The 144179-nt window shown below is 33.6% G+C and overlaps 4 protein-coding genes and 1 pseudogene across 6 annotated transcripts; all 5 read left to right on the forward strand.

The window, feature by feature from the left end:
• The first annotated feature begins 12417 nt into the window (after window positions 1–12417).
• On the forward strand, window positions 12418–22842 carry LOC139867546 (uncharacterized). Its single transcript, XM_071855912.1, has 25 exons — window positions 12418–12603; window positions 12767–12930; window positions 13117–13226; window positions 13451–13616; window positions 14157–14257; window positions 14372–14444; window positions 14558–14693; window positions 14864–15024; window positions 15268–15392; window positions 15471–15570; window positions 16128–16224; window positions 16473–16524; window positions 17243–17344; window positions 17427–17573; window positions 17674–17836; window positions 17927–18157; window positions 18249–18403; window positions 18489–18617; window positions 18713–18830; window positions 18934–19129; window positions 19221–19332; window positions 19412–19566; window positions 19658–21089; window positions 21179–21373; window positions 22104–22842. The coding sequence occupies exons 2-25, from the start codon at window positions 12798–12800 to the stop codon at window positions 22578–22580; spliced, it is 4866 nt and encodes a 1621-aa protein (XP_071712013.1). The 5' UTR covers window positions 12418–12603; window positions 12767–12797; the 3' UTR covers window positions 22581–22842.
• Window positions 22843–29043: 6201 nt separating this feature from the next.
• LOC139867584 (uncharacterized) lies at window positions 29044–29542 on the forward strand. Its single transcript, XM_071855951.1, has 2 exons — window positions 29044–29392; window positions 29482–29542. Exons 1-2 carry the CDS (start codon window positions 29062–29064, stop codon window positions 29496–29498), a joined length of 348 nt encoding a protein of 115 aa, XP_071712052.1. The 5' UTR covers window positions 29044–29061; the 3' UTR covers window positions 29499–29542.
• A 5305-nt stretch (window positions 29543–34847) lies between these two features.
• LOC139868758 (histone deacetylase 14, chloroplastic-like) lies at window positions 34848–84461 on the forward strand. Its single transcript, XM_071857100.1, has 6 exons — window positions 34848–34913; window positions 35050–35308; window positions 35525–35693; window positions 35834–35862; window positions 70389–70399; window positions 84195–84461. Exons 1-6 carry the CDS (start codon window positions 34848–34850, stop codon window positions 84459–84461), a joined length of 801 nt encoding a protein of 266 aa, XP_071713201.1.
• Window positions 84462–86593: 2132 nt separating this feature from the next.
• LOC139865614 (histone deacetylase 14, chloroplastic-like) lies at window positions 86594–90335 on the forward strand. Of its 3 annotated transcripts, XR_011765036.1 has the most exons (7): window positions 86594–86678; window positions 88119–88339; window positions 88492–88593; window positions 88982–89062; window positions 89483–89549; window positions 89892–90070; window positions 90153–90335. XR_011765036.1 is itself a non-coding variant. In XM_071853682.1 (5 exons), the coding sequence occupies exons 1-5, from the start codon at window positions 86645–86647 to the stop codon at window positions 89492–89494; spliced, it is 450 nt and encodes a 149-aa protein (XP_071709783.1). In that variant the 5' UTR covers window positions 86594–86644; the 3' UTR covers window positions 89495–89576. The 3 variants fall into 3 exon arrangements, 1 of the variants encoding a protein (XP_071709783.1); XR_011765035.1 differs by having other exon boundaries at window positions 89892–90335; XM_071853682.1 differs by lacking the exons at window positions 89892–90070; window positions 90153–90335 and having other exon boundaries at window positions 89483–89576.
• Window positions 90336–92541: 2206 nt separating this feature from the next.
• Window positions 92542–94711, forward strand: LOC139868759 (histone deacetylase 14, chloroplastic-like; annotated as a pseudogene).
• The last annotated feature ends 49468 nt before the right edge of the window (window positions 94712–144179 follow it).

The raw sequence follows: 144179 nt of genomic DNA on the forward strand, positions 1-144179 counted from the left end.
ATGAGCAACACTTAAGACTGGTACTGGAGGTACTCAAGAAGGAAGAACTGTACGCAAAATTCTCGAAGTGTGATTTCTGGTTACAAAAAGTACAATTTTTGGGCCATGTTGTCAGTAAACATGGAATTAAAGTTGACCCTGCCAAGATCGAAAAACACCGAAGACTCCAACACAAATCCGCCAATTCTTAGGTCTTGCTGGTTACTACCGAAGATTCATTCAAGATTTCTCTAAAATCGCCAAACCCTTAACTGCATTGACTCAAAAGGGAAAGAAGTATGATTGGTCCACGGAACAGGAATCCTCATTCCAGTTATTAAAGAAGAAGTTAACGTCTACACCCATTTTGTCATTACCGAAAGAAAATGATGATTTCGTGATCTATTGTGACGCTTCGCGCCAAGTTTTAGGATGTGTATTAATGCAACGCACAAAAGTTATCGCATATGCCTCACGACAACTAAAAATTCATGAAAAGAACTATACGACGCACGATTTGGAACTTGGAGCAGTAGTTTTTGCACTCAAAATATGGAGACACTATCTATATGGCACTAAGTGTACAGTGTACACCGACCATAAGAGTCTTCAACATATTTTTGATCAAAAACAACTCAATATGAGGCAACGTCGCTGGGTAGAGTTGTTAAACGATTACGATTGTGAAATCCGTTACCACCCCGGAAAGGCTAATGTTGTAGCTGATGCCCTAAGTCGGAAAGAAAGAGTAAAACCTCTTAGGGTCCGAGCTTTGAACATTACAATTCGTACCGATCTCACAAATCAAATTCAAGCAGCACAGTTAGAAGCTTTAAAAGCAGAAACCAAAAAAGGCGAAATGAGCAAAGGGTTAGAAAAACAACTTGAAGTAAAAGCCGATGGAACCCTGTATTTTGATGGTAGGATATGGGTACCAAGACATGGTAACCTAAGACAACTAGTACTAGATGAAGCACACAAAACGAGGTACTCAATTCACCCAGGAAACGAAAAAATGTACCACGATCTCAAGAAATTCTATTGGTGGCCTAATATGAAGACAGAAATTGCTACTTATAAGCAAATGTTTGACATGTGCGAAGGTCAAAGCTGAGCACCAAAAGCCATCAGGATTACTGCAACAACCAAAAATTCCGCAGTGGAAATGGGAAAGAATAACCATGGATTTCATTACGAAATTGCCAAGGACTGCAAGTAGTCATGATACTATTTGGGTGATAGTTGATCGTCTAACTAAATCAGCTCACTTTCTACCAATAAAGGAGACAGACAGTATGGAGAAATTAGCACGCCTATATTTGAAGGAAGTAGTTTCCAGGCATGGTGTACCCATCTCCATCATATCTGATCGCGACACCCGATTCACATCACATTTTTGGCAGTCATTACAAAAAGCAATGGGAACTCGATTAGATATGAGCACCGCTTATCACCCACAGACAGATGGTCAAAGTGAAAGAACAATACAAACATTGGAAGACGTGTAACGAGCATGCGTGATTGACTTTGGAACCAGTTGGGATCGACACTTACCGTTGGCAGAATTTTCATACAATAACAGCTATCATACGAGCATCAACGCAGCGCCATTTGAAGCACTTTACGGTAGAAAGTGCAGATCTCCTATCTGTTGGAGTGAAGTAGGAGAAAGACAACTTACTGGACCAGAAATTATTCATGAAACCACCGAAAAGATCATTCAAATACAACAGCGATTGAAAACGGCAATGAGTCGCCAAAAGAGTTATGCTGATGTAAGAAGAAAACCGCTAGAATTTCAAGTGGGCGACAAAGTTATGTTGAAAGTGTCACCCTGAAAAGGCGTTGTACAATTCGGTAAACGAGGAAAGCTAAGTCCTAGGTACGTAGGACCCTTTGAAATCACAGAAAGAATTGGAGCAGTTGCTTATCGATTAAAGCTACCGCAAGAACTTAATAGTGTTCACGACACATTTCACGTGTCAAATTTAAAGAAATGTTTAGCTGAAGAGGATGTCGTAATTCCTCTTGACGAAATACGAATCAATGATAAACTCCATTTTATCGAAGAACCTGTTGAAATCATGGACCTTGAAGTCAAACAAATAAAACAAAGTAAAATACCGATAGTTAGAGTTCGTTGGAACGCTAGACGAGGACCCGAGTTTACTTGGGAACGTGAAGATCAAATGAAGCAAAGTATCTACATTTGTTCACTGATATCGCTCATAAAACAGGTACTACTCAAAATTTCGGGACGAAATTTTTTTTAACGGGGAGGTACTGTGATGGCCCAGAAAATTTCATATTAATAAATTAATTACAGGATAAATGTGTCCGACACGATAAGCGAACCTATTATGTTGAGTCTTAAAACTTTTTGAACTAGTTTACACATTCACGTACCTTTCGATTTTTTTTCGACGATCCACGAACGCCATAACCTGTGATAATTATAAAAATCACTTTGCTACAATAAAACACTATTTGCTACAGTGAAAACGACTTTGCTACAGTAAACACTATTTGCTACAGTGAAACCGACTTTGCTACAGTGAAACACTATTTACTACAGTGAAAACGCCTTTGCTACAGTAAACACTATTTGCTACAGAAAATACTATTTGCTACAGTTAACACTGTTTGCTACAGTACACTGTTTGCTACAGTAAACACTGTTTGCTACAGTATTTTATGTCGACGAACTAGCAAACAAAAGCGGATCAGGCGGCCATGCGATCGCATGTCAAATACACTACAAACCCATGCGATCGCATGGACTACAGGAAATGAAAAAGTACTATAAATACGCCAGTTTGCTCGACGAACTCTTCACACTTTTATTCTTCCGTATTCTATATTTATATTTATAATTTTAAATTTTAATTTTAAGTTTAATAATTATAAAGTATATTCGAGGGTGTTTTAATTCGGGTTTCAAACCGTTCTAAAATAAGGAAATATTGGGTATTGTTCGGGGTATTGTTCTTGAATCCAAGGCCAACCATACAGTCGTCTACTATCATTACGTCTACGCAATTTACCTACAATATTGAATCTCAATATTGAACCGTGAGTTTATAGATCCCTTTTTAACTACTTTAAATATTTTTGGGCTGAGAATACATGCAATTTATTTTAAACGCAATAAGACACAAGTACATACTAAATTCTACACTGAGTTAAACCGAAAATCCCTTAGCTTTGGTAACTAGTAGCTGCCAGTACATAAGATATGGACTGGTGGGCGCGAATAATTGTATATGGATCCATAGGGCTTGACATCCCCGTTCGAGCTAGAGCTAGCCTTTTAACGGACGTATGTTATTTGAGTTTATGACACGTTGGTTTGCGTGTATTAAAACGAATGGGGTAATTATCATTATAACGTTAAAGTTTAGTTACCAGGGTGCTCTGTTACGTATAATCTATTGATAAACTTTTGATGAAATCTTGTGGTCTATCTTTATATATATTTACGACTCGAGCAATTAAACCTATAACTCACCAACATTCGTGGTGACCTTTTTATCATGTTTTATTCTCAGGTCCTTAGACTGCTTCCGCTGTGATGTGCTTGTTGCCTGCATGGAGTCTCTCATGATTTGTATAAAGTTTATTGCATTCGAAACAAAACTACTTTGTGTAATAAATAATTGGACTGTGATGTCATCCTGTAAAATAAAGACTTATGTATTTTGGAGATTTGCTTATACCTAATCACTCACCCACATGTTTATAACTTTCTATGTTTAGAAAGTCACTTATTTTAATGAATGCAATATTTTATCAAAACGTATCATATAGAGGTCAAAACCTCACTGTGGAATCAATGATTAACGTGCCGCGTCAATAGCGATTTTGACGGGTTGTTACATATAGGTTCGTGAATCCGAAGATAACTCTGCACTTGTTCAGTGCCATCATACTCGTAAAATACGAAATACAGTATCGTGAGTTTTCATAGCTCCCTTTTTACATATATTTTTGGGCTGAGAATACATGCGCAACTTTTATAACTGTTTTATACGTTAGACACAAGTACCAACTGTTAAACTATGCTATACCCGGCTATGTCCGACTAAGTCCCTACAGTGATATTTTTAATTGCTCGTTAAATGCATTCTTAATTATTGGGGGTATGCCTATCGAGAGTAACGTCCCCGATACATTTGACTAAGTCTTTGTATTGCTTAATAATGAAATTAAACCGACAAGTATAGACACAACTTGTCATTGGGGCAAACTTTAAACGTTTAGTCTAAATATCACGCACTGCATAACTTTTGGATCTGTGAGATCTACTTCTAAACTAAATCTTGTAGTCTATATCTATTACTGAAATCATTATTATGACAAACCTATGAACTCACTCAACCTCGTGTTGACACTTTAAAGCATGTTTATTCTCAGGTACTTAAGTATTGCTTCCGCTGTGAATTTGCTAATTGAAAGCAACATTTCAACGAGTCATTCATGGATAATTTGAAAGACTTGCATTTGCTAAACTGATGATAATTGCTTGCTATGCTTGGAGTCTTCATCACATATCATATCAACTAAAGACATTTAATGCGTTGTTCATTATATACAATGTAACTTATTTATCTTCCGCTGCAAAACTCAATATAACGTCTCATATAGAGTCGTTCTCGTTTATACAATTGTGATTTGATATAATTAGTCACAAATACCCCAGGCCCTATTTGGGGGTGTGACAGAGATTGGTATCAGAGCAGTTTGTTGTAGAGAACCAGGATTGCATTTTATGTGTGCCTTATATAAATAGGTACCTTAGCAATGTAGGACTACAACTTTCCTTGACCATAGTGCCTTTAATTGTTGCCTTTAACTGTTAAATGCTACACTATACTTTAGAAACTTTACTTATCTTAGAATGCCAAGCCAATCTAAGAACTCTGCTCACTTTCCTAAGTACTATCCAATTACGCCACCGCATTTAAATGCAACACCATGATTTCAGAAATTCTTGACATTCCTATGTCATTTATCATGGTTTTGTGTATTACATATGTATTACATGAAATATTATCCATGATTTTTGAAACTCCTATAATTGTTACTATTCATACTCAAACGTATATAACTCCCTGTTATATCACGTACCTATATGCCTTATGCCTATATGCATCGGTTTGCGAACCGAAAAATGTCATTGGGTTATCACAGTATACGAATTGAAAGTCTTTAATCGAAAGATTATCATATTACATATTTATCATTTTATGATCTCGACACGTCATACTGCCATTATTGAAGTATAGACACATCATATCTTATTATATCTTATTATATCTATCACAGTAGATTTTGTCTGACACTTTTCCTAAATTTTCTCCGTAAATCACGGAAATCTTTTTACTATATATACGTATTCAAGGAGACAAATACATCATTCAGTATTCAACACCCATTTCATATCAAACCCTAATTCCAATCACATAATATGGATTACTCACTTGATTCCTTGAGCTCCAATGGCAGCGTAACAGGAACAAACGAACCAATTAGCCATCATCTATTTTGGATGAATTGGGGGTGGGTTCGTAGTCGACTCAATCAATGGAGAAGTGAAGAAGGTGATCCTTTTCACCCACCACATTGCCCTATTGGCGAAGAACCAGAAGCACTTACCGGCGAACCAATCCGGAACACCATTTTCACCCTCATTTCTAGGATATCCAGTCATGAGTATATATTATCTAGAATTCTAGATCTTATTCATCCCTTTGTCCGAACCACCAACCACCCCGGTGTAAGAGAAGAAGTCAACGAGCTTCGCGCTCAAGTGGTGGCTCTGGAGAATATGGTGCGAATTCTACAAGCATCAGCAGCATAACCAGCATCACCACCAGTACCAGCAGTACCATCAGCATCACCACCAACAACACCAGCTTCACCAACAACAACATCCGCATCTTTCGCCTCAACATCACATTCGGTACCTCGGATATCAACATCATACGCCCCATAGATACCAAGGAATATTAGTAATAATGAGTTAACATGTATTGTCTCATTCTTCCCGAAGAATTATATATGTATACTTTATATATATATATATATATATATATATATATATATATATATATATATATATATATGTATATATGGTTTAATAAATCATTTCGTACTAAGCTATTACGTGTGAATCTTAACTAGTATGTACTACTTGGTTAATTCATATCACTAATATGCTATGATGTACATCCTTCGTTAATGACTTAACGATCGTTAATCACTGCTTCAGCACAATAAACTCCATTTCATAATAAACCAAGTGTATTATTCAAATACATGTTTGATCTTACACTCCTATTTTCGATGTACTCGAAACTTTCTAGAAAACATTATTCGTGCCTTGTGAATTTCACAAGAATTCCACGAGCACCAACATCATATACCGAGGTATATCAATAACAATGAACGATGAAGTATTGATTCATAACTTCATTTAATCCGCGACAATTATGAAATCTCTAAAGATTTGAAGATTATTTATTCTCGTTTCAACCACAAATCAAATGAGTTTAATATTATATTAACTCATTAAATCTATATTATATCTGAAGAATACATATATGAACATATATCTTCATAAAGATTGTAACATTCTTTTGTACAAACTGTTAATTGTGAAAATATTTTAACGGGTAGGTAATACCCGAGACATATTTATATCTCACAGTAATATATTACATTGTACATTCTTCCATTCTGATTCAGCAATTATTAACTATGCTATTTACATTCACAAGATATATATATCCGTTCACTAAAGAATAACCATTTTCAATTACATATTCTGATTTTGACATATCAGAATCCAAGTAAAGCTTTAGCATGTGTTATCTTCCTAAAGATCACTACATTCATGAATTATATTCATTCGTATTCTATGATGAATTATCACATCAAACCACCGAAATTATCATTCATTACTTTTGAAATCAACAACGCCTATTCGTCAACCATTAGATCCGTTGACGATTACAATCAGCGTTTAATCATCTAAAAATAAAATTTCTTGAAACCATCTCGGATTGATAACCAACGATTCAAATATGGTTGCATTAAATGCAGAGGAAACATTGTAGAAGGTCTTAAGGGCCAAAAGTTTGATGATAAAGAATGGTATAAACTCAGATTTGGAACTGGAAAACAGATTGAGCAAACTATGAAGGAGGCTGTGGACAAATCACAAGGACTAAACCTATACTTAAGGAATCCAGATGATTCGATTTCTGATGGAAATTACAGAAGACAAATAATCTCCTTACGCATTCTAAATCCTTACAGAAGAATTTTCCTCATTATCATTCGATCTTAGAAATTATAAGATATCATCGTATCTTTCGTTATAAATATCCTCTATATTTCTGAAGATATCTTCATAACGATTCTTGTTTGCAATTAATTATCTCTTTGATATCTTTATCACATCATAAAGGAAACTGTTTTAGTTTCTATATTTCTGTAACATACAAGTTTAAATTTTGAATGATTTGAAGTAATGTTGAGGATTGAAGCATGAGTTAGTATAATATAATGATGTCAGGCCAACGTGATTATATTACAGTAAGTCATGCTAAATTTTTAATGGAAGATGATGATTCATAGACTTTATAATCATCATTTGCATGTTACACGACTCTTACATTCTACTTAACCTCTGAACATATCAAGAACATATATTCTTGATAGTTCTATCCTCAATAATTCTGATAATTTAACAAATCAAATTGTGATATTACTGCTTAGAACAGTAGGATCATTCGAAACTTCATACCTACAAATTCTGGACCATTACTCGTTTTACTTAGAGTCGAGAAGAAAATAAAAAGGCAAAGAGCTCCGACATATGAGAGAAAATATAAAGCCCGATAACGATACCGAAATTACAAACCTTGTATATCAATGCGTATAATAATATAAAGACACGGGAGAATTAAAAACACTATAACTCCAAGGTAATTGTAGAAGTAAACAGATTCCTCTAGGGGTTGATGAAAAAGAATAATGACTGCATATATGGTCAATATAATAACAAGGATCAGAACTGGATTAAGCATTTCCTTAATCTTTTAGAAGTATGAATTGAGGAAGAAAGTATAGAAGTGGTGAAGATAATGAAAAGGAAGAAGCTAATTTATAGCGAAATTCCAAACACAGCAATCGAGGCAATTCACCGCATTTAATCAAAGAAATACCAAAATTCCTTAATTATCGGAGAATCAAATCTTATAAAGATTATGAAGATTTCTTAAAATCCCTTGAATTTCGGAAATCAACTTTAACCATATCAAAAGTTAAGGCGAACATTTAATTTCCTCATTTCACTCTTTTGTGATATCTTCATACTCTTTATATAATCGAATCATTTTATCCATATTATTTAATGTTGATAAAACTATATTTTCAACTCATATTCATCATTAAAATATTCTTGTTGTCAACAATGATGATCTCTATAAAATTTCATGATTGTGATTTTCACGAACTCCTCTCTGTTTTGTCTGCCCTAATATTGTAGCATAAACGCTCAATGTTTTAAATGAGCTCAATACTATTCATAACACATTTCATGTGTTCAGTTTACCGAAATGCTTGTATAGCACCATCATTCCTTTTGAGGATAACCTAGTCAAATGACACTCTTGTTAATCCTTTAGATAACCTCTGCATTAATAATAAAATGCACTTCATCGAAGAACCTGTAAAATTTATGGTTCGTATGATTTAAACTCTTGAAACAAAACAATATTCTATTAGTTGGAATTCACGCAAGGCCCCGAGTATACCTGGGAACGTGAAGACCAAATAAAAAGAAAATACCCTCACCTGTTACAAACAACGCTGACTGATGGCAACAACTAAAATTTCGGGACGAAATTTCTTTTAACGGGTAGGTACTATAACAACCCGGAAATTTCTGACTAAATTTAAACCTAAACTAGACAAATTCCTGACGATTCACGAACAGTTATTTGTAAATAATAATACATTAGTATTAATTAATATTATTAATATAATATTTAATAATATTATCAATATCATTATCATTTACAATTATCATTATCAGTATTATCATTTTTATTATTATGAATTTGATTATTATTACTAATATTATTATTAGTATTATTATTAATATTTAACATGAACATTAATATAATGAAATATCATTATTATTAATATCAATATTATTATTATTATAAAAATAATACAATCTTTTATTATTATCATTAATAATACTATTATTATCATTTTTATTATCATTATTATTATGATTAAAATCATTATTAATATAATTATTATTAATATTATTATTAATTATTAATTGTATTATTATTATTAGTATTTTTTACAATATAGATAAAAAAAACGAGACACATACCTAATTTGAAATCTACTTTTCCATTTTTTATTTTCATGATCTGTTTTTCAATATTTAATCCAACATGATAGCTAGTTCCAATTTGTTTATCTCCATCGTGATACAACTTTTTATATTTTTTTTATTTTTGCTGCCTGCTCAATTAGAAGTTCGAACTCATTTATACAAAACAATTGTGATCAATTATTGTGATGGAATCAAACAATTACACTATATAATGAGTCTGTTACTGCCATTTGAAAATTAAAAATAGAAATCCAAAGAAATCAAACCAGGTTCCCCTGTCGTGAAGTGTTTTAATCCACAGTTCAAATTCGAATCAATCTTCAAAAACTATAAATGCAAGATTGTTAGGAATCCTCTAAACAATCTTTCTGGAAAATCTAAGCTTCCAATTCTTCTTTATCATTTCGAATTTTCGAGTCAAAGGTTTTAAATAAAAAGTCAACCATTTTGTTCTTCGTGAAATTCGTGATTTTTGTTATGTTTCATGTTAAATTGACGAGCCAGAAAGTTACTAGGAGTCATTTACAACTTATTTAATGAAGGAATCATAAGCTAAAACGGTCTAGATTTCAAAATCAAGAATTGAGTTCATGTTTGTGTTACGCGACTGCTCCAGCTTCTGCTTCGATTCTATATTTTTTTTCTTTCTTTTATACCAATCGAACACTCTCAGTAGGTCTCTGTTTCGTTTATAAATTTCAAAACAAAGTTATTGCATTGCCGTATGATTCCTGAGTCATTTGAGTTCTTGAAGAAGAAGAAAATATAGAACAGAAAAAGATATAGCTTAAATAGAAATAAAAAGGAAATTAAAACAGAAAGACATACTAGTTCAGATGGTTAAGAGGTGATTCGGGTTAGCGGGAGGTCACGGGTTCGAGCCCGATCGTGGGCATTTTTTTTTGGAAAAAGCTTTATAAGGTAGTTCTCATATTATTATTATTTTTATTATTTTCATCATCATCATCATCATCATTATTATTATTATTATTATTATTATTATTATTATTATTATTATTATTATTATTATTATTATTATTATTATTATTATTATTATATTATTATTATTATTATTATTGTTATTATTGTTATTATTGTTACTATTAGTATTATAGTTATTTCTATTATTGTTACTAATAAAAGTATTAGTTACCATTTATTATTATTATCACAATTAAAATTACAATTATGATTATTATTGTTATTATTGTTATTACTAATATTCATATCATTACTAGTATTATTACCAAAAATTAACATATGTATAATTATCATTAGTAGTATTATTATTATTAAAAATTATTATCATTGTTATAAAATTAACATTTTTATTAAAACTATCATTTTAAATAAAAATTATCATTTCAAACTTTTAATATTATTACTACTACTATAATTATTATTATGGTTATCACTAATATTATGTTCATAACTGTCACTGGCAGAAAAATTATTATTATTATCATTATTATTAAGATTATTGTTACTACCAAAATTTTCATAAATACTTAGTACTGTTATGGAAAGTATCATTATTACTAGAAATTTCCATTAGCAGCTTTATAAAAAAATCTATAAATCCTAAAATTTTCGTTAACATTTTTATTATTATTATTAATATTACTATTATCATTTTTACTAACAAAGTGACTAATGATAATTATTTTCAACTTCATTATTAAATCTAATTAATAGTATTATTATTGTTATTACAAAATAATACAACTCTTTATTCATTATCATTATTAATACCATTTTATCAAATAAATACTTATATATATAATATATATATATAAAAGTATATATATATATATATATATACATACATACATACATATATATATATATATATATATATATATATATATATTTATATATATATATAAATATATAACAACTAAAATATATATATATATATATATATATATATATATATATATATATATAAATTTATTCGATTACGAGTATATGTGTTAATATATATACTTGATATTGGTTCGTGAATCCGAAGACAACTTTGCACTTGTTCAGTGCCATCATACTCGTAAAATACGAAATACAGTATCGTGAGTTTTCATAGCTCCCTTTTTACATATATTTTTGGGCTGAGAATACATGCGCAACTTTTATAACTGTTTTATACGTTAGACACAAGTACCAACTGTTAAACTATGCTATACCCGGCTATGTCCGACTAAGTCCCTACAGTGATATTTTTAATTGCTCGTTAAATGCATTCTTAATTATTGGGGGTATGCCTATCGGGAGTAACGTCCCCGATACATTTGACTAAGTCTTTGTATTGCTTAATAATGAAATTAAACCGACAAGTATAGACACAACTTGTCATTGGGGCAAACTTTAAACGTTTAGTCTAAATATCACGCACTGGCATAACTTTTGGATCTGCGAGATCTACTTCTAAACTAAATCTTGTGGTCTATATCTATTACTGAAATCATTATTATGACAAACATATGAACTCACTCAACCTCGTGTTCACACTTTAAAGCATGTTTATTCTCAGGTACTTAAGTATTGCTTCTGCTGTGTATTTGCTAATTAAAAGCAACATTTCAACGAGTCATTCATGGATAATTTGAAAGACTTGCATTTGCTAAACTGATGATTATTGCTTGCTATGTTTGGAGTCTTCATCACATATCATATCAACTAAAGACATTTAATGCGTTGTTCATTATATACAATGTAATTTATTTATCTTCCGCTGTAAAACTCAATATAACGTCTCATATAGAGTCGTTCTCGTTTATACAACTGTGATTTGATATAATTAGTCACAAATAACCCAGGTCCTATTTGTGGGTGTCACATCCGATATAACAACGATGAAAATCTCCTCCACTTTTTAGTATGTAAGTGTTAATGTTAATGTTAATGTTAATGTTAGGCTATATCATTTTATAAATAAACTTTTGCAAAATTTACGTGAACATATATTATTTCTCGTTTCTCAAAAAGTAATATCCGTGGTAATCACTACTAATCGGATCGAACAGTTTCACAAGACAAAAAAGTCAGTAAACCATCCGTAAACGGTAAACCATCCCGGGTTGACCCGTACAAGTTTTCCTCATCAAAACTTACAGACAGCAATTTTTCCGTCGTACTTCACCCGTTCACCGGCTTTCTCACATCCTTCTTCATCATATGAACTTCCATCCTACATAGTAACCTTACAGGTAATCATTTATTTCAGTCTTAAATAATCATGACCTAGTTCTCACCGATCTGATGTATACCGTTCCTTTATTGATTATCAGAATTCGATTACTGATTAATTAGATCGGATATATAATTTTATGTTTTTTATGCATATATAGAGTGAATACAATTTTTTTTCAGGAGGATCAATAATTGAAAGATCGATCGATCGATGGAGTGGACGACGGTGCAACATCTGGATCTGCGGCATGTTGGCCGTAGTTCGAAACCTTTTCAGCCTCACGCTGCCACATTTCATCCTACTCAAGCTTTGGTAGCTGTTGCTGCAGGAACTTACATCATAGGTATACCTAATCATTTCTATAATTATACACTTAACTTCATAGTTGATTAGATTAGATTCGATTAGAAGTAGAAGCTGACTTGGAATCAAATTACTGTATATCTTAATTTTATGATATGATGAAATTAATGAGAGGAAATGTTGAATATGATGCTGGAGGTATTTACTGTTTATATTGATATCGTAGAATTCGATGCCTACACCGGTAGCAAGATATCTTCGATTAACATTGGTGCTCCTGTGGTTCGGATGTCATATAGTCCTACTAGTGGACATGCAGTCGTAGCTATACTCGAGGTTAGATTATTGCAACTTGAACTTTTACTTATTGATGTAGTGATGCATTCAGGTTTTGATCATCTTTTGATTGATCAAAAGTTGATGGTATTAATTTTTGATTTATAAGTATGTATCTTGTAATTGATTTGTTCTACAATTTGTATTGGGGAATTGGCGGTGCTTTGGTTATTTTATTACGGAGTATTATTTTGCATTTTATAAGATTTATATACTTATTGCAGGATTGTACAATCAGATCATGTGATTTTGATACAGAGCAAACATGGGTTTTGCATTCGCCTGAAAAGAAGATGGAAAGAATTTCAATTGATACAGAAGTCCATCTGGCTTTAACCCCTCTCCAACCAGTAGTCTTTTTTGGTTTTCAACGCAGGATGAGCGTAACAGGTTTGTTTTACCCACTAATTATTTTTGTTGTCATCTGTTTCCTTTTCTCATAGGAATGGTAGGAGATATAAAGGGAAGAGAATAGATATTATCAATCAATATCAGTATATATAATATCATATTTCACATAATATGGCACACTGGTTGTAACTATTAACGGTAAGTGGTGGTGGATGGTTGGAAATTCAGATAAAAGACAATGACACTAATATGCTAGTGTAACATTAAGTTTGCCACTTCTAGCTTAAGGGCCCATTCTAGAACAAATGTGCATATAAGTTTTCTTTCTCATGATGTTATACTGAAACAAATCTTATAAGAATAAACCTGAATGGACCTCTTGATACAAAAATGCTGTATTAGTTTGTTACTGAATTTTGTAATGGATGGACCAGATCATATAAATGTTAGGATTAAGCAATTCAAAAAAGTTAGAAGCATATTCAGACGTTTAACGCATGAGGCTTAGATAAGTAATACTGTCTTATATTACCAGAGTAATTTACGTTTTACTTTTTTCTATCATTTTGTTGCATGAAGTCGTTGGGACTGTTGAAGGGGGAAGAGCTCCAACAAAAATAAAGACAGATCTGAAGAAACCCATCGTCAATCTTGCTTGCCATCCTCGCCTTGCTGTGCTGGTAAGTCTTTTGTCTATGTTCCAACCATTTACCATACGTGTCATTTTCCTATGAGTGCTTGTATAGATTTTTATCCTTAAAGAATTTAATTACAACTCAACCTCTCCATTTCAGTATGTTGGCTATGCAGATGGTCTAATCCGAGCTTATAACATCCATACATATGCCGTTCTCTACACCTTACAAAGTATGATATGAGCTGTACAATTTTTATGTATACTTTCTTTGTGTATTGAACTTTGTGTGCTGTAGTTCTAATATATTTCCGTGTGATCAATCTTATGTTTCATTTCCATGTAGTTGATCAAACCATTAAGCTAATTGGTGCTGGTGCATTTGCTTTTCATCCAACTCTTGAATGGATTTTTGTTGGTGACAGACGTGGTACACTTCTTGCTTGGGATGTGTCAACTGAGAGACCTATCATGATTGGCATGTAAGTTGTTTAAATGTTCCTGCCATCAATGATTTAATAAATCTTTCTATTAATTAAATTATATGTTACTGTATATATAATATGTTATATATGTTTAGAAGTTTGTCTTACATCTTTTAAGTGTTTGAAATCTTACATGATTATTAATGGCCTAAACTTGTGATTTGCAGAACACAAGTGGGTTCTCAACCTATTACATCGGTCGCTTGGCTCCCGATATTGCGCATACTTGTTACCTTGTCCAAGGATGGAACCCTTCAAGTTTGGAAAACACGAGTCGCATTAAATTCTAATAGGCCTCCGATGCAAGCTAACTTTTTCGAACCTGCAGGTTAGTAAGCATTTCTGATTTTTTACAGTTAAAATATGTTAAGAGTGACAAAAACATTTCGACCCATGTTCTTTGTTGTTGAACATAGATATCATCTAGACCTAGAAGTTCATCTAATATTATAACAAAATATCCTTGGCAACCTATTTACAAGAACTAAAGACAATGAACTACTAAATTATTAGTTTATGTCTCAATTATATATAATAATAATGCTTAAATGTTTTTTCTAATTTTTTGTAGCAATTGAACAAATTGATATCCCACGCATATTATCCCAACAAGGTGGTGAAACTGTTTATCCCCTACCAAGTATCAGAAGTTTAGAAGTCCACCCGAAACTGAATTTGTCAGCTGTCATATTTTCAGTTAAGTCGTTTTTATGCTATTTCTTGATATAAATAGAATATCGTTATCGAGAGAACTGACTAGTTTTTCCGTAGCAGAATATGACAGGTGGAGATAATGCACGAAATAAAGCAGCATACACTAGAGAGAGTAGGAAGCAACTATTTGCAGTTCTACAAAGTGCAAGGGGATCTTCAGGTGATTTAATTTTGGCTTAAAATTATTGTAAATTAGTTAAACTATATTTAGACCTTTTCATCAGGAACCATTAAGATATTTTGACCTTTTCATCAGGAAATGCTTATATATATTTGACTGTATGTAAGTAATTACGGTACTTATGTTTTAAATTATATATGCAGAGATACTATTAGCCTACTGTGTTATCAAACAATAGAAGTACAAGAAGTACATGATCTGCTTCCCCTATTTGGAAATAAATGAGCCTTGTTCTTTGTAGACTACTAAGAAAAGGATATATTTAATTTGAATTGAAGTCAGTGCCATATATTAAAAATAATACAAAAAAGGGTTATAAAAACAGTTTTTCGTGAAGAATCTCAGTTACATATGACAAATGATTTGTTTTTCTTCCAAAAAATGGTAGAAAGGGAGAACATATAGATATATCAGCAATTCCCTTGTAAATGTCAATGCTCAACTCACTTTTAGTTTCTTTTCCAACAAATACTTGTACAATTTATGGTTAACTTATTGTATTGATTTGGTTAATCCATTGGATGTAATTTTGGCAGCATCTGCGTTGAAGGAGAAACTACAAGCCCTTGGGTCATCAGGAGTTTTAGCTGACCATCAACTTCAAGCCCAGTTGCAAGAGCATCGTATGAAAGGGTAAGCCTGCTTGCTACCTTTCTGTTGGTGACTGCATCGTTATGATTTGTTATGGATGGTCATATATTAAGTATATTTGAGTGCTTAGTATGTTTAGACCCAACATTTCTCTCTCTCTCTCTCTCTCTCTCTCTCTCTCTCTCTCTCTCTCTCTCTCTCTCTCTCCGCTGAAAATTTGGAAAATAGAGTGAAAGGTCTCTCGATTTTGAATTTAGTTTTCAAGTTTTTAACAATATGATGTTTGCCAGGCCCAACCAGCTTACAATATCGGACATAGCACGCAAGGCCTTTTTATACAGTGTACGTTTATTTCTACTCTATTAACTCTTGACTGAAAGTATCACCTTTTGTTCCAACGAGGATTAAAACTTCGTTTCTGGAGATTAAATGCATATCTTAAGTTGGTGCTTACAGTATGAAGTTTCTGACACGACTATATCTAACTTCATACTATACATGCAGAGATTAAACTATTTGGTAAATTTGTATATTTGCTCCTGCATTTAATAATACTCGTACTAGATTTGGTAAATGCTAGATTTGATTGAAAAACTTGTAGTTGCCTCGTTTTTCGTTATCTTTTTTCTGAGCAAAGGAATATGCTATGATGCAGCCTCCATCTTTATAGGAGCCTTAAGCCTGTTTTTTTTCCTTATTAAGTTCCAATTAGATACACTGTTTGTCTGGAATTAGGATATATAATGGATTTTCTAAATAAGTCATATGTAATAAATTACTGTTTGTGTTGAACGCCTGAATGGCACAAACAAAAAAACAAACAGCTCTTGTTGACTTAATAAATAAAGTCCTTTTAGTATTTAGTCATTAAGAGGAAACAAATGGGGCCTTGGTCTTCTAAGAATAAGCTAATATATTTGTCATGCAATCTTAAAACATCATTAAGATTCATAACCCTGTGTGTGGTAGGTTTACAATGGAAACAAAATAAAAATTATTAACATATAGAACATGTGTACTAAGGAGGAGTCCATTTCAATAAGCTTGTCTGTTTTTGCAGCACTTTATGGAAGGTCATGCAAAAAGCGCCCCAATATCTCGACTGCCTCTTATAACTATCTTAGATACTAAAAATTACCTTAAAGACATTCCAGTTTGTCAGGTAATCAAGTTTGCTAGTCAGTTTTATATCTTTTTTGCTCAGTTTCACAACTGTTTCTGATTACATTTGGTTACTATTACAGCCAATTCATTTGGAGCTCAACTTTTTCAGTAAAGAGAATCGGGTTCTTCATTATCCTACTAGGGCTTTTTATATTGAAGGTGTAAACCTAATGGCTTACAATCTGTCTACTGGTGCTGAAACTGTTTACAAGAAGCTTTTTGCATCGGTACCATCCCATTTCTTGTTCCTTTTTACTATTTACAGATGTTGACAAAGTTTGACTTTGACCAATAGTATGTATTAACTGTCAATTATCTACTTTTTAGATGCCTGGACATGTTGAATTTTATGGAAAATATTTGCTGCACAGTAGAAAGCAACATCTGTTTCTCATAGTTTATGAGTTCAATGGTGCATCGAGTGAAGTGGTGCTATACTGGGAAAACACCAACTCTCAGTCATCAAACAGTAAAGCCAATACAATCAAAGGTAAATTGACTACTTATTTATTTATTTATTTCTACTTGGTTTCATTTTGTTGTTAGGGTTTTAAAATCATGAAATTTGGGAACTTTTCAGGCCGAGATGCTGCGTTTATTGGCCTAAATGATGGCCAATTTGCTATTCTTGATGAGGATAGAATTGAACTTTCTGTATACACTTTACCTGGAGGTTCTTCAAAACCGGCTACTGAAAAGAATATGATAGATGAACCAAAGCAAGATGAAGATCTTGATGTTTCCTCTATCAAAGGTCCTCAGCAGTTTACATTCGAAAGTGAAGTTGATCGTATTTTTTCTACACCAGTAGGTATGCAATAATCAATAGTTTCTTTGTTTAGTTTTAAAAAAGTTAAGTAGTTTCTTGGACGCATCTTAATGAAGATTTTATTGAATTGTAGAATCAACTTTGATGTTTGTTTGTTTCGGGGACAAAATCGGCATGGCAAAACTTGTTCACGGATACAGCATTTCAACCTCTGATGGTCCTAATATGTATACAAAAGGTGAAGGGAAAAAATCAATCAAGTTGAAAGCAAATGAGATTGTTTTGCAGGTTGGTAGATTTAACTTTTCAAATAGGTCAAGTTATGTTACAAATTCTAATGAATTAGTTTGATTTTGTAACTAATTCTTTTCAGGTTCATTGGCAAGAAACTCTTAGGGGATGTGTTGCTGGAATATTAACTACACATAGAGTATTAATTGTCTCTGCTGATTTAGATATACTTGCACAAACTTCTATGAAGTTTGATAAAGGACTTCCTTCAATATCCTCACTTTAGATCTTTGACTTTGACTTTTATATGCTTTGACTTTTAGCCCCTTTGTTGTTAAGTCATTTGGATTCTTAACTTAATCTTACTTTAGATCTCTTCTATGGGTTGGGCCAGCCCTTTTGTTTTCCACTACCACTGCCATCAGTGTTCTTGGCTGGGATGGGAAAGTAAGGACCATTCTTTCCACCAGCATGCCTAATGCAGGTAAAATCTTAGCTACACAAAAAAGAAAAAGAAAAAATAAATAAATAAAATCAGCTATTTGTAACTTATCTGAATCATTAAAATGATACCTTATCCTATGCAGTACTGGTTGGGACATTGAACGATCGATTGTTGCTTGCAAACCCAACTGAAATAAATCCAAGACAAAAGAAGGTTATGGAGATAAAGCATTGTCTTGTAGGTCTTCTTGAACCTCTTCTTATTGGATTTGGTACCATGCAACAAAATTTTGAACAGAAGCTTGACCTCTCAGAGATATTATACCAAATAACATCAAGGTCTCATCGACATTAAACTGTATTATCTTGTTCTTTTTCTCATGTTCATCCTTATAATCATCTGACATCATCACAATATCATCTTATGAAGGTTTGACAGCTTACGCATTACTCCAAGATCTCTTGATATCCTAGCCGTTGGTGCTCCAGTTTGTGGTGATCTTGCTGTATCATTATCCCAATCAGGACCTCAGTTTACTCAGGTGACTTATTAGATAACAATCAAATAAAACCTTTTATTTATCATCAATAATTAATTATTTTATTAATAACTTAAATTAGGTACTGCGTGGAGTCTATGCTATAAAAGCTCGTCGATTTTCAACGGCTTTGTCTGTTCTAAAGGACGAGTTTCTTCGATCTAGAGATTATCCACAATGCCCTCCAACCTCACACTTATTCCACCGGTTTCGACAATTAGGATACGCGTGCATCAAGTATATTATATACCGGACCTACAATTTCTCTCAAGTCTTTTAATTTTTTCATGATTTGTTAATTAACCTGTTAATGACAATTTATTATCAGGCATGGTCAGTTTGACAGTGCAAAAGAGACATTTGAAGTTATATCCGACTACGAAAGCCTGCTAGATCTATATATTTGCCACCTCAACCCTAGTGCAATGAGGTCCCTGGCTCAAAAATTAGAAGAAGAGAATGCAGATTCAGAATTAAGACGTTATTGTGAAAGAATACTACGAGTGCGTTCGACCGGGTGGACCCAAGGCATTTTTGCCAACTTTGCGGCTGAAAGTATGGTTCCTAAAGGACCCGAATGGGGCGGTGGAAATTGGAACATAAAAACACCTTCGAGTACAAAAAGTATGCCTCAATGGGAGTTAGCCGCTGAGGTCATGCCGTATATGAGAACCGATGATGGTAGTATCCCGTACTTGTCTACCGATCATATCGGGGTTTACCTCGGGTTAATCAAAGGAAGAGGTAATATTGCTGAAGTTAGTGATAGTAGTTTAGTAAAAGCTTTCAAATCAGACGGTACAAACGCCAAGTCAAACGGTGGTCAAACGTCACTTATTGCTTCTACTTCAAACCAACCGCCATCTACAAGTGCTGGTAATCAATTGATGAATCTTGAATCTCTTACAAAGGCTACTAATGAAACAACAACTGCTGATGAACAGTTAAAAGCTGAGGAAGAATTTAAACGGTCATTATATGGGACACCTGGCGACGGTAGCAGTAGTGACGAGGAGGGCGTTTCGGGTATTTCCAAATCTAAGAAGTTGAGAATAAAGATAAATGCTAAACCAAATGCATCTACTACTGTTGATGTTGATAAAATTAAAGAAGCTACAAAACAGTTTAAACTTGGTGATGCATTAGGTGCACCTCTTCACAGGACAAAATCATTAACCAACCAATTCCAAGAACTTAGCATGAATACTTCTCAACCTGTTGTTAATTCATCCAGTGGGCCCACAAATCCAATCCCGGTTGACCCGTTTGCAACCAGCTCGTTTACCGTATTTCCATCCGGTCCTATGCCAGCTGGCGCTTCGGTGGGCCCTCGCCCCATCCCAGAAGACTTTTTTCAAAATACTATACCGTCTCTTCAGGTTGCAGCTGCATTACCTCCTCCCGGGACTTATTTGTCAAGATATAATCAAAATCAAAATCAAAATTTTCAAGGTGTTGAAAGCAATAAAGTGGTACCAAATCAAGTGACTTCGTCCGGGCCTAATGTTAGTGGAAACCCTAATCCTATTCCCCAAGTATCAATGCCGCCCGTTACTACCGAGTCATTTGGACTTCCCGATGGCGGGGTTCCACCACAATCCACCAGTCAACCTGTAGTTATGTTTCCGCCTCATGTCCAGTCAGCAAATATCCCAGTCTCCACTCAACCCCTTGACCTTAGCTCTCTTGAAGGTCCAGGATCTGCCAACTCAGCAAAACCATCCGTGCCTCCCCCGCCAACATCTGTACGTCCAGGACAGGTACGACTTCGTTTTTTTTTATATGTAATCTCTTACTTCATTTGTACAATTGAATAGTCTGTTTTTTTAACAAAATTTCATTGTTATAGGTTCCTCGTGGGGCCGGTGCGTCAGTTTGTTTCAAAACTGGACTTGTACATCTTGAGCAAAATCAGTTACCAGATGCTCTGTCTTGTTTTGATGAAGCCTTCCTCGCATTAGCGAAGGATAATTCCCGTGGTGCTGATGTAAAGGCACAAGCCACCATCTGTGCTCAATACAAAATTGCAGTCACTTTACTTCAGGTATTTAATGTTCTTAAAACAATACAAGTTCAACGTAATGATTTGGGAGGTTTTATGCATTAACACACTCTGAGCAACAATTAACCGATATGACATGGAACCCTTACAGGCGATCTAATGTTTTGTATGTTAGAGATCAAACATACCTGAATCAACCCATGTATTAGTAAATGGGTGGAAATTACCATCTATAGTTATAGCTCACGGTAGGTGCATTTAGATTGATGGTATGTTCTACTTTCAGATGAAGTACAAATTACTTAGATGAGCCACAAAAAAAGATGACTAGATACGGTACAAACAGTCTTACAGAACTCGGAATTACTCGGCGAGTACTCGGTCAAACTTGAACAAAACCCGGTCAAACTCGCCCAAAACTCAGGATTACTCGGAAAATCGTTCAAAACTTGGTCAAAACTGAGGATTACTTGGAAAATTGGTCGTAATTGGTCAAAATTCGGTCAAAAACAGTTAAAGTTAAAGTTGGTCAACATCTGAATACTCCCTAAAAAGTTCCAACCGAGTACTCCCGATTAGAGATTTTTTTAACTTAGGGTACAAATTACCTAGAAGATAGTATTTAACACCCAATATGATTAGATGAGATACAAAATACTCAGATGGCACACACACTAAAGACGACTAGATGATTATTTTTTTTTAATTAAATATAATTAAAGTCCAAAATCTGAATGCACAACCTAATTTTGCTTATATAATCCACAATCAGGAAATCGGTCGACTTCAAAAGGTTCAAGGTGCGAGTGCGATCAGTGCAAAGGATGAGATGGCAAGGTTATCACGTCATCTAGGCTCATTACCTCTCCAAGCAAAGCATAGAATAAATTGCATACGAACCGCCATAAAACGAAACATGGACGTACAAAATTACGGATACGCCAAACAGATGCTCGAACTACTTCTATCAAAAGCACCACCAGGCAAGCAAGATGAGTTAAGAAGCCTGATTGAAATATGTGTCCAAAGGGGTTTAACAAACAAATCCATTGACCCATTTGAAGACCCGTCCCAATTCTGTGCCGCAACACTTAGCCGTTTGTCGACTATCGGTTACGATGTTTGTGATCTTTGTGGGGCAAAATTCTCGGCTCTTAGTTCACCTGGTTGTATCATTTGTGGTATGGGAAGTGTTAAGAGGTCTGATGCACTTGTTGGACCTGGTTCTGTTCCATCACCTTTTGGTTAACCCTTTTTGATAAATTCTTGCATATTGTTTAATCAATACGATGTTTGTGTTCGATAATTGTTTAGGCCATAGTTCATTAAAACGACATATGCTTGTTGGGTTTGTTTATTGGTTTATAAGGAGTTTGTGCAAAGTGATTGTATCTTTTAGGTTTTATGTTTGTGTTTAAAAACCAAGAGACCAATGGAGGTCAGTTTTAAACTCATACTCTGTATATTGGTTGTACACGAGGCTTGTTGTATAAGAGAACTGTTTTTAAACTTGTTAAAAGAGCTGTTTGCTTCTGCCATATATTCCTGCTGTCTGTCTTTCATTTTTTTATGTTGATTTGTTTACAGTACACTGAAATCTAACATGGCATTAAATTCAATCAGTTAAAAATGTGGATTGCGGACTAGTTAACTACATGCCTAAAAGGAATCAATTGTATTTAACACCCAGTCATGTTTTGTAGGAGCTTTCAATACATTAATAACATTCCTGTTTATATGTTGACTGTTTTCGAACTCCTTTGAAACTAAAGTTTTATCTTGAAAAACCAGTAAATCGGAATTTTTTTTTTGTTAGGAAGTGTTCTTAAAAAGTTAGAACTACCACTTCCGCTTTCGTCGTTTGTATGAATTATATATTTGATATTACGGATAACCCTGAAAATTTTAACGAATTGTACCATACAATAATTAATTAATTTAGTATCTTAAGATTAACTTTAACAATAATTCTTTAGAGAATCGGGTCTTAAGATTAACTTTAACAAGTCTTCGTTATTTGGTGTTGGTATCTCGGAGGATCAAGTGTCTGCTTTGGCTTCTCGTGTAGGGTGCTTGTATGGCACATTCCCATTCACGTTCCTTGGGTTCTTAATGGGAGCAAATATGAATCGCATTTCAAGTTGGTCGAAAGTTGTTGACAATTATCGATCTCGCTTGTCTTCATGGTCGGCTCATCTTTTGTCCATCGGGGGGAGATTGACCTTGATCAAATCTGTTCTAGGAAGCATCGGTATTTATCTTTTTTCCTTATTTCGTGCGCCAGTTTCCGTTATAAATACTATTGAATCAATCCGAGCAAAGTTCTTTTGGGGAGGTGACTGTAATACCCGGAAGATGGCGTGGGTGAAGTGGGACTCGATTCTTGCGGATAGAGATAAATGTGGTTTGGGAATCTCTAGTCTCAAGGCGTTCAATCACGCTCTTCTTCTTAAGTGGATGTGGAGAATTGCTAATAATCCAGAATCTTTGTGGGCTAAACTCGTGGTAGCCATTCATGGTGCCGATTATGGAGTTGGAAACCGGTGCAAAACAAATGGTGCGTGGCATAACATTGTAACTTTGTTCAACTCGTTGAAAGCTTCGAACCATATTCCGACTGACACGTTGAAACGTGTCATTGGTAATGGTTGTAATACATGGTTCTGGCATGATCTTTGGCTCGGTGATATGACACTTGCCTCTAAATTCAATAGACTTTATCGTCTAGCATCGAACCCGAATAGCAGTGTTAATGATCATTGGAATGGTGTCTCTTGGGATTGGAGTTGGACGAGGACTCCTACTAACACTCGTGCGCAACTGGATCAACTTTTGCATCTTCTTACGAATGTTTCTATTTCTGAGTCGATTGATAAGTGGGTTTGGAATATTGCTTCAGACGGGAATTTCTCGGTTAAAAGCACAAGAATATTTTTAGATGAGTTATATCTTCCTGCAACGAATCAATGTACAAGATGGCACCGGTTTCTTCCTATCAAGATCAATGTATTTTTGTGGCGGTTGGTTCTTGATCGGCTTCCAACAAGAATTAACCTTTACTTTAGAGGTTTAGACATCCCCTCGGTTATCTGTCCTACTTGTTATGTGGGTGGTGAATCGAGAGATCACACGTTCATCATGTGTAACCTAGCAACATCGATTTGGACTCGGGTGAAGATCTGGACGGATGTTCGTTGGCCTAATTTCGATTTCTTAGAAGACCTGTTTACTTGGCTTGATTACTTCGCAGCTCCTTCGGCTTCTAATTCCCGTCTATTTTGTATCTTTGTCACAACAATGTGGTGGATTTGGCGCTTCAGAAATGACAACCTCTTTGGCTCTAACACGATCAAGAGAAGAGACTTATTTGATAGTATCCGATTGTCTTCCTATTCTTGGTTAAAAGCTAGAAGCAAAATTGCTCCGTCATGGAATGATTGGCTTCTATGCCCTTTGTAATTTATTTTTTCATTTTTGTTTTTGTCTAGCTTCTTGCTAGTTTTCTTTTAATATAATTGTCGTTCAAAAAAAAAAAAATAATTAATTAATTTAGTAAGTTTAATTTATTTGGGGAAGGAGTGTCACTGTTGGGAGTGTTTAGTCCTCGGTTTAGTCTTTGCGAGGAAGTGTTGATGTGGCGCTGATGTGGCACCCAGGACTAAGCATGGAGTAACTACTCCATTGGGAGTGCTCTTAGTCCTCACTCAATTTGGAAGCAGTTAATTCAAACAATGAAAAATCAAGCTCTCTTTGAGTGTTATAAACTGAATAATAATAATTATTATAATAATAATTCTGTTTCATGTGTTGCTGCAGATGGTCGGTCGTTTATGTCCATAAGGACAAAGTATTCAGCAGCTGCTCATCATCCTACCGATCATCAAAAAAAGGAGGTATACTCCACTCGTGCATTATCCATTTTCTAATCCTCTCTGCTATTATTATAAGTGTATAATAACATAGATAAATTCAACAATTGTTTGTAAATGATAAAAAGTTTCCATTTACAGGAGCTTGACCTACGACGCAGTGCAAGAGTTCCTTCTATTTTGAGTGCTCTCGAAGAAGCAAAACTCACTCCAGAGGTACGCTACATTACATTGATTGATGTTGTGATTAAATATGTACTTTTTTTTTTTTTTACTGAAATGAGTTCTGATATATCCTTGCAGTTTCGAGGATCTGAGGTCATTCAACTTAATAATAGTTTTAGAAAAGCTACATTGCAAGATATAAGAAGCGTGCATCACAAATATTATCATCTTCATCTCGAGAAGGTAACTAATAATATATTTCCTGCAATTAACCTTTACTCATAGTAGATATTTTTTTTTTCTCTAAGTTTTGTGTCAAATTACAATTGAGTAGTAGACTAGTTATTCATTCATTTATATTAAGGGAGCTATTTTGATTTGATACTTCACATATATGTCATTCACATATATTACATTTGTGGGATTGGGTGTTGTTGTTGTATGATGACTCAGCAACAACAAGAATCTGGGGAAAACTATAACCATGAGGATATGTGTTGTAATTAACGGAATTTGGGGACATTTAATGAATATCAAGAAAATCTCTGGGCCAAAATTGTACATCACCAGTAATTCAATTCTAATTTTGTTTTCAGGTCGTTTTGTAAGAAATAACATTTGAATAGCATTTTAATATTTTGAAGTTGCGAGTTCTAAGTTTAGGATTAATGTGCAAGGTACAACATATAACTATATGGCTAAATTCATTTGAGCCTTCGGGGTCACACACACATACACCTAGACGTCAAATGAAATATATATATGATGTATATATATTATTCAAGTAACGAAACAAGTAAAATAATTAATTATGTATTAATTAATTGAGTAATTAATTTATATGAATTAACTATTATTTAAATAAGAGATTTAATATCTTATTTAATAATATCATACTACTCCTTATCCTTTTGTTTTTAAAACCCAACATGACCATTTAGAAATAACAGAATATATATATATATATATATATAGTGCTTTCGGCTAGTGTATTAGTTCGGTAAAAAAAAGAAAGAAAGGAACATGTGGATATGTACCTGTAAAGCAAAATGGAAAGAAAGTATTATACTTTATTGTTACTGATTTACAAAGTTGTTCAATAAATAGATGGGATCTTTTGTTCTAGGAGGTAGTGATAAAAAGGAAAAGAAAACCAAAAGAAACTACCGATTCTTTTTTTGGTTTTGGTTGACGTACAAAGATCAAATACCATATCAAACTTATTTATATTCTTTTCAAACGAACGAATGTGTATTATTAATTGATTCATACAATTAATCAATAGTTGATTAATTTGTTACTTAGGTATTGGACTAGCATCCATTGGCGGTCGTTTGAAGTGTAGTGTGGACTATCCAAAGAGACGGTCATACCTTTGATCGTAGGTTTCTCTCTGTTCATCAGTTTCTTCAAGAAAGGTATATCGTTAACTCACTTTGTGAATTTATATATTTTGACAATTATTAGTGGTGTAATTGAATCTAATGGAACCGTTAATCGTGTGTATGTTTTGTAATGTAAAATAAGTTTATTTTAACTATCCGCTGCGTTAATCTCCGTTAATCTCATTGAAAAGTACACACGGTTTTCCATCAGTGGTATCCGAGCCGCTTTTACACCATTTTAATTGTCACGTGATTTTCTCAGATCTAGTTTTGTGAGATGGTAAAAAGTAAAAACTTTTTTTTTATAATTTCAACATGTTTGTTTTAAATTAAATCTCATGACGCACAAATAAGATCTGAAAAATATCACTGTTATAAATTTTGAATTTATTTATTATGGCTTGAATAATTGTTGTTTATTTCATTCCATGGTTGTACACATGCATTGTAACCATGGACAAGCCATATGTAGTTTTTAATAATGTAGTTATTAGAATTGTGATTGCACACATAGCCCATAATGCCCCGGCCTATGTATGATTGTTGTGATTGTTGATTACAGCAATATTGTGTCATGTTGATTATTTGTATTATAAGGCCATTTTGAAGCCAAAATTGTATTATATTTATTTTCCATTTTCATAGTATTGTATTTAAGTTTATTTCAATTTGTAAAAGTACTAGTTTAGTTGTATTTTCAAATTTAAATAAATGTAACAAGATGAAGATTGAAGATAAAATACAACATGCTTTTGGCTTAGAAGATGGCGAACAGGTCAAGTTGACAACAATGGCGTTTGTCAAGTTTTCACTTGATTCTTGAATCAAGTGGGAGCTACGATATTACCCTTAGTTTGACCTCTTGATCCCATGTCGGCTCATGGGATCAAGTATAGGATTTTTGGGCTAGGCTATGTGTGTGTGATGCATGGTATGGTTGTGTTTTATTTTTACGCATTTATATTTAATTGTTGATTATAATATATGTTAAATGTTTTTTGATGAAAACATCAAATAAAACTAGTAACGAGTTTCAAAGGTTAAAATTGATGATTTTAAAAAGTTAAACTCTAACGAGTTTAAAGTTAAATATTTTTTGAAACTCAAATAATATATATGAGCAACATCTTTTAAAAATGTTTTAAAATGATACACAGTGTGTATTTGTTATTTTTTTTTATATAAAATAAAATAACAAACTTGACGCATAAACACGATCGACATATATAAAATTGGTTAAAATGTTTTTTAACAAATTGTAGCGAATCTTGTGTGCATGCATTATTCGTTAACACAAACATTTTTAAAATACCAGTCAAATTTAAGTCATGCCATCCAATGAGCTTGCAAACACTCCTCGTTATTTTTTGATTACGGTGAGACCTAATCGAATTATAGCCACGAGGTGAATTTTCAGTTACGAGTGAGACTAGGCTGAATTTCCACTGTTTCTAAATTGGACGACTTAATCGTATTCACGGTGAGACCTGAGATCGAGGCAAGGATGGGACAAACATGCCAATAGATAATAGTGGTTTGTTAGACTACACATATCTCAGGGTCCCATAAAGATCTAAGAGTTGTATCTGTGATGCAATTGGTACTCGCTACCTACCGGTAGACTCTATAACTGCTAGCTGATCAACAGATGTAGTTATGGAACCTCTATGTGGATCTTAGGCTTTCGTAAATTAATTATTTTTAAATATATTAAAACTTGGGTAAATTAATTTATTAAAGTACAATATCGAAAATACTAAAATTGAATCTTGTTCTCTTGTAGATGTCAAACAATCAAAACGTAAACCAAATCAACCTCCGTTCTTTGTTGGAGAAGGAGAAACTTAATGGTTTAAACTTTCTCGATTGGCACCGCAACCTGAGAATTGTTCTCAAATTTGAAGGGAAGTTGAACAAAATTGAAGAACCCTTACCCGAAGCTCCTCCTGAGACAGCTACTGCTGCTCAAAAGAATGCTTATCAGAAGTTGTTTGATGAGCAAGAGAAGATAGCTTTAATCATGCTTGCTAGTATGACTTCTGACCTCCAAAAGGAAATGGAAGATCGTACAGCATATGATATGATGACTGAGCTGAAAAATATGTTTCAGAAACAGGCTAGTCAAGAGTTATATGAAACTTATAAGCTTCTTCAAACATGCAAAATGGAGGAGGGTCAATCAGTGAGTTCTCATGTCTTAAAAATGAAAAGCTACATTGACCGATTGGAAAAACTTGGAACTACCTTGCCGCCTAACTTGGCCGTGAACATGGTTTTGGTTTCACTACCAAAATCGTATCACCAATTTGTGATGAATTACAATATGCAAGGTTGGGAGAAATCTCTGGCAGAGGTGCACTCGATGCTCAAAACTGCTGAACAGGATATTCCATATAAGGTTTCCAATCCAGGTGTCCTTATGATTAGGGAAGGTAGAGTGAGAAAGAATAAGCCAAAAACTTGGGGAAAAGGAAAAGGCAAGTCAATTGCTAAGAAAAAGATTCCACCACCTCCCAAGAAAGAAAACCCAGTGAAAGACGCTGAATGTTTCCACTGTGGAAAAGTTGGCCACTGGAGGAGGAACTGTCCTTCCTACCTATCTGAGTTGAGAAAAGGCAAAGCTGGCCAGACTAGCAAATCAGGTATATTTCATATACAGTTATATACTTTTTCTAGTGATTCCTGGATTTTTGATACTGGTTGTGGTACTCACATCTGTAACAATATGCAGGGAATGAGAAGAAGTAAGAGACTGAAGAACAACACACTAGAATTAAGAGTGGGCAATGAGGCTCGAGCTGCAGTCGAAGCTATTGGCACCTATGAGCTTACTCTACCTAGTGGTCTTATTGTTTTGTTGGAACAATGTCATTATGCTCCTAGTATTACGAGCAAAGTAATTTCAGTTTCTCTTTTGAAAAATGTTGGTTTTGAACTTACATTTACGCACTTTGGTATTTCAGTTTCTAAGAATAATGTATTTTATTTTAATGCTATTCCACGTGATGGTATTTTTGAAATTGATATGCATGGTGTAATTTCAAATAATAATTCTGTATATACATGTACTTCCAAACGAGTCAAGAAAGACTTGAATAATACCTATCTATGGCATTGTCGTCTTCGTCATATAAACAAACAACGCATTTCAAAACTCCAATCTGATGGGATTTTGGAATCAACTGGCTCTGAGTCATTTGATGTATGCGAGTCATGTTTATGTGGAAAGATGACAAAGGCTCCTTTCTCCGGTTTAGGTGAAAGAGCTAAAGATCTTTTAGGACTAATACATACTGATGTATGTGGCCCTTTTAGAACTATGTCTAGAAATGGTGAAACATACTTCGTTACATTTACTGATGATTATAGTAGATATGGTTATGTTTACTTGCTGAAACATAAACATGAAGTTTTTGAAACGTTCAAAATCTTCCAAAATGAAGTAGAGAATCAACTTGGAAAGACCATTAAAGCCCTTCGTTCTGATCGGGGAGGGGAATATATGAGTCAAGAGTTTTTGGACCACCTGAAGAATTGTGGGATTGTCTCACAATTCACTCCACCTTATACACCACAGCACAATGGTGTGTCGGAGCGGAGGAATCGAACTTTACTTGATATGGTTCGATCTATGATGAGTCTAACTACTCTACCGATGTCTTTTTGGGGTTATGCATTAGAGTCTGCTGCACGCATACTCAATATGGTTCCAACCAAGAAGGTAGATAAGATACCATATGAGTTATGGCATGGAAAGAGTCCTAAGTTGTCTTATTTGAAAGTCTGGGGTTGTGAAGCGTATGTGAAACGTGACACTTCAAACAAGTTAGAACCCAGAGGTATCAAATGTCACTTTGTGGGATACCTAAAGGAAACAATGGGTTACTACTTTTACTACCAAGCTGAAAATAAAGTGTTTACTGCTCGGTTTGCTGAATTCTTTGAAAGAGATCTTCTCTTACAAGAAGTCAGTGGGAGTAAAGTAGATCTTGAAGAAATTCAAGAATCACAAGGTAACATACCTTTTGAAGGCACTAGTTATCCACACGTTGAAGCTGAGCACATTGTTGATGAGCCAGAACGTGTTGCACCTATAATTCGTAGATCTAGTAGAACTCCTCATCGACCTGAGAAGTTAAATCTTCTGATTAATTCAGATGAATCTCATCTAGGGGATTATGATGAACCCTCTAGCTACCGTGAGGCCATATCAGGTTTAGAATCTGAAAAATGGGGAGATGCTATGAATACAGAGATGCAGTCCATGAAAGAAAATCAAGTATGGGACTTGATTGATCTTCCACCCAATTGTAAACCAGTTGGGTGTAAATGGGTCTACAAGAAGAAGGTTGACATGGACGGTAATGTAAACACTTTTAAGGCTCGATTGGTGGCAAAAGGTTATACTCAAACTCAAGGAATTGATTATGAGGAAACTTATTCACCAGTCGCGAGCATTAAGTCAATTAGGATACTTATTGCCATAGCAGCTTTTCATAATTATGAAATATGGCAAATGGATGTGAAAACCGCTTTCCTAAATGGCGACCTAAGTGAGGACGTATATATGGTTCAGCCGGAAGGGTTTGTAAATCCAAAGCATCCTAATAAAGTATGCAAGCTTCTAAAATCCATTTATGGATTAAAGTAAGCATCCAAGAGCTGGAATCTTAAGTTTGATCAGAAAATCAAAGAGTTTGGTTTTTCTCAAAACCAAGATGAGCCCTGTGTTTACATTAGAGCTAGTGGGAGCAAAGTTGTCTTCTTGATCTTGTATGTTGATGACATACTACTTATTGGAAATGACATTCCAACTTTGCAAGATGTCAAATCTTGGCTTGGAAAATGTTTTGCCATGAAAGATCTTGGAGAAGCTAAGTATATTTTAGGAATCAGGATCTATAGAAATAGATCCAAAAGGCTTATTGGTTTGAGTCAAAGTACATACATTGACAAAATCTTACGAAGATTTAACATGCAAAACTCCAAGCGCGGAGCATTGCCCATGCAAAAGGGCATAACCTTGAGCAAGTCTCAAAGTCCTATCACACCTGATGAGATAAGACGAATGAAATGTGTTCCTTATGCTTCGGCTATAGGATCCATTATGTATGCTATGTTATGTACTAGACCTGATGTCTCGTTAGCTTTGAGTTTTTTGACGAGTCGTTATCAACAGAATCCAGGTGAAGAACATTGGATTGCTGTTAAGAGCATTCTTAAGTATTTGCGGAGAACTAAAGATATGTTCTTGGTTTACGGTGGTTTGGAAGAAGAGTTGAGTATTAGATGTTATACAGATGCTAGCTTCCAAACTGATCGAGATGATTCCCGATCCCAGTCAGGGTATGTCTTTGTCATGAATAGCGGGGCAGTTGATTGGAGAAGCTCAAAGTAGACCACAGTTGCACAGTCTACAACGGAAGCAGAATACATTGCTGCCTCAGAAGCTGCTCAAGAAGCTGTCTGGATTAGGAAGTTTATTGCTGAACTCGGAGTAGTTCCCAGCATTGAATCCCCTATGGAAATGTACTGTGATAATTCAAGTGCTATTATACTTGCGAAAGAATCACGTGTACGTAAAGGTAGCAGACACATTCTTCGAAAGTTTGACTACATTCAAGAAGTCGTTGAGAGGAATGATATTAGTATTCTTAAGGTTCATACAAATGATAATGTGGCTGACCCGTTCACGAAGCCCATGACACACAACAAGCATGATGATCATGCTAGTAGTATTGGACTTCGTTATGCTGCTGATCTTTTTAATTTGTAATTTAGTATTTGGATATTTTTGGAACATTAAACAGTTTTATCATAATGAATTGATATATTGATGGTATGATCATTTTCATTTATAACACTATGTTCTATATTAGCATGTTTAATCCATGAGTAATTGTTGATTATTCAAAATCTCCATAATCGATCATGTTATGGGAATAACATGAATTAAGATTAATATGAAGTTTTGGTTTATATTTATTGATGATAAATAGTTAACTTGTAGAGACCAAAATTCATATGTATTCATTGATGATGAATATTGGAATGACCCAACCGAGATATCACTACATGGATGGTTGTCAGTAGTGAATCTTTTAGTGATTATGTTTTTATGTCCTTAAACTTGAGATGCACGCCGGTTTTGATGTGTGAAATATTGTACTTTGATATGGTTAAATGCTGTCCTGAATAAGGTTGTAATAAAGGCCATTATTGGGTATAATGTAAAGCTCGTGAGAGACACGTGTATGCAATATAGGATTTGTTCCTCCAAAATGTTTGGAGTTAGATACTTTTGAGCTCCTCGATGAATGAATAAGATATTTGTGTGGCCGCACCCAGATGTAATTAAGATGATACTTAATTAATTTGGTGATCTAATTCAGTTCTAAGATCGAGAAATAAAATTGTTAAATGAATGAGAATGACCGATGATCCATATCTCAAGTTTAACTAAAGTATCTGAAACAAAAGGACGAATGACATTTAACACTTACTATAAGCAGTTATGAGAAACTATCCTCACGTGAATTTAGGGACAATGGTGTGTTGCTAGACGCTATCCATTGTTTGTATAGTTAACTGGGGTTATACCATGCACACGTGGGAGTCTGTAGGATTAATGTGCAAGACACAACATATAACTATATGGCTAAATTCATTTGAGCCTTCGGGGTCACACACACATACACCTAGACGTCAAATGAAATATATATATGATGTATATATATTATTCAAGTAACGAAACAAGTAAAATAATTAATTATGTATTAATTAATTGAGTAATTAATTTATATGAATTAACTATTAATTAAATAAGAGATTTAATATCTTATTTAATAATATCATACTACTCCTTATCCTTTTGTTTTTAAAACCCAACATGACCATTTAGAAATAACAGAATATATATATATAGTGCTTTCGGCTAGTGTATTAGTTGGGTCAAAAAAAAGAAAGAAAGGAACATGTGGATATGTACCTGTAAAGCAAAATGGAAAGAAAGTATTATACTTTATTGTTACTGATTTACAAAGTTGTTCAATAAATAGATGGGATCTTTTGTTCTAGGAGGTAGTGATAAAAAGGAAAAGAAAACCAAAAGAAACTACCGATTCTTTTTTTGGTTTTGGTTGACGTACAAAGATCAAATACCATATCAAACTTATTTATATTCTTTTCAAACGAACGAATGTGTATTATTAATTGATTCATACAATTAATCAATAGTTGATTAATTTGTTACTTGGGTATTGGACTAGCATCCATTGGCGGTCGTTTGAAGTGTAGTGTGGACTATCCAAAGAGACGGTCATACCTTTGATCGTAGGTTTCTCTCTGTTCATCAGTTTCTTCAAGAAAGGTATATCGTTAACTCACTTTGTGAATTTATATATTTTGACAATTATTAGTGGTGTAATTGGATCTAATGGAACCGTTAATCGTGTGTATGTTTTGTAATGTAAAATAAGTTTATTTTAACTATCCGCTGCGTTAATCTCCGTTAATCTCATTGAAAAGTACACACGGTTTTCCATCACTAAGTTACGTGTTGGAAGTAATTATTGAGTCTATAAATATCGTAAAAATCAGTTTTTGGTGTCTGGACAAACATGATGATTGTATGATTATTGCGTAGCCATATTAGTTACCATCAATTATATAATGAGATTGTGCGATGTTCTTATGATATTATATATATCTTTTCTTTTTCTGTTTTTTTTAGGCAGTGGAAGATGTTAAGACTTCAAAACGCAGAAAACACAGATACTCTTTTCATATGGCAGAGTTCAATTATGTCACTGCCACGATAAGAAAATTTCATGCACATCTACATTTTTTTTTACCTATAATAATTTTCCACTATTCTGCTTATGTTTTAATTTAAGCATGTATGTGTGTGTGTGTGTGTGTGTGTGTGTGTTTGTTGAACCGGGATCAAATAGAACATTTATATTATTTCATGGAGATCCTTTTATATGATTTTGATGCCATTTAACACAATTACATGGGTGTGTGTGTGTGTGTGTTGAGAGAGAGAGAGAGAGAGAGATGTGTATATAATGCTTTTTTGCGATATTGAAATTAATGATGGTGCAGTCGTATGAGGATTCGTTTGTTGCTGCTGGAGCAGGCCTATCCTTGGTTGATTTTGTGGTAAGTCTAGTCTCACCTAAATCGTTGTATGTTTATGATTGGGGGTCATTCTGGTTATTATGACTGGGTTAATAAAATAATTGAACCTTTTTTTATTATTATTATTCCGTATTAATTATTATTGGTGAAATTGTAGGTGGAGGCCTCAAAAATTAATAAAATCTCTCCAGTTGGATTTGCGCTGATGCCACCTCCTATTCACCATGTATGTGTGATGGGATCCATGGAGGGATGTTGTTATTTTGAAAATGCTGGTATCGCAGCCCGATATGCTCAACGTGTTTACGGACTAAAACGTGTTTTGATCATCGATTTTGATGTCCATTTCTTGTATACCACTAATGATGCATTTTATGATGACCCCGATATATTCGGTCTTTCAACTCATTGTGTAAGTAACAAACTTCCATCTATTTATTTACTTACTATTCTCAAACATAATAAAATAATGTTGATATGTATGGACTTGTTTTTGAACGTATGTCCTTTGTTATCAAGGCATCATATCATAGTTTTATTAATATGTTGGCTATATATATATATATATATATATATATATATATATATATATATATATATATATATATATATATATTATCATCAGGAAATAGCGTGTTACCGCAAGTATAATGAGACTGGGAGTAAGCGTGGTAAAGGGGCAACACTTAATTTGCCGTTACCAGACGGTTCCGGTGATATCGCAATGCGAAATGTGTTTGACGAGGTCATTGTACCGTGTGGCCAAAAATTTAAACCGGATATAATCATTGTGTCAGCTGGGTAACCATTTTCTACCCCCAGCTACATTACCATGACATTAAACACATACATGCATGCATTTGTTTGTTTGTTTGTACATAATAATAATAATGATAATGATAATTATGTTAATAATTTCATTTTGTTCCCTATATATATAGATTTGATGGACATGCTGTAGATCCCACGGGTGTGACGACCCGGAAAATTTCGACTAATTTTGAACCAAACTCTCGATACGATTTAATATTTTCAACATGATAAGCAAAGTCTGTTAGGTTGAGTCTCAAAAATTTTGAACTGTTTCATATATTCAATTGAACTTCGGCTGTTCTCGATGATTCACAAACAACTATTTGTAAATATATATATATATATATATATATATATATATATATATATAATAATAATAATAATAATAATAATTTGAAATATTATTTGAAATAATATACGAGTTAATTGTTGGAAATAAATATGTAAAATAATATGCAAGGTAATGAAAACTATTATTATAAATATATATTTATATACATATATATGTGTGTATATAAATATGTATATAAATACTACTTGAAAATATATGAAATAATATTAAATCTATTTGTTTAAAAATATATAATATATATTTATGTGATAAATCTTGTTATTTAAAACTAATTATATATAGAGAGAGTAAATGGAAAATGAATGATTTCGAGCTTAATTGGTAAACGTCGGTAACACTTGGTTGATGTTTTGTTAGTTTTAATATAGATATTGTACATGTTCATGAAGGAATGAAATAAAAGTTGGAATGTAAATTGATTACGAAGATTTTAGATTTGTCAAAAATATTTTTATCTTTTTAGTTTAAATTTTAGTACTCCGTACATATTATTTGGTACAGAAAATAAATAATTACCGAACCTTTTTGATCAGGTTTCAAACAGTTAATGAGTGAAATAATTAAATATATTTAATCTAAAAATTTGGGATTTTTGGGAACACTTTTATACATTAACTGTTTAGCAATGGGCACGATATAGCACTTCGTGGGAAAACTGTCGGTAGAAGAATCCAATTCATCCGGCTGCTAACTGTTTGAATTACTGTGCTTTACTATTTGAGAAGTATGTTGTAATGTAATATGTTTCTTGTCTATTCTATCTGATCTTTACATATATATAATATATATATATATATATATATATATATATATATATATATATATATATATATATATATATATATATATATATATATATATATATATATATATATATATATAAATGATACATAGCATATAGTTATGGAGAACACTCAACACACCCAGTTACTTCTCCTTCTATCTCATACCACCTAAACCCACCACCAATTATGTAGTGACCCGAACTTTTCCATGTTTTTATATATTAAATGAAATTGTTATTTACATGATTAAGTGTTTCCAACATGTTAAGTAATCAAACTTGTTAAGACTTGATTAATTAAAATAGGTTTTATATAGACAATTGACCACCAAAGTTGACCGGTGATTCACGAACGTTAAAACTTGTAAAAACTATATGATGATATATATATATATATATATATATATATATAGAAATGTGATCAAGTGAGAACGTTCTCATTTATATAAATGGTGAGAACATATATATATATATATATATATATATATATATATATATATATATATATATATATATATATAGTTAACATGGTATTATGATAAGTAAACATATCATTAAGTATATTAACAATGAATTACATATGTAAACACAAGACTACTAACTTAATGATTTCGAAACGAGGCATATATGTAACGATTATCGTTGTAACGACATTTAATTGTATATATATATATATATATATATATATATATATATATATATATATATATCATATTAAGATATATTAAAACATCATAATATCATGATAACGTAATAATTTAACATCTCATTTGATATAATAAACAATGGGTTAACAACACTTAACAAGATCGTTAACCTAAAGGTTTCAAAACAACATTTACATGTAACGACTAACGATGACTTAACTACTCAGTTAAAATGTATATACATGTAGTGTTTTAATATGTATTCATACACTTTTGAAAGACTTCAAGACACTTATCAAAATACTTCTACTTAACAAAAATGCTTACAATTACATCCTCGTTCAGTTTCATCAACAATTCTACTTGTATGCACCTGTATTCGTACTCGTACAATACACAACTTTTAGATGTATGTACTATTGGTATATACACTCCAATGATCAGCTCTTAGCAGCCCATGTGAGTCACCTAACACATGTGGGAACCATCATTTGGCAACTAGCATGAAATATCTCATAAAATTACAAAAATATTAGTAATCATTCATGACTTATTTACATGTAAACAAAATTACACATCCTTTATATCTAATCCATATACCAACGACCAAAAACACTTACAAACACTTTCATTCTTCAATTTTCTTCATCTAATTGATCTCTCTCAAGTTCTATCTTCAAGTTCTAAGTGTTCTTCATAAATTCTATAAGTTCTAGTTTCATAAAATCAAGAATACTTCCAAGTTTGCTAGCTTACTTCCAATCTTGTAAAGTGATCATCCAACCTCAAGAAATCTTTCTTATTTACAGTAAGATATCTTTATAATACAAGGTAATACTCATATTCAAACTTTTATTCAATTTCTATAACTATAACAATCTTATTTCGAGTGGAAATCTTACTTGAACTTGTTTTCGTGTCATGATTCTGCTTCAAGAACTTTCAAGCCATCCAAGGATCCTTTGAAGCTAGATATATTTTTCTCATTTCTAGTAGGTTTATCCACAAAACCTGAGGTAGTAATGATGTTCATAACATCATTCAATTCATATATATAAAACTACCTTATTCGAAGGTTTAAACTTGAAATCACTAGAACATAGTTTAGTTAATTCTAAACTTGTTCGCAAACAAAAGTTAATCCTTCTAACTTGACTTTTAAAATCAACTAAACATATGTTCTATATCTATATGATATGCTAACTTAATGATTTAAAACCTGGAAACACGAAAAACACCGTAAAACCGGACATATGCCGTCGTAGTAACACCGCGGGCTGTTTTGGGTTTGATAATTAAAAACTATGATAAACTTTGATTTAAAAGTTGTTCTTATAGGAAAATGATTTTTCTTGTGAACATGAAACTATATCCAAAAATCATGGTTAAACTCAAAGTGGAAGTATGTTTTTCAAAATGGTCATCAAGACGTCGTTCTTTCGACTGAAATGACTACCTCTTACAAAAATGACTTGTAAATTATATTTCCAACTATAAACCTATACTTTTTATGTTTAAATTCATAAAATAGAGTTCAATATGAAACCATAGCAATTTGATTCACTCAAAACGGATTTAAATCGAAGAAGTTATGGGTAAAACAAGATTGGATATTTTTTTTGATTGTTGTAGCTAAGGGAAATATTGTAACAATTCTATACAAATCATATCCTAGCTAACTTATATTGTATTATACATGTATTCTAATATATTATGTAATCTTTGGTTACCATAGACACGTATGCAAACGTTTTGACATATCATATCGACCCATCTATATATATTATTTGGAAAAACCATAGACACTCTATATGCAGTAATGTTGGAGTTAGCTATACAGGGTTGAGGTTGATTCCAAAAATATATATACTTTGAGTTGTGATCTAGCCTGAGACGTGTATACACTGGGTCGTGGTTTGATTCAAGATAATATATATCGATTTATTTCTGTACATCTAACTATGGACAACTAGATGTAGGTTACTAACGAGGACAGCTGACTTAATAAACTTAAAACAGTAAAACGTATTAAAAATATTGTAAATATATCTTGAACATACTTTGATATATCTGTACATATTTGTTATAGGTTCGTGAATCGACCAGTGGCCAAGTCTTACTTCCCGATGAAGTAAAAATCTGTGAAAGTGAGTTATAGTCCCACTTTTAAAATCTAATATTTTGGAATGAGAATACATGCAGTTTTATAAATGATTTACAAAATAGACACAAGTACATGAAACTACTTTCTATGGTTGAACGATCGAAGCCGAATATGCCCCTTTTACTTGGTAACCTAAGAATTGGTAAACCAGTCTACTAATTGACGCGAATCCTAAAGATAGATCTATTGGGCTCAACAAACCCCATCCGTTGTAGCGGATACTTTAGTACTTCGATGTTGTTTTATCATGTCCGATGGATGTCCTGGAATGATAGGGGATATTCTTATATGCATCTTATTAATGTCGGTTACCAGGTGTTCACCGTATGAATGATTTTTATCTCTATGTATGGGATGTATTGAAATTTGAAATCTTGTGGTCTATTATTATGATTTGATAATATATAGGTTAAACCTATAACTCACCAACATTTTTATTGACGTTTTAAGCATGTTTATTCTCAGGTGATTATTAAGAGCTTCCGCTGTTGCATACTAAAATAAGGACAAGATTTGGAGTCCATGCTTGTATGATATTATGTAAAAACTGCATTCAAGAAGCTTATTTTTGATGTAATATATTCTTATTGTAAACCATTATGTAATGGTCGTGTGTAAATGGTATATTTTAGATTATCATTATTTGATAATCTACGTAATGCTTTTTAAACCTTTATCGATAAAATAAAGGTTATGGTTGTTTTAAAAATGAATGCAGTCTTTGAAAAACGTCTCATATAGAGGTCAAAACCTCGCGAAGAAATCAATTAATATGGAACGTTGATAATCAATATGAACGGGACATTTCAAATTACCACCGTGAGCCACCATCAATCTCTACCGGTAACCATCACCTCACTAGACCACCACCATCCTCCATCTCGCTCTCTCGTCTTCTCCCTCTTTCCAAATCCTTGTAACCGAGAACAATGAACAACCACCTTCTCTTCCGTAACAACCATCACGAACCACCACCTTTCCACGACCATCCATGTACGTGTCACCCACCAGAACCCACCATAATCACCATCTCTCATTTTTTTTATGATTGAACACCACAAACACCGGCCACCATCACAACCTTTCACCACCATAACCCATCGACCACCACCCTAAATCGTCAACCAAAACCCATTTGAAGTTGTTGATGTTACTACGCAAAACCCAGTCACCACCTTCATCGATCATTATTATTAAATTTTTTTTACTCGAAGAAGAACCACTTGTTAATATTATTTTGGTTTTCCTGTTTTGAACAACACCCACTTACGTTTATCAAAACCTAACCATGTCCAGCGAAACCCATTTTATCACCTACAACCTGCAACCATGTTTTCCTTTTTCTTCTGTTACTTGTTGTGATGCTATTACGCTCGATTCACAGCTACTACCACTGTTTTGTTTCTACTTGTTGTTGACATAAACAAGACCATCGATCACCATCACTCTCATGTTCAATCATCATCATTCGGCTCACTCTATGGTTCGAAGATCACCATCTTCATCCATCATCATTCAACCCCATCGTCTTTATGGAAACTTAAAACTATCATCACGTACGTTTAACGTTTTAGATTCTATTTCCTGTTTCAGTGAACCAAACACAAACCCACTTGGATTTCTGTTAAAGGCCAAACACCACTACCAATCCATCGATCCCCCTATCCATCACCAAACCTGTAAAGACCCGTCCTTATCCACCTGGACGAAGTCATCACACCTGGTCCCATTGCGAGGTACTGATCTTAAATATGCAGAAATGACTCCAAGTAATATGAGCAAATGCACAGCGGAAGACTTCTTATATACCTGAGAATAAACATGCTTAAAAGTGTCAACCAAAAGGTTGGTGAGTTCATAGGTTTATCTTAACAATCATTTCAATATATATTAATAGACCACAAGATTTCATAATCATAAACATAATACACTCGCAAGTGTATGTAAAGCATTCTAAGTGGTTGAGCACTTGGTAACCATACTTAACATTTAATCAACGTCGTATATTCCCTTTATTATGAAATCTCACTACACCATACCAAGTGTAGTCACCGAAACGAAGTACTGTGCAACCGTTGAATACTGGTCGTCCAGTCCGGTTGGGGTTGTCAGGCCCGATAGATCTATCAACAGGATTCGCGTTTACAATACCACATGTAAATAGTAGTTACCAAGTTATTAGGGAAGATATGCAGGGTGGTACAACTCAACGTAGAATATATTTTAAGTACTTGTGTCTATCTCGTAAACATTTATAAAAGCAGCGTATGTATTCTCAGCCCAAAAATATATATTGCAAAAGCAATTAAAAATGGAGCAAATGAAACTCACCAATTGTATTTTGTAGTAAAAATACATATGACTATATTGAACAATGCAGGGTTGGCCTCGGATTCACGAACCTATATCAATTATATATACTTATTAATACATATAATTGTAATCAAATAAGTTTATGTATTATTATTAGTAATATACTTTATATTTTCATTTTCTATCTTGTTAATAAATAAATAAATATTTATTAACTTAAGTTCTTAATATTAATATATAAATTACTTAATAAACTATTTCAATTAACTAATTTATGGATAATTAATATATATAATAAATATAATACATATAACTTAATATTTATTTGGTATAAATAATAATAATAATACTATATATAAAAAAATGGTATTATTTTTACAATAAAAACCATAATAGTGATAATAATGCTTAAATTAATATTTGCTAATAATAATAAAAATCATAAATTTTTAATAAGCATGATAGTTTTAATAATAATGATATTTTAATAAAATGATAATTTTGATAATTTTTAATTAAAATGATACTTTTAATAAAAATGATAATGATAATAATAATACTAAAATATAATAATTATAATTATAATAATAATTTTGATAATAATAATAGTAATAATAATAATAATAATAAATAAATAAATAAATAGGAGAAATATATATACCATCATATGTCACCATTAATTCATGTTATTATCATCATGTTATCATGATCATCATCATCATCCTATTGTAACACATATCACTTTCGACTCTTTCATCATAATCATGATTATAATCATAATCATAATCATACGCGTATCATAATCATCATGATATTTATATCTATAACATCAACTATATCATATTCTCGATCATCTTCATTATGGCTTTCATTATTTCCTCATCATCTTCAATCATTATCACGAGTCGCTCATCATCATTAACTTAACCTTCATCATTATTATTCAATAACAACATCATCATCATCAACTAACTTATACGTATTAACATCATCTCGTCATTACTGTAATATCTTCACTTAACATCACTTTATCTCTTGGTCTCATCATCATCATTCTTACGTAACTTCATCAGTATCATAATCATTCCCGTAATCATATTCCTTATCATTATTTTAATCATCATCTCATTTCATCATACCGTATCATCTTCTCCCTGTTTAATCCTAAACATAAATAAAATACCGCGAATAGCAACATTCGTTGTGTGGGGAAGGTACTGGGCTGCTTACTGGGCCGTCTTTAATGGATTGGTATGTCACAAACAAAGTTGGACTTAGTTGCTTGATGGGCTGTCATACAGCATGATTGAAATAAAAAAAAATACAGCTAATCGAAAAACAAATAGCCAGTACTAGTGGTATGTGTGGGGCTGTTTTGTCGGCCAAAAAGAATTGAAAGGAACGTGCCAAAATTTAATCTATCATCATCCCTAATCACCTCATCATCTTTATTAATTTATTTCGGTTTCATTTCTTCAATTGTAACCGAAAATAGTAGCTGTAGTAGTAGTAACTTACAGCAGCAGTAGGAGGTGATTTGCAGCTATATGTAAGGGTTTGATTAATGAAGGTGGTGACGATTAAGTGGTTGGTTGTTCACGTTTCCAAAACGGAAAGAGAAAGGAGAGATAGAGGAGAGAGTGGCGGTTTAGTGGTGGTCATGGGTGATGTTTTCTTGTCGTCAATCATTAAAAATAGGAAACAGTTGTTCAATATTTGGGTTTTAAATATTCTTGGTTAGTAGTCGAAGAACAAAATAGTCAAGGTAGTGGTGTTCAACAAGATAGAAAAACAAAGGAGTGAAGGGCAGCCATAGTTGACGAGGGTTGATGATGTTGGATTATTCGTGAACGAAACAAGAAGAAGAAAAAGGAAAGAATATATATATATATATATATATATATATATATATATATATATATATATATATATATATATATATATATATAGAAAAGGTGACGAAAAATGGTGGTTAGTGGTGGTAGATGGTAGTGAAAGAAGGTGGTGATGTAAGTGGCGATTGGAAGATCACATAGAAAAAAAAAATCATGAATCGAAATGGGTGTTGTGATCAATTTGCATATGTATAGAGTAAAAGATAGTTTAGGTGATAGATGAGATTTTTAAAATGGCAAGTGGTTAGTGGTTTTGATGATTACCGGAAGTTATGGTGGTTCTCCGGTGGTGAGAGGTAAAGTGATGACGGGCCAAGTGTGTTGATGGGTGATGAACCGATGGAAGTGGTTTGGTGATGTTTGAGTCACTTCCTCAATCTATGTATATGAAAGTTATATATAGACTTAGATAGATAAAAATAAAAATATTAATCAATTATAATTCCCATCATAAAAAGAGTAGTCTATCAATCAACTAAAATTACGGATAAATTGCACCAGTAGGTTTTTTATGCATATACTTGGATATAGATTATAATAGAATATCAATTATTAATTATAATATAATATAACAATAAGAACATGTGATTAAAGAACTAGCAGCCCTCTTAGAATATAAATCAGCCGTCAGTTTTCATGGACTGTGTATCGTGCATTATTTGAAATTAGTGGTGGATAAAAGTCTTCGGAAAAATTCCAAATTTTTAGATTAACCATATTTATTCACATGCAATGTTCGTGAATCGTCGAGAACAGTCGAAGGTCAAATGAATATATGGAACAGTTCAAAATTTTTTTGAGACTCAACCTATAAGACTTAGCTTATCGTGTTGAAAATCTAATATCGTATCGAGAGTTTGGTTTAAATTTGGTCGGAAATTTCCGGATCGTTACAGTACCTACCCGTTAAATAAATTTCGTCCCGAAATTTGAGTGAGGTGGTCATGGCTAACACTAATAATGTTTTCATGACGAATATGAGCTTGTTAAATAGAGTTTCATTACCATTGAGTAATAAGGATAAATTAATTCGATTATTCGAAGGGTACGAACGAAGTTATCAGAAAGAGTAAGATGAGTAAATAGTGTTCCGTTAAAGCTTTTGATGTAGATATGGTTGATTTTCGAAGTTCAAGAGATTTAAAAGAAAATCTTGGAAATCTATAGTATCTGATTCTTCGAGATTTAAGGAAATTAGGATCTCTTTAATTAATTGCGATGATCTGTTCCGATTGCTACGTCTAGTATTTCACTATAAATTCACCTCTTCCGTTCCATTATTTTCATCACCCTTATAACTTCTTTCTTAATCTATTTTTCCAAAGATTGGGTATATGCTTAATCCAGTTCTAATCCCTGTTCTTATCTTTACTATAACAACAAATATTTCTTCTTTTACAACTTTCACCGGAGGAATCTGTTTTCTTCTACTTTGCCCTTGGGGTTATAGTGTTTTTAATTCTCCCGTGTCTTTATGTTGCGATAAACATTGATATACACGGTTTGTAATTTTCTTGTGTTGTTATTGGGCATCATATTTTCTCTTATATTTTGAAGCTTTATGCTTTTGTTTTATCTTCCCGACTTCAAGTTAAGCGAATAATGGTCCAGAATTTGTAGATATAGAGTTTCGAATGATTATAATGTTCTAAGCAGGAAGGAACGTAATATCATGATTCGATTTTCAAATTTATCAAAATTACTGAAGATAAAACTATCAAGAATATATTCTTCTTGATATGTTCGGAGGTTATGTAGAATGAAAGAGTTATGTAACATGGCACATGATGATAATATGATCTGTGAATCATGTTCCATTAGAAACTCAACATGACTTACTGTAATATAATTACGTTGGCCAAGTGCATTATATTATACTAACTCATGCTTCAGTTCCCAACACTTCTCCACAATTCATTCATAATTTATACTTGGACTTTACAGAAGTTTCCAATATAATGAAATACAGATAGCACGAAGAGGTATATAATTTCGGACGAAAGGTCAAAGTTGACTTGCTGAAGCTGTGACAAAATTTGCTACTTTGAAAGGGGTTACCAATTTATTTTGGGTAATAATAACACTAAAAGAATTAGCACATCTACGTGTTAAACGATTACTCAGTTTCTGAGAGTTTTTTTTTCAGGTGCATAACTATATGCATCAATCTTTTCTTCTGTAGATGAAGTGTGGCTGGTTCATCCTCTCGATCGAGGTGTTTTTAAGAATCATGAAAGATTTGAACATGGATTGGAATCGTCAAGATTCAAATGAGGTTTAAGATGAAATCAAGTGGCAAACTTGAAGATTTGTTTAGTTTCATATGTTATAATCAATATTTTAATTCATTTTAATTGTCCAAAGTTAGCAGTCTAATAGTCCAATGGTCCAATAGTCCAATATATTCATATATAATTTAATATATAATATTTGAATTAATTAATACGTATCGTGACCCGTGTACCGGTCTCAGTATTGATCACAACTCAAACCATATATATATTTTGGAATCAACCTCAATCCTGTATAGCTAACTCCAATATTCACGTATAGAGTGTCTATGGTTGTTCCGAAATATATATATATAGATGGGTCGATATGATAGATCGAAACCTTGTATACGTGTCCCGTTATTTAAAGTGCGTAAAATAAATACAGAAATTAAATGACGATAAATAAAATTGCGAGAATGTAAATTGCGATAATTAAATTGCGATAAATAAAATGTAACCAGTTAGCTAGGAACGGTTAGCTAGGAACAGTTAGCGTGGATTCTTAACAATATTTCAATTTGTTAGTTCGTTTGTTTCTAACAAATTTTACTTTGTCCGATGTTTTCTTCATTATGCCACTTGTTGGATTTTGATAGGTCAAAGTCAAAATCCAAATATGAAATTGAACGAAAATGGATTCTGTGATGAACGGATACGTATATCTATGGATATAAGTAGAATAGTGACTGACTGTTGAATCAGAGTCGAAGAATGTACAGTGCAACTTATTAATGTGAAATCTAAATATTCCTCGGGTATTACCTACCCGTTAAAATATTTTCACGATTAACAGTTTGTACAAAAGAATTTTTAATTACAATCTTTATGAAAATATACATACATATATAGTTTCTTCAGATGTAATCATGGGTTTAATGAGTCAATAAGATATTAAACTCATTTGATTTATCGTTAGTATTAGGTTACATAATCTCTAAAACATTAGAGATTACATAATAGCCATGTCGAATGAAGATAAATGAGGTAGAACGATATGTAGAACGAAGATAACTTAGATAGAACGATACGCAGAACGATGATTATGCTCGAGGTACAGAATGAGATGTTGAGGCATGTGATGTTGAAACTTGGGTTGTTGGTAGTAATAGTGCCAATGCTGGTGGTACTGTTGATGTCGGTGATGCTGCTGGTGCTTGTAAGCTTTGCACCATATTCTCCAAAGCCACTACTCGAACGCGAGGTTCGTTGACTTATTCTATTATTCCGGGATGATTGTCGGTCGAAACGAGTGGATGAATAAGGTTTAGAATTGTGGATAGAATATAATTGTGGCGAGATATTCGGGAAATGGGGGTGAAAATGGTGTTTCAGATTGGTTCGCCGATGAGTGCTTCAGGTTCTTCGCCGAGGGTGCAGGTTGGTGGGTGGAAATGATCGCCTTCTTCTTGTCTCCATTGGTTAAGTCGACTACGAACCCATCAGATGAATTGGGGATGGCTGATTGATTGATTCATTCTGGTGACGCTGCTTCCGAGGCTGGAGTGGGACTCTATATCGGAATCCGAGGGACTTGATCTAATGGTGAGTTCCATTGCGTACGATCGAATAAAGGATTTTTCGATATGAGATGATTTTTGGATATAGAATATCTATACATAGTATAGAAGATCCCGTAGATTACGAAGGGATTTAAGTAAACGTGTCAGATAAAGTCTAAAGTAACAGATATGCTAAGATATGAATTAGCAGATACGCTAAGATATGAATTTATCTGTAAATTATCTATCAAATAAGTGCAGGAAGTCGTGTCTAGACTTAAGAATGATAAGCAGGTAATTTTCCACTAGGAATGATAAACAATACGTATAATATGTAGCTAAGGTCGAAGTCCAGACTCGCTAATGCATCCTAACAACTATCAGTTAGACACACTAATGCAAGACCTGGTTCACTAGGACCAACGCTCTGATACCAACTGTAAAGACCCGTCCTTATCCACCTGGACGAAGTCATCACACCTGGTCTCATTGCGAGGTACTGATCTTAAATATGCAGAAATGACTCCAAGTAATATGAGCAAATGCACAGCGGAAGACTTCTTATATACCTGAGAATAAACATGCTTAAAAGTGTCAACCAAAAGGTTGGTGAGTTCATAGGTTTATCTTAACAATCATTTCAATATATATTAATAGACCACAAGATTTCATAATCATAAACATAATACACTCGCAAGTGTATGTAAAGCATTCTAAGTGGTTGAGCACTTGGTAACCATACTTAACATTTAATCAACGTCGCATATTCCCTTTATTATAAAATCTCACTACACCGTACCAAGTGTAGTCACCGAAACGAAGTACTGTGCAACCGTTGAATACTGGTCGTCCAGTCCGGTTGGGGTTGTCAGGCCCGATAGATCTATCAACAGGATTCGCGTTTACAATACCACATGTAAATAGTAGTTACCAAGTTATTAGGGAAGATATGCAGGGTGGTACAACTCAACGTAGAATATATTTTAAGTACTTGTGTCTATCTCGTAAACATTTATAAAAGCAGCGTATGTATTCTCAGCCCAAAAATATATATTGCAAAAGCAATTAAAAAGGGAGCAAATGAAACTCACCAATTGTATTTTGTAGTAAAAATACATATGACTATATTGAACAATGCAGGGTTGGCCTCGAATTCACGAACCTATATCAATTATATATACTTATTAATAAATATAATTGTAATCAAATAAGTTTATGTATTATTATTAGTAATATACTTTATATTTTCATTTTCTATCTTGTTAATAAATAAATAAATATTTATTAACTTAAGTTCTTAATATTAATATATAAATTACTTAATAAACTATTTCAATTAACTAATTTATGGATAATTAATATATATAATAAATATAATACATATAACTTAATATTTATTTGGTATAAATAATAATAATAATACTATATATAAAAAAATGGTATTATTTTTACAATAAAAACCATAATAGTGATAATAATGCTTAAATTAATATTTGCTAATAATAATAAAAATCATAAATTTTTAATAAGCATGATAGTTTTAATAATAATGATATTTTAATAAAATGATAATTTTGATAATTTTTAATTAAAATGATACTTTTAATAAAAATGATAATGATAATAATAATACTAAAATATAATAATTATAATTATAATAATAATTTTGATAATAATAATAGTAATAATAATAATAATAAATAAATAAATAAATAAATAGGAGAAATATATATACCATCATGTGTCACCATTAATTCATGTTATTATCATCATGTTATCATGATCATCATCATCATCCTATTGTAACACATATCACTTTCGACTCTTTCATCATAATCATGATTATAATCATAATCATAATCATACGCGTATCATAATCATCATGATATTTATATCTATAACATCAACTATATCATATTCTCGATCATCTTCATTATGGCTTTCATTATTTCCTCATCATCTTCAATCATTATCATGAGTCGCTCATCATCATTAACTTAACCTTCATCATTATTATTCAATAACAACATCATCATCATCAACTAACTTATACGTATTAACATCATCTCGTCATTACTGTAATATCTTCACTTAACATCACTTTATCTCTTGGTCTCATCATCATCATTCTTACGTAACTTCATCAGTATCATAATCATTCCCATAATCATATTCCTTATCATTATTTTAATCATCATCTCGTTTCATCATACCGTATCATCTTCTCCCTGTTTAATCCTAAACATAAATAAAATACCGCGAATAGCAACATTCGTTGTGTGGGGAAGGTACTGGGCTGCTTACTGGGCCGTCTTTAATGGATTGGTATGTCACAAACAAAGTTGGGCTTAGTTGCTTGATGGGCTGTCATACAGCATGATTGAAATAAAAAAAAAATACAGCTAATTGAAAAACAAATAGCCAGTACTAGTGGTATGTGTGGGGCTGTTTTGTCGGCCAAAAAGAATTGAAAGGAACGTGCCAAACTTTAATCTATCATCATCCCTAATCACCTCATCATCTTTATTAATTTATTTCGGTTTCATTTCTTCAATTGTAACCGAAAATAGTAGCTGTAGTAGTAGTAACTTACAGCAGCAGTAGGAGGTGATTTGCAGCTATATGTAAGGGTTTGATTAATGAAGGTGGTGACGATTAAGTGGTTGGTTGTTCACGTTTCCAAAACGGAAAGAGAAAGGAGAGATAGAGGAGAGAGTGACGGTTTAGTGGTGGTCATGGGTGATGTTTTCTTGTCGTCAATCATTAAAAATAGGAAACAGTTGTTCAATATTTGGGTTTTAAATATTCTTGGTTAGTAGTCGAAGAACAGAATAGTCAAGGTAGTGGTGTTCAACAAGATAGAAAAACAAAGGCGTGAAGGGCAGCCATAGTTGACGAGGGTTGATGATGTTGGATTATTCGTGAACGAAACAAGAAGAAGAAAAAGGAAAGAATATATATATATATATATATATATATATATATATATATATATATATATATATATATAGAAAAGGTGACGGAAAATGGTGGTTAGTGGTGGTAGATGGTAGTGAAAGAAGGTGGTGATGTAAGTGGCGGTTGGAAGATCACATAGAAAAAAAAATCATGAATCGAAATGGGTGTTGTGATCAATTTGCATATGTCTAGAGTAAAAGATAGTTTAGGTGATAGATGAGATTTTTAAAATGGCAAGTGGTTAGTGGTTTTGATGATTACCGGAAGTTATGGTGGTTCTCCGGTGGTGAGAGGTCGAGTGATGACGGGCCAAGTGTGTTGATGGGTGATGAACCGATGGAAGTGGTTTGGTGATGTTTGAGTCACTTCCTCAATCTATGTATATGAAAGTTATATATAGACTTAGATAGATAAAAATAAAAATATTAATCAATTATAATTCCCATCATAAAAAGAGTAGTCTATCAATCAACTAAAATTACGGATAAATTGCACCAGTAGGTTTTGTATGCATATACTTGGATATAGATTATAATAGAATATCAATTATTAATTATAATATAATATAACAATAAGAACATGTGATTAAAGAACTAGCAGCCCTCTTAGAATATAAATCAGCCGTCAGTTTTCATGGACTGTGTATCGTGCATTATTTGAAATTAGTGGTGGATAAAAGTCTTCGGAAAAATTCCAAATTTTTAGATTAACCATATTTATTCACATGCAATGTTCGTGAATCGTTGAGAACAGTCGAAGGTCAAATGAATATATGGAACAGTTCAAAATTTTTTTGAGACTCAACCTATAAGACATAGCTTATCGTGTTGAAAATCTAATATCGTATCGAGAGTTTGGTTTAAATTTGGTCGGAAATTTCCGGATCGTTACAAAACCTCTTTCACCCTACGGCTACAACACCACCATAACTAATCATCATCGTGACCATCACCGGAGCACACCACTGTTTTGTTGCTAATACCACGTTTTTTTTCTATTTTTGTTTCTTTTTATTTCGATTCAATCAACACCCAAACAAAATCAAATGCTACTGCTCGTGTGCTGTAATTGCTGCCCGATTGTTTCTGATTACTGTTAGTTTGTGATGATGTTTTGATTATGAAAAAGATGATTAAACGGCTTGCTATTGTCGTGGCTGCCGAAGTGTCAAAGAAAAAGGAACCAGAAAAATCACCAAATACCCTACCCACTATATTCTGTCGACTTAATTATTTTTGCAAAAGCTGGACATTACCGAATGGGGGTGAACAAATTAGTGGGATGCCATGTTCCTGTCTTCAGCTCCTGTTTCGTTTTTTTTTATTTAATTGCAGACTAAAAACTCAGTTGGGCTGTAATTGTTATTTGGGCCGAGTTCTATTTTAGTGTAGTTGGGCCGAGGATTGTTGGGCTCATGAAATTTTTGTTGGGCTCCTCAAAACGGGTTAAGTATATTTGGGTTACTAATTAATTCAGGAAAACAGAATTTGGTGTAGTGGTTTGGGGTATTATCGGGATAGCGAGAGGTCGCGGGTTCGAGCTCGGGCAGAGGCATCATTTTTTTAAGGGCTACTTCTTTGAGGTAGTTTACTTATTACTCATTATTATTATTATTTTTATTATTAATATTAATATTATTAATTATTATTATTAATATTATTATCATTAGTAATAAAATGATTAATAAATTTTTTGTTATTATTATTATTATTAACATTAGTATTAGTATTAGTATTAATATTATTATTATTATTATTATTATTATTATTATTATTATTATTATTATTATTATTATTATTATGATTGTTATCATTATTATTATTAATAACATCATTAGTATCATTATTATTAAAAATTATCATTATCATTTTTGTTATTAGTATTATCATTATTAATAAAGTTATTATTATTATTATTAGTAAATCAATATTATCAAAACTATCATTCTAACAAATAAATATTTTCTACATTAAATATACATATTACAGATACTAGAATTATATTAATGTTTCATATAACTATATATCAAAAATAATAACATTATTTATATAAATACTTACATATAGCAAACTAATGATATTTTATATATATATTAATATAACTAAATGTATACATATTAATCATTTTAAATATATATACAAAATAATTATATATAACATATAATTTAAGATATAATAGAAGCATACGTTTTTAAATGGAATTTTGCATAAATTCTATATAACTACAAATATATAATTAATATATAAATGAAATTATGTAATTTCCATTTTATGTGTTAATAAATATACAATTGATATAGGTTCGTGAATCCGAGGCCAACCCTGCACTTGTTCAGTGCCGTCATATGCATAATTACTACGAAATACAATATCGTGAGTTTCATTTGCTCTCTTTTTAAATGCTTTTGCAATATATATTTTTGGGACTGAGAATACATGCGCCGCTTTTTTGTAACTGTTTTATGAAATAGATACAAGTAATCGAAACTACATTATATGATTAAATGGATCGAAGCCGAATATGCCCCTTTTAGCCTGGTAATCTAAGAATTAGGGAACATCACTAATTTTGAGAATTAGTGCACCCCTAATTGACGCGAATCCTAAAGGTAGATCTACGGGAACTAACAACCCCCATTCTGGAATTTGGAATGCTTTAGTACTTCGAGTTTATCATGTCCGAAGGGTGTCCCGGAATGATGGGGATATTCTATATGCATCTTGTTAATATCGGTTACCAGGAGTTCACCATATGAATGATTTTTATCTCTATGCAGTTTGCAAAATGCCTGATATGAGATGTATATTTATGGAAAAACGAAAATCTTGTGGTCTATTAAAATGATGGAAATGAATGTTTATGATAAACTAATGAACTCACCAACCTTTTGGTTGACACTTTAAAGCATGTTTATTCTCAGGTATTAAAGAAATCTTCCACTGTGCATTTGCTCATTTTAGAGATATTACTTGGAGTCATTCATGACATATTTTAAAAGGCGTTTCATTCGAGTCGTTGAGTTCATCAAGATTATCATTAAGTCAATTATAGGTTGGATATATTCTAAAATGGTATGCATGCCTGTCAACTTTCGATGTAATGAAAGTTTGTCTTTTAAAAACGAATGCAATGTTTGTAAAATGTATCATATAGAGGTCAAGTACCTCGCGATGTAACCAAATATAATGTATTCGTCCAGATGGATTAGGACGGGTCGTTATAGGTGGTATCAGAGCGGTGGTCTTAGCGAACCAGGTCTTGCATTAGTGTGTCTAACTGGTAATTGTTTAGATGCATTAGTGGGTATGAACTTCGACCGTGTCTGCATGTCAAAAGTTTTGCTTATCATTTCTAGTCGAAAATCATCTGCTTATTATCCTTAGGAAATTACCAGCTTATCATTCTTAGTCTAGACACATCTTACTGCATTGATTGCATGAATAGTGTATAGACAAAAATTCATATCTTAGCGCATCTGTTACTGTAAACTTTGCCTGGCATATTCCATAATCCCTCTGTAATCGTAATCTAAGAAATATTTTATTCTATATATATAGATATTCTATGTAACTAGAATACCATCCGATAGCCGAAAATCATTTCATATCGAAAAACCCTTTACTCAATCGTACGAAGTGGAACTCGCCACTAGTTCAAGTTCTTCGGAACCTGACAGTTATTCCAACATGGATGTTCACCTAAGCTCCGGAAGCAGCGTCACCATAATGAATCAATCAATCAGCCATCCCCAATTCATCTGATGGGTTCGTGATCGACCTAATCAATGGAGACGAGAAGAAGGCGATCCCTTCCACCAACCGAATTCACCTCTTGGCGAAGAACCTGATGCACTTACCGGCGAACTTATCTGAAACACCAATTTCAGCCTCATTTCCAGGGTAGCTCGTCACGATTATATTCTACCCACAATTCTAAACCTTATTCATCCACTCGTTCCGACCGACAATCATCCCGGAATAATGGAAGAAGTCAACGAGCTTCGCGCCCGAGTTGTAGCCTTGGAAAATATTGTGCAAAACATACCAGCTTCAACAACATCACCAACACCAACAGTACCATCAGTAACAGCACCCGTACCACCAACAATCCATGCCTCAACATCTCATTCTGTACCTCGAGTATAATCATCGTTCTACATAATGTTCTACATCATTTATCTTCGTTCGACATGACGATTATGTAATCTCTAATGTCTTAGAGATTATGTATTCTAGATCTAACGGTAAATCAGATGAGATTAATATTATATTAACTCATTAAATCTATGATTACATTTGAAGAAAATATATATGTAAGTATATTTTCATAAAGATTGTAATTAAAAATTCTTTCGTACAAACTGTTAATGGTGAAAATATTTTAACGGGTAGGTATACTCGAGGAATATTTAGATTTCACATTAATAAGTTACATTGTACATTCTTCGAATCTGATTCAACAGTCATTTACTATCCTACTTACATCCACAAGATATACGAATCCGTTCACCACAAAATAACCATTTTCATTCAATTTCATATTTGGATTTTGACTTACCAGAATCCAACAAGTGGCATAATGAAGAAAACATTTGACATAATAAAATTTGTTAGAAACAAACAAATTAACTATGAGAAATTTTGTTAAGAATCCACGCTAACAAAATCCTAGCTAACTGTTCCTAGCTAACTGTTAATCCCTTATTACATTTATTTATCGCAATTTATTTATCGCAATTTAATTATCGCAATTTTAATTCTCGCAATTTTATTTATCGTTATTTAATTTCTGTTATTTATTTTACGCACTTTAAATATCGGGACACGTATACAAGGTTTTAACATATCATATCGACGCATCTATATATATTATTTGGAATAACCATAGACACTCTATATATAGTAATGTTTGAGTTAGCTATACAGAGTTGAGGTTGATTCTACAATAATATATATACTTTGAGTTGTGATCGAGTCTGAGACATGTACACGAATCACGATACGTATTAATTAATTCGAATATTATATATTAAACTATATATGAATTATTGGACTGTTAACTGTGGACTATCGACTGTGGACTAATAACATTGGACAATTAAAATGAATTAAAATATTGATAATAACATATGAAATTAAACATTTCTTCAAGTTTGCCACTTGATTTCATCTTAAACCACATTTGTATCTTGACGATTACAACCTGCGTTCAAACCTTTCATGATTCTTGAAAACACCTCAATTGAGAGGATGAACCAACCACACTTCATATACGGAAGAAAAGATTGATGCATATAGTTATGCACCTGAAAATTCTCGAAAACTGAGTAAACATTTAACACGTATCTGTACTAGATCCTTTGGCATTGTTATTACCGAAAATAATATTGCAATCTTTTTTCAAATTAGCCAATTTTGTCACAGCTCAGCAAATCAACTTCAATTTTTCATTCGAATAAACCTTATTATAAAGATTACCCCTTCATCATCGTTACCGGGGAACCATTTATATTCCACCACATTAGCAGTAAACTTACCAGCAACCCCATTAATCTTTGGCTTTCCAAAAAATCATTACATTCGTTAAAACCTATTCATATACTCATCCACATCTCGAGAATTAACACATCAATTACCGGGAATTAGCAATCAGTATTTTTGAAATCTCGCAGTATTTCTACAGCAACAGTTATATGTATACATATAACATTCATCTTTTAGAATTATGATCTTTAATTCCGAAATTTTGAAAATCACCCAGTCTACGAACCAATACACTAAACTTTAAAAGAGCTGAATGAAGCAGCAGAAACTGTAGACAACCTGAACAGTCGAAGGTTTGATGACAAAGAATAGTGTGATGGCAAAGCTCAATAAAAGAGAAAGTTTGGAACTGGAAAAAGGATTGAGCAAACCATGAAGGAGACTCTGAACAAATCACAAGGACTAAACTTGTACATAAAGAATCCAAATGATTCTATTTCTGATGAAAGTTTTAGGGAATACCTTGTTCCGTAATTGTTCTAAATCATTGTGAATGAATTTCTTCATCACATTTTGATTGTAGAATTATAAGATATTATCGTATCTTTCATTATAAATATCCTCAATATTTCTGAAGATATCTTCATAAATATTCTTGTCCGATATTAATTATCTCTCCGCTCTATCTGTGTTATATCATAAAAGAAAACTGTTGTAGTTTCTAAATCTCTGAAAACTTTTGAATTATGAATGATTTTGAAGTAGTATTGGAAATTGATGCATGAGTTAGTATAATATAATGACGTCAAGCCAATGTGGTTATATTACAGTAAGTCATGCTGAATTTCTAATGGAACGTGATGATTCACAGACTATACCGTCATCATATGCCATGTTACATAACTCTTTCATTCTATTTAACCTCCAAACATATCAAGAAAATATTCTCTTGATATTTCTATCCTTTCCATAATTCCAACAGTTGATAATAAATCGTGCTATTTCATTTTTTTTTTCTGATTAGAAGATTTCCTTAAATTCTTTGAATTTCGGAAATCAACCATGACTACGTCAAAAGTCAAGACGAATCTTTATTTCTCATTTCACTCTTTTGTGATAGCTTCATTCGTACTCTTTGCATGATCGAATTATCTTATCTATATTACGCAATGGTGATAAAATTCTATTTTCTCAATTCATATTCGTCATGAAAACATTTTTAATGTTAGCCATGACGACCTCGATCAAATTTCGGGATGAAATATCTTTAACGGGTAGGTACTGTGACGACCCAGAAAATTTCGACTAATTTTGAACCAAACTCTCGATACGATATAATATTTTCAACACGATAAGCAAAGTCTGTTAGGTTGAGTCTCAAAAATTTTGAACTGTTTCATATACTCAATTGACCTTCGACTGTTCTCGATGATTCACGAATAACTATTTGTAAATAGATAGATATATATATATATATATATATATATATTTAAATATATATATATATATATATATATATATATATATATAATTTGAAATATTATTTGAAATAATATATGAGTTAATTGTTGGAAATAAATATGTGAAATAATATGCGAGGTAATGAAAACTATTATATATATATATATATATATATATATATATATATATATATATATATATATATATATATATATATATATATATGTGTGTGTGTGTGTGTGTGTGTGTGTGTATAAATATGTATATAAATACTACTTAGAAATATATAAAATAATATTAAATCTATTTGTTTAAAAATATATAATATATATTTATGTGATAAATCTTGTTATTTAAAACTAATTATATATAGAGAGAGAGTAAATGGAAAATGAATGATTTCGAGCTTAATTGGTAAACATCGGTAACACTCGGTTGATGTTTTGTTAATTTTAATATAGATATTGTACATGTTCATGAAGGATTGAAATAAAAGTTGGACTGTAAATTGATTACGAAGATTTTAGATTTGTCAAAAATATTTTTATCTTTTTAGTTTAAATTTTAGTACTCCGTATGTGACGACCCGGAAATTTCAGAACAAATTTAAACTTAATCTTTATATGGTTTCGACACGATAAGCATAGTCTGTGTAGTTGAATCTTAAAATTTTGAACTTTGTCCATGTATTTATTTTGACCTTCGACCAGTTCCGACGATTCACGAACCATTGTATACATATAAATGTGTACATAGATATACATGTATATAATATAATACAACAAAAGTATATATAATAAATTGAAATTATAAAATATAATTTAAACTGGATATGTAAAATAAGATACAAAATAATAAAGGGTAATTTAAAATGAAGCTATAAATATATAAGATTTATATGAATAATTATTATAACATCGTATTATATATATAAAATGTATATATAAATAATAATTATATATTATAAATTAAACTATTATGTAATTTGGTTATATAAAAGATAACTTAAAATAACTTTTTTTTAACTGTTTAATTTATTATAAAGTGTATGCTGAATGTAAATGATTTTTGAATATAATTTGAATTAAATTATACATAGTTAGTATAGTTACTTACTCAATATTTAAACACATAATTTCATATATAATAGTTAAAATATATATATGTATATGTATATAAATATATATATGATACTAAACATAATTGTTGATTATATATTGTAGTATATTAGAAAGTATGAAATTCAATATAAGTGATTATGAAATGTATATTAAATAGTTATATAACATAGACAATAATATGAAATACTAATACATTAAATTTAATTACAAGTAAAATGTAGTTGTATTAATAACATTATCATTACATCATTTTTATTATTGGTATTAAAATTGATTTTAGTATTATTAATATTATCATCGTTATAATCATAATTAAAATACTATAGTTATTAAAATAAAGATTTTAAGAAGGATTAAAATTATAATTAGTATTAATACTATTATTATTAATATTATTACTTTTTATTAATATTAAAAATCATTGTTATAATTATAGTTATTATTATTATTGTTATTATTGTTATTAATAATGTTAGCATATTATTATATTTAAAGAATTTATTAATTGTTATTATATTTAATATGTTTATTAATTAAAATTATTAAACATTATATATATAAGAAACTGATAGTACGCGTAATTAGATCAGATATTTTTTTGTTGTTGTTTGCTTTCTGCTTTCTCTTTTTTCTTCTCTAATCCGTGAACTCTGTCCACATCAACAACCCTACAAAATAATTTCGATCAATTAATATTTGTGGATTCAATCTTTCGAACAGCCTTACATAACCACTTCTACGATTTGATAAAGAAACAGATGCTGTTATTTTATTTTATTTTTTCTTTTTCAGCGAAAACTCTGTTTCAACTTGATTACTTTCAAAAATTCGAAATTGATATAATTGTTGAAATCTAAAATTACAATCTTGTTGGAAATCCTTTATTTGTACTATCTGAAAAGTTTCAAATCTTAATTTGCAAAATTGAAGATGAATTTTAAAGTCAAAGCTTATGAACAAAATAAGTCAAACAATGTTCTTCATTAAAATTCAAAGTTTTTGTTACGAATTAAGCGGAATTGTTGTTACAGAAAGTTCCCGAATATATCGCCACGACTATATCATAACTCAGATTCTAAACCTTATTCATTCGCCCGTTTTTACCGACAATCATCCCGGAGTAATAGCAGAAGTCAATGAGCTTCGCGCCCGGGTTACGGCTTTGGAGAATATGGTGCAAAGATTACAAGCACCAGCGGCAACACCAACAGCATAACCAGTACCACCAACAACAACATCCGCATCCCACACCTCAACATCACAATCTGTACCTCAAACATCAATATCCTACGCACCATAGATACTAAGGAGTACCAACAACAATGAACGATGAAGTATTGATCCATAACTTCATTGAAGAAATATTCTGTGAAGAAGAAATATTCTGTAAAGAATATGTGGTTTCTAAAAGTTTTAGAGATTACTTATTCTAGCTCAAACCGAAAAGCAAATGAGTTTAATATCATATTAACTCATTAAATCCATGATTACATCTGAAGAAAATATATATGCAAGTATATTTTCATCAAGATTGTAATTAAGAATTCTTTTGTACAAACTGTTAATGGTGAGAATATTTTAATGGGTAGGTAATACCCGAGGAATATTTAGATTTCACATTAATCAGTTACACGGTACATTCTTCCAATCTGATTCAACATTTATTTATTATCCTACTTACATCCACAGATATACGTATCCGTTCATCGCAGAATAACCATTTTCATTCAATTTTATATTTGAATTTTTACCTATCAGAATCTAACAAGTGGCATAATGAAGAAAACATTGAACAAAATAAAATTTGTTAGAAACAAAAAAATTAACTATGAGAAAATTTTTATTAAGAATCCACGCTAACTGTTCCTAGCTAACTGTTCCTAGCTAACTGATTACATTTTATTTATCGCAATTTATTTATCGCAATTTAATTATCGCAATTTATTTTATCGCAATTTAATTCTCGCAATTTTATTTATCGTCATTTAATTTCTATTATTTATTTTACGCACTTTAAATATCGGGACACGTATACAAAGTTTTGACATATCATATCGACGCATCTATATATATTATTTGGAATAACCATAGACACTCTATATGCAGTAATGCTGGAGTTAGGTATACAGGGTTGAGGTTGATTCTACAATAATATATATACTTTGAGTTGTGATCGAGTCTGAGACATGTACAAGGGTCACGATACGTATTAATTAATTCGAATATTATATATTAAACTATATATGAATTATTGGACTGTTAACTGTAGACTATCGACTGTGGACTAATAATATTGGACAATTAAAATGAATTAAAATATTGATTATAACATATGAAACTAAACATTTCTTCAAGTTTGCCACTCGATTTCATCTTAAACCTCATTTGTATTTTGACGATTACAATATGCGTTCAAACCTTTCATGATTCTAGAAAACACCTCAACCGAGAGGATGAACCAATCACACTTCATCTACAGAAGAAAAGATTGATGCATATAGTTATGCATCTGAAAACACTCGGAACCTGAGTAAACGTTTAACACGTATCTGGGCTAGCTTCTTTGGCATTGTTATTTCCGAAAATAACAATGCAATTTCTTTTCAAAGTAGACAATTTTGTCACAGCTCCAGCAAATCAACTTCGACTTTCATTCGGGTTATAGTCTTATTATAACCCTGATACATAAGTTGCCTTTCGTCATCGTTACCGGAGAACCGTTTATATTCCACCACATTAACGGTAAATTTACCAGCAACTTCATTACTCATTGGCTTAAGCCTCTCCGAAGAACTATTATATTTGTTCATTAAAACCTATTCAAATACTCATCTACATCTTGTAATGAGAATTGCCATACCAATTACTGAGAATTAGCAATCAGTATTTTGATTCTCATAGCGTTTCTACGTCAACAGTTATATGTATACATATAACATCTATCTCTTAGAATTACGATCTTCAATTCTGAAATTTTGAAAAGCACCCATCCTACAAATCAATACACTGAACTTTGAAAAGCTGAATGAAGCAGCAGAAACTGTAACGACTTTAACAGTCGGAAGTTTGATGATAAAGAATAGTGTGTTTGCAAAGCTCAGGAAAGTTGGAACTGGAAAACGGATTAAGCAAACCATGAAGGAGGCTGTGGACAAATCACAAAGACTAAACCTACCCTTAAAGAATCCAAATGATTCAGTACCTGCTGAAGTCATTAACGAATACCTTGCTTCTGACTCTAAACTCTTGTGGACAAATTTTCTTTATCATCCATCGATATTAGAAATTCTAAGATATCATCGTATCTTTCTTTATTAATATCCTCAATATTTCTGAAGATATCTTCATAAATATTCTCGTCCGATATTAATTATTTCTTCGCATTATCTGTATTATATCATAAAGGAAACAGTTTAGTTTTTATATTCTATAAACCTTCGAATTTAAATATGAATGTTTTTGAAGTAGTGTTGGGAACTGAAGCATGAGTTAGTATAATATAATGACACTTGATCAACGTGATTATATTACAGTAAGTCATGCTGAGTTTCTAATGGAACGTGATGGTTCACAGATCATAACGTCATCATGTGCCATGTTACATAACTCTTTCATTCTACTTAACTTCTGAACATATCAAGAAAGTATATTCTTGATAGTTCTATTCTTAGTGATTCAGGTAATTTGACAAATCAAATCGTGCGATTACGTTCTTTCTTGTTTAGAACATTAAGCTCATTCGAAATTCCATACTTACGAATTCTGGACCGTTACTCGCTTTATTAGAGGTCGAGAAGATAATAAAAAGGCAAAGAACTCCAAAATATAAGAGAAAATATAAAGCCCAATAACAACACGGAGGTTACAAACCATGGATATTAATACGAATAGCAATATGAAGACACGGTAGAATTAAGAATAGTATCACCCCAAGGTAATAGTAGAAGTAAACGGATTTTTCTGATGGAAGATTGAAAAGAAGGATGACATAAATGATAATTAGGAAAATATCAAGGATTAGAACGGGATTAAGCATTTTCACAATCTTTTGGATGTATGAACTAAGAAAGAAAGTATAGGAATGGTGAGAATAATGGAACGGAAGAGTTTAAATTATAATGGAAATATCAGACAGAGTAATCGAGGCAGATCACCGTATTTAATTATAGAGATCTTAATTTCCTTATTCGCCGAAGAATCAAATCTTTAAGATTTCGAAGATTTTCCTTAAATCCCTTAAATTCCGGAAATCAACCGTGACTACGTCACCGGTTAAGACAAACCTGCATTTATTCGTTTCATTCTTTTGTGATAGCTTCACTCGTACTCTTCGCGAAATCGAATTGTCTTATTTGTCTTATCCATATTACTCAAGGGTAATAAAAACTCTATTTATCAACTCATATTGTCATAAAAACACGTTTATTGTTAATTATGACAACCTCACTCAAATTTCGGGACGAAATTTCTTTAACGGGTAGGTACTGTGACGACCCGAAAATTTCCGAACAAATTTAAACTTAATCTTTATATGGTTTCGACACGATAAGCATAGTCTGTGTAGTTGAATCTTAAAATTTTGAACTTTGTCCATGTATTTATTTTGACCTTCGACCAGTTCCGACGATTCACGAATCATTGTATACATATAAATGTGTACATAGATATACATGTATATAATATAATACAACAAAAGTATATATAATAAATTGAAATTATAAAATATAATTTAAACATTAAAACTGGATATGTAAAATAAGATACAAAATAATAAAGGGTAATTTAAAATGAAGCTATAAATATATAAGATTTATATGAATAATTATTATAACATCGTATTATATATATAAAATTTATATATAAATAATAATTATATATTATAAATTAAACTATTATGTAATTTGGTTATATAAAAGATAACTTAAAATAACTTTTTTTAACTGTTTAATTTATTATAAAGTGTATGCTGAATGTAAATGATTTTTGAATATAATTTGAATTAAATTATACATAGTTAGTATAGTTACTTACTCAATATTTAAACACATAATTTCATATATAATAGTTAAAATATATATATGTATATGTATATAAATATATATATGATACTAAACATAATTGTTGATTATATATTGTAGTATATTAGAAAGTATGAAATTCAATATAAGTGATTATGAAATGTATATTAAATAGTTATATAACATAGACAATAATATGAAATACTAATACATTAAATTTAATTACAAGTAAAATGTAGTTGTATTAATAACATTATCATTACATCATTTTTATTATTGGTATTAAAATTGATATTAGTATTATTAATATTATCATCGTTATAATCATAATTAAAAGACTATAGTTATTAAAATAAAGATTGTAAGAAGGATTAAAATTATAATTAGTATTAATACTATTATTATTAATATTATTACTTTTTATTAACATTAAAAATCATTGTTATAATTATAGTTATTATTATTATTATTGTTATTATTGTTATTAATAATGTTAGCATATTATTATATTTAAAGAATTTATTAATTGTTATTATATTTAATATGTTTATTAATTAAAATTATTAAACATTATACATATAAGAAACTGATAGTACGCGTAATTAGATCAGATATTTTTTTTTGTTGTTTGCTTTCTGCTTTCTCTTTTTTTTCTCTAATCTGTGAACCCTGTCCACATCAACAACCCTACAAAATAATTTCGATCAATTAATATTTGTGGATTCAATCTTTCGAACAGCCTTACATAACCACTTCTACGATTTGATAAAGAAACAGATGCTGTTATTTTATTTTATTTTTTCTTTTTCAGCGAAAACTCTGTTTCAACTTGATTACTTTCAAAAATTCGAAATTGATATAATTGTTGAAATCTAAAAATACAGTCTTGTTGGAAATCCGCTATTTGTACTATCTGAAAAGTTTCAAATCTTAATTTGCAAAATTGAAGATGAATTTTAAAGTCAAAGCTTATGAACAAAATAAGTCAAACGATGTTCTTCATTAAAATTCGTAGTTTTTGTTACGAATTAAGTGAAATTGATGTTACAGAAAGTTTATAGAAAGAATTTAGAGTATATTTCATGCTGTAACTTTTGTCTAAAACGGTTTTAAAATTGAAATTCGATATTTGAGTTTCCTTTTGTTCTTCGAAGCTGCTGCGATGTTATTAATTTTTTTTTCAGTTTGTTAAACCAAATCATTTACACACTGTTGTTTACAGCTCATTTTTTTTTAAAATCTTAATTATAAACCGTTAAGTTGCTGGGTTTGATTATTGAGAGTTCGTTGGTCAATTTGATTTTAGAGGAGGAAGATGAATCAGATATACAGATTAAAGGGATATATAGATACAGGTTATGAATAAATCAGAAAAACAGTTATGGTTCAATGGTTAAGGAGAGTTATGGGTGTATAACCGAGAGGTCTCGGGTTCGATCCTGACTGGTGGCATATTTTTTTAGTCCGATTTTCTTTAAGGTATAATTTCCATAATTGTTATTATTATTATTATTGTTATTATTATTATTATTGTTATGTTATATTATTAGTTATGGTCCTTTTGTTAGTTATTAATATGATTGGTATCATTAAGTTCATTAATGTAAATTACGATATTGTCAATATTATTATTAGTATTATCATTTACAAACACTAGTAGTATTATCATTTCTAATACTATTATTATTAGTATTATTATTATTGTATTATTGCTAGTAATATTATCATTGATAGGATTATTATCGTTATTAGCATTGCTAATATTGAAAATTATTACTACTATTGCCATTTTTACTAAAAACTATTCACTGGTTATCATTAAAATTAGTCTTAGTACTAAGTACCATTATTGTTAAAAAATATTATCTTTATGAAGACTATCATTTTATCCTATCATTATTATAAAAATTGCCATCTTTATTAAAGATATTATTATTATTATCATTATCATTATTATTAGTATCATAACTATTAATATCCTTATTTTAGTACTATTATCATAAATATTGTTCAAACAAAAGAAAATTTTATAAGAATATATGTATTACTTAAATATACTAATATAACATAGTATTACATTTTAACTAATATAATGTCATCTATATCGATATAACGTTAATTAAACTATAAATCAAATGAACATTATAATATATGATAAGTATTAATAAAATTGTATGTATATATATATATATATATATATATATATATATATATATATATATATATATATATATATTAATCTTAGTAATAAACTAAAGATATATAAATTCGATTACAAGTATATGTATTAATACATATATGAATGATATAGGTTGGTGAATCCGAGGCCAACCCTGCATTGTTCAGTTGTTCAATGTCGTCATATGTATTTTACTACAAAATACAGTATTGTGAGTTTCATTTGCTCCCTTTTTAAATGTTTTTGCAATATATATTTTTGAGACTGAGAATACATGCGCTGCTTTTATAACTGTTTTACAAAATTGACACAAGTACTTGAAACTACATTGTATGGTTGGATTACTATATCGAATATCGCCCCTTCAAGTCTGGTAACCTAAGAATTAGGGAAATGGCCCCTAATTGACGCGAATCCTAAAGATAGATCTATGGGCCTAACAAACCCCATTCTGGAATTTGGAATGCTTTAGTACTTCGATTTAAATGGTGATTACGATTGCCAATATTATGGCATACTTACGAGTATGCGGGGGATATTCTATATGTATTATGTTAATGTCGGTTACCAGGTATTCATCATACGAATGGATTTTATACACTTGCGAGTGTAATGATATTTATGAAAAATGAGGATCTTGTGGTCTATTATATTATTGAAAATGATTGTTTATGATAAACTAATGAACTCAACAACCTTTTGGTTGACACTTTAAAGCATGTTTATGCTCAGGTATGAAAGAAATCTTCCACTGTGCATTTGCTCATTTTAGAGATATTACTTGGAGTCATTCATGACATATTTCAAAAGATGTTGCATTCGAGTCATTGAGTACATCAAGATTATTATTAAATCAATTATAGTTAGATATATTATGAAATGGTATGCATGCCGTCAACTTTCGATGAAATGAAAGTTTGTCTTTTAAAAACGAATGCAATGTTTGTAAAATGTATCATATAGAGGTCAATTACCTCGCGATGTAATCATATGTTATTGTATTCGTCCTTATGGATTAGGATGGGTCGCTTCACCATACATATTATTTGGTACAGAAAATAAATAATTACCGGACCTTTTTGATCAGGTTTCAAACAGTTAATGAGTGAAATAATTAAATATATTTAATCTAAAAATTTGAGATTTTTCGAAACACTTTTATACATTAACTGTTTAGCAATGGGCATGATATAGCACTTCGTGGGAAAACTGTCGGTAGAAGAATCTAATTCATCCTGCTGCTAACTGTTTGAAATACTGTGCTTTACTATTTGAGAAGTATGTCGTAATGTAATATGTTTCTTGTCTATTCTATCTGATCTTTATATATATATATATATATATATATATATATATATATATATATATATATATATATATATATATATATATATATATATATATATATATATATATATATAAATGATACATAGCATATAGTTATGGAGAACACTCAACACACCCAGTTACTTCTCCTTCTATCTCGTACCACATAAACCCACCAACAATTACCACCGTGAGCCACCATCAATCTCTACCGGTAACCATCACCTCACTAGACCACCACCATCCACCATCTCTCTCTCTCTCGTCTTCTCCCTCTTTCCAAATCCTTGTAACCGAGAACAATGAACAACCACCTTCTCTTCCGTAACAACCATCACGAACCACCACCCTTACACGACCATCCATGTACGTGTCACCCACCACAACCCACCATAATCACCATCTCTCATTTTTTTATGATCGAACACCACAAACACCGGCCACCATCATAACCTTTCACCACCATAACCCATCGACCACCACCCTAAATCGTCAACCAAAACCCATTTGAAGTTGTTACTGTTACTACGCAAAACCCAGTCACCACCTTCATCGATCATTATTATTATTATTTTTACTCGAAGAAGAACAACTTGTTAATATTATTTTGGTTTTCCTATTTTGAACAACACCCACTTACGTTTATCAAAACCCAACCATGTCCAGCGAAACCCATTTTATCACCTACAACCTGCAACCATGTTTTCCTTTTTCTTCTGTTACTTGTTGTGATGCTATCACGCTCGATTCACAGCTACTACATTGTTTTGTTTCTACTTGTTGTTGACATAAACAAGACCATCGATCACCATCACTCTCATGTTCAATCATCATCATTCGGCTCACTCTATGGTTCGAAGATCACCATCTTCATCCATCATCATTCAACCCCATCGTCTTTATGGAATCATAAAACTATCATCACGTACGTTTAACGTTTTGGATTCTATTTCCTGTTTCAGCGAACCAAACACAAACCCACTGAAATGTCCCGTTCATATTGATTATAAACGTTCCATATTAATTGATTTCGTTGCGAGGTTTTGACCTCTATATGAGACGTTTTTCAAAGACTGCATTCATTTTTAAAACAACCATAACCTTTAATTTATCGATAAAGGTTTAAAAAGCATTACGTAGATTATCAAATAATGATAATCTAAAATATACCGTTTACACACGACCATTACATAATGGTTTACAATAAGAATATATTACATCAAAAATAAATTTCTTGAATGCAGTTTTTACATAATATAATACAAGCATGGACTCCAAATCTTGTCCTTATTTTAGTATGCAACAACGGAAGCTCTTAATAATCACCTGGGAATAAATATGCTTAAAACGTCAACAAAAAATGTTGGTGAGTTATAGGTTTAACCTATATATTTATCAAATCGTAATAATAGACCACAAGATTTCATATTTCAATATACTTCCCATACTTAGAGATAAAAGTCATTCATATGGTGAACACCCGGTAACCGACATTAACAAGATGCATATAAGAATATCCCCTATCATTCCGGGAAATCCTTCGGACATGATAAAAACGAATTCGAAGTACTAAAGCATCCGGTACTTTGGATGGGGTTCGTTAGGCCCAATAGATCTATCTTTAGGATTCGCGTCAATTAGTAGATCGGTTTACTAATTCTTAGGTTACCAAGCAAAAGGGCATATTCGGCTTCGATCATTCACCCATATAATGTAGTTTCAATTACTTGTGTCTATTTCGTAAAACATTTATTAAACTGCATGTATTCTCATCCCAAAATATTAGATTTTAAAAGTAGGACTATAACTCACTTTCACAGATTTTTACTTCGTCGGGAAGTAAGACTTGGTCACTGGTCGATTCATGAACCTATAAAAAATATGTACATATATATCAAAGTATGTTCAAAATATATTTACAACATTTTTAATACGTTTTAATGTTTTAAGTTTATTAAGTCAACTGTTCTCGTTAGTAACCTACAACTAGTTGTCCACAATTAGATGTACAGAAATAAATCGATATATATTATCTTGAATCAATCCACGACCCAGTGTATACACGTCTCAGGCTAGATCATAACTCAAAGTATATATATTTTTGGAATCAACCTCAACCCTGTATAGCTAACTCCAACATTACTGCATATAGAGTGTCTATGGTTGTTCCAAATAATATATATAGATGGGTCGATATGATATGTTAAAACATTTGCATACGTGTCTATGGTATCCCAATATTACATAATATGTTAGAATACATGTATAATACAATATAAGTTAGCTAGGATATGATTAATATTGATTTGTTACCAATTTTCACATAGCTACAACAAACAAAAATATCCAATATTGTTTTACCCATAACTTCTTCGTTTTAAATCCGTTTTGAGTGTTTCAAGTTGCTATGGTTTCATATTGAACTTAAGTTTATGAATCTAAACAGAAAAAGTATAAGTTTATAGTCGAAAATACAGGTTACAAGTCATTTTTTTGTAAAGGTAGTTATTTCAGTCAAAAGAACGACGTCTAGATGACCATTTTGGAAAACATAATTTCACTTTGAGTTTAACCATGATTTTTGGATATAGTTTCATGTTCACAAGAAAAATAATTTTCCCAGAAGAAAAACTTTTAAATCAAAGTTTATCATAGTTTTTAATTAACTAACCCAAAACAGCCCGAGGTGTTACTACGACGGCGTATATCCGGTTTTACGGTGTTTTTCGTGTTTTCCGGTTTTAAATCATTAAGTTAGCATATCATATAGATATAGAACATGTGTCTAGTTGATTTTAAAAGTCAAATTAGAAGGATTAACTTTATTTGCGAACAAGTTTAGAATTAACTAAACTATGTTCTAGTGATTACAAGTTTAAATCTTCGAATAAGATAGTTTTATATGTATGAATCGAATGATGTTATGAACATCATTACTACCTTAATTTTAGTAGGTAAACCTACTGGAAATGAGAAAAAATAGATCTAGCTTCAAAGGATCCTTGGATGCCTTGAAAGTTCTTGAAGCAGAATCATGACACGAAAACAAGTTCAAGTAAGATTTCCACTCGAAATAAGATTGTTATAGTTATAGAAATTGAATCAAAGTTTGAATATGAGTATTACCTTGTATTAGAAAGATATCTTACTGTAAATAAGATAGATTTCTTGAGGTTGGATGATCACTTTACAAGATTGGAAGTAAGCTAGCAAACTTGGAAGTATTCTTGATTTTATGAAACTAGAACTTATAGAATTTATGAAGAACACTTAGAACTTGAAGATAGAACTTGAGAGAGATCAATTAGATGAAGAAAATTTAAGAATGAAAGTATTTGTAGGTGTTTTTGGTCGATGGTATATGGATTAGATATAAAGGATGTGTAATTTTGTTTACTTGTAAATAAGTCATGAATGATTACTTATATTTTTATAATTTTTTGAGATATTTCATGCTAGTTGCCAAATCATGGTTCTCACATGTGATAGGTGACTCACATGTGATGCTAAGAGCTGATCATTGGAGTGTATATACCAATAGTACATACATCTAAAAGCTGTGTATTGTACGAGTACGAATACGGGTGCATACGAGTAGAATTGTTGATGAAACTGAACGAGGATGCAATTGTAAGAATTTTTGTTAAGTAGAAGTATTTTGATAATTGTCTTGAAGTCTTTCAAAAGTGTATGAATACATATTAAAATACTACATGTATATACATTTTAACTGAGTCGTTAAATCATCGTTAGTCGTTACATGTAAATGTTGTTTTGAAATCTTTAGGTTAACGATCTTGTTAAATGTTGTTAACCCATTATTTATTATATCTAAAGAGATGTTAAATTATTACATTATCATGATATTATGATATATTAATATATCTTAGTATGATATATATATACAGTTAAATGTTGTTACAACGATACTCGTTACATATATGTCTCGTTTCGAAATCCTTAAGTTAGTAGTCTTGTTTTTACATATGTAGTTCATTGTTAATACACTTAATGATATATTTACTTATCATTTAACATGTTTAACAAAGTGTATCAATATCTTAATATGATTCATATGTACTTAGTAAGACGTTGTTATAACGATAATCGTTATATATATCGTTTTCGAGTTTCTTAATTCAATAGTCTCATTTTTATGTATATAACTCATTGTTAAAATACTTAATGAGATACATACCTATCATAATAACATTTTAACTATATATATATCCATATATATGTCATCATATAGTTTTTACAAGTTTTAATGTTCGTGAATCACCTGTCAACTTGGGTGGTCAATTGTCTATATGAAACCTATTTCAATTAATCAAGTCTTAACAAGTTTGATTGCTTAAAATGTTGGAAATACTTAATCATGTAAATAACAATTTCATTTAATATATAAAAACATGGAAAAGTTTGGGTCACTACAGTACCTACCCGTTAAATAAATTTCGTCCCGAAATTTTAAGCAGTTGGAGGTGTTGACGTATCTTCTGGAAATAAGTGCGGGTATTTCTTTTTCATCTGATCTTCTCGTTCCTAGGTGAACTTGGGTCCTCTATGAGCATTCCATCGAACCTTAACAATTGGTATTTTGTTTTGCTTAAGTCTTTTAACCTCACGATCCATTATTTCGACGGGTTCTTCGATGAATTGAAGTTTTTCGTTGATTTGGATTTCTTCTAACGGAAAAGTGAGATCTTCTTTAGCAAAACATTTCTTCAAATTCGAGATGTGGAAAGTGTTATATACAGTCGCAAGTTGTTGAGGTAACTCAAGTCGGTAAGCTACTGGTCCGACATGATCAATAATCTTGAATGGTCCAATATACCTTGGATTAAATTTCCCTCGTTTATCAAATCAAACAACGCCTTTCCAAGGTGCAACCTTAAGCATGACCATCTCTCCAATTTCAAATTCTATATCTTTTCTTTTAATGTCGGCGTAGCTCTTTTGTCGACTTTGGGCGGTTTTCAACCGTTGTTGAATTTGGATGATCTTCTCAGAAGTTTCTTGTATTATCTCATGACCCGTAATCTGTCTATCCCCCACTTCACTCCAACAAATCGAAGACCTGCACTTTCTACCATAAAGTGCTTCAAACAGCACCATCTCAATGCTTGAATGGTAGTCGTTGTTGTAGGAAAATTCTGCTAACGGTAGATGTCGATCCCAACTGTTTCTGAAATCAATAACACATGCTCGTAGCATGTCTTCAAGCATTTGTATCGTCCTTTCGCTCTGCCCATCAGTTTATGGATGATAGGCAGTACTCATGTCTAGACGAGTTCCTAATGCTTGCTGTAATGTCTGCCAGAATCTTGAAATAAATCTGCCATCCCTATCAGAGATAATAGAGATTGGTATTCCAAGTCTGGAGACGACTTCCTTCAAATACAGTCGTGCTAACTTCTCCATCTTGTCATCTTCTCTTATTGGCAGGAAGTGTGCTGATTTGGTGAGACGATCAACTATTACCCAAATAGTATCAAAACCACTTGCAGTCCTTGGCAATTTAGTGATGAAATCCATGGTAATGTTTTCCCATTTCCATTCCGGGATTTCGGATTGTTGAAGTAGACCTGATGGTTTCTGATGCTCCGCTTTGACCTTAGAACATGTCAAACATTCTCCTACGTATTTAGCAACATCAGCTTTCATACCCGGCCACCAAAATTGTTTCTTAAGATCCTTGTACATCTTCCCCGTTCCAGGATGTATTGAGTATCTGGTTTTATGAGCTTCTCTAAGTACCATTTCTCTCATATCTCCAAATTTTGGTACCCAAATTCTTTCAGCCCTATACCGGGTTCCGTCTTCCCGAATATTAAGATGCTTCTTCGATCCTTTGGGTATTTCATCCTTTAAATTTCCCGCTTTTAAAAGTCCTTGTTGCGCCTCCTTTATTTGAGTAGTAAGGTTAGTGTGAATCATTATATTCATAGCTTTTACTCGAATGGGTTCTCTGTCCTTTCTGCTCAAGGCGTCGACTACCACATTTGCCTTTCCCGGGTGGTAACGAATCTCAAAGTCTTAATCATTCAACAATTCAATCCACCTACGCTGCCTCATATTCAGTTGTTTCTGATTAAATATGTGTTGAAGACTTTTGTGGTCGGTATATATAATACTTTTGACCCCATATAAGTAGTACCTCCAAGTCTTTAATGCAAAAACAACTATGCCTAATTCCAAATCATGCGTCGTATAATTCTGCTCGTGAATCTTCAATTGTCTAGACGCATAAGCAATTACCTTCGTTCGTTGCATTAATACACAACCGAGACCTTGCTTTGAGGCATCACAATATATCACAAAATCATCATTCCCTTCAGGTAATGACAATATAGGTGCCGTAGTTAACTTTTTCTTCAATAATTGAAACGCTTTCTCTTGTTCATCCTTCCATTCAAATTTCTTCCCTTTATGCGTTAATGCAGTCAAGGGTTTTGCTATTTTGAAAAAATCTTGGATGAATCTCCTGTAATAACCAGCCAGCCCTAAAAATTGGCGTATGTGTTTCAGAGTTTTCGGGGTTTCTCACTTTTCAACGGTTTCAATCTTTGCTGGATCCACCTGAATACCTTCTTTGTTCACTATGTGACCGAGGAATTGAACTTCTTTCAACCAAAATGCACACTTTGAAAACTTAGCATACACTTTTTCTTTTCTCAGCAACTCTAGCACTTTTCTTAAATGTTCTTCGTGCTCTTGATCATTCTTCGAGTAAATAAGTATGTCATCGATGAAAACAATAACAAACTTGTCAAGATATGGCCTACACACTCAGTTTATGAGGTCCATGAACACAGCTGGTGCGTTAGTCAATCCAAACGGCATAACCATAAAATCGTAATGACCGTAACGCATCCTAAAAGCAGTCTTTGGAATATCATCCTCCTTCACCCGCATTTGATGATATCCAGAACGTAAATCGATCTTCGAATAAACCGACGAGCCTTGTAGTTGATCAAATAAGTCGTTGATTCTCGGTAATGGGTAACGGTTCTTGATGGTAAGTTTGTTCAACTTTCGGTAGTCGATACATAACCTGAATGTACCATCTTTCTTCTTGACAAACAAAACAGGAGCTCCCCATGGTGATGTACTTGGTCGAATGAAACCACGCTCTAAAAGTTCCTGTAACTGACTTTGTAATTCTTTTATTTCGCTGGGTGCGAGTCTGTATGGAGCACGAGCTATTGGTGCAGCTCCTGGTACAAGGTCTATTTGAAATTCAACGGATCGATGTTGGGGTAATCCCGGTAATTCTTTCGGAAATACATCGGGAAATTCTTTTGCGACGGGAACATCACTGATGTTCTTTTCTTCAGGTTTAACTTCCTCGATGTGTGCTAGAATGATGTAACAACCTTTTCTTATTAGTTTTTGCGCCTTCAAACTACTAATAAGATTTAATTTCGCGTTGTTCTTTTCTCCGTACACCATTAAAGGTTTTCCTTTTTCACGCATAATGCGAATCACATTTTTGTAATAAACGACCTCTACTCTCACCTTTTTTAACCAGTCCATGCCAATTATTATATCAAAACTCCCTAACTCGACTGGTATTAAATCAATTTTAAACGTTTCATCCTTCAGTTTAATTTCTCTCTCCCGACGTATATTATCTGCTGAAATTAAATTACCGTTTGCTAATTCGAGTAAAAATTTACTATCCAAAGGCGTCAATGGGCAACTTAATTTAGCACAAAATTCTCTACTCATATAGCTTCTATCCGTACCCGAATCAAATAAAACATAAGCAGATTTATCGTCAATAAGAAACGTACCCGTAACAAGCTCCGGGTCTTCCTGTGCTTCTACCGCATTAATATTGAAAACTCTTCCACAGCCCTGCCCATTAGTATTCCCATGATTCGGGCAATTTCTAATAATGTGGCCGGGTTTTCCACATTTATAACAAACAACGTTGGTATTACTTGCTCCAATACGATTCGTTCCGGCATTACTTGTTCCGACACTATTTGTTCCTTTAGTTCTGTTAAACTTTGGTCCGTAGACCTCACACTTTGTAGCGCTATGACCATTTCTTTTACACCTGTTGCAAAATGTCGTGCAAAACCCCTGGTGATTTTCTTCACACCTATGACATAGCTGTTTTTGGTTTTTATTGCCGTTGTTGTTATTGAGGTTGTTGTTGGGATTGTTATTGTTGTTGAAACGGTTGTTGTAGTTGTTGTTGTTGTTGGGATGTTTGTTGTAGTTATTGTTAGGATTGCGGTTATTGTTGCGATTGTTGTTGCGGTTGTTGGGATAGTTGTTGCGATTGTGGTTGTAATTGTTGTTGTTGTTGTACTGGTGACTCTTGTCACCGTTTTCCTCCCACTTCCTCTTGAGTTGTTTCGTGTTGTCTTCTTCGGCCACCTGCTCTTTAATTCTTCCCTCAATCTGATTTATAAGTTTATGAGCCATTCGACTTGCCTTCTGTATAGAAGCGGGCTCGTGTGAACTCACATCTTCTTGAATCCTTATTGGTAACCCTTTTACAAACGCGTCGATCTTCTCTTTTTCATCTTCGAACGCTCCCGGACACAATAGGCACAACTCTGTGAATCGTCGTTCATATGTGGTAACGTCGAACCCTTGTGTTCGTAACTCTCTAAGTTCTGCCTTGAGCTTATTGACTTTGTTTCTAGGACGGTACTGCTCGTTCATCAATTGCTTGAATGCCGACCACGGTAGTGCGTAAGCAGCATTTTATCCTACGTGTTCAAGATAGGTGTTCCACCACGTTAACGCAGTACCTGTGAAGGTATGCGTAGCGTACTTAACTTTGTCCTCTTCAGTACACTTACTTATGACAAACACCTATTCGACTTTCTCGGTCCACCGTTTCAATCCAATTGGTCCTTCGGTTCCATCAAATTTCAAAGGTGTGCAGGCAGTGAATTCTTTGTAGGAGCATCCTACACGATTTCTTGTGGAATTAGTTCCACTGCTAGATCCAGAGTTATTGTTATTTTGCATCGTAGCCTGCACTGCTGCTATGTTCGCAGCAAGGAAAACACGGAAGTCTTCCTCACTCATGTTCAAGTTCTGACGAGTCGCCAGTGCTATTTTCTTCAAAAATAGCCAAAAGAATTGAGTTAATCATATAGAATTTAAGAGTAGTCAATAGTATTTCGTAGCATAATATGAACTTATTTATAAAAGCTTTTTCTTCATATTAGCATTTTATAGTTTTAATTCGGGTAGTACCTACCCGTTAAGTTCATACTTAGCAGCTATTATACAATTCAACTACTACGATTCTATATGAAAAACTTATTACAATAATATTTCGCGTTCAAACTTTATACAAAATTTACAAACTTACAATACCGCTATTATACATATAGGATGAAATATAGCACATAAAACTTTGCTACTCGGCATCTATAAAGGCAATTCTAGTTAATACGCAAGTCGTTCAGCAAAAGAAATAAAGACACGTAATTCATAAGTCCAGAAACAAGTCATGCATTCTGGTTTTACTAAGACGACTTCCCATCCTTGGTCTTGTGGAAAGTAACCGTTATGACCATTGGCTAGGCAGTATGTTGTAACGTCGTCAAAAGGACGAGGGTTTCGTAATGTTCAACAACCCCGTAATAATCTAAAAACCTTGTTTCTCACCTCAACTACTGAATCCGTCACTTGTGGGAAAATTTTATTTAAAAGTTGTAATCCGACGTTCTTTTTCTCACTTTGGTAAGAAGCGAACATCACTAACCCGTAAGTATAACATGCTTCTTTATGTTGCATGTTAGAAGCTCTTTCTAACTCACGAAATCCTATGTTGGGATATGTTGAGTCAAAATAAGTTCTTAACCCGTAGCTTAAAATTGCATTTGGGTTCCCCGCATTTAACGCTTTAAAGAAAACACGGCGTAACTTATGGTCTCCCCAATGTGATATACCCCACATATCAAAAGAAAGCCTTTTATAAACTAAGGCATTTCTATAAAGTCTTTCAAATGTTTGACAAGTTAATTTCGCCATAACTAAATGTGCTGATGAATTCAGACTGACTCTAGACAAGATTTCCTCAATCATATCCTCTGGTAGGTCTTCTAAAATATTCGGTTGTCTACCCTTAACTTCCATTTTGTTTTTATACTGTAAAATAGACAAGAAGTAGATTCATAAAAGATAATTAACAAACAATACAAGCAATTTTTACATGGAACATAAAAGTACAAGCACACTACAATACATATAATACACAACATGATTACAACCCTCTAATCTGAATCACTGGTTTCTTCTTCTTCGGACTTGGTTCGTTTTCCTAATTTTCTAGGGATATATGGTGTTCCTCTAATACGAGCCGTCGTTTTCCACAAAGGTTTAAAAAAACCTGGTGGTTTAGAGGTTCCCGGGTTATTGTTACAATTTAGGAAATACGGACGTTGCCGATACATATAAAGTTCATCGGGGTTGGAATCAGGTTTCTCTATTTTTATACCTTTTCCCTTATTATTTCCTTTTACTTTATTAAATTGGATCGAGGTAATTTCTATAACATCATCGGAATCCTCATCGGGATCCGATTCATCGGAAAATTGGTAATCTTCCCAATATTTTGCTTCCTCGGCGGAAACACCGTTGACCATTATTAACTTTGGTCCGTTGGTTGAAGATTTTTTTTATTTAATCGAATTACTGTAAGTATCAATATTTCTTCCTCCGGAACCTCTTCTTCTTCCGGTTCCTCCTCTTCCAGTTCCTCTTCTTCCGGTTCCTCGTCTTCCGGTTCCTCCTCTTCCGGTTCCTCCTCTTCTGGTTCTTCTTCGGGAATTTGTAAATCTTCCCAAAATATATTCGACTCTTCATTATTATTAGGTGAATCGATGGGATTTGTACTAGTGGTAGACATCTATCACACAATATCAAACACATTAAGAGGTTAATATATCACATAATATTTACATGTTAATAATATATAGTTTCCAACAAAAGTGTTAAGCAATCGTTTTTAAAGAAAACACGGTCGAAGTCCAGACTCACTAATGTATCCTAACAAACTCGATAAGACACACTAATACAAATTTCTGGTTCTCTAAGACCAACGCTCGGATACCAACTGAAATGTCCCGTTCATATTGATTATAAACGTTCCATATTAATTGATTTCGTCGCGAGGTTTTGACCTCTATATGAGATGTTTTTCAAAGACTGCATTCATTTTTAAAACAACCATAACCTTTAATTTATCGATAAAGGTTTAAAAAGCATTACGTAGATTATCAAATAATGATAATCTAAAATATACCGTTTACACACGACCATTACATAATGGTTTACAATAAGAATATATTACATCAAAAATAAATTTCTTGAATGCAGTTTTTACATAATATCATACAAGCATGGACTCCAAATCTTGTCCTTATTTTAGTATGCAACAGCGGAAGCTCTTAATAATCACATGAGAATAAACATGCTTAAAACGTCAACAAAAAATGTTGGTGAGTTATAGGTTTAACCTATATATTTATCAAATCGTAATAATAGACCACAAGATTTCATATTTCAATATACATCCCATACTTAGAGATAAAAGTCATTCATATGGCGAACACCTGGTAACCGACATTAACAAGATGCATATAAGAATATCCCCTATCATTTCGGGAAATCCTTCGGACATGATAAAAACGAATTCGAAGTACTAAAGCATCCGGTACTTTGGATAGGGTTCGTTAGGCCCAATAGATCTATCTTTAGGATTCACGTCAATTAGTAGATCGGTTTACTAATTCTTAGGTTACCAAGCAAAAGGGGCATATTCGGCTTCCATCATTCACCCATATAATGTAGTTTCAATTACTTGTGTCTGTTTCGTAAAACATTTATAAAACTGCATGTATTCTCATCCCAAAATATTAGATTTTAAAAGTGGGACTATAACTCAATTTCACAGATTTTTACTTCGTCGGAAAGTAAGACTTGGCCACTGGTCGATTCACAAACCTATAACAAATATGTACATATATATCAAAGTATGTTCAAAATATATTTACAACATTTTTAATACGTTTTAATATTTTAAGTTTATTAAGTCAGCTATTCTCGTTAGTAACCTACAACTAGTTGTCCACAATTAGATGTACAGAAATAAATCGATATATATTATCTTGAATCAATCCACGACCCAGTGTATACACGTCTCAGGATAGATCACAACTCAAAGTGTATATATATTTTTGGAATCAACCTCAACCCTGTATAGCTAACTCCAACATTACTGCATATAGAGCGTCTATAGTTGTTCCAAATAATATATATAGATGGGTCGATATGATATGTCAAAACATTTGCATACGTGTCTATGGTATCCCATGATTACATAATATATTAAAATACATGTATAATACAATATAAGTTAGCTAGGATATGATTAATATAGATTTGTTACCAATTTTCACGTAGCTACAACAAGCAAAAATATCCAATCTTGTTTTACCCATAACTTCTTCGTTTTAAATCCGTTTTGAGTGTTTCAAGTTGCTATGGTTTCATATTGAACTTAAGTTTATGAATCTAAATAGAAAGAGTATAAGTTTATAGTCGGAAATACAGGTTACAAGTCATTTTTGTAAAGGTAGTCATTTCAGTCGAAAGAACGACGTCTAGATGCCTATTTTGGAAAACATACTTTCACTTTGCGTTTAACCATGATTTTTGGATATAGTTTCATGTTCACAAGAAAAATCATTTTCCCAGAAGAACAACTTTTAAATCAAAGTTTATCATAGTTTTTAATTAACTAACCCAAAACAACCCGCGGTGTTACTACGACGGCGTATATCCGGTTTTACGGTATTTTTCGTGTTTTTCGGTTTTAAATCATTAAGTTAGCATATCATATAGATATAGAACATGTGTATAGTTGATTTTAAAAGTAAATTTAGAAGGATTAACTTTATTTGCGAACAAGTTTAGAATTAACTAAACTATGTTCTAGTGATTACAAGTTTAAATCTTCGAATAAGATAGTTTTATATGTATGAATCGAATGATGTTATGAACATCATTACTACCTTAATTTTAGTAGGTAAACCTACTGGAAATGAGAAAAAATAGATCTAGCTTCAAAGGATCCTTGGATGGCTTGAAAGTTCTTGAAGCAGAATCATGACATGAAAACAAGTTCAAGTAAGATTTCCACTCTAAATAAGATTGTTATAGTTATAGAAATTGAATCAAAGTTTGAATATGAGTATTACCTTGTATTAGAAAGATATCTTACTGTAAATAAGAAATATTTCTTGAGGTTGGATGATCACTTTACAAGATTGGAAGTAAGCTAGCAAACTTGGAAGTATTCTTGATTTTATGAAACTAGAACTTAAAAAATTTACGATGAACACTTAGAACTTGAAGATAGAACTTGAGAGAGATCAATTAGATGAAGAAAATTGAAGAATGAAAGTGTTTGTAGGTATTTTTGGTCGTTGGTATATGGATTAGATATAAAGGATGTGTAATTTTGTTTACTTGTAAATAAGTCATGAATGATTACTAATATTTTTGTAATTTTATGAGATATTTCATGCTAGTTGCCAAATGATGGTTCCCACATGTGTTAGGTGACTCACATGGGCTGCTAAGAGCTGATCATTGGAGTGTATATACCAATAGTACATACATCTAAAAGCTGTGTATTGTACGAGTATGAATATGGGTGCATACGAGTAGAATTGTTGATGAAACTGAACGAGGATGTAATTGTAAGCATTTTTGTTAAGTAGAAGTATTTTGATAATTATCTTGAAGTCTTTAAAAAGTGTATGAATACATATTAAAACACTACATGTATATACATATTAACTGAGTCGTTAAATCATCGTTAGTCGTTACATGTAAATGTTGTTTTGAAACCTTTAGGTTAACGATCTTGTTAAATGTTGTTAACCTATTGTTTATTATATCTAAAGAGATGTTAAATTATTACATTATCATGATATTATGATATATTAATATATCTTAGTATGATATATATACAGTTAAATGTTGTTACAACGATAATCGTTACATATATGTCTCGTTTCGAAATCCTTAAGTTAGTAGTCTTGTTTTTACATATGTAGTTCATTGTTAATACACTTAATGATATATTTACTTATCATTTAACATGTTTAACAAAGTGTATCAATATCTTAATATGATTCATATGTACTTAGTAAGACGTTGTTATAACGATAATCGTTATATATATCGTTTTCGAGTTTCTTAATTCAATAGTCTCATTTTTATGTATATAACTCATTGTTAAAATACTTAATGAGATACATCCCTATCATAATAACATATATATATATATATATATATATATATATATATATATATATATATATATATATATATATATATATATATATATATATATATATATATATATATATATATATATATATATATATATATCCATATATATGTCATCATATAGTTTTTACAAGTTTTAACGTTCGTGAATCACCGGTCAACTTGGGTGGTCAATTGTCTATATGAAACCTATTTCAATTAATCAAGTCTTAACAAGTTTGATTGCTTAACATGTTGGAAACACTTAATCATGTAAATAACAATTTCATTTAATATATAAAAACATGGAAAAGTTCGGGTCACTACACCCACTTGGATTTTTGTTGATCGATTTCTGTTAAAGGCCAAACACCACTACCAATCCATTGATCCCCCTATCCATCACCAAACCTCTTTCACCCTACAACTAAAACACCGCCATAACTAATCACCATCATGACCATCACCGGAGCACACCACTGTTTTGTTGCTAATACAACGTTTTTTTTCTTTCTATTTTTGTTTCTTTTTATTTCGATTCAATCAACACCCAAACAAACTCAACTGCTACTGCTCATGTGCTGTAATTGATGCCCGATTGTATCTGATTACTGTTAGTTTGTGATGATGTTTTGATTATGAAAAAGATGATTAAACGGCTTGCTATTGTCGCGACTGCCGAAGTGCCGAAGAAAAAGGAACCAGAAAAACCACCAAATACCCTACCCACTATATTCTGCCGACTTAATTATTTTTGCAAAAGCTGGACATTACCGAATGGGGTGAACAAATTAGTGGGCTGCCATGTTCCTGTCTTCAGCTCCTGTTTCGTTTTTTTATTTTTATTTGCAGACTAAAAACTCAGTTGGGCTGTAATTGTTATTTGGGCCGAGTTCTATTTTAGTGTAGTTGGGCCGAGGATTGTTGGGCTCATGAAATTGTTGTTGGGCTCCTCAAAATGGGTTAAGTATATTTGGGTTACTAATTAATTCAGGAAAACAGAATTTGGTGTAGTGGTTTGGGGTATTATCGGGATAGCGAGAGGTCGCGGGTTCGAGCCCGGGCAGAGGCATCATTTTTTTTAAGGGCTACTTCTTTGAAGTAGTTTACTTATTACTCATTATTATTATTATTAATATTATTATTATTAATTATTATTATTAATATTATTATCATTAGTATTAAAATGATTAATAAATTTTTTGTTATTATTATTATTAACATTAGTATTAGTATTAATATTATTATTATTATGATTGTTATCATTATTATTATTCATAACATCATTAGTATCATTATTATTAAAAATTATCATTATCATTTTTGTTATTAGTATTATCATTATTAATAAAGTTATTAATATTATTATTATTATTAGTAAATCATTATCATTATTATCAAAACTAACATTCTAACAAATAAATATTTTCTACATTAAATATACATATTATAGATACTAGAATTATATTAATGTTTCATATAACTATATATAAAAAATAATAACATTATTTATATAAATACTTACATATAGCAAACTAATGATATTTTATATATATTAATATAACTAAATGTATAGATATTAATCATTTTAAATATATATACAAAATAATTATATATAACATATAATTTAAGATATAATATAAGTATACGTTTTTAAATGGAATTTAGCATAAATTCTATATAACTACAAATATATAATTAATATATAAATGAAATTATGTAATTTCCATTTTATGTGTTAATAAATATACAATTGATATAGGTTCGTGAATCCGAGGCCAACCCTGCACTTGTTCAGTGCCGTCATATGCATAATTACTATGAAATACAGTATCGTGAGTTTCATTTGCTCCCTTTTTAAATGCTTTTGCAATATATATTTTTGGGACTGAGAATACATGCGCTGCTTTTATAACTGTTTTACGAAATAGACACAAGTAATCGAAACTACATTATATGGTTGAATGGATCGAAGCCGAATATGCCCCTTTTAGCCTGATAATCTAAGAATTAGGGAACATCACTAATTTTGAGAATTAGTGCACCCCTAATTGACGCGAATCCTAAAGGTAGATCTACAGGAACTAACAACCCCCATTCTGGAATTTGGACTGCTTTAGTACTTCGAGTTTATCATGTCCGATGGGTGTTCCAGAATGATGGGGATATTCTATATGCATCTTGTTAATGTCGGTTACCAGGAGTTCACCATATGAATGATTTTTATCTCTATGCAGTTTGCGAAATGCCTGATATGAGATGTATATTTATGGAAAAACGAAAATCTTGTGGTCTATTAAAATGATGGAAATGAATGTTTATGATAAACTAATGAACTCACCAACCTTTTGGTTGACACTTTAAAGCATATTTATTCTCAGGTATTAAAGAAATCTTCCGCTGTGCATTTGCTCATTTTAGAGATATTACTTGGAGTCATTCGTGACATATTTCAAAAGACGTTGCATTCGAGTCGTTGAGTTCATCAAGATTATCATTAAGTCAATTATAGGTTGGATATATTCTGAAATGGTATGCATGCCTGTCAAATTTCGATGTAATGAAAGTTTGTCTTATAAAAACGAATGCAATGTTTGTAAAATGTATCATATAGAGGTCAAGTACCTCGCGATGTAACCAAATGTAATGTATTCGTCCAGATGGATTAGGACGGTCGTTATAACGGGCAGCTTTCAGCTGACAACCAGAACGTATTTCATGCTAGCGTCGGGCATTAAACAGCTTGCAAAAGATTTGTGTGATGGGCGATGCGTCTTCTTTTTGGAAGGAGGACAGAGTGAGAGCATTGTGTCGTTTTCGGTTGCAGAATATTTTCGTGCTTTTCTTGGGGAACCGTGCATGGCACCCGAGTTTGAGAAAAAGTATGCAGTCTTCTTATATGATGAACCATCTAGTAAGATTAAAAAAGCTATTCAAAAGACCAAGAAGTTGCATTCTCTTTAATAAGTAATAAATAAATAACCTAATGCAGCATTCTATTCTATTTCTATTCTACAGTATATTTTAATTTAATATGAGCATGAGGACCTGTGAGACAGTGTTTGGTTGTAACTTTGTTTAGAATACTAGTAGTATTATCCGGTATGTGTTTGAAGAGGTCATTATAATGTTTCCTCAACATCTAATCGTAAAAAAAATACTCCCAAAATTAAGTAAATATTGGATGGATGTAAATATACTTAACAATGTTATAAATACAAAACCAAAACTTCATATTTCAAACTTAAATATGTACCTTACTTTAAAAAAAAAAAAAAAGTTTAGTTCTAATTCTAAGAAGACTATTTATTCGGATTCAATTAATCACATACTTTAAACTTTTAACTAACAATTTTATTATCATCAACACCATCAACAATAACAAACTTTTAACGCTAACAACACCTACAAGGCTACAACAAAATCAACAAATTTATTTTGAGTAAACGGTTTTACCAAGTAATATTATTTAAAAAATAATAAAAAGTACAGATAAGAACATCGACCACAATCGCACATTGCGGTATCACAAACAACCACAAACCAAGGTAGAACCTACAAACCAAAAATATGACTAGCGAAACCAAAAACAACCTACGACATCCCTAGATCAAAGCATGAAACAACTAGGGCTTCCAATCACGGGTATTAATACCAACCGATTCATGTGGTCGTGCCCATTAATTGCGCAGTTTCATCTAGATTTTTTTCAACATCACTTTCCTAATCTACTAAGATTCTCTTATTTGGGTCCCTTCAATATTGAGCATTTTCCCCCTACCCAATGTTATCATCCAATTCATCTAGAGCCTCGAAAGCATTATCCACCTTTACATTACTAGTTGCACCAACACTAGCGATTGCGCCTGCCACGACCACTTTTTTCTTCAATATAGGTCTATAGACTTGCTTCATTTTCTTTCGCATGGCAAACCCATCTATATGCTGCACTTGTTTCCCACCCCCTGTAGCATTGGATTTCCTCCTATTTACCACTTCAAACTCATCATTACCAAAAATATTTTTGGGTTCAATTTGAGCAGCAGACACACGCTGATGAACATGTTGATCAATCGATTTGGGGCATTGAATATCCTGATGTCCAAAAAATGCACAACATGTACATGAAGGGGGTTCCCACTCGTACTCCACTTTGACATTACAAATAACTTTCTCCCGCCTTCGATCCTAGGAACAACCACTCTCAAATTTTCTTTAAGAGTTGTCGTAGTGGAGATCTTAATCATAGCACGAGCATAATTTGGGCGGCCCCAAGATTCCATACACATTGTACTAGTATATGACTAAAATTACCCATCACATGAGGAGCACATGACCAATTTAAACGGATTAAACTAACGTCTTTCAGCGTGAGTGACTAAAAGTGTAATAGTATGAAACCACAATGACTATTTTTTGCAAAAAAAAAAATCATATGACTAAAATTGTAAAATTTGACAAACTACCGTGATCATTCAGTGTAATTAAGTCATTTAACTTTGTCAAGTATCATATTAAACTAACATATTATGGAACATATATATGAAGATTTATGAAATCTAATAAGTTTATAGAATATCCGAATGTAATACATACTATGTTAAGAAAGAAAGAAAAAACAATAATTAAAAGAAAAGTTAAAATTATACGTGTGTTTATATTTTTTCAATATTAGACCATTTGTATCGCAAGCTCCTCAACGGCGTTGGCATCTAGGTGGCAAGCCCAAAACGCCGGAAGGTGGTCGTATCGCCGCGTTGAACCACCGCGTTTTGGACGAGTTCCGGTGGCTCCAACGGTTCATTCAACGTACGTTGTTTAAATTTTATCATGTTTTTATTATTATTAAAATATTATTTTTATCTCTTTTTTAATATTTACCCAATTATATTTTGACACATCACCAAAATATTCCTAACCAACACCAACATCCAACACCATCACTACTACACTCAACAACACAACACGTCATAGTCATCAAAAAAGTGCAAAAAATGCACAACACAAATCCACAACAGGAACTACCAGTACAAATGGTCTTATATTATAAAGGTTAAAAATAATATATAAAAATAAATAAATGTATATATGTATATGATACGTTTCTGTACCAGACAGAACCCTAATTCGTTTGCGAGGAGAAGAGAATGAATAATCCTTGTGGTCTTCATTATCAATCAGGTATGTATACAATTGCCAGGTCATTGTGTATGTATACTAGACGGAACCCTAAATGTATATAGTATGTATACATTGTGTCTGCTGTGTTAATTACTAGTATTAGTTTTAATTTTACCTTAATTATCACAAGATTAAGTTGAGTCATAGCGTAGAGAGGTCTTAAGTAAAGCACAAAAGAATAAAAGCTCTAATTTATCATCTCCATAAGCATGTATGTAAGGAGTACATATGTATTGTTTAAAATAATTTTTGGAGATATAAAGTTGAGCCATAGCATAGGAGAGGTCTTAATTAAAACACAAAAGGATAAAAGTAGAGGTGTTTAGTTAGTAATATTAGTCCTCACTCACTCACTTTCGAAGCAGTTAATTCAGACAATGAAGAATCAGACTCTCTTTGAGTGTAATAAACTGAATAATAATAATACTAATAATTATAAGACAAAATTATGTTTGTCATCCCTGAACTTGTATTCAGCCTTCTCAGGTCATCCTTAAACTTTAATTTTTGCTCCTGTCATCCCTGAACTTATACTTTGTAACTCCCGTCGTCCTTCCGTTAACTTTCCGTTTCATTTTTCCGTTATCTCATCCAATGTGCGAAGCAGATGAGGGTATTTTAGTCTTTTTATCATTTGTTTACCGATTACCGATTCAATACTCGGAGTTGTAGGTTATTAAACGACGACGGACGGATCTCCGATTCAAAACTCGGAGTTGCAGGTTATTGGCGTTTCTTCTACCATTGATGAGTGGTAACCGGAGAACTAGATAAAACCATAGTGACCTTTTTATTTTCCGATTCAACACTTCCACCCAATTTGTTATTTTCACCAAATGGAAGGTGATGTGCTTTCTGTGGATATGAAAATCTTCCACTCTTTTTTAATTTTTGCTGTAAATTAGGGTTTTTGCAGGTTATTGAACGAAGTCGTTTCTTCCACCATTGTTTAGTGGTGACCGGAGAACTAGATAAAATCACAGTGACTGGTGGTTGATGGTTGCTTGCGGTGGTAGAAGGATGTTAAAAAAAAAAATTGTTTTTGACTAAGAAATTGTTCATAGATCTAGTGAGATTGTTTTTTAATTTGTTGGAGAAATTAATTTTTGAATTGTAATTGATTAGAGTTTATAATTTGGGATAAAATGAAATGGGGAATGTCAATTAGGAATAAGAAGTTGAATGAAGTGGTAGGGATGAGAAAGGAGGTGATGAAAGTTTAAAAGACAAAATTACCCTCACATGTCTGGCACATGACCTGAATTAACAGAAAAACTGGATGGAATATAGACCGAGGGACGACCGGAGTTATAAAGTACAAGTTCAGGGACGACACCAACAAAAAAAAGTGTAAGGATGACCTGAGAAGGCTGGATACAAATTAAGGGACGACGAGAGTAATTTTAATTATAATTATGTTTCTTGTGTTTCTGCCTGCAGCTTGTAGTCAGTTGTTTCTATCTTTGAGGACAAAGTGTTCACGTGTTACTTTTTCTAAAGCGGCTACAATAACAAATGATGATGAGGATATTATTATGCCAAAGGTGATCTACAGTTTAGCTCCTGCTTTGGGTCACCACAAGCGATTTTCTAATAACGACGAGAATACGAGAATCCCTTATATTCTCAATGCCCTTGAATATGCTAAACTCACTCCACAGGTAAATCAAATCAAATCAGACTTGTTTGCTCCATCACATTCGTTTTATATCAGTCAATCTGCCTAACTACAGTAGTACTTATTTATATGTAGTTATTTAACTGATGTTAATCTCGTGATCCATATAACAATTTTTGTTATATATGTGTGCAGTTTCGAGGATCTGAGATCAATCAAATTATAGATATTAGAAAAGCTACAATGGAAGATATAACAAGTATCCATTCAACATCTTATTATTCTTTCCTTGAGAAGGTAATTAATACTACATGTTTTATATTATGGACTACTAGGCTTCATCAATTAAAACAAAACAAATGAGAGGGTGACACGTGGCTATTTGTGCATATACACCACTCCCATGTGTGAAGATTGATCCCACTAATTCTAGGGAACTCAAGAATAATATTACCTTCTTCCACTGGAATTCGTTTTGTCACAACAAACCTTGTTATTATAGGTTATGTTATTTTGGTTGGAGAATATCACACAATGATCACTTTCGAATCTTGTTATTATAAAATGCGTTTGTATCAAATATCTAATCTAATACGTATATTATTATTACTAGTGGGATTGTTTGATTGATTGATTGATTGATGCCTCGCTTGTTAATTGTTACTATTCTTCTGTGTATGTATAGACAGTGAAAGATGCTAAGGCTTCAAAAGATGGCGTGTTAGAAATTGAAACTTCTAAATTCCCCACTTATGTAACTCGCACAGTAAGAGCATTCCTCTTTTTGTTTCTTGAATCTGCTCAATATGCAAGAGTTTGAATCTTAATTACAATTACAAATTACAATTTTGGTAATCAATTATTTAAAGGGAGAGATCAAGAGATGGGATCATTATTTTTAGAGGGAAAGGAGGGAATTACATAACATACATCAATCAATATAAACGTCAATATATATATATATATATATATATATATATATATATATATATATATATATATATATATATATATATATATATATTGACGAATTAGTATTATTATTTATTATTATTATTTCAATGATGATTGTTATTCAGATCCTGCTCATTAACTACCAGTACAAATGGTCTTATATTATAAAGGTTAAAAATAATATATAAAAATAAATAAATGTATATATGTATATGATACGTTTCTGTACCAGACGGAACCCTAATTCGTTTGCGAGGAGAAGAGAATGAATAATCCTTGTGGTCTTCATTATCAATCAGGTATGTATACATTGTGTGTGCTGTGTTAATTAGTAGTCTTAATTATTACCAGATTAAATTTGTAGATCGAGCTTTCAAGTCTGAAAGTTGAGCCATAGCTCTTAAAGTCTTAATTAAACCACAAAAGAATAAAAGCTCTAATCTTTCATCTGTATAAGCATGTATGTAAGGAGTACATATATTGTTTAAAATGAAAGAAAGGAGAGATCTTTAGTATAAAATCAGATACGATTAGTCCTCACTCACTTTTTGAAAGCAGTTAATTCAAGCAAGCAAGCAAGGTTAATAATTTCAACACGGTTATTAAAATCTACTCTAATGTAATTGTAATTGTAATTGCAGTAATTAGGTAGATGTTATTAAAACCCAAATAGTACAGTAATCCTTAGAGCACTCGTAACGGTCGTTGGCACGTCTTGGAGCCAAGTCTTCAATGGCGCCACTACTAGCATGTGATCTTCACTTCGCCATTAATGATCTGTGCTACCTTTCGCCTTCGCAACGCATTTTAAACGACGGAGGTAATGCAGTTTTTTTGCTGTACATTTTGTTTTGAAATTTGTACCTTGAATTTTTTTAATTAATTTAGTGGGTGTGAGGAAGTTTGTGATGGGTATGTCATGGATGTTAGCACAATGTCTTGGGTTAGTGATGAGAAGGAAGTATTGATGTGGCGGTGGCGCTGATGTGACAGTCAGTGTTGTGAAGAAGCTATGTCATGGTTGTGAGTGGTCTTACAAGGACACAAAAATAAATGAAAGCTCTAACCTTTCATCCCCATAAGCATCTAAGGAGCACATACATGTGTATTCTTTCTTTATAGGAAATTTAATTAAAAATGCGTTGAATTTTCACCAAATTCCTATTGTATGTATCCAACTTTCAAATCTCCTATTGTATGCATTTAATTTTCTAAATTGTTCTATTGTATGTATTTAACCTGTTATATATATATATATATATATATATATATATATATATATATATATATATATATATATATATATATTTTGTATTATTATTATTATTATTATTATTATATTATTATTATTATTATTATTATTATTATTATTTATACATACATATATATACGGCCCATTATTGGTGGCAACACCAAGCGTCGATTTATTGGCGGCTTGACCGTCACTTAGTGGCTCTATTGAATTCCAGGCTTGATTTTAAAACCCATGGAAACTCGCTCCTACCATTTTCATGGCGTCTCGATTTTATTATTTATTTATTTATCTCTATTTATTTAAATTATTTACTTTTTTTTAAATTAATTTAAATTATTTAAATTATCTCTATTTATTTTCCTACTACTTTTTGGGCCGGATGTCCTTTTGGAAGCAATCTCTTTATCCGTCGAATAGAGAGAGGGAGGACTTTCTCTACTCTTGTAAGTGTTTCACTCGGGGTGGAGAAATGATTTCTCTTTTTTCTAGGATAGAGGAAGGGTTGTCTACGCCTCACCTCCCCCATACCTCACGCATGTGAGATTGAGCATGTTGTTGTTGTTGTATTTACATTATTGGTCCCTCATGTTTGCAAATTCTCATTTCATTGGTCCCTTCATCACCATCATCCATTCATCATCTTCATCTTCATCCACAAATTTTGTATAAAATGCATTGAACTCGGCAATCACTTGTAACTCCTGAGACAAAATGCAACTAATTAATCGAAACTTTGAATTTTTAATCCAAAACTTTGATTTAAGATTCAAACTTCTGTGAATAAAAGTATGATGTTAAGGTTGTTGAAGCACAAGTGATTGATATGGAACACACTTTTTTTTTCTCAGATTAATTTGTGAACATTTGAATCTATCCAATGCGTACATTTTTTTGACCACAAGTTCGACCTTCAAATAACCTAGATATGTTACGATTCTGTAACTGTTTGACTCATCTGAATGTTTTCGAAGGTTTGTATGATTTTACGAAAGACGGGCAAATTATTAGCACGAGACCTTTCTTATTGATTTCACTCCCGTTTGAATTTGTTGAGTCACCCGTATTCTCCATCTTTTCCATATACATCAGAAAGGAATGCAATTGCTTGAATAGTCTTCCTTAATCCCCTGATCAGTGGGTAAATAAAAATAAATGAAGACTAACATTTGACATCAATTAAAATAAATTAGAACACACCATTGAAGTTGGGAATTAATATAAGATAATGCAGAGCAATAGCAATAGACTTTGTAACTAAAAGGCTACTATCCATGTCAAGTAGTAGTTTATGTGAACTTTTTATTACATGAATCAAGTCTCAAAGATTATATATAAAACTTATCATACTAACTGGGATAGTAGAAATATAACTATGTTGCGTATGTTTATATACCTCTTTCGATCAAAATCATCTTTGCAAGAATGAAGATAGAAAAATAAATAGGATATACACTGAATTTCCAATTTTTATGATTGCATTACTCAGATTCAAGTGTTACTTTCTAATCAAAATGAATCCATAAATTATATATTTATTAGGCATGTTTATTTCATCAATTGAATTTATTGCAAAATGCAAATTGATACAATTTTTATACAAAATTTGTGGATGAAGATGAAGATGAAGATGATGAATGGATGATGAAAATGATGAAGGGACTAATGAAATGAGAATTTACAAATATGAGGGACCAATAATGTAAATACCTAAAAATGAAATTGAGGTGACATGGAAGGTTAACTATTATAACAGGTTAAATACATACAATAGAACAATTTAGAAAGTTAAATGCATACGATAGAAGATTTGAAAGTTAAATGAATACAATAGGAATTTGGTGAAAGTTCAATACATTTTCAATTAATTTTTCCTTCTTTATAATTAAAAGAAAAGTAAAAAAACAGAGGTGTTTAGTTAGTAATATTAGTCCTCACTCAATTTGGAAGCAGTTAATTCAAACAATGAAAAATCAGGCTCTCTTTGAGTGTAATAAACTGAATAATAACAATTAATAATAATAATATTTATTATAATCATGTTTCTTGTGTTTCTGCCTGCAGCTTGTAGTCGGTTGTTTCTATCCTTGAGGACAAAGTGTTCATGTGTTGCTTTTCCTAAAACCGCTAATGATGATGAGGATATAATTATGCCAAAGGTGATATACAGTTTAGGTCCTGCTTTGGGTCATCACAAGCGATTTTCTAATAACGACGAGAATACCAGAATCCCTTATATTCTCAATGCCCTTGAATATGCTAAACTTACTCCACAGGTTAAATCAGATCAGAGTTTTTTTTTTTTGCTCCATCTCATTCGTTTATATCAGTCAACTGCCTAACTACTGTAGTATTTATTTTTATCTAGTTATTAAACTGATGCTAATCTCATGATCGATAAAACAATTATTATTATTTTTTTTATTTTATATGTGTGCAGTTTCGAGGATCTGAGATCAATCAAATTATAGATATCAGAAAAGCTACAACGGAAGATATAACAAGTGTCCATTCAACATCTTATTATTCTTTCCTTGAGAAGGTAATCAATACTACATGTTTTATATTATGGACTATACTAGACTTCATCAGTTAAATCAAAACAAATGAGAAGGTGACACATGGCTATTTGTGCATATACTCCACTCCCATGTGTACCCCTCTCATATTCTCTTTTACTTCTTGTTGTTACACCATAATTTGTGTATATTTTTTTACTAGTGGGATTGATTGATTGATGTCGTGCTTGTTAATTGTTATTAATTAATGGTCTTTTGTTTCTTGTAAATCTGTGTATATGTATGTATAGACAGTGAAAGATGCTAAGGCTTCAAAAGATGGCGTGTTAGAAATTGAAACTTCTAAATTCCCCACTTATGTAACTCGCACAGTAAGAGCATTCCTCTTTTTCGAATGATTGTTATTCAGATGCTGCTCATTAATTTTAATTATGTAAATGAATCCACGCAGACACAATGATTCATTGATTGCTGCTGTAGCAGGCTTATCGTTGGTTGATGCTGTGGTAAGCTATCCTAACCCGAATTATAGGTCAGACCTAGTGTTAGCTAGTTTATTTATTTATTTTTATATTATATTATAGGACACATAATAATATTAATATATGAATTATATTTACTTATTTGTGAAGGTGGCAGCATCAAGAATGATTGAGAACCCTCCGATCGGTTTTTCGTTGATACGACCTCCTGGACATCATGCCCTTCGAGACGGGGCTATGGGGGGATGCATTTTTAATAACGTATCTATTGCAGCACGATATGTGCAACGCACTCAAAGACTAAAACGTGTTTTCATTATCGATTTCGATGCGCATCATGGGAATGGAACTAGTGATGCGTTTTATGATGACCCAGACGTATTCTTTCTTTCAACTCACCAAGTAAGCAACAAACTAATCAAACCAACCAAGAAATCTTGCTATAAATAATAGTAGATAATAATGTTTATTTGTTTATTACTACATTATTGAGCATTTCATTTATTTAATCTTCTGTTAATTAATTTGTTTGAATAGTAATTAATTAATGTTGTGAATTTAATTAGGACGCATTCTACCCGGTTGATAGTGGCCAGTTTGATGATATCGGATGTGGGAGTGGTGAAGGGGCAACACTCAATTTGCCATTACCCGAACTTTCCGGTGATATTGCAATGCAAACTGCGTTTGATCAAGTTGTTGTACCTTGTGTCCAAAGGTTTAAGCCCGATATAATTCTTGTTTCTGCAGGGTGGGTCATCATTTTCTTTTGTCTACATAAACCCTACACACACACACACATAAACATCCCTTCAATATTATATGAGGAGTATTTGTTTTTGTTTGTTTAGATACACTGGACATAAAATGGAGATATTAACAAGCAAGTGGCAGATGACTACCCGAATGTCTTACATGTTAGCAGATGGGATTAAACAGCTTGCAAAAGATTTATGTGGTGGTCGATGTGTGTTCTTCTTGGAAGGAGGATGGTTACGGGTACACTAAAGTTTTGTATTGAAGAATCTTTCCGTGCTTTTATTGGGGAACCGAGCATGCCAGGCGAATATGCCAAAGAGTTTAAATACTTGTGGAAGGATGAACCATCTAGTCAGATTAAACAAGCCATTCAGAGGGTCAAGAATTTGCATTCTCTTTAACTAAACAATCTCTTTCTTTTTATAACTCCGCACTTGTAAGCTCTACCTACCAGCTAGCTAGTTTACATCCTGGGTTTAGGAAGATAAAACTTGAATATTTCAAGTCATTGTCTCCTAGGTTGGATGACTTGGATCTATATTTAACAAGTCATTGAGACTAATAAAAATATATGTATTAAATTTGAGATGCACCAAGTTATATTATAGCAAAAAGTTGGACCGAGGACTGGACCATATTATATCGGTTCGAGAAGCCCCTCTGACTTTAAAGTGATGGGTTCGAGTCTTGTTTAGGACATTATTCATGTATAATTATGTAGGGTACGCGAGTTTGCCGTTCTAAAAAATAAAATATCGGTTCAGTTCTGGGAAAAGAACCGTCCCCTTTCATAATCATATGATATATAAAAATTATACGAATATGATATATAGAAAGTGAATACTAGACGTTTCATTTATGTATGGAATAATACACATCTTGAAAATTGAATTATAGGTGTTGTCATAATTTATAATAAACCACCAATGCTAGACTAAACAAGTAAGATAGTTGATTATTAAACGTAGTTGATTATTAAACGTAGGTCTTCTAAAATATTAGTGAACAAAATTATGCGCATTGATTATTTATAACATCCGTGAATGTGTTGTTTTTGTTTCATCGTGCTCTGTAGATACATGCTTTTTCTTTGGTTCCTACTGTTTTTTTAAGCAAACAAGATATTTATTAACTATAAAAAATATATGTACATAGGTGCAAGGATAAACAACATCAGATACGTACCATGCTCTCAAACTAACTATTCTACAACATCTACAATAACTCGTTAATACATATACAGAGCATAAAATTGGTTTATCCAACTCCCCATTCGACTTGAGAACCATTGTTGCCACTCATTTTCTTGCATCTATTTGAAAGCCATTCGAAAGTTTTTACCTGTATTTCGCTTAACAATGCTGGAGCAAATAACACATTCATACCGAACACTTTATGGTTTTGATTTTTCCACAAAAGGCAACCGGTGTCTCATTCAACCAGTTGCCAAACAAGCCTTGATTCTGGCAGATTGAAGAGAGCCATAGTTTCCCCGAAACATTTCATCGAAACAAAGGTTATGAGGTGCCGCGATATTCCACTATTTGAATACTCGATCTCAAACATCCTTTGTGTTTTTGCATTCAAGAATCGAATGTTCAACCGTTTCTATAGAGACGTTGCATATTGTACATCAAACCGAGTCGATAGAGACCCCACATTTGTCTAATTTAACTCTAACTGGAAGTTTTCTCCTTTGTGCTCGCCAAATTAAAACTTTAAACCAAACATCTGAAATATACTTTTGTAGGTTGTGTTATCAAACACAGTAGCGTTTTTGTAATACCCGTATTTTAATAAGGATTGTTAGTATTATGATTTATAATAAATAATTTAATCAATATCGATATCAACTAATAGTTGGCGTAAAAATAAAAATAAAATAGAATGACTTTATGATTAACAAATAATACTAAATAAATTGTTAACAATATTATTGAAGTCTGACAATTGAAATTCGGTGTAAAGTAAATACACTCATCATTAAATAATTAATAACTAAGCCAATATTGATCAACTATTATTATCTTATATTATCATGGAATCATGCATTACACCAAACTATTAAATTAATGCAACTGAATAGTTGTGATGTACCGAACACTAGACATACATATGATTTAATAACATAATTGTGGATCCAAATACCTAATGTTTTCCACTATTATTATTATTATCTTAATATCCTAGTAGTACTTTAAAAATACTCTGCAATATGGGTTGGATTCCTTTTACTTTTTAACAAATTTGATACCGAGACAACTACATATATTACTACCCATCCTATCATATTTCCTATTATAACTTAACACTCAAAGGAAATTAGTGAAGAAGGGCGACTGACCTTAGGGGGTTTCGGGTAACTTATGAATTCGCACGGCTTTTCATGAACTAAATCGATTAATGGATTATTGGTTACCTAGCGGCTCAATCTAATTTAAGGTACGAATTCGTGTTCTCAAACTAATTAGATATCGTTTTTAAATTCCTACGATTCTTTCAGTGTTATTCGATCACAAATTTTTAAGTTGTTAATTATAAGTCTATAATCAGAGTTTCATGAATTATAACCCCATAAAATTATATGAATGATAGTTTTCATGTAACTAGGATATAAAATTATAACTTGATAAAATTAAAGCGTACAAAATTTTGTGCTACTGTCAATGCTTGTAAATATTAATCTTAAACAAATGGCAGCAATGGCGGAACTTAAAAATCAGTTTTAGGAGGGCGAAAGCAAAAACGGTATTAAAAACAAGCATTAACATAGTGATATTACATACGAAGATGAAGAATATCATAAGTCGTCGACGATGGTTAAACCTTCACAATTTGAGTAGTTACTCTTCTACTAGAATGTAATTTAATAATAAGCTATATAAACTCAAGGTTTTTATTAAATACAAAAGATAGATAGTTGGATAGCTACTACGTACATACTGAGCATATATAATAAAAGTGATCAAACCGTAACCGACTACGACTCCTAAACCAACGTGAACTTTAACTTTGTTGACTCAAACTTATCTATTAATTTAAATATATGTAAACTGATCTAAATATTTAAATAACTAATTAACTAATAATAACACAAACTAATATTTATAGTCTGTAAGACCCGAATATTTATCTTGCTTGTTTGTGTATTAAGACGTTCGAGATTGGGTTTCGCGGATTATTTATATAAAGTTTAAAATGAAAAAGAATCTGTTTCAGAGAGGTCGCGCGCCGCGCGGGGTAGGGGCGCGCCGCGCCGTTTGCTGCTGACAGAATCCCTTGTTTTTAATTGGTTTAAATGAAGGGCAAATGGGTAATTTCACTTGAGGCCGGATTTGTGAGGCTTATGAGCTAGTTTGGATCAGTTTTGGATCCCATTCACATCCACTCATCATCTTCATCCATTTTTAGAGAGAGAGTAAGAGTTTAGAGAGAGATTGGAGGTTTTGGTGAGGAAGGAGCTCAAATCGTTCAAAGTCTCGGTTTTTAAAGTTGTTCTCCTCGTTCCTAGCTACGTTGTGGTGGTATTGGTAAGCTCAAACTCCGAATTTCATTTGTTTAACTTGATATTCAATTTAGGGTTTTGAGTTAATTTGTTGAGTAACCCACTTAGGTGATGAAATGGGTTTATGGTGACTAGTTATTCTTGTCACTTGGCGGGTTTTGGGTAGGATGACGGTTTGGCCTTGATTAGGCTTTGTGTATGAGTTTAATCACTTGGATTAGTGATTATGGAAGTATTGGAAACCATTTTAGGGTATTTGGTTGACTAATTGTGACTTTGGGTCAAATTAGGGTTTGGTGGTGATTATGACCCATTTGGTGACTTAATGAGGTTTATGAACTTAAAATGGATTAAGTTGGAATATTAAACCGAGTTAAATGTGTTTTGGTGTCAAAATTGGTAGAGAATGAGATTTTGACCTTTATGGGTCAAAATTAGGGTTTAAGTGTCTAAATGGGTATGACACGTGTTTGACACTTGAGTTCGGGTTTAATTAGCTTATTAGGACCATTCTCACTTGTGTTAGTGATTATTGGTTAGTTCGGGCACGGTTTGTGCTTGGAAGTGCAATTGGGTCGAAATTGCACTAAGTGTTGAATTGGGTTGGTTTGTAAATCCATCCTAATTGTATTGTTGTAATTGTGATAATGGAATAGGTATTTTCCATTGGCGAGTTGCGGATTACTTGGAAGCTTTCTTCAAGACTTCAAGGTGAGTGATATTATCCTATGTACATATGTATGTGTAGGATGGGTGCGGGTCGGGTGAAGTGATTCTCGGCTATAGAGCTCACTTCACATGTAGGTGGACTTGATGGACTTGTGTATGAGTCCAATTGGCACGGTTGTGCGTGTTGGTTGACCATCTTTGGGGAAGTATTCGTTCGTGTGTACGTTATCACACATGGTTGTGATTTAGATGTTGTAGCCCCGATGTGGTGGATTTTATAATCCCGTGACCGTGGGTTTGAGTTGGAGAAGTGAATCGCGTGTGGTTTCGGATTCACGATGACGCGTGTAGTTTCGGTCATCTTATCGAATGAATCTCGTGTAGTTCGGATTCATGGTGACTCGTGTAGTTCGGTCATCTTATTGAGGTAGAAATCTCGTGTGGTTTAGGATTACTAAGGCTCGTGTAGTTCGGCCAACCTCGATGTTATGAAAATAGTAATCTCGTGTGGTTCGGATTACTAAGGCTCGTGTAGTTCGGCCAATCTTCATTGTGGTATTTAGTTCTCGGTATTGGGTTAAGGTGTTAACCTTGTTCGTTTATATTGTTATATATATTAATGTATTGTTGTGTTGTAGCTAACCCTCCGGGTGTAGCTATTTGGCGATGTTCACTTTGTCGTTGGTGGACTCATGTTTGTGTTGTATCTTTAGCTCGTTGCTTAGATAGTACGGTATGCTTAGTGTAGATGCTTTATACTTGGATGCTTCGGTATGCGGTATTTGTTTTGCGTGGCGTATTCATTTTATATATATATATGTATGTAGTATATTATCATTCACTAAGCGTTAGCTTACCCTCTCGTTGTTGATTCTTTTTATAGATTGCATGCGGATTGGTGGCTCGGGTAAGCGCGAGGCTAGAAGACTTGCATAGTTTGCTTTAGAGACTTGCTTTTGGATTGTTTAGGATTGGGTAGCGTATCCCCAATCGCCATGCTCGGCTTCGTTTTGTATTAAAAGTCTTATGGTCAAATATTGCAATTTGGTACTCAAGGGGTAATTTGGGTCGATGTGGGACCCGCTTCGTAAATTTGATTTTATTAATTAAACGTGCTAGTTTTTCATATATGAAGTCATGGTTAAAAGCGTTTTAGCTAAATGTGTCGGGAGCTAGTCAAACATTTTCATTAAATTGACTTCCGGGGACAGCGGGCTGTCCAGGTGGTTTGGCGCGCCGCGCGGCCACCTGGCGCGCCGCGCAGATGGCCTGCACCAGAAATTTTTTTTTTTGTTGGAAATTTCGTCGTGTTTGGTCGGTTACGGTTTGGGTTGTTACAAGTGGTATCAGAGCATGGTCTAAGGGATTTAGGTGACTTGAGATAGGTGCCTAGACTTAGACTTTTGTGTGCGCGTAATTTGTTGCGGGACTTGTAGGATTACGGGTCAGGAACGGGTTTAGTTAGTGCCTTGTTTATAGGTCGACTAGCGTTTATATTAGTAATGCGGATATTATTAATATATTATTTGTGTTGCGGTGTAATTCTCGCGTGTGCTTCTATCGCGTAGAATTTTGTTTGTGTTTGTTTATATCATCGAGCGAGGCGGTCGTTGTACTAACAAGTCGATGCGGCGTGTGTGCGTAATAAGAACTTGCAGACCTTATTACGGGTGCAAATCGTGTCTAACGAGTGATGTACGACGAGTGCTTAGCAAGATGGGTCGGGGTTGTGCGTGTTTACTTATACGTTCGTGATCTAATCGTTTTGCATTCCTTAGAATGGCGACGGGAAGTGGGATCGATACGAACGACGCGGAGTTTAACGCTAGAGTTGCGGCCGCCGTTGCGGAGCAAATGCGTGGGTTGGAAGAAAGAATGGAAAGGAAGTATTCCGAACTTCAAAGTAGTAGTGAAATGGAGCGTTATCTTAAAAGCTTCATGAGGACTAAACCCCCGATGTACGACGGAAAGCCGGATCCTTTGGTAAGCACAACTTGGATTTCGGATGTCGAAGGGTGTTTTCGTACTATTGATTGCCCTCCCGAGAGGAAGACGAGACTCGCTACGAGTTTGTTGCGTGGTAGGGCAAGGGATTGGTTGGATGGTAAGATTGATCTTGTCGGTGGTGAGACGTTTATGGCCTTATCGTGGGATGAGTTTAAGGAGGAATTCTTTGAGGAGTTCCGGACTTCGGCCGATTTGTGGGAATTGCGTAATGAGTTGCGAAATTTGCGACAAGGATCTATGGAATTGAGTACTCTTAAGGCGACCTTTATGGCAAAGGCTCGTTTTTGTCCGGAGTATTTGGGGAATGATCGTTTGTTGATGGGGGATTTCTATCGGACCTTGAATGATGACTTGAAAAGTAAGATTAGTCGGGGTCAAGCGAAATCGTTTTCGGAATTATTCGACTTGGCTAGAGGTTTCGAGTCGTATTCACGATCGAAGAGGGGTGAATCTTCAAGTGAGAGAAGAGTTGTTTCTTATGGTGCTCCGAGTAAGAGGACTAAGGGTCCGAGTGTGAGCACGGGTGGTACGCGAACGGGTATATCGGATTCTAGTGCGGCTAGATGTTACAATTGTGGCGTAAGGGGTCACAAGTCTTGGGAATGTTCGGTACCAAAGGGTGGTAGTATGGTGTGCTTCAATTGCCAAAAGGAAGGACATCGTAAGTCGGAATGTCCCAAGTTAGCGGGGACGGGTGCGGCGAGGAGACGTTAAGGTACGTTTCATTTTAATAAATAGGTCTTTTGATTATTTATAAAATGCCGGTTGAGTTTGAGTTGTATGCCTTTGTTGTGCATGTTATGCTATGGGTGACGTTCCTAATGGAAGTACCCTAAGGTGATGTTTGATTGTCGGGTGAAGGGCGTAAGACTTGGTGCAACCAAGCATTCCTTAGTATTTGGGGTACGTTTCTACCAAGCCACGGAAATGGTTTTGGTGTTCGATTGTTAAGCGCGTGTTCGCTTGTGTGTTGAAGTTGATGAACCACGAGGTTCGTCGGTTGATTGGAACCTTTGAGTTCGAGTGTTTAAAATCTCGATGTGTGTTGGTAATGGAGTCTTTATGACGCGACATTAGGTGCCTCTTTTATACCTACTAGCGTGGTGTCGACTCCGATTGTGTTGTGGTTACATTGTACTTAGGGTCCCGGGAGAAACCCTTAGGTACATGAGTGACTAGGTGAAACTTGACAAACTAAAGCAATTGGATAATTGCGAGGGTATGGTTTGTGTAATCGTGATACACTTTTCGTTCGAAGTGTTTAAGGATTGATTGAAATCCTTCGTGTGCTCAAGGTTAGAGCAAGGTGTGGTGATGGGTCGTGTGTACCCAATTGTTGGTAAAGTCTACCTTTGGTAGCATCGTACGGGTGTACGAGTTGTGATATAGGAACGTGTTTCCAAGTGGGGGAGTCGCACTCCTGCGCGAGGAAAGTGTTAGTGTGATATTTCGAATGATGTTTTTAGTAGATCCGGAAATTTCGTCGAGACCTAGTTTTGGTCAACTTGTGGTAGAGTACAATTTTGGTTAAATTGTACTTATGATTTTGGATTGGAATTACCACTGAGGTGGTAATGTGGTAAATCTCGTTGAGAGATAATGGACGTGTTTGGTGAGCAAGGTGAAATCCTTCGGTTAAGGGAGGTGTGTGTCGGATTCTCTTTTGGGGAATCATTGTCTGGTACCTATGTTTGATATAGGTGGTTCTTGCTCGATTGGGGATGGTTAGTGGTATCCGTTAGGATTCACTATAGTGTAGCAGGGCGCGATGTTGCACTACTCGTTGTTTGAGGCCGAAAGTGCGTATGTGAATCGATGAAGCATGATCTTTAGGGTCCGCTGACTTCATCGTGGTATTGATGATTTATGAAGCATGACCTTCGGGGTCCGCTGACTTCATTATGGTACGGTTGAGTGATGGAGCATGATCTTTAGGGTCCGCTGACTTCATCACGGGAGTACGTGATCGGTGAAGCATGATCTTCGGGTCCGCTGACTTTATCCGGTGTTGAGATTTGGTGAAGCATGATCTTCGGGTCCGCTGACTTCGCCATAGTAGTGGATCGCGTGTGGTTTCGGATTCACGATGACGCGTGTGGTTTCGGTCATCATATTGTGGAAGTGGATCGCGTGTGGTTTCGGATTCACAAATGACTCGTGTGGTTTCGGTCATTGTATTGAGGAGTGAGTCTCGTGTAGTTCGGATTCACAATTGACTCGCGTAGTTCGGTCATTCCTCCGGGATAGTGACTCTCGTGTAGTTCGGATTCACTATGGCGCGTGTAGTTCGGCCATTCCCGATTGTTGTTGTGTTGAAGGTAGTGAGTCGCGTGTAGTTCGGATTCACTAAGGCGCGTGTGTTTTCGGCCAGCCTTCATGTGTTGTGTGATCCATTGGTTGTTGATACACCGATGGTGGGGTCGTAAGGACCGTATTGTTTGATCTATCGGTTGTTTGATACACCGATGGTGGGGTCGTAAGGACCATGTTGTGTGATTAGTGATGCGATAGCCGTGTTTCGCTCACGTGTTGTTACGGGTGTGACAATAGTCGATTTTGTACACCTTGGGTTCTAGCGTTGCCATCATCGTTTTGGACGCTATCGGTTTTAGCCGTTTGTTTTGATGTTACGGTAGTTGCGCTTTGGTCGTATTGCGCACTACAAGGGATGTTAGTGGTTGGTGTTGTCCGTAAGGATTCGTTTGGTTCGGTCTTCATCGTTTCGGGTTGTTGACCTTAGGTTGAGACTTGGTTGCTTTTAGCGTTGTACTCGGTAATAGTACGCTAAGGGATTTATATCTCGGTACGAGATTGGTTGAGTTTTCTTGATGTTAGGGAATGAGCATGGTTTTAGTGCTCGGATGGTGATTTGAATAAATCGCGGGTGACGATTTAGTTGTGGAAGGCGATTCGTTGGGAAGGAATTGCTTAGGAAAGTCGGAATGGGACTTATGTCGAGGACCGTAGGGTGAGGTCCACTTGGTTAAGTGATGAGGATCACGAGGACGTGATCGAGTTTAAGTGGGGGAGAGTTGTAAGACCCGAATATTTATCTTGCTTGTTTGTGTATTAAGACGTTCGAGATTGGGTTTCGCGGATTATTTATATAAAGTTTAAAATGAAAAAGAATCTGTTTCAGAGAGGTCGCGCGCCGCGCGGGGTAGGGGCGCGCCGCGCCGTTTGCTGCTGACAGAATCCCTTGTTTTTAATTGGTTTAAATGAAGGGCAAATGGGTAATTTCACTTGAGGCCGGATTTGTGAGGCTTATGAGCTAGTTTGGATCAGTTTTGGATCCCATTCACATCCACTCATCATCTTCATCCATTTTTAGAGAGAGAGTAAGAGTTTAGAGAGAGATTGGAGGTTTTGGTGAGGAAGGAGCTCAAATCGTTCAAAGTCTCGGTTTTTAAAGTTGTTCTCCTCGTTCCTAGCTACGTTGTGGTGGTATTGGTAAGCTCAAACTCCGAATTTCATTTGTTTAACTTGATATTCAATTTAGGGTTTTGAGTTAATTTGTTGAGTAACCCACTTAGGTGATGAAATGGGTTTATGGTGACTAGTTATTCTTGTCACTTGGCGGGTTTTGGGTAGGATGACGGTTTGGCCTTGATTAGGCTTTGTGTATGAGTTTAATCACTTGGATTAGTGATTATGGAAGTATTGGAAACCATTTTAGGGTATTTGGTTGACTAATTGTGACTTTGGGTCAAATTAGGGTTTGGTGGTGATTATGACCCATTTGGTGACTTAATGAGGTTTATGAACTTAAAATGGATTAAGTTGGAATATTAAACCGAGTTAAATGTGTTTTGGTGTCAAAATTGGTAGAGAATGAGATTTTGACCTTTATGGGTCAAAATTAGGGTTTAAGTGTCTAAATGGGTATGACACGTGTTTGACACTTGAGTTCGGGTTTAATTGGCTTATTAGGACCATTCTCACTTGTGTTAGTGATTATTGGTTAGTTCGGGCACGGTTTGTGCTTGGAAGTGCAATTGGGTCGAAATTGCACTAAGTGTTGAATTGGGTTGGTTTGTAAATCCATCCTAATTGTATTGTTGTAATTGTGATAATGGAATAGGTATTTTCCATTGGCGAGTTGCGGATTACTTGGAAGCTTTCTTCAAGACTTCAAGGTGAGTGATATTATCCTATGTACATATGTATGTGTAGGATGGGTGCGGGTCGGGTGAAGTGATTCTCGGCTATAGAGCTCACTTCACATGTAGGTGGACTTGATGGACTTGTGTATGAGTCCAATTGGCACGGTTGTGCGTGTTGGTTGACCATCTTTGGGGAAGTATTCGTTCGTGTGTACGTTATCACACATGGTTGTGATTTAGATGTTGTAGCCCCGATGTGGTGGATTTTATAATCCCGTGACCGTGGGTTTGAGTTGGAGAAGTGAATCGCGTGTGGTTTCGGATTCACGATGACGCGTGTAGTTTCGGTCATCTTATCGAATGAATCTCGTGTAGTTCGGATTCATGGTGACTCGTGTAGTTCGGTCATCTTATTGAGGTAGAAATCTCGTGTGGTTTAGGATTACTAAGGCTCGTGTAGTTCGGCCAACCTCGATGTTATGAAAATAGTAATCTCGTGTGGTTCGGATTACTAAGGCTCGTGTAGTTCGGCCAATCTTCATTGTGGTATTTAGTTCTCGGTATTGGGTTAAGGTGTTAACCTTGTTCGTTTATATTGTTATATATATTAATGTATTGTTGTGTTGTAGCTAACCCTCCGGGTGTAGCTATTTGGCGATGTTCACTTTGTCGTTGGTGGACTCATGTTTGTGTTGTATCTTTAGCTCGTTGCTTAGATCGTACGGTATGCTTAGTGTAGATGCTTTATACTTGGATGCTTCGGTATGCGGTATTTGTTTTGCGTGGCGTATTCATTTTATATATATATATGTATGTAGTATATTATCATTCACTAAGCGTTAGCTTACCCTCTCGTTGTTGATTCTTTTTATAGATTGCATGCGGATTGGTGGCTCGGGTAAGCGCGAGGCTAGAAGACTTGCATAGTTTGCTTTAGAGACTTGCTTTTGGATTGTTTAGGATTGGGTAGCGTATCCCCAATCGCCATGCTCGGCTTCGTTTTGTATTAAAAGTCTTATGGTCAAATATTGCAATTTGGTACTCAAGGGGTAATTTGGGTCGATGTGGGACCCGCTTCGTAAATTTGATTTTATTAATTAAACGTGCTAGTTTTTCATATATGAAGTCATGGTTAAAAGCGTTTTAGCTAAATGTGTCGGGAGCTAGTCAAACATTTTCATTAAATTGACTTCCGGGGACAGCGGGCTGTCCAGGTGGTTTGGCGCGCCGCGCGGCCACCTGGCTCGCCGCGCAGATGGCCTGCACCAGAAATTTTTTTTTTTGTTGGAAATTTCGTCGTGTTTGGTCGGTTACGGTTTGGGTTGTTACATAGTCCATGTTTTCAGTTACGATAACGAAAATTTTAAATCTTAAAAATATGTAAGTTACTAATGATTTAGAAAATTGAAGTCTTAGTAATATATGGTGACATAACTATATCATTAATATAAATTCATGAAACCATTAATATAAATTCATGAAACTATTTAGATAGAATTAAACACTTAAGAATCAGATGGTAACACTAATTAAATAAAGGATATTACGTACTCCTTATTTGAATGTGTTTTGTACTCATACGTGCGTATTCATTAGATTTGGCTCGGTGATCGCATCCTTTGGTGGTATTTTGTTGTCCTTGGAATTTCGTCATTCATCATAAGGTACGGATATTCTAGGTGATTTTAGGATCGCATTGGTAAATCTTTCCTCTAAAAATCTTGTCTCGAATTGTGTATAAAAAAATTATTGGTATGACATGCTTATTTGGAAATTCGTTATATTTGTTAGTCTATATATTGTGTTATGTTTTCTCATTTGGATGTACTAACGAGGTTGCTAATTATGTTTGTTAATTGAGGAAATTATAATATTTTGGCCTTTGGAAATTGTGTCAAACCCGTGTCTCGAAACAGCCCCGAAAAATGTCAGAAATATTTCGGTAAAGAACATGTGTGAGTGTGGCGAGTGGTACGGTGATTCGTATCGAGTGTCCCTCATTCCATGTGGCTTTACATATCCCGTTAAGTCCCGTTTAAATATTTTAAGTATTTGGTCAAACGTAAAATATTTAAGTCATTTCATTAATTCTTTTTAAATATATTTTAAAGTCTATTAATCACATTAAAGGATATTTGAAAATTTATAATTAATAAATCGGTTAAAACATTTTCTTAAAATGTGCCTAAGAGTAACCTATTCATGGAGGTCCCATGAGCACGTTATTGTGATACCGGTAACGTGGCATCGACCGTAGCGGTGTATTTGTTATATCTACGGCGTCTCCTTTTTGATTGCCCGGTGGTGGTACGAGCTCATTGTTATTATATATATAATCGTGATAGGCGGCGTATGGATCGATCCTAGGATTTTGTTTTGACGGTGGACGTTCATCGTAGTGTCATACGAAACGTCACCAATATGAATGATTAGTGGAGTAATTACCCTATGATTTCATTTTGGATACTTTGATATATATTTGTTTGACTCTTAGGGCATTATTTTAGGGAATTTGTACAACACTCTTAGTATGTGACTTTGATATTTTGACATATTCGTTATTAAGGATATATACATATTTGCACCTTGATTTAAAAATAAGTTACTTTGTAAATAAGTTTGTTTTGAAATTTGTCATGCATGTCATACTGTACTTTGTTCTTTGTTATATCCGTTCACTGGGCTTTGGCTCAGTCGTATTCTTTGTTTTCCTTCTTATACGACAGGTAATCAAGGGGGCGTTGGGAACGAGGGAAGAGTGTAGAGTGGAGTGAACTTAGCACCCTGCCTTAGAGATTTCCTTCAAGATTTAGTAGTTTATTTTGGTTTAGTAGTACTTTGAATAAGTTTGTAAACTTTGGTGTTTTAACTATGGTTTGAATTCGAATAAGAATAACGTTCATTTACCTTTTAAGTTACCTTTATTTATAAGTTTTGAAATTCGTAAGATTAGGGGTCTTTACAGTTTTCCTCATGTTCTAATCTAAAAAGTCTAGGAAAGTAATCCTTGAGGCTGCATGATCCAAGCCAAACATCTGTCTAAAAGTTAATTCGATTTTAACATATTTTTTCTTCCTTGTCTCAGTAATCAACATCCTCTTTTTTTGTATCTCATCGACGATATTCTTTGGTTTTGGTACATAACAATTTGTTAAGTAATTAGCATACCAAAGTGACGCAAGGCTCTAAAACCAGCCTGCCATTAAAGATTGTTAAACATATCCATGATAATCCGGTACAGTCTAGCCATATCTCAGTTACCGGCTTCCAATCAGCAACCTTATTCATCTTTACAGAAAGCAACTGATAAACCCAAGTATGACATCAGAAAACAGCCCACTTTGCACCCTATGCGGCCTGCTATGTGATCAATACAGTCTTGAGCTACTGCAATGCCGAATATTGCACTCTTGTTCTTGTTGACCTTGAAACCCGATGCTTTCTCAAAACAATGAAGCAACTGTAGGATTAATGTGCAAGGTACAACATATAACTATATGGCTAAATTCATTTGAGCCTTTGGGGGTCACACATATACACACCTAGACGTCAAATAAAATATATATATGATGTATATATTATCCGAGTAACAAAATAAATTAAAAGATTAAATAACTTGGTCTGCAAGTTGATTTAATTAAATTATACTCCGTATCTTTTATAATTGGTTGTCTATAGTTGAATGTTGATTACCATCTAATAGTCTATAGTTGAATGTTAGTAACCATCTAATATATATTGGTTATAATACTTACAATGATGAAGGGAAAAATACAAAAAAAAAAGGGCAAAATAAAAGAACCACTCATTCTATCAAGTTGAACGACAGAAATAAACATAAAAGTTTCTTTGTTTTTTTTTATTCACACAAACACCAAAACCAATCCTAAGTTTCTTGTTGTTTCCTTTTTGATAGTCAGAGTAAACATCATACATACGGAGTATTATTATTTATTATAAATTATAATAATTTGATTATTATGATTTGTTATTTGGGTTTGGACTAGCATCCATTGGCGTTGTCTGAAAGTGTAGTGTACTATCCAAAGAGACGATCATATCCTTTGATCGTAGGTTTCTCTCCGTACATCAGTTTCTTCAAGAAAGGTATACCGTTACTCACTTTGTGAATTTATATATTTTGACAATTATTAGTGGTGTAATTGGATCTTGTTGGAACCGTTAATCGTGTGCATATTTTGTAATGTAAATATATTTACTTTTAACTGTCCGCTGCGTTATCTGTGGCGATCGCTCCAAATCCATATGGACGAACACGTCATTCATCGATCTCATTGCGAGGTATTTGACCTCTATATGATACGTTTTGTAAACATTGCATTCTTTTGAAAAGGCACACCATAAATGAATATTTAAATCAAAGGTTTTCGATATCTAATGATTTTTACATATAGACAATCACCGTAAATAATAGTTTACAATAGTACTTCCATTGACAATGCAGTCAAAATAAGATACATGGTGATGATTTGGTGAATGCAACGTTTCCTTGATAAATATGCCATGTAAGACTTCATGCACATAGCTTGTCTAACATATAAGCAAACAGCGGAAGACTTCTAGGAACCTGAGAATAAACATGCTAACAAGTGTCAACACAAAGGTTGGTGAGTTCATAGTTTTAGTGTTTCGCATAATCTGTATATAAAAGTGGATCACAAGATTTCAGTTGTTTCATCCAGAAACGTTTATCAAAATATTCTACGAAATTGAGCACCCTGGTAACTAAACTTAACGTATATATAATTTATACCCTTTGTATAATCATCTTAATAATACACGCAAACCAACGTGTACGCTTCTCAAATAGCATACGTCCGTTAAAAGGCTAGTGCTCTAGCTCGGACGGGGATATCAAGCCCTATGGATCCATATACTACTACTCGCGCCCACCAGTTCTTATAACCGGCAGTTGCTAGTTACCAAAGCTAAGGGATTTTCGGTTCAAACTCAGTGTAGAATTAAGTATGTACGTGTATCCATTGCGTTTAAAATAAATTGCATGTATTCTCAGCCCAAAAATATATATTGCAAAAACAATTAAAAAGGGAGCAATGAAACTCACCTATCAATATTATGGTTCAATATTGTAGAAAAAGTATGCAGACGCAACGGAGATAACAAATGAAAGGTTAGACTTTGATTCACGAACAATACCCCCGAACAATGCCCATAACCTTCTTAGATAATACCCACAATTTCCTTAGCTTTAACCCGTCTTGAAATTCACCCGAGCGTAACCCCGTCGTAGTATTTTATGTAATATTTTGTAATAATAATAATAATAATAATAATAATGATAATAATAATATTAACATTAGTTTACAGAGTACTATGAATATATATATATATATATATATATATATATATATATATATATATATATATATATATATATATATATATATATATATATATATATATATATAGAGGGAGGACCTTCTCTACTCTTATGAGTGTCTCACTCGGGGTGGAGAAACGATTTCTCTTTATTCTAGGATAGAGGAAGGATTGTCTACGGTTCACCTTCCCCATACCCCACACACGTGGGATTGGGTTTTGTTGCTGTTATCGAATCATTAGATTCGATAGGGGATGCACCGCATATGTATGAAGTAACCACATTAATTAATTTAAGATAAGAATTATTATCGTAGTATGTATCAAAGTCAAAATATTTTATCAAACCTTAAAATCACATCATGCAACACATATGGCACTCATCCATTATAATATTGAATGGATTCGGATGCGATTAACATATATACATATATGGATGACCAACATAAAACGATTATGGATGATACTTGAATATTGATCGGATTATTTTAAATTAGAGGCTTTTGTCACGAAAGTGTTTAAATTATTACTATAATATAGGGAATAGTTAAATTGTTTGAAATGCAAAACTTAGAAATAAATTTTGTTTAGTTTTTAAATAATTTTAATTATTAAATTAAACATGTGGTCCAGAATTGTTCTCACCAAAGTTATAAATGAGAATGTTCTCATTTAAACACATTTCTATATATATACATATATATTCAATTATAATTTGTTCATAAATCGTCGAGAATAGTCAAAGAATAATTAAATATATGAAATAGTTCAAAATTTTTGAGACTCAACATAACAGACTTAGCTTATCGTGTCAGAAATATTAAATCGTATAAAGATTTGGTTCAAAATAAGTTGAAATTTTTCGGGTCATCACAGTACCCACCCGTTAAAGAAATTTTGTCCCGAAATTTGATAGAGATCGTCATAGTTGATAATAAAAATGTTTTCATGACGAATACGAGTTGAAAAGTAGAGTTTTATCACCATTGAGTAATATAGATAAAACAATTCAATCATGCGAAGAGTACGAATTAAGCTATCATAAAAGAGTGAAATGAGAAATAAAGATTCGTCTTAACTTTTGACGTAGTAACGATTGATTTCCGGAATTTAAGGAATAGAAAATCTTCATAATTTAAATAAGATTTGATTCTTCGGAATTTAAGGAAATTAGGATATCCTTTGATTAAATGCGTAATCTGCCTCGATTGCTATGTCTGATATTTTGCTATAAATTGACCTCTTCTGTTTCATTTATTTTCACCACTCCTATAATCTTCTTCCTTATTTCATACTTACAAAAGATTTGTAAAAATGCTTCATCCAGTTCTGATTCTTGATATTTTCTTGGCTATCATATCATTCATTCTTCTTTTTCATCTGCTACCAGAGGAGGTTATCTTCTTCTACTATTACCTTGGGGTTATATTGTTTTTCATTCTCCCGTGTCTTTATATTGCTATACGCATTGATATACACGGTTTGTAATTTCGGGGTTGTTTTCGGGCTTTATATTTTCCATTATATTTCGGAGCTTCATGCTTTCGTTTTCTCTTCCCGACTTTAAGTCAAGCGAATAATGGTCCAGAATTCGTAGCTATACATTTCGGAATGAACATAGTTAATGTTCTAAGAAAGAAATTGAAATGACACGATCTTGATTTGTCAAATTACCAGAATATCTGGAAAAGACCGAATCATCAAGAAAAGTATTTTCTTGATATATTTAGAGATTAAATAGAATGAAAGAGTTATGTAACATGGTTCATGATGAGGGTGTGATCTGTGAACCTTTATCACGTTCCATTAGAAACTCAACATGACTTACTGTAATATAATCACATTGATCAAGTGTCATTATATTATACTAACTCATGCTTCAGTTCCCAACATTACTTCAAAACATCCATTTTTTCGAATTTTTCAGATTTTAGAAACTAAAATAGTTTCTTTTATGATGTAACACAGATAGTGTAAAGAGAAGAATGATTTTCGATAAGAATAGGTATGAAGATATCTCCAGAAATATCGAGGATATTTATAATGAAAGATACGATGATATCTTAGAATTTCTAATATCAGAGGATGATGCGGACAATCTGTCTGTGAAGGTTTAGAATAAGGAGTAAGGTTCTTACTAATGGTTACAGCAGTCACTGAATCAGTTGGATTCTTTGAAGGCAGGTTCAGTTTTTGTGATTTATCAACAGCCTCTTTCATACTTTACTCAATCCGTTTTTCAGTTCCAAACCTTCTCTTTTTCTCAGCTTTACCACCATACTATTCTTTATCATCAAACTTTTGACTGTTAAGGTCGTTTACAATTTTTGCTACTTCATCAACATTTTTCCAAAATTCGGAGAACTAGTTTCGTAGTTTGGGGTGTTTTTCGGAAACTTCACATTCGAAGTATGTAAGTCCAGGAGGTAGACGTTATATGTACACATATAACTGTTGGCGTAGACGTGCTGCAAGATTTCAAAATACTGATTGCTAATTCCCGATAGTTGGTATGGCAATTGCCGTTACAAGATGTGGATGAGTACATGATACGGTTTCAATGAGTATAAAGATTTTTCGGAAGGTCAAAGATCAATGAAGTTGTTGGTAAATTTACTGCTAATGTGGTGGAACATGAAAGGTTCCCAGTAACAAAAACGTATATGCCAAAGTTACAAGTCTGAAAGGTCGTCGTTGACTGGTTGAATGGTTGATAATACTGGATACTTTGAAAAGGAATTGCAAGGTTATTTTCGGTAAAAACAATGCTAAAGGATCTTGCATAGTTTTGAAGTCAAAGTATAGCTTTGAAAGATGTAGAGATCTAAGAATGATGTCACCGGTTCAGAGTTATGGCTTGGATTCTGATCCGTCGATATCAGAATATGTGATTAATTTGTATGAAATGATTGTGTATCATTGTGAAAATAGTGAGTATAGTTAATGATTTTTGAATCAAAATTGAAGAATGTACAGTGCAACATATTAATTGTGAACTTAAATATTTCTCGAGTAGTACCTACCCGTTAAAGATTTCACAATTAATACTTTGTACAAAAGAATTTTTATTATCGTCTTTATGAAAATATATATATGTATATTTTCTTCAGAACTAATACAGATTTAATGAGTTAATATCATATTAAGCTCATTTGATTTTCGGCTTGACTTAGAAATGATTAATCTCTAAAACATTAAAGATTACATAATCTTTGCGGAGTTTTTCACTAATGAAATCAACACTTCATTATTTATTCTTATTGATATTCCTCGGTGAAGGATGTTGGTGCTCGTGGAATTTTTGTGAACCTTACAACGCACAGATGATGTTTTCTGGAAAGTTTCGAGTACATCGAAAATGAAATTGTAAAATCAATTATGTAATTGAATAATACACTTGGTTTATTATGAAATGGAATTCATTGGGTTGAAACAGAGATTGTAGTTAACAATGGTTAAGTTGTTAAGGAAGGATGTACATCATTGCATATTAGTAATATGAACTAACCGAGTAGTACCTTCAAGTTAAGATTCACACGTAATAGTTTAGTACGAAAAGATTTAATTTGATTTCAAAATTCATATATATTAAATATACATAAAATTTCTTCAGGGGAAATGAGTTAATACTTCATCGGTTATTGTTGCTGGTATTTCTTGGTAACTACGATGCGTATGACGTTGATGTTCAAGGTACATATTGTGATGTTGAGGCTTGCGGTGCGGATGTTGTTGGTGGTGGTAATGGTACTGTTGGTGTTGTTGTCGGTGGTACTGTTGATGCCGGTGATTCTGCTGGTGCTTGTAACCTTTGCACCATATTCTCCAAAGCCACTACCCGAGCGCGAAGCTCGTTGACTTCTTCTACTACACCGGGATGATTGGCGGTTCGGACGAGCGAATGAATAAGATCCAGAATTTGAGAGAGTATATGATCATGACGAGATACTCTGGAAATGAGAGAGAAAATGGTGTCTCAAATAGGTTCGCCGGTAAGTGCTTCAGGTTCTTCGCCAAGAGGGCAATGTGGTGGATGGAAGGGATCACCTTCTTCTTGTCTCCAATGATTAAGTAGACTACGAACCCATCCCCAATTCATCCAGAATAGATGATGGCTGAAAGGACCCGTTCATATACATTATAAACGATTCACAATAGTTGATTACATTGCGAGGTATTTGACCTCTATATGATACATTTTACAAACATTGCATTCGTTTTTAAAAGACAAACTTTCTTTACATCGAAAATTGACAGGCATGCATACCATTTCATAATATCCACTATCCAACTATAAATTGATTTAATAATAATCTTTGATGAACTCAATGACTCGAATGCAACGTTCTTCGAAATATGCTATGAAAGACTCCAAGTAACATCTTTAAAATGAGCAAATGCACAGCGAAAGATTTCTTTAACACCTGAGAATAAACATGTTTTAAAGTGTCAACCAAAAGGTTGGTGAGTTCATTAGTTTATCACAATCATTTATTTCCATCATTTTAATAGACCACAAGAATTTCATTTCCAGTTCTCATAAATATACGTCCCATGCATAGAGACAAAAATAATCATTCATATGGTGAACACCTGGTAACCGACATTAACTAGATACATATAAGAATATCCCCTATCATTCCGGGATCCTCCTTCGGACATGATATAAATTTCGAAGTACTAAAGCATCCGGTACTTTGGATGGGGTTTGTTAGGCCCAATAGATCTATCTTTAGGATTCGCGTCAATTAGGGTGTGTGTTCCCTAATTCTTAGATTACCAGACTTTAATAAAAAAGGGCATATTTGATTTCGATAATTCAACCATAGAATGTAGTTTCAATTACTTGTGTCTATTTCGTCAAACATTTATAAAAGCGCATGTATTCTCAGTCCCAAAAATATAAAGGGTAAAAAGGCAAATTAAACTCACCATACTGTATTTCGTAGTAAAAATACATATAACGTCATTGAACAAGTGCAAGGTTGGCCTCGAATTCACGAACCTAAATTAATTATATATATTTATGTGTTGGTCAATATTTGTCTAACAAATTAGGTCAAGTCATAGTGTACCACAATCCTAATGCTCGAGACTAATATGCAAAAGTCAACAAAAGTAAATTTGACTCAAAATAATTTCCAAAAATCTATACATGATTAATATATAGTTTAAATATCGTCGTTTTATATTTTTAAAAGATTTATTAGAGTAAATAATATAATTTATTTATTAATAAATAAAATTTTATATTAAATTTATATAATAAAATATACTTTTATATATATTAAGTAATAAAATTTATAGGGTTCATTTAATATCATAAAGATAATATGATAGGTATTATTAAAGTAAGTTATTACACGTAGTAAAATATGTTTGTATCACATATTTATTTGATAAAATAATATCTATAATGATAGTAAGTAAAAGTTGTATTATTTTGTAATAATAATTATTATTATAAAAATATCAATATTTATAATTACTAAGATGACATTATGATAAAACGATAATTCTAATTATGATAACTTTAATATTTACGATAATTTTTAATATTATCTTTAAAATAATAATTATATTTAAAATAATAATATTAATGATATTTTATAGTAACAATGACATTTCTATTAAAATGATAATTCTTGTTAAAATGATAGTTTTAATACTAACGATACTTTTAATAATAATAGTAATGATAAAAATAATAAGAACGATAATTTTATCTAAATCAATATCTTATAATATTTTAATTTCATCATGATACTCTTACTCATTATTTCCTAATCGTTTCGTTTAATAGCTTTTAATCGTCTTTTATATCGTGTTCATAATAATGATAATAATAGTAATCAAAATAATTAGGTGTTACAAATATTTGTTTTAATTACACTAATATTAATAATGATAGTTACTATAACATTATTAACGATAATACTAATAATTATCTTAATGATAATATAGTATAGTAATAATAATAATAATAACAATAACAATAACCATTTTTAAATAATGATATATATATATATTAATAATGATAATAATAATAATAATAATAATACTAATAATAATAATAATAATTGGATAATAATAATAATACTAATTATAACTTTAACGATAATAACGATAGTAATAATAAAAAAATAACAATTTTTAATGATAAATCCCTTTTATTGATAAAGATAATAATAATCATAATAATAAGGTAAAACTAGAACGACGATAAAAACGACGATAATAATAATCATTTTTAATAAAAATATCGAAAATTCAATTGATTATAACTTCTAATCCGTTCATCGAAACCATTCGATATCTAAAGGAAAAGTTCTTAATTTTTCGCTAGCTTTCCAAGGACATGCATATCTTATACCTTATCTCAACCTCAAGTGTAACTAATTCAAGATTCAACCTAACCTGTCTAAGGGCAATATCAAAAGTACAAGCATGCATAATCCTAAATACTCGAGCACTAGTCAGGGATACACTATTAGTATGTAAAAGTTAAATTATGAGTACTCACGTATCAATATTGAGATTCAATATTGCAGGAAATGTACGTAGACGCAACGAAAATGATAAACACTATATTGACCTCACGAGCATACCCATGAACCATACTCAATCACCTCCATAGCTATAACCCATAATTTCCTTAATCCTATCCTACTCGAAAAACAATTTCGAAACCACTCGGACATCACTCCGTCATAATATTTTATGTATACTAATAATATTTTAAAATAATACGGAGTAAATATATATATGTAAATCGATTGAGAGAGTTTAGAGAAAAATATTTTCAAGTTTCTATGAAATAATGAAACCTATTGAATTCTATTTATAATAGATTTTTGAATTATTAAAGTGAATTATTAAAGTATGAATTATTAAAGTGAATTATTAAAGTATGAATTATTAAAGTGAATTATTAAAGTATGAATTATTAAAGTGAATTATTAAAGTATGAATTATTAAAGTGAATTATTAAAGTTAAAGTAAAGTAAAAATAAAGTAAAGGTAAAGTTTAAGTATAGTAAAAGTATAAAACTATGTACGTATAATACGCGTATAAATATATATAATATTAATTTAAATCGTTATATATATTTAATAAAATAAAATATAAATATCGTTATCTTTATCATACTAGTTAAGTAATGAGTTGTCAAAAGTGGTTCTAGATATTTATAAAAGTTATACACGTTTTAATAATAAAGTTCTTTTTAAACTGAAAACGTTTTTGTACGTTTGAAACTAAATAGATCAATCGAGTCTTTAAGAGATTCAATCTTCCACTATCCTTTGTCTAGTTCTCAATGATTGACAATTTGTTCTTATTTATAAATCACTTTACCATTTTCCGAATATTGTTAAAATGGAAAGATTTCTCAAATCAACGTGGGCCTTTCAACAGAGACTTGTAATCATAATTCAATATATCTGATAATTCAATCATTTAATCTTATCTTCTAATTCCATTGATAAACATTTTGAAACAGATACAATCATATAAAGTATTTAATCTAATATTTTGTTTACGTTTCAAGTTATAATATATATACACATATACATATATAATCATATTCGTTTAATGGTTCGTGAATCGTTGGAACTTGGTCGAGGTTGAATGAATGTATGAACATAGTTTAAAATTCTTGAAATTTAACTTAACAAATATTGCTTATCGTGTCGAAAACATATAAAGATTAAAGTTTAAATTTGGTTGGAAATTTTCGGGTTGTCACAATAGCTAATTGGTTGATCCATTCCATTTACACTGTCTTCGGAATTCAGGTGAATATCCATATCGGAATAGCTGTCGGAGTTTAAGGAATTTGAACTAGATACGGGATCCATCTTGTATAATTAGGGAGATGGTTTTTGATATGAATTAGATTATAGAATTTAGTTTGGTATTCTTCAATACATAATTTACATATGTATATATAATACCAAATTCCATAAATCACGGAGAAATTTTCGGAAGATGTCAGAAAAAGTTTACAGTAACAGATACGCTAAGATATGAATTTTTGTCTATACACTATTTATGCAATAAATGCAAGAAAATGTGTCTAGACTTTAAGAATGATAAGCATGTAATTTCCGACAAGAAATGATAAGCAAAACTTTTAACATGCAAACATGGTCGAAGTCCAGACTTACTAATGTATCCTAACAACTATCAGTTAGATACACTCATGCAAGACCTGGTTCACTAGGACCAACGCTCTGATACCAACTGTGATGATCGCTCCAAATCCATATGGACGAACACGTCATTCATCGATTTCATTGCGAGGTATTTGACCTCTATATGATACGTTTTGTAAACATTGCCTTCTTTTGAAAAGGCACGCCATAAATGAATATTTAAATCAAAGGTTTTCGACATCTAATTATTTCTACATATAGACAATCACCGTAAATAATAGTTTATAATAGTACTTCCATTGACAATGCAGTCAAAATAAGATACATGGTGATGATTTGGTGAATGCAACGTTTCCTTGATAAATATGCCATGTAAGACTTCATGCACATAGCTTGTCTAACATATAAGTAAACAGTGGAAGACTTCTAGGAACCTGAGAATAAACATGCTAACAAGTGTCAACACAAAGGTTGGTGAGTTCATAGTTTTAGTGTTTCGCATAATCTGTATATAAAAGTGGATCACAAGATTTCAGTTGTTTCATCCAGAAACGTTTATCAAAATATTCTACGAAATTTAGCACCCTGGTAACTAAACTTAACGTATATATAATTTATACCCTTTGTATAATCATCTTAATAATACACGCAAACCAACGTGTACGCTTCTCAAATAGCATACGTCCGTTAAAAGACTAGTGCTCTAGCTCGGATGGGGATATCAAGCCCTATGGATCCATATACTACTACTCGCGCCCACCAGTTCTTATAACCGGCAGTTACTAGTTACCAAAGCTAAGGGATTTTCGGTTCAAACTCAGTGTAGAATTAAGTATGTACGTGTATCCATTGCGTTTAAAATAAATTTCATGTATTCTCAGCCCAAAAATATATAATGCAAAAACAATTAAAAAGGGAGCAATGAAACTCACCTATCAATATTGTGGTTCAATATTGTAGAAAAAGTATGCAGACGCAACGGAGATAACAAATGAAAGGTTAGACTTTGATTCACGAACAATACCCCCGAACAATGCCCATAACCTTCTTAGATAATACCCACAATTTCCTTAGCTTTAACCCGTCTTGAAATTCACCCGAGCGTAACCCCGTCGTAGTATTTTATGTAATATTTTGTAATAATAATAATAATAATAATGATAATAATAATATTAACATTAGTTTACGGAGTACTATGAATATATATATATATATATATATATATATATATATATATATATATATATATATATATATATATATATATATATATATATATATATATATATAGAGGGAGGACCTTCTCTACTCTTATGAGTGTCTCACTCGGGGTGGAGAAACGATTTCTCTTTATTCTAGGATAGAGGAAGGATTGTCTACGGTTCACCTTCCCCATACCCCACACACGTGGGATTGGGTTTTGTTGCTGTTATCGAATCATTAGATTCAATTGGGGATGCACCGCATATGTATGAAGTAACCACATTAATTAATTTAAGATAAGAATTATTATCGTAGTATGTATCAAAGTCAAAATATTTTATCAAACCTTAAAATCACATCATGCAACACATATGGCACTCATCCATTATAATATCGAATGGATTCGGATGCGATTAACATATATACATATATGGATGACCAACATAAAACGATTATGGATGATACTTGAATATTGATCGGATTATTTTAAATTAGAGGCTTTTGTCACGAAAGTGTTTAAATTATTACTATAATATAGGTGTGACGCCCCGTACAAAACCATCGTGTACGGATCATCAACAACAGGATCATCACAAGGTCAAACACTATATGCTGTTTGAAAACTGATTTGCATTCATTAAAAAGATAACGTTTTACAAGGATAACATGTCATAAGACTTATTACAAACCATTGTTCCAAAATAACATAAGTTTACGAATGCAAAACATAAGTTTCATGATTGAGACATCTCTAAGTTATGCAGCGGATATCTAACACAGCAGGTCCTTAACAGCAATTCAATAATAGCATGACAGCAAGTGTAACAGCGGAAGCAATAAACCTCTAGGCACCTGAGAAATACACGCTTAAAAAGTCAACACGAATGTTGGTGAGCTATAGTTTAAGTTGTAATAGTAACGTAAGATAGGCCACGAGATTTCAGTGCTGCAACAGCGTATCAAAACAGTATGAAAAGTATATGCATAACCGTGGGCACCCGGTAACTAAACTTAACGTTTATAACCCCCTGAAAGTACACTTGGCGAGTTCGTATGTTCACGAAGTATTAAACACCCGTTAAATGCTAGCGCGACTAGCCCGAGTGGGGATGTCAAACCCTATGGATCCATATCTAAGATTCGCGTTCACCGGTTCAAAAACCAATGACTAAACGTTACCGTGCTAAAGGGAATGTTTATGCCGTTATATAACCCACATACATACAAAGTTTAAGTACTCGTGCCTAGTATGTAAAACGTAAAATGCGCATGTATTCTCAGTCCCAAAAATAGTAAAAGTAGTAAAAAGGGATGCTATAACTCACAGTGATAAAAGCGGTAAAGTCGGTAATGAAAGTACGCAAGTAGTAAGTCGGTCCGAAAGGTCGTCAACCTAAATCAAAGGTTACTAGGTCAGTAGGTTGTATTAATAAGTTCTAATAGTGCATAAAATAAGTTTAAGTGTCATCATCATCATCATTCATCATCGTAAAAGCTAAGTGAGTTTGACAAGAATAGAGATCTAAACAATAGGCTGACTTCGGTCAGCAGCTACGACCTCTACGTAAATCAAAAAGATGCATGGTCAGTGGATATGGCTTCATACATGAGTCCCCTAACAGCTGACCAATTTTCAGAACCTAACTCGTCTTCGTTTGACCGTGGCGACGGTTTAAGTGCGAGTAGGTCAGAAATTTCAGCACAACGTTAATAGGGTGTAGTGACTCTCGGAGGGCCATAAATCCTAAACCGTAACTCGGATTAAGGCGAGGCCTAAACGGAAAATCATCTACTCGAACCGAAATAACTGAAAATAAGCTTTCCAGTAGCCCAGGTGGTCTGATCAGATACGAAAATCAGTGGACAAATGCTCCGGTGGGGTTCTTGGTGCTCGATGCTCATCACGGTTCTCATCCGTGATGCTTGTAGCTTCAAGTGTACAACTCGTTGATGGTTTAGCATCACTTTTGACCAAGATTCACCATCAATACACAATATGTTAAGACCAAGTAAGAATACAACTCATTCATGAGTCTTAGATGGATGATGAACCAAGGTTACATCATATCCTTAGTCTTAACACTAATACAAGTCACAATAACAACTAAAGTTACAAACTTTACATCAATTTAACAAGTATGAACACAATCTAAGTCAAAAGAGGTGATGGAACCCTAAGCTAAAGAGCTTGGATCCATTTCACACAAGTTACAAGGTTACAAAGCTAGAAAGCTTGAACCTTTAAGTGTTCTTGAAGATCTTGAAGCATAAAGCTTGGATCTTGAAGATACATGAAGATTACAAACAAAAGTTTGAATCTTTTTAACAAAATAACAAGATCAAAGTAAAAAGAACTTGAATCTAACAACAATATATGAAGATTCAAGCTAGAAAGCTTGCATCTTGATTGTTCTTGAAGATCTTGAAGCATAAAGCTTGGATCTTGAAGATGCATGAAGATTACAAACAAAAGTTTGAATCTTTATCATAAAATAGAAAGATTAAAGCATAAAAGAAGTAGATCTACAAAAGATATGAAGATTCAAGCTAGAAAGCTTGAATCTTCCATGTTCTTGAAAGATTCATGCTTGAATCAACAAGATATAAGTAAGATCAAAGCTAAAAGGAAACTTGATCTCCATAAATGATGATGATGACCACGATTTTGAAAGGAAAAGGAAAGGGAAAAGAAAACTTACAAGTAGAAGAAAGAAAGAAAGGAGAAGTGTGTGAAATGCTAAAATGATCAAGTGTTGTAATGAGGGACTTAAGGCTAGTATTTATAGGCAAAGAGTGAGCACATGGATTGATGACATGTCAAGGGTGGTGGTGGTGATGGGGTGGACGGTTTTAAGGGGGAGGGGGAGACAAAATCTTGCTTTTTGGCTAATGGTGTCTTAAGTATGTCCTTTTGCTAGAATCTTATGTAACAAAGTTGATAATCCTTATCCATTATGCTAGTATGACTCATTAATTAATTAATTTATTATTTATTTATTATTATGGGCCACTAGTAATAATACTTGGGGCTAATTAATTGGGTCACTAGCTAGAGTAGGGTGGGCTTGAGCCCAACAAGGTAAAAAGTCCAAAAAGGCTAACTATTGGGCTTTAGCAATTAAATAAATAAAATTAAGCATCCAAAGGCCCAGGTAATTATTATTAGAAAATAATAATTAATATTTCGCAGTCCAAAAGTTCCGGTTCCGACAAAAGTCAAACGTGCGCGCAGTCCGCGTTTTAATCGTAACGGTAAATAACACTAACGGTTATAAAGCATCCAATGGACAAGTTAAGCATTCTACATACACCAAGGCACGTTTTAAAGTAAATATGAATATAAAACATGTGTGCCAAGGTTTCGGAGTAATAAAGTAACACAGTACGCACAAATACGCAGTTTCGCTAAAATACAAGGCATAAAAGCAAGTCGAAAAATTCGGGTCGTTACATTACCCACCTGTTATTGGAAATTTCGTCCCGAAATTTAAGTTGAGGCAGGTGTTGGAGTCGGGAAAAGGTGAGGATACTTCTGCATCATTTGATCCTCTCGTTCCCAGGTAAACTCAGGTCCACGCTTGGCATTCCATCGAACTCGGACAATTGGAATCTTATTGCGTTTCAAGGTTTTGACCTCACGGTCCATAATTTCAATAGGTTCTTCCACGAAGTGGAGTTGATCATCAATGGTAAGTTCTTCCAATGGTATGATAAGTTCCGGTGGAGCAAGACATTTCTTCAAATTTGATACATGAAAGGTAGGATGAACGGCACTCAACTGAGTCGGAAGATCCAAATGGTAAGCAACCGGTCCGATACGTTCCAAAATTTCAAAGGGTCCGATGTATCGCGGGTTCAACTTTCCGCGTTTCCCAAAACGAATTACACCTTTCCAAGGTGCAACCTTCAACATCACACGGTCACCTACGTTAAATTCAAAGTCTTTACGTTTAAGATCAGCATAACTCTTTTGGCGATCACGGGCAGTCTTAAGTCTCGTCTGAATCTGAGAAATCTTCTCTGTCATTTCATGGACTATCTCGGGTCTGGTGATTTGCACTTCGCCTAACTCGGCCCAACAAATAGGAGAACGGCACTTACGACCATACAATGCTTCAAAAGGCGCGGCTTTAATACTCGAATGATAACTGTTGTTGTAAGAGAATTCGACTAGCGGCAGATGCCTTTCCCAAGACTTTCCGAAGTCAATAACACAGGCGCGCAACATGTCCTCCAATGTCTGAATCGTTCGTTCGCTCTGACCGTCGGTCTGTGGGTGATAAGCGGTACTCATGTCGAGGCGAGTTCCCAAGGCTTCTTGCAAGGAACGCCAGAATATGGGAGCAAAACGGGGATCGCGATCTGAGATAATTGATAGAGGCACACCATGACGAGATACAACTTCTTTGATGTACAGTTGAGCAAGTTTCTCCACTGTGTCTGTTTCTTTCATCGCTAGAAAATGAGCAAATTTAGTAAGACGGTCAACGATAACCCAGATTGTATCGTATCCGCCCACCGTCTTTGGTAGCTTCGTGATGAAATCCATTGTAATTGCTTCCCATTTCCATTGTGGGATTTCTGGTTGTTGAAGTAATCCAGATGGCCTCTGATGTTCAGCTTTAACCTTCGAACAAGTCAAACACCTTCCAACATAAGTTGCAACATCCTTCTTAAGATTTGGCCACCAATACTGTTCCTTAAGATCGTGGTACATTTTGCCAGCTCCTGGATGAATCGAATATCTCGACTTGTGGGCTTCATCAAGTATAAGGTTCCGTAGATCTCCATAACGAGGTACCCAAATTCTTCCGGCATAACATCGGAGTCCAGACTACTTAACCTCGAATTTAGAGACGAGAATGTTCAGGTATTCACGAGATATGTTCTCCTCCTTGAGAGCCTCTTCTTGGGCTACTCGAATCTGACTGTGGAGGTTCGAATGGATGGTGATGTTCAGAGCCCGAACACGAAGGGGTACCGTCCTCTCCTTTCGACTTAATGCGTCCGCTACAACATTGGCCTTGCCCGGATGGTAGCGAAGTTCACAATCGTAGTCGTTTAGCGTCTCAATCCATCGACGCTGTCTCATGTTCAGTTGCTTCTGATCGAAGATGTGTTGGAGACTCTTGTGATCGGTAAAGATAGTACTCTTTGTTCCATAAAGATAGTGTCTCCACAGCTTCAATACGAAGACAACGGCTCCAAGTTCGAGATCGTGAGTAGTGTAGTTTCGCTCGTGGACCTTCAGTTGACGAGATGCATAAGCAATGACCTTTGTTCTTTGCATCAACACACAGCCAAAACCATTCCTCGAAGCATCGCAGTACACAACGAAGTCGTCACTGCCTTCAGGAAGAGATAGGATAGGTGCGGTGGTTAACTTCAGCTTCAGGGTTTGAAATGCTGCTTCTTGTTCTTTTTCCCAAACAAACTTCTTCCCTTTATGAGTTAACGCAGTCAAAGGACGCGAAATCAAAGAGAAACCTTCAATGAACCTTCGGTAATAACCGGCAAGACCTAAAAATTGGCGGATGTGAGTCGGAGTAGTGGGGGTTTCCCACATGCTGATAGCCTTGATCTTGGCGGGATCAACTTTGATACCTTGATCACTCACAATATGACCCAGAAATTGGACTTCCTTCAGCCAAAATTCACACTTGGAGAATTTAGCATAAAGCTGCTCTCGTCTCAAGAGTTCGAGCACTAACCGAAGATGTTCCTCATGTTCTTCTTCGCTCTTGGAGTAGATGAGGATATCATCTATGAAGACGATAACGAATTTATCCAGATAAGGCTTGCAGACACGATTCATGAGGTACATGAACACGGCCGGTGTGTTGGTTAATCCGAACGGCATCACGAGAAACTCGTAATGACCATAGCGGGTTCTAAACGCAGTCTTCATCACATCACTCTCTTTCACCCTCAACTGGTGATAACCGGATCTCAAATCGATCTTAGAGTAAACGCTTGATCCTTGCAGCTGATCAAAAAGATCGTCAATTCTGGGAAGAGGATATCGATTCTTGATCGTCAATTTGTTGAGTTTGCGGTAGTCGATACACATGCGGAAGGATCCATCCTTCTTCTTCACGAATAAAACAGGTGCGCCCCAAGGCAATGAGCTCGGTTGGATAAACCCTCGGTCGAGCAATTCCTGCATTTGACTCTGCAACTCTTGCAGTTCGGAAGGCGCTAGTCGATAAGGTGCGCGAGCTACGGGTGCAGCTCCCGGCACTAGATCGATTTGGAACTCCACTGCTCTTGGTGGCGGTAATCCAGGCAGTTCTTCCGGAAAGACGTCGGGGAATTCATTCATGATTCGCACGTCATTCACACTCCTCTCCTCTGATTCTAAAGCCTTCACGTGTGCTAAAACGGCAAGTCGTCCTTTCTTCATAATCTTCTGCGCTTTCATACAACTAATGAGGTTCAGTTTCGAACTACATCACTCTCCGTATATAACCAGTGGCTCACCATCTCCTTGTGGTATACGAAGAGCTTTATCTCCACAGATAACATCGGCCCTTACTTTGGTTAACCAATCCATACCGACGATCACGTCAAAACTTCCCAGTTTGATAGGTATCAAGTCAATTTCGAAATCCACATCAGCTATGTTAATAATAGCTCCTCGGCCAATTTGGTCAACCTTTTCAAGAGTACCGTTGGCTACCTCGATAAGCATACTTTCTTTTAAAGGAACTAATGACCAATTTATCTTATCACAAAAGTGTCTACATACATAGCTTCTATCGGCACCAGTATCAAATAGGACAGAAGCTAAAAGATTGTTGATAGTGAATATACCTGTAACCAAGTCGGGGTTCTCACGTACATCCCTTGCATTAACATTAAAAGCTCTACCACGTGGTGGTCTGCCGTCCTTCTTCTTATTGGGGCAATCATTCCTAAAGTGGCCCTGTTGTCCACACTCATAGCATTTCCTTGGCCCATTTGGGTTTGTCCTTGTAGCTGGGATGGGAATCTTGCAGTTCTTACCAACATGTCCGATCCTGTTGCACTTTTCACAAACCGCATTACAGTAGCCAGTGTGGTGTTTGTAACACCTCTTGCACTGCGGTAGAGTACCCTTGTAGTTCGGGTTTGAACTTGTGCCGGGGTTTGGGTTTCCACCGTTGTTGTGTCTCTTAGCCGGGGTTTGATCATAGGTCCTCCCCTTACTGTTATCCCACTTTCGCTTGTCACTACTACCCGCTTCAGACTTAGCCTTCTCTGGTTCATCGATGAGAATCTGATTCATGAGTGTATGCGCCATGCGCATTGCTTCGGGACATTCGGTGGTTTGGACGAGGTGACATTACCCTTAATGGACTTAGGGAGTCCCCAAAAGTATCTCTCCATACGCTTGAATTCCGGGGTGACCATGGTAGGACACATAAGAGCTAACTCAAGAAACCTCCGATTGTAACCATCGAGATCGTTGCCAACAGCTTTCAATTGCATAAACTCTATTTCCATCTTTTGTATCTCGGTTCTCGGACAATACTCATCAATCATAGCCGCTTTGAACTCCTCCCATGGTGTAGCATACGCCTCATCAATACCTTGTGCCTGAGCCATGGTGTTCCACCACGTGAGGGCGCCATCAGATAGCGTGCAGGAAGCAAATTTGGTTTTGTTAGACTCGGAACAGTTGCTGACTCGGAATACTGATTCAAGCTTTTCAAACTATCTTGTGAGACTAACAGGCCCCTCAGTTCCGCTGAAGTTATGTGGCTTACAGCTCTGGAATTCCTTGTAGGTGCACTCTTTTCGAACGGGTTGGATAACCGGCGGTGGTTCAGCTTGAGGGTTCATTTCCGCCAAGGCTGCGATGACTCGTTCATTAATCATCTCTTCGATTTGAGCTGCTGTGGGTGTTGTTCGTGTGTTTGCCATTGCCCTTCGAAACAGAAATTTTGACTTAAGTCAAAATCCAGCATTTAATATTTAATAATATAGTATATAGTAAACAGGGAAACAACATAACGCATGCTAATTAAGTAACGCAACCAGGCACAAATACCTTAAAACCAACATACAGTAATGTAAATAGAACACTGTGCAAGAATTTATCAATACAAAGTTCCATTAATAAAGAGTTGCATACATAAGTTCGTACATTACATAAGGAAAACATGGATCTACAAACGAGATTACAAAATGAAACCTACTACAAAGCTCTATGGTGATGGTGGGTAAAGGATGTCCAGCACATGGGACATCTGCTCCTCGAGCTCAGTTACCCGAGCACGGAGGATCTCCACCTCCCTCACCAGTTCCTTGACAGAGGGAGGGGCTGGCAGAGCAGGCGGTGCTGCTGGTGCAGGAGGTGCTGGTGGTGCAGATGGTCCGGCTCTAGAGGTAGATGCTGCATGGCGGTAAGGCTTACGCACGAACGAATCAGCAGGGTAAGGTACGAACCGCTTACGGGCGGTAACCCTACGACGCTGACCATGTGCGTTAGTGAATGCTCGACCTCCATTAATCCCCAGAATAACGGTGCCATCAAAACGGTACCGCTTCTTCGGCGCGGTGGAGGGTGGCTGCACAGGTGTATCATCAAGGTTCTCCTCGTCGGAGTCGTCGTCACTAGTGTCGTCTGTGGATGAGTCGTCGGATGATGAATCAGCTTGGGGTGGCGGCGATCGGCGACCGGTAGTCATGATCCGGTATCTGAAAGGTGGAATCGGTATGACACGTCCATCAGGAAGGCGTCGGCACCAATGGTTATGCTCATTACGAAACGGAACGTCCCCGTATTCCTTGGGAATCACAACACCACCGGGGCGGGGCTGTGGCTCCTGAGGTACCGGGCAACTGGAGCTGGAATCTCCGGAGGGTCCTGGGTTCCGACTGCGGTAACCACTGGTACAGGTGTATGGCTGCTGGTTCCGGAGGATGAAGCGCCGGGGTCACTGGTTAACGGGATCTGTGTGTCAGTAGCAGCAGTAGGTGAGGTGGCTGACGAGTCTGAATCGCTGCCCAAAATAATGACAGGTGGAATATCCGACATCTGAACAAGGAAAATAAATTTTCCATATCCGTAAGTCATAAGCAAGCAAGTATTAGGCACTATAGCAACCTAGCATGGCAATCAGTACTAATCAGAGATAACATGTGAAAGCAGATAGTAGTCATGCCAAAGCAGAAATAGGCATACAGCAAGTTTGCATGGCAGTAAAGATAAGCAATAGCATGCAGTAAGATCATACAGCAGAAAGTAGGCAAAGCATGTAGTAAGTCTCGAAGAAACAAGTAAACAAGCTAGTTGTAGATTAGTCCTATTAGTGAATCCTACTTAGGTCCGGTCTAGACTCACTAATGTAACCTAATTCCCTACAACCAATGCTCTGATACCAACTGTGACGCCCCGTACAAAACCATCGTGTACGGATCATCAACAACAGGATCATCACAAGGTCAAACACTATATGCTGTTTGAAAACTGATTTGCATTCATTAAAAAGATAACGTTTTACAAGGATAACATGTCATAAGACTTATTACAAACCATTGTTCCAAAATAACATAAGTTTACGAATGCAAAATATAAGTTTCATGATTGAGACATCTCTAAGTTATGCAGCGGATATCTAACACAACAGGTCCTTAACAGCAATTCAATAATAGCATGACAGCAAGTGTAACAGCGGAAGCAATAAACCTCTAGGCACCTGAGAAATACACTCTTAAAAAGTCAACACGAATGTTGGTGAGCTATAGTTTAAGTTGTAATAGTAACGTAAGATAGGCCACGAGATTTCAGTGCTGCAACAGCGTATCAAAACAGTATGAAAAGTATATGCATAACCGTGGGCACCCGGTAACTAAACTTAACGTTTATAACCCCCTGAAAGTACACTTGGCGAGTGCGTATGTTCACGAAGTATTAAACACCCGTTAAATGCTAGCGCGACTAGCCCGAGTGGGGATGTCAAACTCTATGGATCCATATCTAAGATTCGCGTTCACCGGTTCAAAAACCAATGACTAAACGTTACCGTACTAAAGGGAATGTTTATGCCGTTATATAACCCACATACATACAAAGTTTAAGTACTCGTGCCTAGTATGTAAAACGTAAAATGCGCATGTATTCTCAGTCCCAAAAATAGTAAAAGTAGTAAAAAGGGATGCTATAACTCACAGTGATAAAAGCGGTAAAGTCGGTAATGAAAGTACGCAAGAAGTAAGTCGGTCCGAAAGGTCGTCAACCTAAATCAAAGGTTACTAGGTCAGTAGGTTGTCTTAATAAGTTCTAATAGTGCATAAAATAAGTTTAAGTGTCATCATCATCATCATTCATCATCGTAAAAGCTAAGTGAGTTTGACAAGAATAGAGATCGAAACAATAGGCTGACTTCGGTCAGCAGCTACGACCTCTACATAAATCGAAAAGATGCATGGTCAGTGGCTATGGCTTCGTACATGAGTCCCCTAACAGATGACCAATTTTCAGAACCTAACTCGTCTTCGTTTGACCGTGGCGACGGTTTAAGTGCGAGTGGGTCAGAAATTTCAGCACAACGTTAATAGGGTGTAGTGACTCTCGGAGGGCCATAAATCCTAAACCGTAACTCAGATTAAGGCGAGGCCTAAACGGAAAATCATCTACTCGAACCGAACAAACTGAAAATCAGCTTTCCAGTAGCCCAGGTTGTAGTGACCCAAACTTTTCCATGGTTATATATATTAATTGAGATTTATATTTACATGATTAAATGTTTCCAACATGTTAAGCAATCAAACTTGTTAAGACTTGATTAATTGAAATATGTTTCATATAGACAATTGACCACCCAAGTTGACCGGTGATTCACGAACGTTAAAACTTGTAAAAACTATATGATGACATATATATATATATATATATATATATATATATATATATATATATATAGTTAACATGATACTATGATAAGTAAACATATCATTAAGTATATTAACAATGAACTACATATGTAAAAACAAGACTACTAACTTAATGATTTTTAAACGAGACATATATGTAACGATTATCGTAGTAAAGACATTTAATGTATATATATATATCATATTAAGAGATATTCATACATGATAATATCATGATAATATAATAATTTAAAATCTCATTTGATATTATAAACATTGGGTTAACAACATTTAACAAGATCGTTAACCTAAAGGTTTCAAAACAACACTTACATGTAACGACTAACGATGACTTAACGACTCAGTTAAAATGTATATACATGTAGTGTTTTAATATGTATTTATACACTTTTGAAAGACTTCAATACACTTATCAAAATATTTCTACTTAACAAAAATGCTTACAATTACATCCTCGTTCAGTTTCATCAACAATTCTACTCGTATGCACCCGTATTCGTACTCGTACAATACACAGCTTTTAGATGTATGTACTATTGGTATATACACTCCAATGATCAGCTCTTAGCAGCCCATGTGAGTCACCTAACACATGTGGGAACCATCATTTGGCAACTAGCATGAAATATCTCATAAAATTACAAAAATATGAGTAATCATTCATGACTTATTTACATGAAAACAAAATTACATATCCTTTATATCTAATCCATACACCAACGACCAAAAACACCTACAAACACTTTCATTCTTCAATTTTCTTTATCTAATTGATCTCTCTCAAGTTCTATCTTCAAGTTCTAAGTGTTCTTCATATATTCTACAAGTTCTAGTTAAATAAAATCAAGAATACTTTCAAGTTTGCTAGCTCACTTCCAATCTTGTAAGGTGATCATCCAACCTCAAGAAATCTTTGTTTCTTACAGTAGGTTATCATTCTAATACAAGGTAATAATCATATTCAAACTTTGGTTCAATTTCTATAACTATAACAATCTTATTTCAAGTGATGATCTTACTTGAACTTGTTTTCGTGTCATGATTCTGCTTCAAGAACTTCGAGCCATCCAAGGATCCGTTGAAGCTAGATCCATTTTTCTCTTTTCCAGTAGGTTTATCCAATGAACTTAAGGAAGTAATGATGTTCATAACATCATTCGATTCATACATATAAAGCTATCTTATTCGAAGGTTTAAACTTGTAATCACTAGAACATAGTTTAGTTAATTCTAAACTTGTTCGCAAACAAAAGTTAATCCTTCTAACTTGACTTTTAAAATCAACTAAACACATGTTCTATATCTATATTATATGCTAACTTAATGATTTAAAACCTGGAGACACGAAAAACACCGTAAAACCGGATTTACGCCGTCGTAGTAACACCGCGGGCTGTTTTGGGTTAGTTAATTAAAAACTATGATAAACTTTGATTTAAAAGTTGTTATTCTGAGAAAATGATTTTTATTATGAACATGAAACTATATCCAAAAATTATGGTTAAACTCAAAGTGGAAGTATGTTTTCTAAAATGGTCATCTAGACGTCGTTCTTTCGACTGAAATGACTACCTTTACAAAAACGACTTGTAACTTATTTTTCTGACTATAAACCTATACTTTTTCTGTTTATATTCATAAAATAGAGTTCAATATGAAACCATATCAATTTGATTCACTCAAAACGGATTTAAAATGAAGAAGTTATGGGTAAAACAAGATTGGATAATTTTTCTCATTTTAGCTACGTGAAAATTGGTAACAAATCTATTCCAACCATAACTTAATCAACTTGTATTGTATATTATGTAATCTTGAGATACCATAGACACGTATACAATGTTTCGACCTATCATGTCGACACATCTATATATATTTCGGAACAACCATAGACACTCTATATGTGAATGTTGGAGTTAGCTATACAGGGTTGAGGTTGATTCCAAAATATATATAGTTTGAGTTGTGATCAATACTGAGATACGTATACACTGAGTCGTGGATTGATTCAAGATAATATTTATCGATTTATTTCTGTACATCTAACTGTGGACAACTAGTTGTAGGTTACTAACGAGGACAGCTGACTTAATAAACTTAAAACATCAAAATATATTAAAAGTGTTGTAAATATATTTTGAACATACTTTGATATATATGTATATATTGTTATAGCTTCATGAATCACCAGTGGCCAAGTCTTACTTCCCGACGAAGTAAAAATCTGTGAAAGTGAGTTATAGTCCCACTTTAAAAATCTAATATTTTTGGGATGAGAATACATGCAGGTTTTATAAATGATTTACAAAATAGACACAAGTATGTGAAACTACATTCTATGGTTGAATTATCGAAATCGAATATGCCCCTTTTTATTAAGTCTGGTATTCTAAGAATTAGGGAACAGACACCCTAATTGACGCAAATCCTAAAGATAGATCTATTGGGCCTAACAAACCCCATCCAAAGTACCGGATGCTTTAGTACTTCGAAATTTCTATCATATCCGAAGGGTGTCCCGGAATGATGGGGATATTCTTATATATGCATCTTGTTAATGTCGGTTACCAGGTGTTCACCATATGAATGATTTTTATCTCTATGTATGGGATATGTATTGAAATATGAAATCTTGTGGTCTATTATTATGATTTGATATATATAGGTTAAACCTATAACTCACCAACATTTTTGTTGACGTTTTAAGCATGTTTATTCTCAGGTGATTATTAAGAGCTTCCGCTGTCACATACTTAAATAAGGACGAGATTTGGAGTCCATGCTTGTATGATATTGTGTAAAAACTGCATTCAAGAAACTTATTTTGTTGTAACATATTTGTATTGTAAACCATTATGTAATGGTCGTGTGTAAACAGGATATTTTAGATTATCATTATTTGATAATCTACGTAAAGCTTTTTATACCTTTATTGATGAAATAAAGGTTATGATTTGTTTTAAAATGAATGCAGTCTTTGAAAAACGTCTCATATAGAGGTCAAAACCTCGCAACGAAATCAATTAATATGGAACGTTTTTAATCAATAAGAACGGGACATTTCAGTTGGTATCCGAGCGTTGGTCTTAGAGAACCAGAAAATTTTGCATTAGTGTGTCTTATCGAGTTTGTTAGGATGCATTAGTGAGTCTGGACTTCGACCGTGTTTACTTGAAAAATGATTGCTTAACAAATTTTGTTGGAAACTATATATTTTTAACATGTGAATATTATGTATTATATTAATCTCTTAACGCGTTTGATATTATGTGATAGATGTCTACCTCTAGAACAAGTCCCATTGACTCACCTAATAATAATGAAGAGTCAAATGTAAATTGGAATGATTCGTGGACTGATTCACAAGTTCCCGAAGAGGAACCGGAAGAAGAGTCGGAACCGGAAGAAGAATCGGAATCGGAAGAAGAATCGGAACCGGATGAAGAAATAGAACCGGTGGGGGAAATAATAAAATGGTTAAGTAAAAGAAAATCCTCAACCAACCGACCAAGGTTAATTATGGTCAATGGTGTTTCCGCCAAGGAAGCAAAATATTGGGAGGATTACCAATTCTCCGATGAATCGGATTCCGACGAGAATTCCGATGATGTTATAGAAATTACCCCAACTGAATTTAAAAAGGCAAAAGAAAATAATAAGGGAAAGGGCATAAAAATAGAGAAATCTAATTCCAACCCCGATGAACTTTATATGTATCGTCAACCCCCGAAGTCCTTAAGTTGTAACAATGACCCGAGAACCTCTAAACCACCAGGTTTTTCTAAACCAATGTGGAAAACGACGGCTCGTATTAGGGGAACATCATATATCCCTAGAAACTTGGCAAAACGAACCAAAATCGAAGAAGAAGAAACAAGCGAGTCGGAATAAGATAGTTGTATTCGTGTGGTGTAATATATGTAATATAGTGTGCTTATGCTTTATGATATATGTAAAAATTGCTTGTATTAATAAGTATTTTTTTTTATGAATCTAACTCTTGTCTATTTTACAGTATAAAAACACAAAATGGATAGACAACCCAATATTTTAAGAGACCTACCCGGAGACATGATTGATGAAATCTTGTCTAGAGTCGGTCAGAATTCTTCGGCACAACTATTTAAGGCGAGATCAGTTTGTAAGACATTCGAAGAACGTTCCAAGACTGCCTTGGTTTATAAAAGGCTTTCGTTCGAAAGATGGGGGATATCACATTGGGAAATCCATAAGTTACGATGTGTTTACTTTGACGCATATATTGCGGGGAACCCAAATGCTATTTTACGCAATGGGTTAAGAAATTATTTTTACTCAATATATCCGAATATTGGACTTCGTGATTTAGAAAAAGTGGCTAACATGCAACATAAAGAAGCATGTTATGCTTACGGATTAGTAATGTTCGCTTCTCACCAAAGTGAGAACAAGAACATCGGGCTACAACTATTAAACAAAACGTTCCCACAAGTGACGGAGTCGGTAATTGGGGTAAGAAATGAGGTTTTTAGATTGTTACGGGACTGTTGGACATTACGTAACCCTCGTACCTTTGATGACGTTACAACACGCTGTCTTATCAACGGCCATAACGGTTATGTTCCACAAGACAAAGGATGGGAAGTAATCCTAGTAAAACCAGAATGCATGACTTGTTTCTGGACGTATGAATTACGTGTCGTTATTGCCTTTGCTGAACGACTTGTGTACTAGCTAGAATTATCTTCACAACCATCTTGTATCAAATTTATTGTGTGCTATATTTCATGCTATATGTAAAATAAGCGGTATTGTAAGTTTGTAAAATATTGTGTAAAAGTTTGAAAGCGAAATATTATTATAATCAGTTTTTCATATAGAATTGTAGTAGTTGAATTGTATATTAGCTACTAAGTATGAACTTAACGGGTAGGTACTACCCGAATTTAAACTTATAAAATGCTAATATGAAGAAAAAGCTTTTATAAATGAGTTCATATTATGCTACGAAATACTATTAACTACTCTTAATATTCTGTATGATTAACTTGTTCCATTTGACTATTTTGAAGGAAATGGCACCGACTACTCGACACACTGTGAATATGAATGAAGAGGAATTCCGTACTTTTCTAGCTTCAAACATAGCCGCAGTACAGGCTGCGCTACATACCAACAATAACCTTGGATCTAGCAGTACAGGAAATCGTGTAGGATGCACCTACAAAGAATTCACTGCCTGCAAACCTTTGGAATTTGATGGAACCGAAGGACCGATCGGATTGAAACGGTGGACCGAGAAGGTCGAATCGGTGTTTGCCATAAGTAAGTGTACTGAAGAGGACAAAGTGAAGTACGCTACACATACCTTCACAGGTTCTGCATTAACATGGTGGAATACCTATCTAGAGCAAGTGGGACAAGACGATGCGTACGCACTACCGTGGTCAGCATTCAAGCACTTGATGAACGAGAAATACCGTCCCAGAACCGAGGTCAATAAGCTCAAGACAGAACTTAGAGGGTTACGAACCCAAGGATTTGATATTACCACGTACGAAAGACGATTCACAGAATTGTGCCTATTGTGTCCGGGAGCATTCGAAGATGAGGAAGAGAAGATCGATGCGTTTGTGAAAGGATTACCGGAAAGAATCCAAGAAGATATAAGTTCACATGAGCCCGCCTCCATACAACAGGCATGTAGAATGGCTCACAAACTATTGAACCAGATTGAAGAAAGAATTAAAGAACAGACTGCTGAAGAGGCCAATGTGAAGCAAGTCAAAAGAAATTGGGAAGAAAACGGTGATAAGAATCACCAATACAACAACAGCAGCAATTACCGCAACAATTATCCCAACAATCGCAACATCAATCGCAACTACAACAAATGGCCCAACAACAACAACAACAACAGCAACTACAACAATCATCCCAACAACAATAATAACCGCAACAACAACAACAATCAGAAGCAGCTATGCCAAAGGTGTGAAAAGTATCACTCGGGGTTCTGCACCAAATTTTGCAACAAGTGTAAAAGAAATGGTCATAGCGCGGCGAAGTGTGAGGTCTACGGACCAGGGGTTAATAGAACGAAAGGAACAAATGGTGTCAGAACGAGTAATGGCAGAGCAAGTAGTGTCAGAGCAAGTTATACCAATGTAGTTTGTTATAAATGTGGAAAACCGGGCCACATTATTAGAAATTGCCCGAACCAGGAGAATACGAATGGACAAGGTCGCGGAATAGTTTTCAATATTAATGCGGCAGAGGCACAGGAAGACCCGGAGCTTGTTACGGGTATGTTTCTTATTGACAATAAATCTGCTTACGTTTTATTTGATTCGGGTTCGGATAGAAGCTATATGAGTAGAGATTTTTGTGCTAAATTAAGTTGTCCATTGACGCCTTTGGATAGTAAATTTTTACTCGAATTAGCAAATGGTAAATTAATTTCAGCAGATAATATATGTCGGAATCGAGAAATTAAACTGGTTATCGAAACATTTAAGATTGACTTGATACCACTAGAGTTAGGGAGTTTTGATGTGATAATCGGTATGGACTGGTTGAAAGAAGTGAAAGCAGAGATCGTTTGTTACAAAAATGCAATTCGCATTATACGAGAAAAAGGAAAACCCTTAATGGTGTACGGAGAAAAGGGCAACACGAAGCTACATCTTATTAGTAATTTGAAGGCACAAAAACTAATAAGAAAAGGTTGCTATGTTGTTCTAGCACACGTCGAGAAAGTACAAACTGAAGAAAAGAGCATCAATGATGTTCCCATTGCAAAAGAATTTCCCGACGTATTTCTGAAAGAATTACCGGGATTACCCCCACATCGATCCGTTGAATTTCAAATAGATCTTGTACCAGGAGCTGCACCAATAGCTAGTGCTCCTTACAGACTCGCACCCAGCGAGATGAAAGAACTGCAAAGCCAATTACAAGAACTTTTAGAGCGTGGTTTCATTCGACCAAGCACATCACCGTGGGGAGCTCCTATTTTGTTTGTCAAGAAGAAAGATGGTACATTCAGGTTGTGTATCGACTACCGAGAGTTAAACAAACTTACCATCAAGAGCCGCTACCCACTACCGAGAATCGACGACTTATTTGATCAACTACAAGGCTCGTCTGTTTATTCAAAGATTGACTTACGTTCCGGGTATCATCAAATGCAGGTGAAAGAAGATGATATTCCAAAGACTGCTTTCAGAACACGTTACGGTCATTACGAGTTTATGGTCATGCCGTTTGGTTTAACTAATGCACCAGCTGTGTTCATGGACCTTATGAACCGAGTGTGTGGACCATACCTTGACAAGTTTGTCATTGTTTTCATTGATGACATACTTATTTACTCAAAGAATGACCAAGAACACGATGAACATTTGAGAAAGGTGTTAGAAGTATTGAGGAAGGAAGAATTGTACGCTAAGTTTTCAAAATGTGCATTTTAGTTGGAAGAAGTTCAATTCCTCGGTCACATAGTGAACAAAGAAGGTATTAAGGTGGATTCGGCAAAGATAGAAACTGTTGAAAAGTGGGAAACCCCGAAAACTCCGAAACACATACGCCAGTTTTTAGGACTAGCTGGTTACTACAGAAGGTGTAGTGACCCGAACTTTTCCATGTTTATATATATTAATTGAGATTGATATTTACATGATTAAATGTTTCCAACATGTTAAGCAATCAAACTTGTTAAGACTTGATTAATTGAAATATGTTTCATATAGACAATTGACCACCCAAGTTGACCGGCGATTCACGAACGTTAAAACTTGTAAAAAAGACATTACGATATATATATGGATATACATATGGTTAAAATGAGATTATGATAAGTAAGTATCTCCATAAGTATATTAACAATGAGTTATATACATATAAACAAGACTACTAACTTAAGGATTTCGAAACGAGACATATATGTAACGATTATCGTTATAACGACATTTAAATGTATATATATCATATTAAGATATATTAATATATCATAATATCATGATAATATAATAATTTAACATCTCATTAGATATAATAAACAATGGGTTAACAACATTAATTGAGATCGTTAACTTAAAGGTTTCAAAACAACACTTACATGTAACGACTAACGATGACTTAACGACTCAGTTAAAATGTATATACATGTAGTGTATTTAGATGTATTAAAATACTTTTGGAAGACTTCAAGACATATATCAAAACACTCATACTCAACGAAAATGGTTACAGTTACTTTCCCATTCTTTTCTTTCATCAAGAATTCTAGCCGTATTCTTACCCGTATTATACACAGCTTCAAAACGTACTTACTATGGGTATATACCAATAGGAACTAGCATGGGATTCCACTCTTGATTATGTCATGTATGACTAATCAATTTTAACTTCTACCATGAGCTAGTCAACTAACTAGAACTCCTTTTAACCCCACTCACCACTCACCAATTACCACTCATCATTCACTCCATTTCACTTCCAATTCTCTTTCTAATTCTCTCTCAACACACACACACTATTATGAACGTATTTTTCCAGTAGTTAATCATCATCTTCATCAAAAATCACTTCAAGAATCAAGCTATAATCATCATAGGAAGAACACTTCAAGAACACTTCAAAAATCCCTTCAAGTTTACTAATTTACTTCCAAGCTTTCTAATTCATTCCAAGTAATCATCTAAGATCAAGAAACCTTTGTTATATACAGTAGGTTATCTTTCTTATTCAAGGTAATATTCATATTCAAACTTTGATTCAATTTCTATAACTATAAACTATCTTAATTCGAGTAAAAATCTTACTTGAACTTGTTTTTGTGTCATGATCCTACTTCAAGAACTTTCAAGCCATCCAAGATCCTTTGAAGCTACATCATTTCTTGTCACTTCCAGTAGATTTACCTACTAAACTTGAGGTAGTAATGATGTTCATAACATCATTCGATTCATATATATAAAACTATCTTATTCGAAGGTTTAAACTCGTAATCACTAGAACATAGTTTAGTTAATTCTAAACTTGTTCGCAAACAAAAGTTAATCCTTATAACTTGACTTTTAAAATTAACTAAACACATGTTCTATATCTATATGATATTCTAACTTAATGATTTAAAACCTGGAAACACGAAAAACACCGTAAAACCAGATTTACGCCGTCGTAGTAACACCGCGGGCTGTTTTGGGTTAGTTAATTAAAAACTATGATAAACTTTGATTTAAAAGTTGTTATTCTGAGAAAATGATTTTTATTATGAACATGAAACTATATCCAAAAATTATGGTTAAACTCAAAGTGAAAGTATGTTTTCTAAAACGGTCATCTAGACGTCGTTCTTTCGACTGAAATGACTACCTTTACAAAAATGACTTGTAACTTATTTTTCCGACTATAAACCTATACATTTTCTGTTTAGATTCATAAAATAGAGTTCAATATGAAACCATAGCAATTTGATTCACTCAAAACGGATTTAAAATGAAGAAGTTATGGGTAAAACAAGATTGGATAATTTTTCTCATTTTAGCTACGTGAAAATTGGTAACAAATCTATTCCAACCATAACTTAATCAACTTGTATTGTATATTATGTAATCTTGAGATACCATAGACACGTATACAATGTTTCAACCTATCATGTCGACACATCTATATATATTTCGAAACAACCATAGACACTCTATATGTTGGAGTTAGCTATACAGGGTTGAGGTTGATTCCAAAATATATATAGTTTGAGTTGTGATCAAAACTGAGATACGTATACACTGGGTCATGGATTGATTCAAGATAATATTTATCGATTTATTTCTGTACATCTAACTGTGGACAACTAGTTGTAGGTTACTAACGAGGACAGCTGACTTAATAAACTTAAAACATCAAAATATATTAAAAGTGTTGTAAATATATTTTGAACATACTTTAATATATATGTATATATTGTTATAGGTTCGTGAATCAACAGTGGCCAAGTCTTACTTCTCGACGAAGTAAAAATCTGTGAAAGTGAGTTATAGTCCCACTTTTAAAAAATCTAATATTTTTGGGATGAGAATACATGCAGGTTTTATAAATGATTTACAAAATAGACACAAGTACGTGAAACTACATTCTATGGTTGAATTATCGAAATCGAATATGCCCCTTTTTATTAAGTCTGGTAATCTAAGAATTAGGGAACAGACACCCTAATTGACGCGAATCCTAAAGATAGATCTATTGGGCCTAACAAACTCCATCCAAAGTACCGGATGCTTTAGTACTTCGAAATTTATATCATATCCGAAGGGTGTCCCGAAATGATGGGGATATTCTTATATATGCATCTTGTTATTGTCGATTACCAGGTGTTCACGTATGAATGATTTTTATCTCTATGTATGGGATGTGTATTGAAATATGAAATCTTGTGGTCTATTGTTACGATTTGATATATATAGGTTAAACCTATAACTCACCAACATTTTTGTTGACGTTTAAAGCATGTTTATTCTCAGGTGAATACTAAGAGCTTCCGCTGTTGCATACTAAAATAAGGACAAGATTTGGAGTCCATGTTTGTATGATATTGTGTAAAAACTGCTTTCAAGAAACTGATTTCGATGTAACATATTTGTATTGTAAACCATTATGTAATGGTCATGTGTAAATAGGATATTTTAGATTATCATTATTTGATAATATACGTAAAGCTTTTTAAACCTTTATTTATGAAATAAAGGTTATGGTTTGTTTTAAAAATGAATGCAGTCTTTGAAAAACGTCTCATATAGAGGTCAAAACCTCGCAACGAAATCAATTAATATGGAACGTTTTTAATCAATAAGAACGGGACATTTCAGTTGGTATCCGAGCGTTGGTCTTAGAGAACCAGAATTTTGCATTAGTGTGTCTTATCGAGTTTGTTAGGATGCATTAGTGAGTCTGGACTTCGACCGTGTTTACTTGAAAAATGATTGCTTAACAAATTTTGTTGGAAACTATATATTTTTAACATGTGAATATTATGTGATATATTAATCTCTTAACGCGTTTGATATTATGTGATAGATGTCTACCTCTAGAACAAGTCCCATTGACTCACCTAATAATAATGAAGAGTCAAATGTAAATTAGAATGATTCGTGGACTGATTCACAAGTTCCCGAAGAGGAACCGGAAGAAGAGTCGGAACCGGAAGAAGAGTCGGAACCGGAAGAAGAATCGGAACCAGATGAAGAAATAGAACCGGTGGGGGAAATAATAAAACGGTTAAGTAAAAGAAAATCCTCAACCAACCGACCAAGGTTAATTATGGTCAATGGTGTTTCCGCCAAGGAAGCAAAATATTGGGAGGATTACCAATTCTCCGATGAATCGGATTCCGACGAGAATTCCGATGATGTTATAGAAATTACCCCAACTGAATTTAAAAAGGCAAAAGAAAATAATAAGAGAAAGGGCATAAAAATAGAGAAATCTAATTCCAACCCCGATGAACTTTATATGTATCGTCAACCCCCGAAGTCCTTAAGTTGTAACAATGACCCGGGAACCTCTAAACCACCAGGTTTTTCTAAACCAATGTGGAAAATTACGGCTCGTATTAGGGGAACATCATATATCCCTAGAAACTTGTCAAAACGAACCAAAACCGAAGAAGAAGAAACAAGCGAGTCGGAATAAGATAGTTGTATTCGTGTGGTGTAATATATGTAATATAGTGTGCATATGCTTTATGATATATGTAAAAATTGCTTGTATTAATAAGTATTTTTTGTTATGAATCTAACTCTTGTCTATTTTACAGTATAAAAACACAAAATGGATAGACAACCCAATATTTTAAGAGACCTACCCGGAGACATGATTGATGAAATCTTGTGTAGAGTCGGTCAGAATTCTTCGGCACAACTATTTAAGGCGAGATCAGTTTGTAAGACATTCGAAGAACGTTCCAAGAATGCCTTGGTTTATAAAAGGCTTTCGTTCGAAAGATGGGGGATATCACATTGGGAAATCCATAAGTTACGATGTGTTTACTTTGACGCATATATTGCGGGGAACCCAAATGCTATTTTACGCAATGGGTTAAGAAATTATTTTGACTCAATATATCCGAATATTGGACTTCATGATTTAGAAAAAGCGGCTAACATGCAACATAAAGAAGCATGTTATGCTTACGGATTAGTAATGTTCGCTTCTCACCAAAGTGAGAACAAGAACATCGGGCTACAACTATTAAACAAAACGTTCCCACAAGTGACGGAGTCGGTAATTGGGGTAAGAAATGAGGTTTTTAGATTGTTACGGGACTGTTGGACATTACGTAACCCTCGTCCCTTTGACGACATTACAACACGCTGTCTTATCAACGGCCATAACGGTTATGTTCCACAAGACCAAGGATGGGAAGTAGTCCTAGTAAAACCAGAATGCATGACTTGTTTCTGGACGTATGAATTATGTGTCTTTATTGCCTTTGCTGAACAACTTGTGTACTAGCTAGAATTATCTTCACAACTATCTTGTATTAAAGTTATTGTGTGCTATATTTCATGCTTTATGTAAAATAAGCGGTATTGTAAGTTTGTAAAATATTGTATAAAAGTTTGAACGCGAAATATTATTATAATCAGTTTTTCATATAGAATTGTAGTAGTTGAATTGTATATTAGCTACTAAGTATGAACTTAACGGGTAGGTACCACCCGAATTTAAACTTGTAAAACGCAAATATGAAGAAAAAGCTTTTATAAATGAGTTCATATTATGCTACGAAATACTATTAACTACTCTTAATATTCTGTATGATTAACTTGTTCCATTTGACTATTTTGAAGGAAATGGCACCGACTACTCGACACACCGTGAATATGAATGAAGAGGAATTCCGTACTTTTCTAGCTTCAAACATAGCCGCAGTACAGGCTGCGCTACATACCAACAATAACCTTGGATCTAGCAGTACAGGAAATCGTGTAGGATGCACCTACAAAGAATTCACTGCCTGCAAACCTTTGGAATTTGATGCAACCGAAGGACCGATCTGATTGAAACGGTGGACCGAGAAGGTCGAATCGGTGTTTGCCATAAGTAAGTGTACTGAAGAGGACAAAGTAAATTACGCTACGCATACCTTCACAGGTTCTGCGTTAACATGGTGGAATACCTATCTAGAGCAAGTGGGACAAGACGATGCGTACGCACTACCGTGGTCAGCATTCAAGAACTTGATGAACGAGAAGTACCGTCCCAGAACCGAGGTCAATAAGCTCAAGACAGAACTTAGAGGGTTACGAACCCAAGGATTTGATATTACCACGTACGAAAGACGATTCACAGAATTGTGCCTATTGTGTCCGGGAGCATTCGAAGATGAGGAAGAGAAGATCGACGCGTTTGTGAAAGGATTACCGGAAAGAATCCAAGAAGATATAAGTTCACACGAGCCCGCCTCCATACAACAGGCATGTAGAATGGCTCATAAACTAGTGAACCAGATTGAAGAAAGAATTAAAGAACAGACTGGTGAAGAGGCCAATGTGAAGCAAGTCAAAAGAAAGTGGGAGGAAAACGGTGATAAGAATCACCAATACAACAACAACAGCAATTACAACAATAATCGCAACAATTATCCCAACAATCGCAACATCAATCGCAACTACAACAAACGGCCCAACAACAACAACAACAACAACAACAACAACAACAACAACAACAACAACAACAACAACAACAACAACAACAACAGCAACTACAACAATCATCCCAACAACAATAATAACCGCAACAACAACAACAATCAGAAGCAGCTATGCCAAAGGTGTGAAAAGTATCACTCGGGGTTCTGCACCAAATTTTGCAACAAGTGTAAAAGAAACGGTCATAGCGCAGCGAAGTGTGAGGTCTACGGACCAGTGGTTAATAGAACGAAAGGAACAAATGGTGTCGGAACGAGTAATGGTGGAGCAAGTAGTGTCGGAGCAAGTTATGCCAATGTAGTTTGTTATAAATGTGGAAAATCGGGCCACATTATTAGAA

Source organism: Rutidosis leptorrhynchoides, chromosome 9 (assembly GCF_046630445.1).
Source record: "Rutidosis leptorrhynchoides isolate AG116_Rl617_1_P2 chromosome 9, CSIRO_AGI_Rlap_v1, whole genome shotgun sequence".
Taxonomy (NCBI): Eukaryota; Viridiplantae; Streptophyta; class Magnoliopsida; order Asterales; family Asteraceae; genus Rutidosis; species Rutidosis leptorrhynchoides.

Bases quoted from the DNA above. Each gene is read 5' to 3' on its own strand.
- LOC139867546 (XM_071855912.1), top strand. From the start codon at position 12,798: ATGGAGTGGACGACGGTGCAACATCTGGATCTGCGGCATGTTGGCCGT. The intron at 13,227-13,450 runs GTTAGATTATTG...TACTTATTGCAG, and splicing joins CAGTCGTAGCTATACTCGAG to GATTGTACAATCAGATCATG. The intron at 15,393-15,470 runs GTTAAGTCGTTT...TTTCCGTAGCAG, and splicing joins TGTCAGCTGTCATATTTTCA to AATATGACAGGTGGAGATAA.
- LOC139867584 (XM_071855951.1), top strand. From the start codon at position 29,062: ATGAATTACAATATGCAAGGTTGGGAGAAATCTCTGGCAGAGGTGCAC.
- LOC139868758 (XM_071857100.1), top strand. From the start codon at position 34,848: ATGGTGCAGTCGTATGAGGATTCGTTTGTTGCTGCTGGAGCAGGCCTA. The intron at 35,309-35,524 runs GTAACAAACTTC...ATCAGGAAATAG, and splicing joins TCTTTCAACTCATTGTGTAA to CGTGTTACCGCAAGTATAAT. The intron at 35,694-35,833 runs GTAACCATTTTC...CTATATATATAG, and splicing joins ATAATCATTGTGTCAGCTGG to ATTTGATGGACATGCTGTAG.
- LOC139865614 (XM_071853682.1), top strand. From the start codon at position 86,645: ATGAATAATCCTTGTGGTCTTCATTATCAATCAG. The intron at 88,340-88,491 runs GTAAATCAAATC...ATATGTGTGCAG, and splicing joins ATGCTAAACTCACTCCACAG to TTTCGAGGATCTGAGATCAA. The intron at 88,594-88,981 runs GTAATTAATACT...GTGTATGTATAG, and splicing joins ATTATTCTTTCCTTGAGAAG to ACAGTGAAAGATGCTAAGGC.